This window comes from Thalassophryne amazonica, chromosome 19 (genome assembly GCF_902500255.1).
Source record: "Thalassophryne amazonica chromosome 19, fThaAma1.1, whole genome shotgun sequence".
Lineage (NCBI taxonomy): Eukaryota > Metazoa > Chordata > Actinopteri > Batrachoidiformes > Batrachoididae > Thalassophryne > Thalassophryne amazonica.
In genome coordinates, this window is record NC_047121.1 from 40,857,064 (window position 1) to 40,985,817 (window position 128,754).

General features: G+C 40.6%; 4 protein-coding genes, 2 long non-coding RNA genes and 4 gene segments (V, D, J or C); 5 read left to right on the forward strand and 5 right to left on the reverse strand.

Annotated features, from left to right (window-relative positions):
* hltf (helicase-like transcription factor) overlaps positions 1–5,831 on the reverse strand; it is a 28,786-nt gene extending 22,955 nt beyond the window's left edge. For both annotated transcript variants that reach the window (XM_034195573.1, XM_034195572.1), the window contains exon 1: positions 5,554–5,831. In XM_034195573.1, the coding sequence (XP_034051464.1) occupies positions 5,554–5,742 (189 nt within the window). In that variant the 5' untranslated portion in view covers positions 5,743–5,831. The remainder of the gene's footprint in view (positions 1–5,553) is intronic.
* A 2,984-nt stretch (positions 5,832–8,815) lies between these two features.
* LOC117532258 (serine/threonine-protein kinase PAK 2-like) lies at positions 8,816–37,985 on the forward strand. 3 transcript variants are annotated; one of them, XM_034195574.1, is made up of 15 exons: positions 8,816–8,972; positions 27,557–27,750; positions 28,729–28,835; positions 29,062–29,209; positions 29,309–29,325; positions 29,441–29,554; positions 31,555–31,678; positions 31,763–31,826; positions 32,202–32,250; positions 33,285–33,397; positions 33,487–33,604; positions 33,951–34,050; positions 34,166–34,362; positions 36,426–36,563; positions 36,642–37,985. In XM_034195574.1, the coding sequence occupies exons 2-15, from the start codon at positions 27,573–27,575 to the stop codon at positions 36,726–36,728; spliced, it is 1,554 nt and encodes a 517-aa protein (XP_034051465.1). In that variant the 5' UTR covers positions 8,816–8,972; positions 27,557–27,572; the 3' UTR covers positions 36,729–37,985. The 3 variants fall into 3 exon arrangements, with proteins under 3 accessions (XP_034051465.1, XP_034051466.1, XP_034051467.1); XM_034195575.1 differs by having other exon boundaries at positions 27,563–27,750; XM_034195576.1 differs by lacking the exon at positions 8,816–8,972 and adding an exon at positions 17,640–17,846 and having other exon boundaries at positions 27,563–27,750.
* Positions 37,986–44,304: 6,319 nt separating this feature from the next.
* On the reverse strand, positions 44,305–53,428 carry LOC117532265. Of its 3 annotated transcripts, XR_004566825.1 has the most exons (6): positions 53,284–53,428; positions 50,762–51,008; positions 45,847–45,996; positions 45,694–45,742; positions 45,096–45,212; positions 44,305–44,674 (listed from the first exon to the last, which is right to left on the reverse strand). It is a non-coding gene; the product is annotated as an uncharacterized LOC117532265 (long non-coding RNA). The 3 variants fall into 3 exon arrangements; XR_004566826.1 differs by lacking the exons at positions 50,762–51,008; positions 53,284–53,428 and adding an exon at positions 47,646–47,788; XR_004566824.1 differs by lacking the exons at positions 50,762–51,008; positions 53,284–53,428 and adding an exon at positions 46,340–46,396.
* A 7,371-nt stretch (positions 53,429–60,799) lies between these two features.
* LOC117532263 lies at positions 60,800–62,952 on the reverse strand. The gene is made up of 2 exons (XR_004566823.1): positions 62,813–62,952; positions 60,800–61,226 (listed from the first exon to the last, which is right to left on the reverse strand). It is a non-coding gene; the product is annotated as an uncharacterized LOC117532263 (long non-coding RNA).
* A 1,225-nt stretch (positions 62,953–64,177) lies between these two features.
* LOC117532261 lies at positions 64,178–64,889 on the forward strand. The segment is given in 2 exon segments: positions 64,178–64,377; positions 64,469–64,889. Coding segments are annotated over 2 exon segments (378 nt in total).
* A 3,475-nt stretch (positions 64,890–68,364) lies between these two features.
* Positions 68,365–69,101, forward strand: LOC117500936. The segment is given in 2 exon segments: positions 68,365–68,544; positions 68,646–69,101. Coding segments are annotated over 2 exon segments (393 nt in total).
* Positions 69,102–70,101: 1,000 nt separating this feature from the next.
* Positions 70,102–72,138, reverse strand: LOC117531902. The segment is given in 3 exon segments: positions 70,102–70,527; positions 71,864–72,021; positions 72,119–72,138. Coding segments are annotated over 3 exon segments (498 nt in total).
* Positions 72,139–76,658: 4,520 nt separating this feature from the next.
* On the forward strand, positions 76,659–77,651 carry LOC117500937. The segment is given in 2 exon segments: positions 76,659–77,014; positions 77,151–77,651. Coding segments are annotated over 2 exon segments (360 nt in total).
* A 16,200-nt stretch (positions 77,652–93,851) lies between these two features.
* On the forward strand, positions 93,852–112,397 carry LOC117532021 (ELAV-like protein 1). 3 transcript variants are annotated; one of them, XM_034195239.1, is made up of 6 exons: positions 93,852–93,955; positions 102,101–102,281; positions 106,687–106,790; positions 107,388–107,541; positions 107,685–107,910; positions 111,093–112,397. In XM_034195239.1, exons 2-6 carry the CDS (start codon positions 102,113–102,115, stop codon positions 111,415–111,417), a joined length of 978 nt encoding a protein of 325 aa, XP_034051130.1. In that variant the 5' UTR covers positions 93,852–93,955; positions 102,101–102,112; the 3' UTR covers positions 111,418–112,397. The 3 variants fall into 3 exon arrangements, with proteins under 3 accessions (XP_034051130.1, XP_034051129.1, XP_034051131.1); XM_034195238.1 differs by lacking the exon at positions 93,852–93,955 and adding an exon at positions 100,024–100,146; XM_034195240.1 differs by lacking the exons at positions 93,852–93,955; positions 106,687–106,790 and having other exon boundaries at positions 102,141–102,281.
* Positions 112,398–116,688: 4,291 nt separating this feature from the next.
* LOC117501125 lies at positions 116,689–121,889 on the reverse strand. Its single transcript, XM_034159954.1, has 4 exons — positions 121,701–121,889; positions 120,709–121,185; positions 119,622–119,835; positions 116,689–119,209 (listed from the first exon to the last, which is right to left on the reverse strand). The coding sequence occupies exons 3-4, from the start codon at positions 119,628–119,630 to the stop codon at positions 118,013–118,015; spliced, it is 1,206 nt and encodes a 401-aa protein (XP_034015845.1). The 5' UTR covers positions 119,631–119,835; positions 120,709–121,185; positions 121,701–121,889; the 3' UTR covers positions 116,689–118,012.
* Positions 121,890–128,754: the final 6,865 nt, after the last annotated feature.

The following is a 128,754-nucleotide window of genomic DNA, read 5'->3' on the forward strand; positions in this document are numbered from 1 at the left end:
AACACAGGGTCTAGCCTGAGTGGTCAGAGTATCCTTCAGCTGTTGGGGAAGTGAGGCCTATTGACTACTATTGCACAGCAACTCCTGCTGGCCTCGGTCTCACACTCACACACTAATGTCAGGGTGCTGCCATGCAGGGCACTCACTGCACACCGGGAGCAACTTGGGGATTAAGGACCTTGCCTGAGGGCAACTTTGTGAAATTCTGGCCAGAAAGGGGATTGAACTGAGGAGCCTCTGGTCTCAAGCCCACTGCTTAATCACCAGACCATCACCTCCCCGATTGCTGTAAATTAATAGACAACAATTTTGAAAATCAATTAATGCTTCGGAGTCCCAGGCAGCAGCAGCTTAGTGATTAGCACACTTAAAGGGCACAATTTAAGGGCACTGAAACTTTAAACCCGATGCAGCACATTTAAAAATTATTGTCAGTGCATTTAGGTCTTACTCTGTCCCTTAATCATCAAAAAGTGGGAATCAGTTTTTGGACAAATCAGCAGAAATTAAGAGACAATTTTTAAAGGATCAGGCGGGCTGTGATTCAAGCCGACTTGGATTTCAACGAAACATGGCTCAGAGACCAAGAAATGAACTTTCCCAAAATTTTTCGACTGAAAACCAAACAGTGACCTTGGTCATTTAAGTTCAAGGTAAAAATATGCAAAAACTGATATTTCATTAAATTCCCATCTTTCAAGCATGCCAATGCCAATATTATGCCAATGCCCCAATTACATTTCTTTGGCATAAGGCCTTCTTAACAAAATATTAGGAATCATCTCCATTTTATTTTATTTTTTTAATGTATATTGGCAGATATATCACACATCAGAATTTTTTTACTCGCTAATATTGGTATGCCCCCCCCCCCCAAAAACAAAATTCCCCATTGGTCTGTTCTATTATGCACTTCAAGGCCCTGTGATCCTTTGTGTGCATGGAGAGGCTCATGTCCTGCAGTAATATAGCTTTGCGTGGAGATTTGTTGTTTCCTCGCAGTTATTGGTAAATAAGGGCCTTTTGGAATGGGAATATCGATGGCACGAAATCTGTCCGATTCGTCGTGGGATTTGATTTTAAGAAATTATAAAAACTTTACTTGCATTTGAATGCCTTGGGTGACCGCATTTCATGCTGGTTTGTGTTTGTTTGTTTTTTCCCTCGTGAGTGATGAGTGGTGATGCCATTTTCATTATTCACAACTGGCAAATTGAACCGGAACCACTCCGGGTGCACAGGGGATGATGGGACCCTGAAAGACTCCAAAAGATATTATACAAATAATGAATATTTCTGAGTGCAATGGTAAGAATATTTCATGAGGTGAAAGATGGAACGTTCCATCTTTCACCTCATGAAATATTCTTTACACTGTATGAATGAAAAAAATATTCATTATTTGTCACCTAATAATCCTGACACCATACATTGACTTCTTCAGGTACAGACTGCTGTCTGCTTTCCTCAGTCCAGTGAAAAAATCTCTTTATCAGACAGCGCTTGTACCTCAGGTAGAGACGTTCTGGCGAATACTGCAAATTCCTCCAGACAGCTTACGGCACACTCGATTTATTTATTTTTGTACTACAAGAATGACCACCGTCAATAAAACAAACCCCACCATGTTTGTTTTTAAGATAAGCGCCGTTGGCACGCGTGTGAGCATGCATAGAGGTGGCGTTGTGCAATGGTGCAAAACACAATGGAGCACAATGGCAAATGGAATGAGTGATCCATATCACGTGACATAAAAACCACAAACTAAATGACAAGGATCTATTTAGGTGCTATATAATATCAGCCATTGGCAGAAATAGTGGAAAAAAGTATTTCTACATGTGGGACTTTTAAGTAGGAATTTCTCTAAAATGGCACAGTAATAATAGAATAGAATAGAATAATTCTATATTGTCCACCGATGTGGAAAATTGTCTTTGGCTCACCAGCACAAAAAAGACAAAAAAAAACAGTCATAAAACATTCATACAAACACACGAATAAAACAAAAATAAGATACATAAAATACATGGAAGTAAAAGAAGAAATAGAATAAGACCTAGTAAGATAAATAAAACGTACAGTAAGAGCTAATAAAATCAAATAAAACAGAAGTAAAGCAGTTCAGGTTTAATTTGTGGAGTGGTCACTTTTTTGAGTTCATTATGGTGACGGCATTTGGTATAAAAGATTTTTTGAAAGAACCTTTGGCCAGAGGAGCTCTGTAGCGCCTCCCAGACTTCAAGAGCTCAAACTGACAGGACAGAGGATGAGAGCTGTCTGCCAGGACTCTCTCAGCTTTCCTCCTCATCCTGTCAGTGTAAATGTGGGCCAGAGTCTTCTGGGGTTTTCCCACAATTTTTCCTGCCATTTTTATAATTCTATTTAATTTGTCCTTACATTTACAACTCAAGTGACCAAACCAAACACAAAGATGAAATGTTAAAATACTCTGAATATGTGCAGAATACACAAGCTCGAAAATCTGCGGATTAACACCAAGACAACTCAATCTTCTGAGAAGACTGAGTCGCTGTGAACATTTCTTAAAGATAAAATCAGTGTTTTCAAAGAAGCTCAAGTGACTATCAAGAACTGTACCAAGATATTTAAAAGTTTCAACCGTTTCAACAAGCTGGCCATCGAGTGAAACTGGCTGCACGGTCAGTTCTTGCTTTGTGTGAAAAACAAGCTCCTTTGTCTTAGACACATTGATTTCCAGCTGGCTGTCGAGACACCAAGCTTCAAGAGCCTTAGTGTGAGCGAGATAGGAGGCTTCGCCAGAGGAGTCACACTTCTGTAGCAGGCCGACTAGGGCCATGTCATCCACGTATTTAATCAGTTTAAAGTTTGTGTCATTAACTGCAAATTCGTTTGTAAAAAGAGAGAAGAGCAGAGGTGAAAGAACGCTACCCTGTGGGCAGCCAGTGCTTATGATGAACTCTCCTGACAGAATGTTGTTAGCACAAACTCTTTGAGGGCGACAAGAAAGTCTCTGATCCAGAGCATCTGGCCCTTTTCAACATTTAAATCAGCCAGCCTTTTCAGAAGAATATGTAATTTCATAGAATTAAAAGCAGCACTGAAGTCTACAAACAAAACCCGAGCATATGCTTTAGCAAGTGAAAGCTGCTTTGAGATCATGTCCAGCAAGATCAATCCGGCATCATCAGTACCTCTGTCCCTCTTATAGGCAAACTGCAGAGGGTCTAGTTCACTGACCACTGTGGTGGTCAGGACGTCAACTAAAACTCTCTCCATAGTTTTACATAATATGGAGGTTATGGCAATGGGCCGAAAATCTTCAGGTTTGCTTGCCCTTGGCTTTTTTGGTATAGGCCTTATTATGGAGAATTTCCAAGATGTGGGCACTCCTGTGACAAGAAGGGAATTAAACAATCTGGAAAAGACTCCTTTTAATTGAGGAGCACAGTCTTTGAGTAGATGGGCTTTCAGGCCATCTGGGCCAGTGGCCTTGTTTGGCTTCAGTTTATAAAGACTTTTAGCCACGGCATCCTCAGTGATAGCTGAGGGAGCTCCTGCTGGAAGATTTTTACAGATCTCATCACATTCCTGTTTATCATCCACTTTATCAAATCTACAGAAGAAACAGTTTAACTCATCAACAAAACATTGATTAATGGTTGTAAGAGCATCACATTTCTTACTGGATTTGCCCATCAGTGTATTTAGACCTTCCCAGGCTTGTTTTATATTGCCACTGAAAAATGTACTTTCTACTTTATTCTTGTACTCAATTTTTGCCTTAAATATATTCCCTCTCAGCTGTCTCCTTTTTTCCTGCATTAATTGCACATTACCAGAGCAGAAGGCTGCCTTCTTTTCATTAAGACAGATTTTCAATTGTTTGGACATCCAGGGTTTGTTATTTGGGAATATTTTCACAGTTTTAGTCTCTGACACGTTATCCTCACAGAACTTAATATAAGATGTGATGGTGTCAGTGAGTTTGTCTCCATCCAGACAGGATTCAAAGAAAATGTCCCAGTTTGTTTCATCAAAACAGTCTCTGAGTTGCTCTTTGCTTTCCTCGGACCACACCTGTACCTGCTTATTAACTGTTTTAATTCTTTTGACCACAGCTTTGTATTTAGGCAAAAGATGAATCACATTGTGGTCAGATTTTCCAAGAGGCGGTCTGCATACCGCTTTATAAGCCTCTGGGACGTGTAGGACAGTCTACATATTGCTGTAGAGTGGGCAGGTGGTCAGACAGACTGCAGGAGTTAAAGTCACCCAGAATGAAAACGGGCTGGTCAGCAGAGCGGGTGAGTGCATTATTATAGCTCTCTGCTATTCTCTCTCCTGCTGCGTCGTCATCTGGACCGGACACAAATACAAGAATGACAGTGATCTGTTCGAACTCCCGCGGAAGATAAAAGGGTCTAAAAGATACAGTCAGTATCTCATAGTCAGGTGTGCATACTTGCTCTCGTATGCTGTATTGAGTGGCCCAGCTGTTATCCACAAACAAACACAGACCCCCTCCGATGGATTTGTGCGCAGTGCGCGCGTCCCTGTCCGCTCTGACAGCGGTGTAGCCTGACAGGCTCGGTGTATCGTGATGATCTTTAAGCCATGTTTCCGTCAAACACACAAGATTGCTCTGTCTAAACTCACTGTCATGCTCGGCTCTCAGCACAAGTTCATCGAGTTTATTGCTTACCGAGCGGACGTTAGAGAGAGTGATGACAGGCAGCGGGAATCTGCTGCGGCGTGTCCAGAGTCGGTGCCTCACGCCTCCCCTGGAGCCACGTTTTTTCCTCTTCCCCAGACATTTAAGAGGCCGTCGGATTTCCTGACAGTCCGCAGGTAGACAAACTGAAGGAACCCCACCAGGTGAGCGAAGTGACAAAAGATGCTCTCTGGTGTAAGTAAGGAAGCTTTGCCGGCTTGTGAGGCAGCTCCCGTGCGCAAACGCTGATAGGCAGAAAATGATCCACAGCAGTGCGATTTTCATTGCGACGATAAGGTCCAAAGTGCAAAGTGCAGTGAAGTTCTGACAGGTCACATCCACATTAAACCAATTAACTGCTTAAAAAAAAAAAAAACAAAAAACGTTAAAACAAATTTAATAACGCTAACAGACAAACTGTGAAACAAACAGTGCGCGCAGGGTCAACAGCAGGCCGCGCTGACCCTGAGTGATAATGAATAATGAGTGATTTTCAGTATGTGGGCAATCAGATTTGTCCTGAATTTAAATATACCAACTGTTGCTACTGCCAGAAATTATGGAGCAAAGTGTTTTGATAAGGCTGCATGTCAGTACATCTACCATGAAGGCTAGAATACGGGGGCACGCAAATTTTAATGTGGCCTTGTTTGACCCCGTGGAATGGAGTAGGAGGTGGGTTCTGGTGGGAGGGACAGCTGGGATCCCTGCAACAAAACTTTGTTTGTCAGCCTGCTGCTCCACTACATTCGACTTGATGGCAGTACAGCGTCAGCGCGTTTGCCAAGTTACGGGCATTTTCCCGCCAATAAGCGTCAAGAATCTGGAGAAGTTCCAGTTGGACCCTGAGGACTCACCACTCCTGTGTAATACCGGAGGCCCACCACGGTGCCCTGCAGGTGTCCGAACAGCACGCTGCCGTCAGCGTCCGGTGTGTCCTCAGAGGCTGCGGCTCTGATGGCCTGGGACAGAGTCTCGGAGCGGTCCGTGAACAGGTCCACGTCTCTCCACGCGCCCCAACCGAACCTCCAGCCGCGGGAAGTCATACCGTCTCCTCCTGGAGCAACTAAAACACTCACGGCGAAAACTGCACCGCGAAGTATTCACAATGTCGAACCTAACCTTTAAGGACCCGTTTGTTTCGTGCCGAATAATAATTTCACTTTCCACTGAATCTCTCTGTCGAGGCTGCGATTGGACGACGGAGAGTCACGTGACCACTGTAGTCGAATGGAACGTTCCATCTTTCACCCATGAAGATATTCTTTGTAATTACACGCATAAACATTCATTATTTGTATGATATCTTATGCTCTTAAATAAATACAATTTACCTTCAACTCGGTGGTAACGTTCATCAACAGAAAACAGGTGGGGATTTGAGTCTTTTATTTGCTGTTGCTATTTTCAGGATAGGCTGAACCGACGGTGTCAAGTTCCTTGTAGTAATAATTGTACTTCTTGTGATTACCTTCTAAATAAAACCCCATTCTTATGTTATTTTTGTTATTTTTAAGTTTTTGCCTTTATTATTATTTCGTATGGCAGGGTGATGGACACATGGTTGGTGCGTTTGTTTCCAGACGGTGGGGGGGCAAGAAGACACTTGCCATTTTTTTTTTTCATGAATCACACATCAACACTTAGAAGCAACTGCTAAATTGCTGGTGTGACCTAAGACAAAATAAATAAAAACTAGAAGTACTCGGAGAACACAAACCTCCGCCAAGGCCATAGGGTCACTGACGTCACATGGAATACCCTTTGGCAAAGAGACTTATTCCACGTTGTTTCACGCATCTACCGTCATGAAAATTCAGTAAGGTATATCTTATATATTATATTCCAATTCTAAGGTGGAACTATGCAGGTATACAAAGGTATATCTAAAAAGGAAGAGTAAAATAGGACAGTAGAAAAGAGTAGAGTAGAGTCACTTAAGTGCCTGGTCTTGAGAACCAGAACACTCCTTACCCACCCAAAAACTTGGGTGGGTAAGGAGATTGTCATATTTCAGATTCAGTGGTTAAACCCTTAGATCTTCAGCAAATGTATTTATAAAGAGAAACTGCATGAACTACACGTTTTTTTTTTAATTTTCTAATAACAAGTTTATTCAATGAGGAGAAACAAATGGTAAATTATTGTTGTGTCGTAACTTAATTTTTGTTCAGCCTTTGTGACCCGTCTCCATGAAGTTAGATGCAAAAACGTTGAAATTGGCCCTATCCTGCAATGATAAAGAATCCTTACAAAAAATTACTGGATCCGGATCGTTACCAAAATTTAATGACTTCTAAGTTAGGCCGAGATACACCCCTGGTAAAAATTTTATTGAAATACGTTGAGGATTTTTTGAGTAATCCTGCTAACAAACCAACCAACCAACCAACCAACCAACAAACAGACGTGACCGAAAACATAACCTCCTGGGTGGAGGTAATGATAAAATAATATTGGTAACAAATTTAAATTGTGTTTCACACAAGATTTCTTTGTTTCCTTTTGAACTGATTGTTGAAGTGTCTTATTTTTCTAGTTTGTCACACACTAATATTTGTTTAGAATGGTGCTGCTAGAATGCCAACGAGAAGAAGAAATTTGGCCAAAATTAGGCCATTGAGTATTGCGAAGGCTTAGCATATGTCCGTCCATCTCTTCCGTCTGTCCGTCCGTCTGTCTGTGCTCAGCAAAAGTCCAGTCCTAGTACTGCCAGGGTCTTCAAATTCACAGGGAACATTCTTGGGACACAGACCTTGGACACGAACAAAGATGGCTAACCTTAACCTATTTTAAGAGGTCAAAAGATCACATTCTGTTTCCTTTTTCATGCTCATACGGCTGAAGGTATTTTAGCATTGCGCTATATTATTTTATATTATGGGGCAATTTTCTATCTTTGTCACTGTCATTCTTTTGACTTTAATATACTACAATAGAATTTTGTACGTTTACTCAAACTGGCATGTCCACTTTTTTTAAAAAAGTTTTAATTTTCACCTATTTCATTCTAAATGAGAAGGCACTCAAGAGAGTGTATATCTCCAGCAAGGCCTTAAAACGTCTTGGATGCACAATATGCTCCAGATCAAATTAAACAAAGAGAGACATTATCCATCTGCTCACCAAATTTCACCAGCATCCTTTCACAAAGTTTTGAATAAACCGTTGCTATATGCCAAACATTTATCTGAATCTCAGTTGCAGAATATTTTTATTGATTTATCCTTTATTTATACAGTTAGTCTCACTGAGACACAAAGTCACATTCTCAAGAGAGACCTGTTTCAGTCAGACATACAATATAACAAACAACAATCAGTTACAGACAGACAGAGATGTAATATGCAGTATCACTACAAGACAATAAAATCAAAGTGCCAAATGGAAACATATTAAAAAAACTGAAAAGAATAACACATTTCCAGGGATTTTCCAAGAGCCTTTAAAATAAATAAATAAATAAACCCCCCCCCCCCCCCCCAACTGGAATCAAACTAGAGAACATTAGATCCTGTTGTAGAGAGTTCCAGGATGAAGGGGCAGAATAAGAAAAAGCCTTTTTGCCAAGATCTGCACGTACTATATTCCAGATCAGTCAAAAATCAAATTAGTTTTTCTGAGACGTTGATCTGTCTGCTCACCAAATTGCATTCAAATCCATTCATTACTTTTTGAGTTATATTTACAGACAAACAAACAGACAAAAGTCAGTGAAAGCCTCCTAGGCAGATCTTATCTGACCAAGGAAATAGAAGCAAGAAGAAATAAAACAATTATAATTTTCCATACATAATGTCTGCACCTTAGTTTATAAGTTTAATTTTTTTTTTTTTTTTTTTTTTACGAATTGAGCTACACATTCACAATAGGTTGTGTTATTGATTTTATAAATGAACCCAGTGACAAATATGGATCTATTTTGTTATGTTAAGTTTGGACACGCACATGTAAAGCAGGATATTTGATTACATGCGATTTATGAAGCTTAATTTTTTTTCACCATTATTTCACGCCTTTATTCTGAAAATCTACACCCCCTTGTTCCGGGTTTTGTGGTAAACAGACGAGGATCGAGAGCATCATCGGAGGAGATTGACCAATGCGCGCTACGGAAGCCGTGAAGTTCCGCTCCCTGACGTTCCGCTTCCTCTCCTCTTCCAGGTATTTTCGGGCTGAGCTACAAACCAAAGAGGGGACTAAAAAGTTCGTGTGGTAAAGTACCACATCACTTTCACACCTCCGGGGACGACTGCGAATCTCCAAGCTGAATCTGGTGACTTTGTTGTTTGTTGGTTTGTTTGTTTGTTTTGTTAGCAGCCGCTAAGTTCATTCAGAGTCTTCCTGCTTCGCAAAAGTAACCTTTTCCTTCGTAAAACTAACATTTCGAAAAAAGGAATCATTCAGATTTTAGCCACAGAGGAGAATAAGTGTACAGCTGGAAATATGTGTGGTGTTAGTCCGCTTGTGGTTTTATGACGTGAACTAATAATTAAAATGAAAGTAATGATAAGTTAGCAGACTTTTATAACAGTGTAATAACGTGTTAGTAATGCGTAACACGTAACAACCAATGAATCTGGTCTGCGTGGCTCAGAATGTCCCAAAAACCAATTTTATGACTAATATACACGTTTAAAGAGACCATATTGTGCAACATTTATTTGAAACTATACATTTTATAATTAAAAATGGTTGGTGTTTCTTGTTAAAAGGTCTCAGAGTTACACAGTTCTGTGTCTGCAAAGTAGAAAGTTAAAAAGTTCCATCTGGAACAGATGATTTTAGACTTCTGTGATATATTTTGCAGATTTCTATGCATGAACTTTCAGTTTGCTGTGTGAGATATACCTACAATTTGTGAGGAAGCTCAGCAGATGGCCTATAGAGGGTTTTCAATCACGTGACCGATTTGCTGCAGGACAGGTGCCGTCTCCATTCTGGATTACAAGGAGGCTGGCGAAAAATGAAGAGATTGTACGGTTATTACGATGCTTTAAATCCTTGAGATAAAGCTATTTATCGTGATAGATGTGTAGCAGTTGGTTCAGTGGATCCGTATCTTGTACCAGATAGTGAATTTAGTGGTGATTTAACAAACTGGCCAACAGTGTCACACTGCGATATTGTGAACTAGGAAGCTGCCGACCAGGTCAGCCTCGCCGGCCTCCTGCAGAGCATCACAGCGGAGCTCTGAAAGCGGAGGTCATCTTGAAGTCCTGAACGATTTCTCTCACCAGGCACTAGAAGGGCAATTTGCAGATCAGCAGCTCGGTGCTCGAGGACCACAATGTAAATAAGCATCTGTATTGGAAGCGTTCTTGTGTTATCCTCAGCGGTATTTTTATGTATTATTATATAATTTTATTGCCGAATAAAATAAGATAAAATTCTGGTAACAGTGTATTTCTGTTAGCAGCGGATCTCTCTCAGCGCCACGGTGCTGTGAGGCTTCTTCACACTGATGTTGAAGCTTCTGCAATTGTTTGCCAAATGCACGTAGCATATCACAGCGACCACCGCGTCGTAATCCAGAATGGCCGCGGGACACAAAATGACGTGACCGATACGTCACATGAAAACCCGCTATTCTCCAAGGAAAGGGGGTGTGGCTAATAGCAGCTTCTTTTCATTTAAAGCAACATGCATTTTTTCAGTTGTTATAGGGACCTGGGCATTTGGGATTTTGGACTTTAGAACTTATTTTAGCTTGAGAGAAAGGGGCATAGCAGCAGACACTTCAGTTTGTTGCAATATGCCTGGAAGGACATGGTCAACTTTGGGGGACTGCTCTCAAAAAATGGCTCTTTGGATAAACTCAATTCAATCATGTGCAGGATTTCCATCTAATATATATGTGTAGCCCTAACTCAAATAAAACACATCCATGCAAGTTAGTGTCATTTAATTGAGTTGGGACTACATATATTTATTAGATGGAACCCAGTCCAATGAGTCAGTCTTTTGAGTGTATCACACAAACAAATGACTCATTGGATGAAATAAATTCAATTATGGGCAGGATAAATATATGTAGTCCCAACTAAATTAAATTAAATGATCTTGCGTGGATGTGCTTTATTTGAGTTGGGACTACATATATTTATTAGATGGAATCCAGTCCAGTGAGTCAGGCTTTTGAGTGTATCACACAAACAAATGACTCATTGGATGAACTAAATTCAATTATGGGCAGGATAAATATATGTAGTCCCAAGTAAATTAAATTAAATGATCTTGCGTGGATGTGCTTTATTTGAGTTGGGACTACATATATTTATTAGATGGAAATCCTGCACATAATTGAACTGAGTTCATCCAATGCATCAGTTTTTGAGTGTGGGAAATTGTGAACTCATTGAAGATTCCAATTGTCTTCCAAGTTTGTGGGTCCTTGATCTTTACCACATGGTTGTTTGGACAACTGGTCAATATGATCAGTGGACATTGGGAGTAATTGGATGTTTAGCTGCATCTTCTCTGTCTTTGCATGTTTGCTATTTCATTGTTGTTGTTGTGAAAGTGTAGTGACACGGACCCACAACAGGGGGCGCAAATGAACGGTCAATAGATGAGCCAAAAAGTAACAATTTAATGTTGTGAAGGTGCACAACGAATACACAGACAATCTCAGAATCTGATAACAGTCAATCCACAAAGGTGACGTGTGGGCAGGCTCGAGGATAGAAGACGTCTGTCCTGAGAAGAGCCAGAACCACACGATTTCCGCCGCCACCGAACCTGGTGAATACTGGAGCCGCCAAGTCCCGAATTCCCAGGTGATCACCGTCCCCGACTGTTGGATCTGGTACTGCTGGCGAAGAACAAAGACAGTCAAGTGTGGGTGTGTGTACACCCCGTAACAACAACGGTGGGAATGCCACCTCCACCTCTAACACACACTCGTGCAGCGTCTGTTTAACCACTTATCTGACGGACGTAGGACGAAACAGTCGCGACCCATGCCGGTCCTCTGGTTGACAGCTGCAAAACAATAGCTCTTGGAATCAATTAATACAGGCAGAGAAAGTTACCTCCATAGAAGTACGATATCTCGGCAACGAGGTGGAGATGACGTCTGGTCTTTATGGAGTGAGATGCTGTAGAGTAGATGGGTGGCAGCTGTCAAGAGATAATGAGTGACAGCTGTCACCCCCGGCTGTGTCCGTGGCGGCAGCGCCCTCTCGTGCCTGAAGCCCGCACTTCAGGCAGGGCGCCCTCTGGTGGTGGGCCAGCAGTACCTCCTCTTCTGGCGGCCCACACAACAGGACCCCCCCCTCAACGGGCGCCTCCTGGCGCCCGACCAGGCTTGTCCGGGTGGCGGCGGTAGAAATCGGCCAGGAGGGCCGGATCCAGGATGAAGCTCCTCTTCACCCAGGAGCGTTCTTCGGGTCCATACCCCTCCCAGTCCACCAAATACTGGAACCCCCGGCCCATCTGACGGACGTCCAGGAGCCGGCGCACCGTCCAAGCCGGCTCCCTGTCGATGATCCGAGCAGGAGGCGGCGCCGGTCCGGGAGCACAGAGGGGTGAGGTGTGGTGAGGTTTGATCCTTGAAACATGAAAGACTGGGTGGATCCGCAGTGAAGCCGGGAGTTGGAGCTTCACTGCGGCAGGACTGAGGACTTTGAGGATTTTGTATGGTCCGATATATCTGTCCTTGAGTTTCGGGGAGTCCACCTGGAGGGGGATGTCCTTCGTGGATAGCCACACCTCCTGCCCAGGCTGGTAAGCAGGGGCCGGGGATCGCCGGCGGTCTGCATGGGTCTTCGCCCTCGTCCGGGCCTTCAACAAGGCAGAACGGGCGGAGCGCCACACCCGACAGCACTTCCGCAGGTGGGCCTGGACCGAGGGCACACCGACCTCTCCCTCCACCACGGGAAACAACGGGGGCTGATACCCCAAACGCACCTCAATTGGGAAGAGGCCGGTGGCAGAGGACACCTGGCTGTTATGCGCATACTCGATCCAGGCCAGATGTTCACTCCAGGCCGTCGGGTGTGCGGACGTCACACAGCGCAGGGTTTGCTCCAATTCCTGATTGGCCCGTTCTGCCTGTCCATTGGTCTGCGGGTGATACCCGGACGAGAGGCTCACAGTGGCCCCCAGTTCCCGGCAGAAGCTCCTCCAGACGTGTGAGGAGAACTGGGGACCACGATCAGAGACGATGTCGGTGGGTATCCCATGCAGACGGACGACGTGGTGGACCAGGAGGTCTGCTGTCTCCTGGGCTGTTGGGAGCTTCGGGAGGGCCACGAAGTGGGCCGCCTTGGAGAATCGGTCCACTATCGTGAAGATGGTGGTGTTGTCCTGGGACAGCGGGAGGCCCGTGACGAAATCCAGGCCGATATGGGACCAGGGGCGATGAGGCACAGGAAGTGGCTGGAGAAGTCCTTGGGACCTTTTGTGGTCTGCCTTGCCCCTGGCACAGGTGGTGCAGGCCTGGATGTACTCCCGGACGTCGGCCTCCATAGACGCCCACCAGAAGCGCTGCCGGACAACTGCCACGGTCCTTCGCACCCCTGGATGACAGGAGAGCTTGGAACCGTGACAGAAGTCCAAGACTGCAGCTCTGGCCTCTGGTGGGACGTACAGACGGTTCTTCGGACGTCTGTCCTGAGAAGAGCCGGAACCACACGATTTCCGCCGCCACCGAACCTGGTGAATACTGGAGCCGCCAAGTCCCGAATTCCCAGGTGATCACCGTCCCCGACTGTCGGATCTGGTACTGCTGGCGAAGAACAAAGACAGTCAAGTGTGGGTGTGTGTACACCCCGTAACAACAACGGTGGGAATGCCACCTCCACCTCTAACACACACTCGTGCAGCGTCTGTTTAACCACTTATCTGACGGACGTAGGACGAAACAGTCGCGACCCACGCCGGTCCTCTGGTTGACAGCTGCAAAACAATAGCTCTTGGAATCAATTAATACAGGCAGAGAAAGTTACCTCCATAGAAGTACGATATCTCGGCAACGAGGTGGAGATGACGTCTGGTCTTTATGGAGTGAGATGCTGTAGAGTAGATGGGTGACAGCTGTCAAGAGATAATGAGTGACAGCTGTCACCCCCGGCTGTGTCCGTGGCGGCAGCGCCCTCTCGTGCCTGAAGCCCGCACTTCAGGCAGGGCGCCCTCTGGTGGTGGGCCAGCAGTACCTCCTCTTCTGGCGGCCCACACAACAGTTGTGCCTTGTTTCACCTATCATTGGTAGTATTGATCAGAGCAGACAGTCACCCCTCTGATGAAGGTCGCAAGTACACAGCATTTCAGTTTAAGGGGTCACTCACAGGCCAGAAAAGTTTGGGATCATTGCACTGGAGCATGAAAATCACAGCGTAATAGTATTTGTGAGATCTGTCTTGTATGCGGATCAAAACGTAGGGTAAAGATATGACAGTGGTTGGAGAATCACCGTTGCCAGGTTGGTAATTTGATTGATCTTAATGTTGACACAGAGGTGAGGCCGCTATTTGAGTAGGACGAGATCATGCTGAGGGTGTGTGCAGCTGTGCAGGGAATGTAGGGTTTGTGTGCAGAGCCAGACCTTTAATCAGTGACGATCGTGAGCTGAAACAGTGAGTGTACGACTGTTTCTGTGTAATTTTATCCGTTTTGTATCCGTGAATGAAAGGAGGTGGGGATCTTTTGTGGTGGAGTGTGTTTGTGTGTGTCTGCTTCATCACTCCTTCCAGGAAGTCCTCTGCAGAATTTCCTTTTATAGAAGCCGAACACAAAAGACCTGCTGTTCACTTCCTGTAAACAGCTCGCCGGCTGTGTTTGCTACGCTTCAGTTGGACAGCCCAGACTTGTGACCCTCTGGGGTTTGGGGAGTTCCAAAATGAGGAAATGGGCTTCCCTTGACTACAACCGAGCACAGGGAATAGAAAGTGACTTGATGTGGAGAGAGAGATAGAGAGAGAGAGAGAGAGAGAGAGAGAGAGAGAGAGAGAGAGAGAGAGAGAGAGAGAGATCTGAGAATGAGGAATAAAACTGAACAGGACAGAGCGGTGTAGCAGGCTCTGAGGTATGGGAGAAATGAAAAGTGAAAATGTAGATGAAGGATGATAAATGTGGAAAATACATACAGTAACTGAGCAAGGAGTAAACATAAACTACAACAGAATTTAGCTTATCCCCGATTTTTTTCCTGCACAAGATGAAGGTTATTGGCTGTTGCTGTGTTTTACAGCAGTTTTACCCTTCTGCAACAGGCAGGAGATGGAATGGGAAATTACATTATTTGCTGTTGCACGGGGCGAATCTAGCTTGTGGTGGTGGTGTGTGTGTGTCTCTGTGAGTGGAGGGGTGGAGCATTGGCACACCCGTAGTAGTGGGGTCCAGGGGCATTTTAAAAAGCTATAGCTTTTTTTTCCTGCATTCTAAGGCAATCAGGCAATCTAAATGTGGACTCTCAAGTCCTTGTTTTGAATACACAGTTTTTTTTTTAAAAACTGGAACCATTTGAGCACAACGTTTTCAGACAAATGAGCCGAGCTGTGCGCTTTATTTTTTTTATGCATCATATTCTTTAATTACACGTACAAAGGTTAACCAGTTTGTTGAATCAGGTATTTCATGACAAAAAAATGAATTGCCATTGATATGTAACACATGCAAGCAACTAGCATGGCAGAGTGGGGGTGTCTCTGAGCTTTGATCGCAGATCTCTAATTCTATCTCCACTTTCTAAAAATAGGGTCTATGTGTATCCAAGCACATTTATTAGCTGTCAGAAGGCGGTGAGAGAGCCTTCTATACCATCAATGCAACTTAGTAGGATCCTCAGTAAATCAGATTCCTTGTCAGAGCAACAGCTCGCTAATGTGCCCTTGAGCACTTTCCATTACAACATGCTGACATTGGCGTGTATGTACAGTGAAGCAAATAAGTATTTGATCCACTGTATATTTTTCATGTTTTGCCACCTATAAAGAATGGAGAGGTCTGTAATTTTTTATCGTAGGTACACTTCAACTGTGACAGACAGAATCTAAAAAACAAATTCAGAAAATCACATTGTATGATTTTTTTTTATAGTTAATTTGCATTTTATTGCATAAAATAAGTATTTGAGTTAATAGAAAAACAGACCTTAATATTTGGTACAGAAGCCTTTGTTTGCAATTACAGAGGTCAGATGTTTCCTGTAGTTCTTGACCAAGTTAGCACACTGCAGCAGGGATTTTGGTCCATTCCTCCATACAGATCTTCTCCAGATCTTTCAGGTTTCAAGTTTCATCTCCATCCAAAGGCTACTCCAGGACCTTGAAATGCTTCTTATGGAGCCACTCCTGAAAGTTGCCCTGGCTGTGTGTTTGGGGTCATTGCCATGCTGGGAGACCCAGCTACGACCCATCTTCAATGTTCTTATTGAGGGAAAGAGATTGTTTGCCAGAATCTCATGATACATGACCCCATCCATCCTCCCTTCAGTACGGTGCAGTCGTCCTGTCCCCTTTGCAGAAAAGCACCCCCAAAAATGATGTTTCCACCCCCATGCTTCACAGTTGAGACGGTGGCCTTGGGGTTATTCTCATCCTCCAAACACGGCAAGTGGAGTTGTTGCCAAAAAGCTCTATTTTGGTCTCATCTGACCACATGGCCTTCTTCCATGCCTCCTCTGGATCATCCAGATGGTCACTGGTGAACTTCAAACGGTCCTGGACATGTGCTGTCATGACCAGGGGGACCTTGCTGCCCTGCAAGATTTTAAACCATGATGGTGTAGTGTGTTACTAATGTAACCTTTGCAACTGTGGTCCCAGCTGTCTTCAGGTCATTGACAAGGTCCTCCAGTAAAGTTGTGGGCTTTCTCAGAATCATCCTTATCCCACGGGACGTGATCTTGTATGGAGTCCCAGACCGAGGAAGATTGACAGTCATCTTGTGTTTCTTCCATTTTCTAATAATAACACCAGCAGTTGTTGTCTTCTACCAAGCTGCTTGCCTGTTGTCCCTGTAGCCCATCCCAGCCTTGTGCAGGTCTACAATTTTGTCCCTGGTGTCCTTAGACAGCTCTTTGGTCTTGGCCGTGGACAGGTTGGAGTGTGATTGATTGAGTGTGTGGACAGGTGTCTTTTATACAGGTAACGAGTTCAAACAGGTGCAGTTAATACAGGTAAAGAGTGCAAAATAGAAGGGCTTCTTAAAGAAAAATTAAAAGGTCTGTGAGAGCCAGAATTCTTGCGGGTTGGTAGGTGTTGAAATGCTTATTCCATGCAATAAAATGCAAATTAATTATTTAAAAGTCATGCAATGTGATTTTCTGATTTTTTTTTTTTTTTTTTAGATTCTGTCTCTCACAGTTGAAGTGCACCTGCGAAAACAATTACAGACCTCTCCATTCTTTGTAGGTGGGAAAACTTGCAAAATCGACAGTGGATCAAATACTTATTTGCCTCACTGTATGAATGTGAGGCATCATTGTAAAGCATGGGTTCATTGGGTTTCTATCAGACAGATCACAGGGATGTGAAAACACGATGTCTTTGGTGAAGGAGTGGGCTACATGTTGAACAGCTAATACTTTAATTATTTCTGCAGTTGCAGAAACTGCATGTGACCTGCTGCTGCACTGATGTGCACTGCAGCTGGAATGTGCACCTGCCCGCTGGCCTGCAGGCTTTTCTGCTGTGCTTGGTAATCTTAGCTCTGAGCTATATAAACGATTATTGAGGACTCATAATGGATCCCCTATTGGCAAAAGGAGCGTGTGTTTTAGGGCAGGGCTTGTGTGTGAGATGTCTTGTGAATGTGGAGGGAGCCCGAGCAGAAGAACACACCCAACCCGGCAGGCCCAGAGCTATGGAATTTCTTCTGAGCGAAAACATGCCTCAGCCTGGCCAGCCTGCACCCAACTATCTGTCCGTCTCACACATATGCATGACTTTGAACGTGCACATTAAGGCTGGTCCGGGGTTTATTTTATCCTGCAAGAACACGCACGCAGATCAGTGAGGAATGAGCCAGCCTGCTAAGACCTGCCCTCAGGAGGCTGAAAAGAGAGGAAAAGCGGTAAAAGAAGAGTGAGAGCGAAGGAGATAAATGAGCACAGAACAAAGAAGTGTACACACACTTGCTGGGATTACAATAAGTTTTCATTGTTTACATGGTCTTCTGTAAAAAAAACAGAAGAGGCAACAAACAGGTGAGTGCTGGGCAGAATAAAAAGCCCCGACAGATTTTTTTTTCAAACTGAGAGAAGTGAGGAAGAATTGTGTCTGATTTTCTGTAGGTAGACTAAATATACTTGTAATTAAACTGTTTGTCTACTTTAGGAGAATGGGAATGAACTTAAATATTTGTATTTAGCTTTGATTCATACATACAGCTTGAGCAATGACTGAGGCTACGTTCACATTGTCAGCTCAAGTGACCTCAATCAGTTATTTTCAGTGCAGGTGGCACACCTAGTTTTTTATGCATTTTAAAATCAAATCAGATTTTCTTATTTAAACATTGTGGCTGATTTGGGCCACTTGTAAATTTGGTCTTAGGTCTGATTCACATCTGATTTCTGGAGATGTGAGCTTTGAAAGAACAGTCAGATCAGATACAGTTCACGTAGAAACATGAATGGAAGCTGTCCAGACTGGTTAAAAAATGGCTGTTTTATTTTGCCAAGACACTGAGCCTTCTGTGTAATATGGAACAGTAGCACCTGGAATCGATTCATGTGTAGTTTGGGCCACTTGCAGATGTAGGTATGAGTCCATCATTAACTTTGGTGATGTGACTGTTGTGAGAACAGTGGCAACACATGCAGATCATTTACAAATGTCTCTGTGAGCTATCTGTATGAAAATACCAGTTCAGCCTGTATTGTGATTGTAGCAAAAATCCCCCAATCTGATATAAAAATGTCAGGTTTGAAGGAGTCTGACTTTGACTTATTTTTCTCCTAATGTATCACCGTCAAGTAAGGCAGCAGGAGGAGTGTCATAGTGTCAGCAGGCCAGCGTCCTACGCATGTGGCCCTCATTTGTTATCCAGGCTATTGCGTGCTGTGTCATCCGCGGTCAGACGCAGGAAGTAAGGAAACCTTTGTGCTTCCTGCCTCCTGTCTGTGATGGCAGTAAAAATTCAGACAGCGTCTCAGTCTTGATCAGTCTGCTTGCACTGCAAAGCTTAGTGAGATGCTTTTGTGGTTTGTGGAGTTTCGTGCATGTGTGTCTGTGTGTTTGAAGTAGGAGGAAAGGGTAACAATCTCAGTTTTCACCATATTAGGTAAAGGATGACAGCATGTCTACACAGGAGCTTCATTGACTTATCCTTTAAGTTATTCCTCGGCTTTGGAAAAACCTACCCATGAACCCTGCAAAGTGTAGTTAGTGAAAGAAGAGAATAATAAATGAGGTCAAATAATCCCTTCAGTTTATTAACATGATAACCCAAAAAGAATTAATGCCATTATCTTATAACAAACTGATTAGACATTTGTTAACTTTGATGCACCAGTTCGACCAAAAAAGCAGCTTTTTAAATTTTATTAATATTTTTTGCTTAATGTAATACAACATAGACCTGTCCACCAGCTGCTGAACACTGCTACATGTTGAACATGTCTGGTATTGTTGCAGAGACAAACATTATCCTTGCATACATGATGAAAATTAGGAGCAGGTGTGGTTGGAGTTACATGTACGTGGAAATGAATTTGTCAGTGTTCCCCCCAAAAAACTGTTTCGGGTAGACATTAAGGCTTCAGCTGCTTGCTTATGAATGTGAGGAATTGCTAATTTTTAGTTGGTTTTACAGATAATTATGTTTGACTGGTTTTAAACTGTTGTATGGAAACATTATGGTGGATTATAATGGTTTTAAAGTTCTTCAAACATAGAAGAGTAAAAGCAGACATCTTCTTGCTGGATTTAATGCTTTGGAGCCGTTTGACGCGGAGACATGTCAAAATCATATGACTGAATTAAGCAGTCATACCATCAAATCACCCATACTCTGAGTTTCCATTTGAATGTGTGTTGAAAGTGCAGACTTCAACCTATATACCAGTTTTTAAATTTTGTTGACAGACCCAGTAAAACTTGAATAATGATTAATAATTTTCACCAGGCTTTTTCCTGAATATGTGTGGAGCAGTGCTTCCTGCGATTGTTTTGTCCCGCACGTGTGCAAACAGGACTTCTCTCCCTCTTTCCTCCTCTCTGCTCAGAGCAATTACAAGGGGAAAAAACATGACTTTCCCTTTATCATTTGGTGGAAAATCCAAAATCAAATAAAAATGATCACCAACCCATGTATTTGGTTGTGGAGATGCTGCATTCAGTGCGCGAGTGAACGTCTTCCCCTTTAGTCACCTCTGGCCGGTGAAAAAAGCGCACAAGGTAAACCAATCGAAACGACCAACCCCACGTGAATTGATCAACATCCCCACGGGGGGTATTGTTGAGAAACAATTAAAAAGATTAAGAAGCCAGCAAAGACAAACTGAGGTGCCAACATTGCCTCCAGATGGACAACAGGAGGAAAGTGTCAGGCCTGTGACATGTCTCAACACAGATCCGAGAGGTCTTATTTTGGACAGAAATTGTCTTTCTGAGTAGCATAAATAATTTGTGTGGCATCTTATTGCATTGTAAATAGCTGTACAAAAATGCTTGAAGCATTTCCTGCATTTTAATGTACGAGGTCTGTTAGAAAAGTATCGGACCTTTTTATTTTTTGCAAAAACCTGATGGATTTGAATCACGTGTGCTTGCATGAGCAAACCTTGAACCTTCGTGCGCATGCACGTGCGCGTGAACTTTTTCACGCCTGTCGATTGCATCATTTTCTGGTAAGCAGCCTTTCTGTGAGGTCATGTGTAGTGCGCTCGGCAGATTTTCATTTCAAGGAAAAAGACGGAACGACTGGAGCAGGGCCGCATCAAATTTTGCCAGAAATGGCGACAGCCAGGTGGAAACTATTTGGATGATTCAGACGGCTTACCAGAAAACGATGCAATCAACAGGTGTGAAAAAGTTCACGCATGCGCACGAAGGCGTCAACCGGCTGTTGAACGGCCAATGGAAGAACAGGACGCGCAGGCGTCCGCAGGAGGGGTAATCGGTGAGTTGCAGCGGATACTCACCGCTTTCACGACTCGGTTAGATTTAATGACCGAGCAGAATGTCCTCCTGAACCGCAGGGTGGAGGCTCTCGCCGCGCAGGTGGAAGCGCACCCTCCGGGCGCTGCTGCGGCTCTCCCTCCCGTAGACCCTGTGCGTAGCATTGACGTTCCACTGGTTGTTCAACGACCTCTCCCACCTTCCCCGGAAGCATACATAAGCCCCCCAGAGCCGTACGGAGGCTGTGTGGAGACGTGCGCAGATTTTCTTATGCAGTGCTCGCTCGTCTTCGCACAGCGTCCAGTCATGTACGCGACCGATGCTAGTAAAGTAGCTTATGTAATAAACCTGCTTCGCGGTGAGGCACGCGCTTGGGCTACAGCACTCTGGGAGCAGAATTCACGGCTCCTTCTGACATACGATGGGTTTGTAAGGGAGCTCAGATCCGTGTTCGATCACCCTAATAGAGGCGAAACCGCTTCAACCGTGCTACTGTCAATGAGACAGGGGCGCCGGAGCGCAGCTGCCTATGCAGTCGACTTCCGCATTGCGGCTGCGAGATCCGGCTGGAATAGCGCTGCCCTCCGCGCCGCCTTTGTAAACGGACTGTCTTTGGTTCTTAAGGAGCGCCTGGTGGCTAAGGACGAACCGCGGGATTTAGATGGGCTCATCGATCTTGTCATACGGTTAGACAACCGGTTAGAAGAACGTCGGCGGGAACGAGACGAAGGGCGTGGCCGGGCACGCGCCGTCCCTCTCCCTTCCGGTTCCGACCGCGCTCCGCCTTCCCCACGCTCCACGGCCCCTGCGCTCCGTGGGGCCACAGCTCCCCCTACTGACGAAGCTATGGACACGAGTAGGGCAACATTTAGGGCACCGGATGCACAGAGGAGACGGGCCCATGGAGCTTGTTTTGTTTGTGGTGCAATAGAGCACCACGTGAGAGACTGCCCCGAGCGGTTAAAACTCCAACGCCCGCCCCTAGAAACTGGGCTAGGGGTGGGCCGAGACATCCACGTGGGACACACCCACATTGCCACACGACTCCCAGTTACGATCCTTTACGAGGACTCAACCCTGAAGGCCCCAGCACTGGTGGACACGGGCTCTGAGGGGAATCTGTTGGACAGCAGATGGGCCAGGGAGATAGGGCTCCCTCTGGTGGCGCTTACCTCGCCTGTACAGGTTCGGGCACTAGATGGCTCCCTACTCCCTCCGATCACGCATAAGATACCACCTGTAACGCTGGTGGTGTCAGGAAACCACCGGGAGGTGATCGAGTTTTTTGTGACTCAGGCCACTTCCCGTGTGGTTTTAGGTTTTCCCTGGATGTTGAAGCACAATCCCCGGATTGATTGGCCGTCCGGGGTAGTGGTTCAGTGGAGCGAGACCTGCCATCGGGTGTGTCTAGGTTCCTCGGTTCCTCCCGGCTCCCAAGCTAAGGAGGAGGTCAGAGTCCCGCCCAATCTGGGGACAGTGCCGGTGGAGTACCACGACCTTGTCGACGTGTTCAGCAAGGATCTGGCTCTCACACTTCCCCCCCCACCGTCCGTACGATTGTGCCATTGATTTGGTTCCGGGCAGTGAGTTCCCGTCCAGTAGGCTGTACAACCTCTCACGGCCTGAGCGTGAATCAATGGAGACCTACATCCGGGACTCGTTAGCTGCCGGGTTGATCCGGAATTCCACCTCCCCGATGGGCGCAGGTTTCTTTTTTGTGGGTAAAAAAGACGGCGGACTTCGTCCATGCATTGATTATAGGGGGCTGAACGAGATCACGGTTCGCAACCGATACCCGTTGCCTCTGTTGGATTCGGTGTTCACACCCCTGCATGGAGCCAAAATTTTTACCAAGCTTGATCTTAGAAATGCGTATCATCTGGTTCGGATCCGGAAAGGAGACGAGTGGAAAACGGCATTTAACACCCCCTTAGGTCACTTTGAGTACCTGGTCATGCCGTTCGGTCTCACAAACGCCCCCGCGACGTTCCAAGCCTTGGTTAACGACGTCTTGCGGGACTTCCTGCACCGGTTCGTCTTCGTATATCTAGACGATATACTCATCTTTTCTCCGGATCCTGAGACTCATGTCAGGCATGTACGTCAGGTCCTGCAGCGGTTGTTGGAGAACCGACTGTTTGTGAAGGGCGAGAAGTGTGAGTTCCACCGCACTTCTTTGTCCTTCCTGGGGTTCATCATCTCCTCCAACTCCGTCGCTCCTGATCCGGCCAAGGTTGCGGCGGTGAGAGACTGGCCCCAACCCACAAGCCGTAGGAAGTTGCAACAGTTCCTAGGCTTTGCTAATTTCTACAGGAGGTTCATCAAGGGCTACAGTCAGGTAGTTAGCCCCCTGACAGCCCTGACCTCACCAAAAGTCCCCTTCACCTGGTCGGATCGGTGCGATGCCGCATTCAAGGAGTTGAAACGGCGCTTCTCGTCTGCACCTGTTCTGGTGCAGCCCGATCCTAGTCGCCAGTTAGTGGTTGAAGTGGACGCCTCGGACTCGGGGATAGGAGCCGTACTATCCCAGAGCGGGAAGACCGATAAGGTCCTTCACCCATGTGCCTATTTTTCCCGCAGGTTGACTCCAGCCGAACGGAACTATGACGTCGGCAATCGAGAGCTCCTTGCGGTGAAAGAGGCTCTTGAGGAGTGGAGACATCTGTTGGAGGGAACGTCCGTGCCATTCACGGTTTTCACTGACCACCGGAACCTGGAGTATATCAGGACCGCCAAGCGGCTGAACCCCAGGCAAGCCCGCTGGTCACTGTTCTTCGGCCGTTTTGACTTCCGGATCACCTACCGTCCCGGGACCAAAAACCAAAGATCGGATGCTTTGTCCCGGGTACATGAAGATGAGGTCAAAACAGAGTCGTCAGATCCCCCGGATCCCATCATCCCGGAGTCCGCTATCGTGGCCGCCCTCACCTGGGACGTGGAGAAGACCGTCCGGGAGGCCCTGACACGAGACCCGGACCCCGGAACCGGACCGAAGAACAAACTCTACGTCCCACCAGAAGCCAGGGCTGCAGTTCTGGACTTCTGTCACGGTTCTAAGCTCTCCTGTCACCCTGGGGTGCGAAGAACCGTGGCAGTCGTCCGGCAGCGCTTCTGGTGGGCGTCCCTGGAGGCCGACGTCCGGGGTTACATCCAGGCCTGTACCACCTGCGCCAGGGGCAAGGCAGACCACCGCAAGACACCGGGATTGCTACAGCCGCTGCCCGTGCCTCATCGCCCCTGGTCTCACATCGGCCTGGATTTTGTCACGGGTCTCCCGCCGTCCCAGGGCAACACCGTCGTCCTCACGATAGTGGACCGATTCTCCAAGGCGGCCCACTTCGTGGCCCTCCTGAAGCTCCCAACGGCCCAGGAGACAGCGGACCTCCTAGTCCACCACGTCGTCCGTCTGCATGGGATACCATCAGACATCGTCTCCGATCGCGGTCCCCAGTTCTCCTCGCATGTTTGGAGGCGCTTTTGCCGGGAACTGGGGGCCACGGTCAGTCTCTCGTCCGGGTATCACCCCCAGACCAACGGACAAGCAGAACGGGCCAACCAGGAGAAGGAGCAGACCCTACGCTGTGTGACAGCCGCGCACCCGACGGCCTGGAGTACCCACCTGGCCTGGATCGAGTACGCCCACAACAGTCAAGTGTCGTCCGCCACCGGCCTCTCCCCTTTCGAGGTGTGCTTGGGGTATCAACCCCCGTTGTTTCCGGTGGTTGAGGGGGAGGTCGGTGTGCCCTCGGTCCAGGCCCACCTACGGAAGTGCCGTCGGGTGTGGCGTGCCGCCCGTTCTGCTTTGTTGAAGGCCCAGACGAGGGCGAAGAACCATGCAGACCGGCGGCGGGCCCCGGCTCCCACGTATCGTCCTGGGCAGGAGGTGTGGTTATCCACCAAGGACATTCCCCTTCAAGTGGACTCCCCGAAACTGCAAGAACGATACATTGGCCCTTACAAGATTCTCAAGGTCATCAATCCCGCCGCAGTGAGGCTCCAGCTTCCGGCCTCACTGCGGATTCATCCGGTATTCCATGTCTCCAGGATTAAACCCCATCACACCTCACCCCTCTGCACTCCGGGTCCAGCGCCACCTCCTGCCCGGATCATCGACGGAGAGCCGGCCTGGACCGTGTGCCGGCTCCTCGACGTTCGACGAATGGGCCGGGGTTTTCAGTATTTGGTGGACTGGGAGGGGTACAGCCCCGAAGAACGCTCCTGGGTGAAGAAAGGCTTCATCCTGGACCCGGCCCTCCTGGCCGACTTCTACCGTCGCCACCCTGACAAACCCGGTCGTGCGCCAGGAGGCGCCCGTTGAGGGGGGGGGTCCTGTTGTGTGGGCTGCTGAAGAGGAGGTACTGCTGGCCCACCACCACTAGAGGGCGCCCTGCCTGGAGTGCGGGCTCCAGGCACCAGAGGGCGCTGCCGCCTTACAGGAGCAGCCAGGACGACAGCTGTCATCCATCACTGGAGACAGCTGATCCCAATCAATACGGAGGTATATCAGCAGGATGGCATCTCCACCTCATTTGCCGAGATATCGCCATACCAAAGAGGTAACGACTCTCAGCCGTTCGTGTGCTTATACATAAGTATTGTTCTGTACGTGTTTTTGCAGGAGTACCTGTTTAATCTCTAGACAGCAGGAGCTGGTGACTGGGAGCTAGGACTGCACTCCTTTTCCCCCTGAGAGATAACTGCTTACTCTGCACATTCTTGATTGTTGTTGACGAGAGGTGGAGGTGGACTCTCCACCCTCCGTGTTGCTGGGTGCAGCCGCATCCACACCTGACTGTTTCTGTTTCCTGCCAGCAGTACCAGATCCGGCGAGCGGAGGCAGTGGCCACCTGGGAATTCGGGACTTGGCGGCTCCAGTATCCCCGGGGTCCGGTGGCGGAGGAAATCGGGTTGGTTCCGGTTCGACTTGGACAGACGTCTCCTATCGTCGAGCCTGCCCACACGACACCTTTGAATTAGACTCAATCTCCCTATTGTTATCAGTTGTATTTGTTGTGCCTTTTTTCACAACAGTAAAAACAGTGTTATTTGATTCCTCCATTGTCCGTTCATTTTCGCCCCCTGTTGTGGGTCTGTGTTCCTACACTTTCACAACACAGATGCCCGAACCACCTCACCTGGCTCCTTTCAACGCAAAGGAGCAGCGGCTCTACTCTGAGCTCCCCATGGATGACGGAGCTTCTCACCCTATTTGCAAGGACGATTGTTCCATGACCAGGATGGAACCCGCATTGTTCCTCTTCAATCAGAGGTTCGACTATCGTCCGAACCCTCCTTTCCAGTACCTTGGATTAGACTTTACCAGGGAGGCTGAGTAGTGTGATGCCCCTGTAATTGGCACACACTCTTTGGTCCAGAGAGCGTGTCTCAAAGTGTGTCTATAGTCTCTCATATTTTATTTTAATCTAGTAACATGAGAGAGAACCAAGGATAGACAGGTTTATGGTGCTTTTAGTCTTTATAAATGATTTATTACTAATAAATAATTATTTGTTATTAATAACTAATTAATTATTAATAACCAAGTAGTAAGATTTCTTCAGGTTACATTAGGGATAATGTGAGCAACAGTCTGCTCTTTGTATGTCTGATCCTGTCAGGTCTTAGGTGTTAAGCAGAATGCGTCTTGGTGAGTCCTTGGATGGGGAACCTCGTAGGAAGACCGCGAGTTATGTCTCTTTCTGCAGGTGAAACTGGAGTTGTGTCAGAATCACCAGAATGGGGAGGTGATGGTTTAGTGGTTAAGCGTTGGGCTTGACACTAGAGGATTCTCATTTCAAACCCCAGCCTGACTGGAATATCACTATGGACCCTTGAGCAAGGTCCTTAATCTCCAAGTTGCTCCCGGTGTCTAGTGAGCACCTTGCATAGCCATGAAGTTAGCACTTTGAGATTCCATGGAATGTAAAGTGCGTTACAAATAAAATGTATTATTATTATTATTATTATGAAGTGCTTTGAGCTTCTGATTCAGATGGAAAAGTGCTATATGAATACGGTCCATTTATCAGGAAGGCCACCCAGCATAAAACATGTGCTAAATCCCAATACAGAAATCCCAATAAATCCCTTGAACAAAATAGGAGCAGCCGTAAAACAAACAACATTAGGGATAATATGGCTTTCAAACAAGAGATTTTTTTTTGTTTGTTTTTGATCTAAACAAACTTGATGTAGTTCAAATTGGCAGAGTGGATAAACTATTTTAAGACAGGTTTGCAAAAAAAAAAAAGAAGAAGAAGAAAAGCAGAGAAAATCTTTGTATTTTTATTTTAAAGTGTCTCTTTCATTGACATTTTAAAGAACTGTTTCTAAAGATAATCAACAGCAGCAAAACAATACATTGGTCTATACCATATCTCTGAATTTGGTTACATGGATTCTTTTCTTCAGTCTTGTAGTGGTATTCATTCTCTTTTTTTTTTAGATAGCCTTCTTTCTTTTGTCCTTCCTTCCTCATTCATTTGTAAGCATGAGCGAGATTCAACATGACACTTAATGCTGTTTCCTGTTCACACTCTCTATTCCCTTCCAAGAGTCACCATTTGATCCACAGACTGAGGCATAGATAGATGAAGCTGGCTTTGTTTTGTTGTAGGTTTTTTTTTCCTTGTTTCTACGCAGTCTGTGTTTTTACTGTTTGGAATGAAGAACTTTGTTATTGTGACGTATTAATGGACAGAAGCCGTTTCTTTGTCAGCTTATAGGTTATTTCAAACAGTGTGCCACTTATTATTGTATACTTTTGTAATTATCTGTCTGTGTCACGCTGCTGGTAAAGGTGTGAGTAGATGTGTGACAGCGGTGTGTGTGAGGACAAGCCCCCCGCCCCCCCTGTCAGGATGAGCAGCCAAGGAGGAGGAGCCAAGGATCCTCAGTCAGCCAATCACAGCTCTCGGCCACTGCCGTCTGTACCAGAAGAGAGGAAGCCCAGAAACAAGATCATATCAATATTCGGCTCTGACAAAGGTGAAAAAATGCACAGAGTGCATGATGGCTGTAAAATGAAATCAACAACAACACTCATGTTGGGGTCACTCAGAAGGCTCATTACTCTGCCAACACCCAAAAGATCAGTGCACCATCTGTCCACAAGTCTGTGGAAGTGCAGGTGGTGACTCTTATGCCACAATGTAAATAACACAAACTCAGTAGGAGGCATTATACGTACCCTATTTTCCACAGTATAAGTCACATTTCCCACTTCATGCAGCAAGAAGCAAAATGAGTTGAATTGGCACATTTTTTTTTATAAGGCACACATGGGAAGGAACACAGCTAATGAGCTAATTAATATCACTATACCAAAGTAGAGAAGCTTGAATCTTTGACTGGACTGGGTTGCTTGACGTGAGGATGTTTCGCTTCAAATCACAGAAGCTTCCTCAGCTAAAATTCTTGCTCTGGTAGTCTTACTTCTGTCTTGACTCTTGTAGAGAAGAATAAACCAGAAGCCAACAAACTGAATCTGCTTTGACCTGAGTACCCCATTGTACTCAGGGGTACTCAGGTCAAAGCAGATTCAGTCTTTTGTTCATGGTAATGAGTCATTCATGTCATCAGGAGAGTCGTCAAGGGAGCCATCAGGGGAGGCTTCCATCCCATCATTAGGAGAGTGCTAACTAGAGCACAATAGGTGCTACTTAGAGCTATTGTTTAGTCACTAGCCTATAGCAGTCGACCTCTCGGTAGGAGGGGTCTGGTTAGGTTAAAAACTCCAGCTTTTATGTTTAAATCTAGAATGAATGTAAAAGTTGAAAGAAAAGAAATTGCTCTCAGATACAACAAAGTATGTTCATATTAGAATCCAATGAACATTGGTAGTGTTTTTTTATTTTAATATGCAGTATTTTAGTGCAGTCTGTTAGAGAAAGCAGAACATGTGAATGTGAATATCACCAAGTGATGATCTGACTGAATTCTGTGATGTTTGACTGTCATCTGTAGGAGGTAGGAAAAAGGAAAAGGAAAAGGACAGACCAGAGATTTCCTCTCCATCGGATTTTGAGCACACCATCCATGTAGGCTTTGACGCAGTGACTGGAGAGTTCACTGTAAGTGAATAACTAAAACTCCATGACAAGGCTTTGAATAATTATTTGTGATATTTTGCCATTCAGAATTTTAATTAATACATCAAAAACATAAGGGTTTTTTTTTTTTGTCTTTGTTTTTTGTGCCAAAATCAAAGCACTCTAGAAGCGTCGTGCTCGGAAACCTTCCATATCATTGTAATATGATCAGTGTGTAAAGTGCATGTTTATGTGTGTGTTTGTTCAGGGTATGCCAGAGCAGTGGGCACGCCTTCTACAAACCTCCAACATTAGTAAATCAGAACAGAAACAGAATCCTCAGGCTGTCCTTGACATTCTCAAGTTCTATGACTCCACTAGTGGAAAACAGAAATACCTCAGTTTTTCTGCCTCAGGTCAGTTTTCTGCCACTTTGCAGGATATAAATGGTTAAACGTTGCAAATGTGTAGTCTCCTACCCTTTGTTCTTACATTGTTCCTTTTGCTTATTTCAGATAAAAGCTCTCAGTTGGTGAGTTTTTTCACTCTTCTGCGCTGTGAAGAATTTTATTTATTAAACTTCATGATGTACATGAAACAATTCCTTACAGTTGATCTGTTATATCTGTGTATGATCACTGTTGCAGTCAGGCAAGCAGGGTACGGTGGTCTCACCATCAAGCGGTAAGGATGGCGATGAAGACGAGGATGATGACACGCCACCACCAGTCGTGGCCCCACGGCCAGAGCACACAAAATCAGTGAGTCATGATCAAATTTATTGTTTATTGAAATGATCATGAAAAATGAGGTAGACAGTATTTTAAGATACCATATAGCACAATGATGTGAGCGATTTATGTGCTTACATCCCTACCGGTCCCCGGTTCGAGGCCACCAGTACCCCATTCTCCTTGTACATTTAGAATTGTGCCAAGAAGGGCATCCAGTGTAAAAACTTAAAAACCCAAGAAGCCTAAAGAATCTAGTTTACTATACAAATAGGTTTCGATATTGTTAGTTTATGAATGAATGAATGAATGAATGAATGAATTTATTTGGCACAAAAAAGAGAAAATAGTCCAACAGTGCACCCATGTGGCCGAAAGGGTACAGGCAGAAGCAACGCTTGTAGATGCCTACCCCTTTAACCAAAGAATTAAAAAGAAAAATTTTACATATGTATATAAATAATTATACATATACCTAATACAAATATAAATTTATCTCTAAAGTAAAATTTCAAAAACACAAAGGTACAAGCAGCAGTACACCAAAACAAGTCAAAAGCAGTAAATCTAATTTAACATACTATAACGAGCAATCACATAGTTTCTGTAAAGCCAACCAAAGTACCAGTTGGTTTTATGTTATCCGGGCAATTTTTTCCAAATGTTAACACCTTTTACAGAAACACAATGACTTTTTACAGTAGTTCGTATCTTTGATTTCTGAAATAACAATGTGCCTCATAAGTTATGACTGGAGTCTCTCATTTTAAACATGTCCTGGACATGTAGTGGCAGAAGTTGTGCTTTGAACATAATTTGTATTATGATATAATCAATCAAATCCCATAATAATTATGGGATAATTAAAACACTTTATAATTAAGTGTTTTGTACATGTAGTCATTTTTAGTGGTATCCTGTCAAAAACAAAACACAAAAGTAAAAAATGAACTGGAGGGCAGTCAGACACTAAATCACTTAAATGAGGAACAACTTCTGTTTCATAATCTGCTTAACTCTTCTTTGACTCAAGACTTGAAATGTGTTCATGTGTTCACAACATGTTTGGTCAGTCTGGCCTCTTAAATGTTTATATTGCGAAGCACATTCAAGAATTGGTGATTTTTGAATGAGCAGCAACATAATGCATGGCAAATGTTTTGGGGAGGTGATGGTCAAGAGGTTAACACTGCAGGCTTGAAAGGGTCCTCAGTTCAATTCCCTACAAGACATGAAGATCATGAAGGCTCCTTGGGCAAGGTCCTTAATAACTGCGTGTGCAGTTGAGCACCTTGAATGGGCACATGCTGGTGTGTGTGTGTGTGTGTGTGTGTGTGTGTGTGTGTGTGTGTGTGTGTGTGTGTGTGTGTGTGTGTGTGTGTGTGTGTGTGTGTGTGTGTGTGTATACTGTATATAGGGTGTCTCAAAAAATGTACCCAAAAGTATTTTGATAGCACAGAAAAACCAATCAGTATTATCAGACATTTTCTGCATGACCATGTGGCCGAAGCATGTAACTTTTGTCCCCAGTGACAGTTTTTAGTTCACGCTTTCCTTTGTGATGTTTTAACCGTTTATCTTTTATACCACATGATCAATGTAACCTCCTCGTCTGAAGTTTCCTAAGAAACAAATCATCTGTCTCCAGTTTTCTGGAAAGCTACCTTGTAAATTCAAGTCTCCTTGCCAGGCAGTTTAGTTCGCGCTAAAACTGAATTTTGTATGGAAAGAGATGCAAGTCAGCCCTTAGGATGCGTTGCACAGAACTCAGTGATTTTTCTTCTCTGAATAGGGTCAACTGCGGCATTTTTCCTGGACTTTCCTGTCTTGCAGAACAAACCTCTGGGTTCCTGAAATGAGAAAACCACCATTATTTCCAAGTAAAACCATTTCCTGGTATTCATATTTCAGAGTACTTCTGGGTACATTTTTTGAGACAACCTATATACAGTATGTAAAATAGCTTTCTCTCCCAACTTTTGTGGCAGTTAATTTATTAGGTTTTTAGTAATCTTGTTTGTGTGTGTCAGGTATACACACGATCAGTGATAGACCCACTCCCAGCACCAGAGGGTGATGCAGCCTCTAAAACAGCAGACAAACTGAAGAAGAAGGGTGGCAAGATGACTGATGAGGAAATCATGGAGAAACTTAGTAGGTCTCTCACACACTTTCACACATTTAGTTTTGGGTTAAGTTGAGTTCACTCACTGAGCTGTTTTTATCATTGTTTTTAAGGAACTATTGTCAGTATTGGAGATCCTAAAAAGAAATACACCCGCTATGAGAAGATCGGCCAAGGGTGAGCGAACATTTCATGGGGTTTAATAGGTTTCTGGTCTAAATGACCAGAGATTTAGGTCAGTGGTGTCCAAGCTATTCCAGAAAGGGCCGAGAGGGTGCAGGTTTTCTTTGCAGCCATTGACTCCAGCAGGTGATTTCACTGATGAACTCATCCCACCTGCTCAAAGTGATGTTCATCAGTGAAATCACCTGCTGGAGTCAGTGGCTGCAAAGAAAACCTGCACCCTCTCGGCCCTTTCTAGAATAGTTTGGACACCACTGGTTTAGGTGATCCTGACTTATTGCAACAGCCTGTGGCGGATGGACATTTAGAAGCATAAGCAGGATTAAATAATGAAAATAAATTTGTGCCACCTCTCACTTTTCTTCTCAGGGCTTCTGGTACAGTTTACACAGCCATAGATGTTGCCACAGGACAAGAGGTGAGGTTTATTAATTTTGGACGAAGTCACTCATTTGCTTTATATCAGTTTGATGATGAAAAACTAAAATAGGTAAAGTACCAAAGATTTTCCCTCCTGTAATTAAATTTACAGTACCAGTTAAAAATATAGACACAGCAGACACACAAGCTGATACGATAAAACGCGGCCGTATCTTTGTAGTTTCCGAACAGGGGTATATTGGGAATTTTTTGTTGGTTTCTTTCTTTTTTAATTCCCATATTTGACCACTATGTATTTCTGGAAGTGTTCCCATTGTTGGAACAAAGCTTAAAACCTGTTTCAGCTACCTAGAAACTTTGCATTATTTTATCTAAAATGGTTTAGGGTTAAAATAAAGTCCCTTAAAATAAAGTTTCTTCATTGTTTTGGCTGTTCCCCTTCTGGCTCTCAACAGCAGATCTTCTGTCTCCACCCCACCTGTTTGTGATATGGTGCCGTCTCACCAGTGTAACTGATTTAAAATGAATGAATACACTCATATGGGGCAGCATGGTGGCTCAGTGGTTAGCACTCTTCCCTCACACAAAGAAAGTCTGGGGTTCGATTAGTTGACATGTTCTCCCCATGACTGTGTGGGTTTCCTCCCACCATAATGAGGCACGTTAGATTGTGCTCCTTTCTCTTCCTTTGACCAAGGCAGCGCCTATCTCTAGTATCAGCCCTTTGGCACCGGCTGCCCCATTGTTCCTAGTAGGTGGATTGTGTTGAACTGTAAGGAAGATGTGTTAAATTCAGGGGACAAATTGCATTACATGTATCCATATATGTACTGTGAAATTAAAGGACTTTCTTTTGTATTTAATGTTTTTTCCGAGCTCCTGTTTGCTTTACAATTACCACCAAATTGTGACTTCAGATCAAAATATAGATATATGCAAACGGCTGTACCTTTGACTGGTAATGTATATTTAAATTGTAAACAACGACACCACTGTAGTACTTGCATACTACTGCAGATAAAATTGTGAATATCTGTGCTCATGTTTTAGCAACATTGCTGTGCCCTGCAGGTGGCGATCAAACAGATTAATTTGCAGAAGCAACCAAAGAAAGAGCTGATCATTAACGAAATTCTGGTAATGAAGGAGATGAAGAACCCCAACATTGTCAACTTCTTAGACAGGTAACATCAACATAATGCACATACACTGTAGACACGCTCATCTGCGGCACGAAATATAACTGGACTGAGAATGACTGTTGTGTTTTTAGCTTTCTTGTGGGGGATGAGCTGTTTGTGGTGATGGAGTACCTTGCCGGTGGATCTCTAACTGATGTTGTGACAGAGACGTGTATGGATGAGGCTCAGATCGCGGCTGTCTGCAGGGAGGTAGGATGGCGCGTTAGATAAGGAACAAAAGCAACACCTGCTGTTGCCTTTGAGCCTCAAGGGCTTCAGTCAGCGCAAATGTACTGGGGTTCAGCCTAAAACCATGCAATACTTACAAAAGATAGTAAGAATGGAAGTTGGTTAATTACAGGAAAAACCTCCTGACAATATCAGTGAGGAAAAAGAAAAGTATGCCCAGTAGGTCTCACACGTCTTTCCAGTGCAGACACTTCTATCAATTCCTCTCATGAATGCCAGTGACTCATTTACGAGAATCCTGTCCAGTTTTAATTCTCAATGGCTGACATCACGCTTAATGGAGAAACCACCTCTTTGTTCCTGCCAGGTTCTTCAGGCTCTGGAGTTTCTTCACGCCAACCAAGTCATCCACAGAGACATCAAGAGTGACAATGTGCTACTGGGCATGGATGGATCAGTCAAACTGAGTGAGGGACACTTATTGGACGTACTCTACTAATCACACATCTGTGGAAAAGTATTTTGTACAACTTGCAACTTTAAATTGATGGACCTCGTTCATGTATGTCTCTCTCCTTCCAGCCGACTTTGGCTTCTGTGCTCAGATCACTCCAGAACAGAGCAAACGCAGCACCATGGTCGGGACTCCATACTGGATGGCTCCTGAGGTGGTCACCAGGAAAGCCTATGGACCCAAAGTAGATATTTGGTCTCTGGGCATTATGGCTATAGAGATGGTGGAAGGAGAGCCTCCGTACCTTAACGAGAACCCTCTCAGGGTGAGTGACAGCTCAGATGTTTTGGTGTGAATGATTTTCTAATTGTTTTGTCATATTTCTGCCCAGACATATGATGTATAGCACTCAACATCATACTATAATTTGAGAAATGTGTCTTTGTTTGGTTGTTCCACTACTCCTTTGAGGTACTTGAGCCAATTTTCACCACATTTGCTGTGTGCATGTAGGTTGACCACTTAAGGGGTTTGTTTGGGCAGAGGTCAAGGTCATTGATTTGATTTGATTTATTTATTTCAGTCAGCACACTCATGCAATAACAGAAAATGAATGAATGAATAGATAAAATTTTTTTTTTTTTAAAGTAAACACATCATGAATATACTGAGAAAAAAACAAAACATGTAGCTGAATGAAAAAGGTCAAGGCTGAAGTTATCTAGCTTTTAAATGCCCTAACCTATTTATACCGTATCAGTATTAAAAATAAAACATTCCTGTCAGACTACGAACAAAAACAATCACAGTTAATCACAGATATTGGTAAACGTCTGTTTCATTTTAAATACTTTAGTGAGCACTGTAAGCATTGTGGGCAAAGCTAAAAATTCTGATTCATTATTTTATTTTTTCCCCACTCTGATGTCCACCAGGCTTGAGACACAACAGTAGGTCAGTTCTGGAATTGCAAGGTGGCCAATTTACCAAATATCAATTGTCTGGGTCAGAGTTGAAATTTTTCACACTGATGTGTACCAGACTTTACACACATACTGTATTTACTCCATTAAAGGCGCCCCTCTCTAATAAATGCCTCCTCTTTTATTTTTTTTATTTTTGTCACATTGCATGTAGTGAAATTGTGAATTCCTAAGAGAACAGAATAAAATGAAGTAGTTATACCTCATTGCCGCAAAATCTCATCAAGTCTGTTCTGGGTTTCCATGGTGCTTATGCAGCCACAGTGTCTCATATTTCAGACCCTTCCCTGTCACTCGAATGCTTGCTTTAGCTCAAACGTTGACGAGTAAAAATGTTTGCATGGAGCCATTTTATGTAATTGTGTAGCAGCTACTGCATGTAGAAAAACATTTGTTTTGAGTCTGCGCTGCTTCTCTTGCATGCAGTACGCATGTCCATACGTACCGTAAGGCCGTACTGTGTACAGCATGCATGCAAATGATTATCGATAAATGCCCCGCCTTTATGAAAATTTCACGCCCTTGGTGTGTTTGAGTAAATACGGGTATGGAGGTTGGTGCTGTAATTGCCCAGGCGAGGTAAAATTTGCCAAAGCTCAAAGGAAAGTTTCATTTCAGAATCTTTTATTTTTGGTCAATGTCAAGGAATTTGATTTTGGACCAAACGTGGCACACACCTAGGTGAATTCCAGAATAACCCTTGCAAGGTCAGCCATAGGTCAATCATTTGGGTGAAGGTCAAGGTCACTGGGAACAAATGTTAGATTTCTGTAGCTGTGACTGTCTTCATACCAATGGACTATACCTAGTAAACTCAACTTGTTGCTGCTACCCAGAGTTTTTCCTCCCTTTGGGGTTAAATAACTAAAGAGAAAGAACAATACAATCTTTCAGACACTCGATGTTTGGGTTCTCCATAATGCTTGCTGCTATCGGACATCCAGTGGTGGTTCTACTGACACGTATTAGCATCAGTCTATCAATCAAACCTCCACTTTTTGAAACATTATAATATGGTGCAACAGTTGTGAGCAATTTATATGTTTGCAGTGATATGTAATGCATATTCTTTGCATTTACGTATTTGTTCTGAAATTGGCCAAAAAGATGCAAGTGTTTGTTCAAATTTTCCATTATCAAATGTACTATAGCACTTTTCCATCTGACAGCAGGAGCTCAAAGTGCTTTAAAACGATTCCTCAGGTTCACCCTTTCACACTCACACACATGCTTAGGAGCTGTGATGCAAGGTGGTCAGCTGCATACCTTAACATTAAGGGATCATTTAAGAAGTCATTTTGGACTTGACCTCTAGCATGCAATATTTAGCTCTAAAAAAAAAATAGGTAACGGCAAACAAACACAACAGGTTATACAGTAAACTACTTTTCTTCCAACACTCTAGGCATTGTATTTAATTGCCACCAATGGGACTCCTGAGCTGCAGAGTCCAGAGAAGCTGTCTCCCGTCTTCAAGTCCTTCCTGTCTTCCTGCCTGGAAATGGATGTGGAGAAACGAGGTTCAGGCAGAGAACTGCTGCAGGTAGAAATGTTCACATGCTCTAAAATGTGCACAGAATTTTAAGTCATCTGACTTATTGCTTTTTGCTTCATGTTGCAGCACCCATTCCTGAAGCTGGCCAAGCCTCTCTCTAGCCTTACTCCCCTCATCCTGGCAGCCAAGGAGGCCATGAGGAGCAACCGCTAAATCCCAGTAAAGACTCTAAGAGCTAATGCCATTGACAAATGAACCAATCTGCCTCCTGTGCTAGCCTGCGTATGACGACTATCAGCAAGCTGTTAGTGTCCCAAACACTCCCTGGTGCTTCTGTAAAAGTTTTCTCAACTTTGTATCTTTCTCATGAGCTCTTTTGTAATATTTTCTGCTTCTCCTGCAGTTGCTGGATGTGCACGTTGTTTCTGTTGCCACTGTTTACTATGGTAGCTAACAGCTTGTCCACTTTTGCACTTCCCTTTTTTTGGGGGGGGTGGGGGTGTCAGACCAGACTTGGGGAAGCTCACTGGTTATTGTGCACCATATTTCTAGGAGCTCATTATTTATAAGACTTTTACTTGCACATAAAGTGAAACAACTTGAAGAAGTCTATTGTTAAAAAAAGTGGGGTGCAGGTATGTTTACAAAGAGAGGAAAATCCTAGAAATTTGGTGTGTGGTGATTGCAGTCAGGTTACAGTCATTTTGATGTCAATATTTGTGCAAACATTTGTGACAGGATTGTTTAAAATTGATGTGGAAAACTAAAGCGAACCAATAATCTGATGTGTTGTCCAACATGTTGCAGTGTAGAATAGTGGGAAAAACCATACCACTGTCATTATGTGATCCACTATTTAATCACATCAGTCCTGCAAAGGGAAGCCATTTATTTATTTAAATTCTTTTTTTTTTTTTACTTTTTATCTCAACATTTTAAGTCAGTGCATTGCTCTTTTTTAATTTCTGAATGTCTGCCTTTTGGTGGAAATATAGTGTTTAAAGGCACAAAAACAAACACTATCATGAAGTGGACTGTGACTTCATTTTGTGCAGGCTCTTGTACAAACTATGCAGACATTCCTGGTGACTTTCACGTGGAACAGTCTGCCTTACACCTGGAATGCTGCAAACCATACTTCTATCCTTTTGGACATTCTGTATGTCTAAAGCTGTGCCTTTTTAACTGATGCCTTAATGTTGGTAGTTTGGAGCAAATGCAACAAAACTGCAGAATGAAAACAATTGAATTTGTTGAACTGGAGGAAGAATCAGCTTTTTTGTATATTATATACTGCTGATGTTTCAGATTTTTTTAAAAGTATGTATAACATTGTTTTATTAGTTGTAACTATCATCAGATGATTTTTTTTTTCTTGCTGTGTGTTCGTGTGTGTGTTCTGATTCATCTTCCATTCCAGAAGGTAGAGGTTCACACTTCCAAGAATAAAATGTAATGACATCGCCAACTAAATCTCTGAGAGGAACCAAATTATTTGAGTTTTCTCATATGCCAATGAGTTAAATGAGAATTCTGGGAAATTGCAGTCTAGACTCTATTTTTAGATGTTTTGTGGGTTATCTTTACATTCAGGACAAAAATGAATGTAATCGTGCATTATTTATTAAGAAAGTAAACAGTATCGGCAAGTAGAAGCTAACTGGGTAGTTAATGTTATGGGATGGGGCAGAAAGAATTCAGAGTAAACTGCTTCTCGTCACCACTGAACAGATGAAAACATCATTACAAGTGTACAGCTCTATGGACCACTTAATGCGGAGCTAAACGTGTGTACGTTTGCCTCACTAAATGTAGCTTGGGAGATGGGTCTTGTGGAATGAACTCCTACTCACCAGTTGACTTGCTGACAGTTGATCTCAGTGCACTGCTGCTGGAACAGAGAAGGACAGCTAGGCTAAGGTAAGCCTAACTGTATCTCTGTTTTTAAAAGTTTATTTGCATGTTGTGGCCAAGGGGTTAGTGCGCTTGGTTGCAGTGCGGAAAGTTCCCGGTTCAAACACCACCCCTGCCACATTTCTCCATGTAATGTGGAGTTGCATCAGGAAGGGCATCCGGTGTAAAACTTGTCTCGCTTCAACATGCAGATTTGCCTTGTATCTGCTGTGGTGACCCCGAGTGAAAAACAAGGGAGCAGCCAAAGGGACTTACTATTTACATATTTTGACATACAGTGGGGCCAAAAAGTATTTAGTGAACTCCTGAATGTGCAAGTTCTCCGACTTAGAAAGTTGAGAGAGGTCTGTAATTTTCATCATAGGTACACTTCAACTATGAGAGACAAAATGAGAAAAAAAAATCCATGAAATCACATTGTAGGATTTTTAAATAATTGTAAGTTATGGTGGAAAATAAGAATTTGGTCACCCACAAACAAGCAAGATTTCTGGTGCTCACAGATCTGTAACTACTTCTTTAAGAAGCTCTTCTGTCCTCCACCTGTTACCTGTATTAATGGCACCTGTTTGAACTCGTTATCTGTATAAAAGACACCTATCCACAGCCTCAAACAGTCAGACTCCAAACTCAACCATGGCCAAGACCAAACAGCTGTTGAAGGACACCAGGAAGAAAATTGTAGACCTGCACCAGGCTGGGAAGAGTGAATCTACAATACTCAAGCAGGTTGGTGTGAATAAATCAAATGTGGGAGCAACTGTAAGAAAATGGAAGACATACAAGACCATTGATAATCTCCCTCGATCTGGGGCTCCACGCAAGATGTCATCCCGTGTGGTTAAAATGATCATGAGAATGGTGAACAAAAATCCAAGAACGACACAGAGGGTCCTGATGAATGACCTGCAGAGATCTGGGACCAAAGTAACAAAGGCTACATACTATGCAGAGCGGTACTCAAATCCTGCAGTGCCAGGCATGTCCAGGCCCATCTGAAGTTTGGCAGAGAGCATATGGATGATCCAGAAGAGGATTGTGAGAATATCATGTGGTCAGATGAAATCAAAATGGAACTTTTTAGTAAAAATTCAACTCGTCATGTTTGGAGGAAGTCGAATGCTGAGTTGCATCCCAAGAACTCCATATCTACTGTGAAGCATGGGGGTGGAAACGTCATGCTCTGGGGCTGTTTTTCTGCAAAGGGGACAGGATAACTGATCGGTGTTAAGGGAAGAATGAACGTGGCCATGCATCATGAAATTTTAAGCCAGAACCTCCTTCCTTCAATGAGAGCACTGAAGATGCAACGTGGCTGGGTCTTCCTGCATGACAATGATCCCAAACACACCGCTTGGGCAACAAAGGAGTGGCTCTGTAAAAAGCATTTCAAGGTCCTGGAGTGGCCTAGCCAGGCTCCAGACCTCAACCCCATAGCAAATTTGTTGAGGGAGTTGAAAGTCCATATTGCCCAGTGACAGCCCCAAAACATCACTGCTCTAGAGGAGATCTGCATGGAGGAATGGGCCAAAATACCAGCTACAGTGTGTGCACACCTGGTGAAGACTTAAAGGAAACGTTTGACCTCTGTCATTGCCAAGAAAGATTATGTTACAAAGTACTGAGTTGAACTTTTGTTATTGACCAAATACTTACTTTCCACCATAATTTACAAATAAATTATTTAAAAATCCTACAATGTGATTTCCTGGATTTTTTTTCTCTCATAGCTGAAGTGTACCTGTGATGAAAATTACAGACCTCTCGTTTCTTTCTAAGTAGAACTTGCACAGTCAGGGACTAACTAAATACTTTTTGGCCCTATTGTAAATAGGTACACGTTTAGCTCCACACTGTCTAGATGTGGTTTAGTCTGTTCTTTCCCCATCTAATAACATTAATTAGCTGACTAACGTCTACTTGCTAATGCGGTATTTGCATTCCAAATAGTGCACCAGTTTTAGTCCCAAATGAAAAGGTGACACTAAAACATTTAAAAATAAAACCAATAAAATCCTGGATTTCTCCTTTGAGGTGGCTTCCTGGAAAGCACTTTAAAAAATTAATCAGAAATGCTGCAGAAAGACCATCAGGTGGTTTCATAATGCAGAGGTTAAGAAGAAAATTAACTCACTGGGAAAACATCATGTGACCAGGTAAACAGAATGCATGTTCCAGTTGTATGTGTCATAAATTGAATGTTTGATATATATTCAGTCAATGTTTGGTGTTTTTTTTTTAAATATGTACTGAATCAAATCTATATAGTACGAACTTGCAGTATGTAAATTATAACTAAACATGAACTGATATGGGCCGGCATCCCCCATTAATGTAAATGATTCATATTTATTTTTGTTGACTTTTTCTTTATTTTTAATGTTTTATAGGCATCATTGTTTATTGTAGAGTCAGGAAACGGGGAGAGACATGCAGCAAACGTTGCTCAGGCCAGAACCCCAAAGTGGTGCAAATCTGTAGTAAATCCTTCACCCCGTCCTCCACAAGCACCGCTCTGTTCTCCTGTTTTGACAGATGAGGGTGGTGTTCATCTTTATATGGCCACCACAGAATCAAGCATTTTAAACGTGCAAGACTTACACCAAATAGTGCAGAATTTGATTCTTTGGCACTAAAAAATTTGAGAAAAGCAGTTTGTTTTCCTATTGATAGCAGATCAGCAATCTTTAATTATTTTTACTATACTGTATGAATAAAAGCAAATGCACCTTCTGATTACTGTGTAACAGCTAGGGTGGCCAGATGTCCTCCTTTCTGCGACAAATTGAGATGGTTTCTGGTGTTGTTCCGGCTTCAGTTTTGAAATGCGTGTTTGAAATACGCATTTCAAAACTGAAGCTAGACTGTCAATAACAACACCGGAAACCATCTCAATTTGTGGCACAAAGGAGTACATCTGGCCACCCTAGTAACAGCAGATGATTTTTCTGTCAGCACATTTTGAATCTGCTTTTATCAGCGGTTTGCTCCACCAAAGACGTAGCATTCAAAGTCATAATCATTCCCTTTATCTTCAATCAAACCCAAAATCAAAGAGAACGCCATCTTCCATATCAGATGAACAATATGACTCAAAATTTTGGTTTAAACGTATTAAGACGTATTAACAAAGACATAAATTTGGAAAGGGGGTGCTAAAAAATGTCAGCCACAAGAGCAAATATAAAAAATGGGAAACAAGAAAAAAATTTACTAAACAACAAAATTCAGATTCACATTGCATCTTAACAGATAAATGGCAGTTTATAGTATGATGTGAAATACTTTACATTTCTCAGCAAAGAGGAAATGTGAAATGCATAGCACATGGTATGACTGAAAAAAAAGATTGAGAACTGACAGCATGTTGAATAACACAATGATTCTTTTATGTGTTTTACTTGCTCCATGGGAACCACATTCTTGTTGTGTTTAACCAGTTCCATAACAGTAAAACAGGACACAATTCTGCAATCTTCAACAATTACTGCAAAATAATAGTATTATTTTGGGTTTTTCCTGCACTGGTTTGTGTCCTGGTACAGAGCCCAGTCCAACAGAGACTCTGTCCCACATTAGTCTTTTCAGCAAAGATCAGATGCAACATAAAAACACACATTTTACTCATGTAAATTTTTCTGATCTTCTCATTAAAATATCAACAGAGGTTATACTGTTTGAGGGGTCAAAGGTTGCAACAGGCATCACAGTCATTGTCAAGAAAATTGATCTATTGGAAAGTGTGGTGGTGGTGGTGGGTTGTAAAATTTGCTGTATAGCCTCAGTGGTCTTAGAGATCTGAGTTTTTGGTTGTTACCATGGTAATTCACCCTAGTGAGATAGCCCATAATCCTTTGCGTGCCAGCATTACTGCGGTCTCAAAAACAGAATCCACATGATGGCAATTGCAAAATGAACGTTATATTAACAAAATGTAATTTTTATGCTTTTCATCACGTTATTAAGACACTGCATGCATAAGACCCTGGAAACTTGCTAAAACAAATATTCCAAATAATCCGTGTATGCTATGTTTAATCTGTGTGGAACTTAATAAACGCAAATCAAATTTCAGACTTTTTATATATATTCCTCTGGAACAAACAGGAGAAACAGATCAAACTTCACATTCCCCCAGAATGACAAGAACAGGAAGCGATCGCAGCTCACAGCAACTCAACAACCTGAGCTTCTGGCATGTTTACATAAAACAAACAAAAACAACATAAAACCCACAGAATATATTCACAAGAGTTTTAGGCACAATATACAAAGAGTTTTATGTTGCGATGTTCATGCTGTTGTCCGTGTGCAGCAGTGCAGCCTGATCAGAGCATCTGATTGCAGTTTTCAATGTTACTGACATCTCACAGCGCGGTGAACTCGCTGAGGTTTTGCGAGATTTGAAACAATAGGGTGAATGCAACAGTTTCTGGCCAAGTGTTGTGTCACAGCCTGTAGAAACTTGTACCTTACCCATAAATTGACACAGATTTGACAAAGATTCTTTATATGGCATGTACTTTATTTGATCTTTTTTTTTTTTCTGCCTGGGTGGTTGCCATCCAGGACCAGAAGTGGTGAGTGAGGTGTTGCTTGGAAACAGGTCATGCCTCCTGACATTATTTGATTTATCTTTCAGTTTTTTAAATTCATCATTCAGTTGATTGCAGCAGTATGAGCAGTCAGCGTCATGCAAAAAAATTTCAGGATTATCATTTACTATTCAAAATCTGATGTTTTCAGCCTTATATTATCACATTTTTGAAGGAATACTTTTCAAAAGGGTAAAACAGTTCATGCACAGCAATAAACTGTCAGTTTACTGCACTCATATATTGCAAGGTGCATTAGTTTTGGACTGGAGTTCTGGCATGACAAAGTAATTCTCAGAGGATGATACATTGTCTTTTTTGAATTTCACATGCACAGATGTGCGCCTCCTTTAGAATATATTTAGCATATTTCTGCATCAATGCCTGTCACAGTTTATCCTATTCGGTACAAAATGTGAAGTGTTTTCATGCACTCACACCTAAAGCTGCCTCAGGATGATGTCACCAACAGTTCTGATGGTCATGTTGGTTTTCATGACTCAAGGTGAGAAAATATTAGAACCAAACCAACAGGACTGTGATATTTTATGTTTAAAATCACATCAGTCCTTGAATAGTTTATATGCAGGTTTCAGTTTTTAGATCTTTTGATTATTTAAAGGTTTAAAGGTACAGTGGGGTAAAAAAGTATTTAGTCAGTCTACGATTGTGCAAGTTCTCCTACTTAGAAAGATGAGAGAGGTCTGTAATTTTCAACATAGGTACACTTCAATTATGAGATGCAAAATGACAAAAAAAAAAATCCAGAATATCACACTGTAGGATTTTTAAAGAATGTATTTGTAAATTATGGTGGAAAATAAGTATTTGGTCAATAACAAAAGTTCAACTCAATACTCTGTAACATAATCTTTGTTGGCAATGACAGAGGTCAAATGTTTCCTGTAAGTCTTCACCAGGTTTGCACACACTGTAGCTGGTATTTTGGCCCATTCCTCCATGCAGATCTCCTCTAGAGCAGTGATGTTTTGGGGCTGTCGCTGGGCAACACGGACTTTCAACTCCCGATCAACAAATTTTTTATGGGGTTGAGGACTGGAGACTGGTTAAGGCCACTCCAGGACCTTGAAATGCTTTTTACGGAGCCACTCCTTCTTTGCCCGAGTGGTATGTTTGGGATCATTGTCATGCTGGAAGACCCAGCTACGTTGCATCTTCAATGCTCTCACTGATGGAAGGTTTTGGCTTAAAATCTCATGATACATTGCCACGTTCATTCATGCCTTAACACAGATCAGTCGTCCTGTCCTCGTAGGAACACTCGCAGCTGTAACCCCCAAAATGGAAGAGTGGCTCCAACAGATTTCAGGTACAACATCAGAGGTGTCTGTCCAGAAGAGTGCAGTTGTAGAAACAGCTAAGATACTGCGCCAAACCCTCAAACTCCCAGGCCTCTGGTAAAGGACCCGAATTTGAGGAACATGCATGAATGTCATGATAATATTGGGCCGTCAGGAATTTATTTGAATTGTTCTTTTTCTGGGGCAGAATGATTGTAGAACAGACATCTTCAAAATAATGAAAAACAATAATTTGGTGTGCAAAATTTAATTTATTTTGCTTTTATTTTGTGCTCTGTGTGCTGGATGTGATGAATCACAGCCTTGGGGAAAGTCTTCATCCTCCATCCTTTCAACATAGAAGCAACATTATGAATACACGGTTAAAAACATGCACGCAGCACACATGATATTACATTCAGATGTATTTATGTCATTTTACATTTGACTTCAGTGTTGGTTGTAAAATTAGGAGCATCAGAACATAACCAGAAAAAACGGCATCAAATCTGAGTATACGCTGTTGTGCATCTCTGCTAAAAAACTCACTTCTGTCTTAGTCATATGTTCTCTTTCTGCATGTATTTATGTATATGTAATATTTGAAGCTGTACAGCTACATTCACTCTAACTATTTCTATACATGATGAACAGTCCATGTATCTGTATGTGCTGCATATTTGCAGTGTTTCTTTCTTGTCCGAGCTCAAATTGCTGCAACTTATGTGACAGAAAATACAGAGCATGAAACTCGTAGTGAGTGCACTTACATCTTTGTTAGACAATGCAGGTGAAGACGTCTCCACATCTGACTGATGGGGGGAGGACAGTTTGGAACTTGGGGGATGTATCCAAATGTCATCCTTCTTCTCCTTGATCTTGTCATCCTGCAGACAAAGTAAACAAGATCTATAATCTTCCACTGTTCAGTAGTTTTGTATTGGTTTTTGCAAATAACTAAATCCAAAATAAATAAATCTTTGTGTAAATTGTTTTGAGTTTGTCTCAGTTTTCACTGCTTCCTTTTTTACAATACAAATTGTTACAATTGTGGTTTATATATAAATTATTTTTTTTAAATCAGTAAAGTTTCCCAGATGTGGTCTGATCTGTCCAAACTGTCAATGAGGCTCAGTGCACTTGAACCAGTGGACCAGTCTGTCTCTGTGGACCCATCAAAGTGGAACTAATAAGTCAATGCTTCCTGCAGACAATAATTCCTGCTTCATAACAAACTGCACCCCCACCCCCTCAGGAAATATTAATAGGAATCTGTGTGCAAACAGACAGGTTTTTTTTGTCTGTGATAAAAGATATTTATGTTTCAAAAAACAAATTAATAAACTGTACATTAGAAGCTGAACTCACCACTTGTTTTTTGTGACGTGTCGCCTGAACAGCAGGTGGAGTTTCTTCACTGTAGGGAGAACAAAATGGCAAGTTTAAAAAAAAGTTATTTTATATTCGAATCATGTGAATACAAATAAAATGTATTTTTTTAATCATATATTTTTGTCATACCATTTATTCTTGCCCTTTTTCTTCAGGGGCACTCGGACTGGCTGGAAGTAGTCGGCAGGTTTAAACCTTCCCCTGGTAACAGCAACATATTTTCCATCGTTCTTCAAGTCTTGTGGATCTTTCACAAGCTGTCCATCAAGTGTGTAAAGTCTGAAAATAAAAAGAAAGAAAGAAGAAACTTGATGATTGCAATTCTGACTCTAAATTGCAAGTATTTATAGATGATTAATTTTGATTTGATACAAATATGAGCCTAAAATAATCACAAATCATCATTAGCATAACCATCATTATTTAAAAAAAATAGGTTAAAGGCTTTAATGAGAGTAAAGTTTAATTGTGACAGTCTGGTTGATAGTTCAATAGTAATAACATCTTCGTGCCAAACTGGAAATTCTGTGAGCAGACACAGATTTCTCCATCTCGTCAACTGCATTGAGTAATTCTGTATCAGAATCCACATCAGTACTTTCGTATATTAGTTTAAATTTACCTATTTCAGCACTGTCGTCCGTACGTGACTTCCTCTCACCCTCAGCCATTATTGACCACACTCTCACGAGCTCCACTAGCTTAGCTTAGTTAGTTGGCCCGCAGCCGACGTGCTTGATGAATTCCTGCGCAAAAAGTAGTTCCCAGATAATTGCGATATATTCCTCTGGGATAATGAGTAAATCTCATCTAAATTAATTCTAAAATTTATCAGTAATAAAATTACAAAGATAACTGAAGTTTTAAGAGTGGTCGTAATAAATATTTTAGAAACCTAAAAGTTATGAGCAACTTCGCCTGTTATTGCTCAAGCACACTGTTAGCATTGACACGATGGAGTTTGATGCAGAAAAGTTCAGAAAGATACACTGGAATGGTTTGATTACTATTTACAGTTGGCGATTAAAGACTTGGGTGTTAACTTCGTAAATTCAAAACAAGAAGCTGGACTGAAAGAGATCTATCTGGGAAGAGACACAATCTGTGTGTTGTTGCTCTATTGAGAGCGACACTCCGAGCAGAGTGGAGCGCCACATGACATGGATGTTCTCGTTATGGCCAAACAACTGTCCAGTTTCTGGATATTCTGTGTTCGTACGCCCCCGCGGCCGGCGTGCTTGATGAATTCCTGCAGAAAAAAGTAGTTCCCAGATAATTGCGATATATTCCCCGTGAGATCATGAGAATATCTCAGAAATTAATTCTAAAATTTGCTAGTAATAAAATTATAAAGATAACTGAAGTTTTAACAGTGGCCTTAATAAATATGTAAGAAACTTAGTTTATGAACTTCACCTCTTATTGCTCAAGTACACTGTAAACATTGACACAGTGGAGTTTGATGCGGAAGAGTTCAGAAAGATACATTGGAATGGTTTGATTACTATTTACAGTTGGTGATTAAAGACTTGGGTGTTAACTTCGTCTTAAAGTCAGAACAAGAAGCTGGACTGAAAGAGATCTATCTGGGAAGAGACATATTCTGTGTGTTGTCGCTCCAACGAGAGCAGTGCCACTGTTTGTTTTTTTACACAGCTTTGAGCTCAAAGCTGTGTAAAAAACAGTGTTTAGATGCACAGAACGTGTGTCAAATACGCGATTCTGTGCGCATAAGAAAAGCGTCGGGGCTGGAAAGACGAGACAATTTCAGTGTGTCGTTCATGCAGAAAAGGTCCGATGACAACACACAGCTTTGTTTCTGCACGTGAAACCATCAGCCAATCACAGACAGGGACTCAGTTTAATTTGCATCACACTGCATGTAAATTAAATTGTGTGAGTTCCCGTGTTGCGTATGTTGATTTTACCTTGCCTCCACTTCTCAGATCCGCCCAGCTGGGAGTATAAAAGTCCAGCGTGCCACAAGGTTGAGAGCAATACAGGATTACTACACAGGATTTGGGTCGACGGCTGTGTTTTTGTTTTTTTTTTATTTGTTTTTGGGGATGTTAGCCTCCTGACCAACACTGCTGTCCAGTTGGTGGCGGTAATGCTCCATAGAAGCTGGTTGCTGCCGTTAAACACGAAGAAGAAGAAGGTTGAGAGCGTCTGGGTTTCTTCTGCTGCAGCGTGTTTTTCTGTCATTAACCTTTTGTTGTATTTTTCTTTCTTTTTGTTATGTTTGTTAATAATAAAGTGTTGTTATAACTTTCTGAGTACCTTCCACTCGCTCCTTTCCCCCCCCCCTTTTTTGTATCTGTCAGTTATGTTGCCAGTGCCCTAGACAATGGCACGTAACAGATTTGGAGGCTGGTTTCTGTGGTGATGTACAACGTTTCTGTCTAGTGTTGTGACGTTCACGAACGAGCCGATTCTTTTGAACGGCTCTTTAATATGAACGAAGGGAGCCGAGTCGAGGCTGCGCGGGAGCCGTTCTTTTTTTTTCATGCATGTTTGTTTCACACAGCTCCCCGAACATCCAGTTACGGTTGCGGCTGTGGCTCCCCCCGCGTAGAAAGAGAGCAGCTACGGGAGGAGGGGCACAGGCAGCATGTGCCTTCACATGAGTAGGGCAGTCACAAATAATTATTACAGTATTCGCCAATCGCGGTAATTTTTCATATTCGTGATTATTTTTCATATTTGAGATTACAGCGAATTATTTATTTTATTCACAAAGCATAAAACGACTCAGAATCTGACGTCATTGTGCTGCAGCCTCGCTCACTGTTTCGCTCTCGTCTTAAGGCAGGACAATAACATGGAGACTGAGGAGCGATCCATCCTGCATTTGGATAAAACGGCCGATTAAAACAGTGACCATCTTCTTCAAAGCTGTTTAAAATGCGGAGTTTACAGAAGGTGCTGTCGGTGTGTGTGTCTCTGTGTGCCGTAAAATTTTCACCGAAAGCCAGATAAATTTTTCGAATGGTTTCCAGGTGCCAGTCACTAACAGCTTCTGAAAAAATTCTGATGGAAAAAAAGTCCTTTTCATTCCCATTTCCAGACAATGAAAATCCGACGAGGGGGCGGGACCACTCCTTCCACAAGGCGTGCTCACAGGCGAATGACGTCACCGACAGGAGTGGAAAAATACACGCATGCGCACGAGGGTTCAAGCATGTCTGACGTAAAAACATATGAATGAAATCCATATAGTTTTTGAAAAAAATAAAAAGGTACGATACTTTATGGACAGAGAATAGCCCCAAAGCGTAATGTTTCCACCCTCATGCTTCATAGATATGGTGTTCTTGGAATGCAACTCAGCATTCTTCTTCCTCCAAACAGTTGAGTTTTTACCAAAATGTTCTATTTTGGTTTCTTCTGAATGCATGATATTCTCCCAGTCCTCTTCTGGATCATCCATTTGCTCTCCGGCAAACTTTAGATGGGCCTGGACATACACTGTCTTAAGCAGGGGGACACGCTCTCTGCGTAGTGTGCAGCCTTTGTTACTATGGTCCCAGCTCTCTCCAGGTCATTCATCAGGTCCCTCCGTGTAGTTCTGGATTTTTTGTTCACCGTTCTCATGAAAATTCAGTAAGGTATATCTTATATTACAATTCTAAGGTGGAACTATGCTAGTATACTAAGGTATATATTTAAATATCTAAAAAGGAAGAGTAAAACAACAGTAGAAAAGAGGGGTGACATCTTGCATGGAGCCTCAGATCGAGGGAGATTATCAATGGTCTTGTATGTCTTCCATTTTCTTATAATTGCTCCCACAGTTGATTTATTCACACCAACCTGCTTGACTATTGTAGATTCACTCTTCCATGCATGGTGCACATCTACAATTTTCTTTCTGGTGTCCTTTGACAGCTCTTTGGTGATGGCCATGGTTGAGTTTGGAGTCTGACTGTTTGAGGCTGTGGACAGGTGTCTTTTATACAGATAACGAGTTCCAACAGGTGCCATTAATACAGGGAACAGGTGGAGGACAGAAGAGCTTCTTAAAGAAGTTACAGGTTTGTGAGAGGCAGAAATCTTGCTTGTTTGTGGGTGACCAAATACTTATTTTCCACCATAATTTATAAATAAATTCTTTAAAAACCCTACAATGTGATTTTCTGGATTTTTTTTCTCATTTTGTCTCTCATAATTGAAGTGTACCTATGTTGAAAATTACAGATCTCTCTCATCTTTCCAAGTAGGAGAACTTGCACAATCAAGAGCTGAATAAATACTTTTTTGCCCCACTGTATGCACATTTTAAATTCACTTTTCGAATATAAACAGCTTTATTCTCATTTCAGGATCTTCTGCCAACAATTTTGACTCAGTCTGACAAAGTCAAGTCTGTCAGTCTTGGAGGGACTGTGACTACCAGCGCCACAGGAAGCTCCAACATTGACAATGATCTCAGTTGGTACCTTCAGAAACCCAGACAGGCTCCCAAACATCTTATATATGACATATCAACTCTGTTCTCAGGAACTCCATCTCAATTCAGTGGCACTCGCTTTGGTTCTCAGGACTCTCTGACTATCACTGGTGTTCAGCAGGAAGATGTTGGAGATTACTACTGTTTCGGCTACCGTGGTGGAGCATTCAGTGATTTCGAGTCGTACAAAAACCTCCCTCAGTTTGAGGACTTTAAAAACAGCCTGCTGCAGGTGCTGTGGTTTGAACAGGAGACTGAGACGAGCATGACAAGTCCAGTGAACGGGTGTCATCAACCAAAACAATTACTTATCTATTTAAAATACAGCCATGAATACACAAATTTCATATGAACTGAAAATCAAATAAATTTCAAAATTTCTCACATTTTACATCTTCACAATTCATAAGACATTTCTTAAGTCATAAAGTGAAAGCAGCACTGTGTGATTTATGACTCTGAATTTTGTACCTTTGATGTAGTGATTTTTGTTTATTTTAGTTGAATGATTTTAATAAAGCATTTAATTTAGTTTACTGGGAAAGTGGAAATTATATGTCTGGTTGATTATGACACATTGACACGAAAATCTACCTTTCCAAGGCTCTATGCACCAGAAGAAAGAAAACTGAATAAATCTTGAGTTATTTTCATTAAATGTGAGACCAGCACATGTCATGTTGTTTCTCCGTTCAATCTTTATCATCCAAACATCCAGACAAGTGTGGCCGAGCACCCGGAGAGATGCTCAGAGGAGGGGCCAAGCAGAGAGGCTGACGGCCTGACCACGGAGAAGGCTGGAGGGGAGAACAGAGACGCACAAGGAGCACATGAGCTTCCTCTGCAAGACAGAGAGCAGCAAGAAATGACAGAGTTTAACACCAGAGGTGTAAAACTCTGGCTTCAGAAAGTAAAAACCCTCCCATGTGTTGCTTCTACCTGTGCAACTAAAACAGGTGATCTCAATAATTAGCTCATCCACCTGCCTGAACAGCTGAACTAATAACAGTCAGCTGGTATATTAGGAAGATGGAACAAATATGTGGCTGGACTTTTACACCTCTGTTTAACACTAATGTGTGCCGACTGCACACTTCCACACAGACATGAGGAGGAAAACAACATCCATCACTAACAACCCTCAAAGACAAGTGACCTGATCAAACTGACAAATGACTTAAAGCTGAAGTGATTCTGAGTCATTACAGTCAATATTTATTTATCACAGTCTTAAGAAATTAATTTGAAAAAAGGACTTCTTCAAATAATATTCAATTTGAGAATTTTATTTCAAAACTTTATTCCTGGAAAAACTAAAAATACAGCAAGAATGCTCCACTGGTAGAGTGCAAACCTCCGCCAACACTCGTTTCCAATTCCACAATTTTTTTTACCTTAGAAAAAAATTTTTCAAGGTGAAAGTCCTGTTAGAAGTGACTTTTCAGAAGCTAAAATATAATACAAAATATAGTTTCAAAGGGCTTTTCAATGTTAAAATCAAATATCTTGTAAATCTGCAATACAGATCAGATGCGGATCAAACGGACTCTGTTCATTGAGAGTGCCAGTTTACACCTCATTGTCACAAATGAGAGGGATTGAAGCACTTTTGTTGGAGATATAATGCAACATACACCAAATGGGCTTTTCAATATTAAATTCAAATGTCCACAAAATCCACAATCCGGATCAAACTTAGACGAGTGCCAGTCTGCTCCTCACTTTCAAATACAGTGATTGGGGCCTGTTGATTAAGATATATTGTAAAATATACATTAAATTGAGTTTTAAAAGTAAATTTAAATGGACACAAAATCTGTAATCCGGATCAGATTGGGATCAAACTTTGTCAGTCAGTAAAGGATACCATCCTACATAACGCTCTCAAATATGAAAGAATCCAATCTATTTTAACAGAGGTATGAATTCCTGAAAATTTGTTCAAAGTTAAAAGACTGGGATTTTTCCAATATTTCAAGATTTTTCCGGACTTTGACCTTTGACCTTGAAAACTGACTCAGTTTTGCCTAACAGGACATGAATCTGCTGTAAAAATTTCCTAAAGATATAAAAAATTGTGAGTTACAGGCTGTTCACCATCAGACAGAAAATCAAAGACAGAAAATCAAAAACAGGTGAAAACATGGCCTCCGCCCAACTTCATTTGTGAGGTAATAAAAAGTGTAGTCATTTCACAAATTAGTGTCACTTTCAAAAGGATTAATGTAAGTAAGACCCCCCCGGCTGCTCCCTTGTTTTGCCCTGGTCAACCACAGCAGATCCGAGGTGGATCTGCATGATGAATGGCCCTTTCTGATGCAACTCCACATTACATGGAGAAATGTGGCGGGGGTGAGGTTTGAACCAGGAACCTTCTGCACTGAAACAAAGCACACTAACCACTTGTCCACCACTCCCTACTTTCCAGATACACTGCATATTCCATAATAGCTAAACTTGTGATACATTAAAAAATAGCGCCACAGTAACCAGTGATCAAAATAACACTGAGGGAAAAATATTTTGAGTCAGCTCAGTAAAAACAATAGATGAGGAGAAACAATTACTTATTTGATATCTCATGATAGTTAATATATGTAGAATGTAGAATATGAAGAGATGCTGAAGAGCTTCGCTCCTCATGTCTGCGACATACTACAACTATTAAAAAGAAATCACATTGGAAAGGGTGAGAAACTGTTCAGAATACCTGGAATCTCTAAAGTTACATTAAGAAATATACAAATTAGCAACTAATGACAAAAACAAGCAATGTTTTAACAATGAATCACATTCTGTTTTATGACAAACATTGTTGTAAGGCTGTTGTTTACACCTCACTCCAGTTAGCCCCCTGGTTTACTGTGGTGAGAAATGACCCTAAATAAATAAACAAATAAATAACACAGTACCATTTAACCAACAACCAAACATCACAAACAAACATACAGTGGCAGCAGGTTTATGGAATATTGTTCATCCTCAGCTAACATTAGCATGCTAGCTTAATAACAGCGCCTTAAAAAAAAACATAATAGTGCTCATTGCCGATATTTTTAAATTCAAATGCAGAAGTACAAGGACTTACAAAGTGTGTATTTATCACCAGCACTCACGTTTCTTCTGCTCTCATCGTTGGCTTTGCAGCTTCCGGTGTACTTCCGGGATACAAAAATCCCGCGACACCTCCGCCCCGCCCTCACCCCCATAACAATTTCTTCTTCTTCTGCTTCTTCTAATAGATTCCGGCAGGCTATACGCTCCATAACAATTTCCCCAGGCTTTGTCGAAGCCCCGCCCCCCGCTTTTGTTGACGTCATTTTTTTAAAAGACAAAAAAGGCGCGAATACGTCACAGCTGCTTTATGCATCACAAAGCTATTCAGAGTCTACTTAAGCATGACAGCAGTCCTCTTAGTTCTCACTTATGTCTGAGGACAAACAGTGTGAGCACACAAAGGTTTAATTTTTCAGCAACAAATCAATCCTCACTTAAATCAAACAGGAAAAACGACTCAAAAGCCCAAAAACGAGGTATGTTTTTCTCACACCAGTCTCTCGTACAGTACAGTACAAACGTTTTAGGGACATTTGGTGAATCATAAAACATTTAAAAAGTATCAAAACGTGATCAATGTTGAGAAATAAGTGTTTTTTTTTTTTGTTGGGTTTTTTTTTTTTTTTTTTTTTGGTAAGTTGGTAAGTGTAAGTTGCAGGACCTCCTATTTTAAGAATAACACGACTTAAATTATGAGGAATTGTGTTTTACAGTCATTGTAATATTGCTGGCCAGGACACTTTCTGAAAAATTATTATTATTATTATTATTATTATTATTATTATTATTATATGAAGTAAAAATATAGCTCACATATTAACTTTTGTTGGAACTGTTGACTAGATGGCAAAGGCAGAAAGCAAGTCCAGATCTGCCACAGACAGAGCTACAGGCAGCAAGAGACAAATACAAGTGTCACCCGAAATTCAGGTAGGTTCCAAATGCATATTTGGTAGAAATGTCGTTTGACACAAATGCTTAAAATTTTTAAGGCGTATCTCGTCGCTCTTTTTACAGAACCTGTTGGACATTGTTCGAGAGGAAAACCGTAAAATGGACTCTCTGGCTAAGCAACTTGCTCCTTTTATAAAGAACCACAGAGTCTCTGACATCAGTGTCCACTCACTGTGTCAGAACCACTATCAGTCTGGTGATGGCTCCAGCCTCCTGGACCACAATGACCACTCACCTTCCCATCCCACTATGACCTCAGAGATCATGACTCTGAAAGGTCAGCTGGAGCAGGAGAGAGCAGCCTGCAGCATCCTGAGACAGCAACTCCAAACTGAAGAGTCTCAGAGGATGTTGCTGCATAAAGATCTTGCTGACACCCAGAAGGAGTTGGAGGATGAACGGCAACGTTCAGCCCAACAACAGGCTCTGGGCCTCAAACAGCAGCAGCATCTGAAGCATCTCCTGATGGAAGCTGAGTGTCACATTGTTGATATTCAGTCTAGGTTTAGTGATGGTATTGTAAAAGTGAGCAAAGAGAGAGACAATTTCTCCAGGCAGCTGCACGATCTCAGGTGCAAATGTGAAGCTGATGCTGCCAGGGACAGCAAGGTCATCTCTGAGCTGAAGGCCCAGCTGGAACAGGAGAGAAGGCAGCAGGAGGAGCTCACAGCTGTGGCTGACAAAATGAGAGCTGAGCTACTTCAGAGTAGAAGGAGATGGGAAGAGGAGGAGAAAATGAGGAGAGAAGAGGTGGACAGGGAGCAGGAGAAGATGTACAGACTTAGTGCTGCACTGGAGATGATGACGGAGCAGAAAGCGGAAGTCAGCTGGGCTTTCGAGGAGGAAAGAAAACGCTCCAACCTCCAAGGTGAAGAACATTTACAGCTGAAGGAGACAGTACGCCTGCTGGAGGACAGTGTGATGGAGATGCAGGAGAGGGTCAAGAGGAATGAACAGGATCTGCATTCTAAGAGTGACCTGGTAAGATTTTTCACACTTTCAGCACACTCAGGATTTTTTTAGAACCCCCATCAGTGTGTTTTGAGCGAAAATATTTGAGAGGCTGCTAAGACCGCCCATTTTTAATTTCCTAATATTGTAGGAATTAGACCGATCCCCTCTCTGACAGATGCTGAGGCCTTAATTTGTGCTTTTGTGTCCTCTAGAATTAATTATTCTGATGCATTGTTTTCTGGTTTACTGCACAAGAGTATGAATTGTCTGCAAATGATTCAAATCTGACTGCTCCAGTTTTGACTGGAATCTGGAAATTTGTCAGTCCCCCAGTGCCCTCTCTTCATGGCTGCCTGTTCATCAGAAAGTGGACTTTAAAGTTCTGCTGTAGACTTGTTAGATGTTGATCGGCTGTGCTGCCGTCTTATCTGTCTGAGTTTGTTCAGCAGGAGGTTCCTGCTGGTGGATCTCAGTGGGCTGACCTGCTGTGTGTCCGAGTTCAAACAGCAGCTTACAGAGTATTTGCAGTTTGCATGGAATCCAAAAACTTTTTAGTAGTTATGTTGACTCTTTAAAATGAAACTATAGGTTCTCGTGTTTAACAAATCAATGACCAGTTGTGTTTTTGGTTTGTAGATGCAGCGTTTGTATGAGTCCTACCTCCGTGCTGAGAGCCGCAGGAAAGCTCTGGCTCACCAGAAGAGCTGCCTGCAATACCAGGTCAAAAAATACCAGGTGCATGAAGAAGAGGTAGAACGTCTCCTCGCCGAAATGGTGTCACGACCTTCACCCGACTGTGCCTCCGGGCTCAGTCCCCTCGGTCGATTTCGGGCTGCTGTGGTTGCTGTCACTGCAGTGTCACGGTCAGTAAAACAGACTCATTTCAGAATGAATTCAACCTTGTCAATGAATAAAACTGAAGTCAAATGTTATTGTTTTTTCCCCACAGAATGAAACTCCTGAACAGGAAGTGGAACAGAGCAGTGAACAGGTTTTCCCAGCGTGAGACAGTCCATGGACAAGCTCCAGGTCAGTTTATGTAACACTTTTTATTCCCGAATAACTTTGTGATGAAGCACGTTACAAAGAAGACCTGAGTGATTTTTTTCACTGTCTGATTGGATTATTATTATTATTATTATTAATAGTATCTGTTACAGAGTCTAAAACTGAACTTTTAAAGCAGCAACAGTCAAACTGTGACTGACAACCTGCAGTATTTATATTATAATACAATGTAAAAGTGAAGGATTAGCAGTAAAAGCTGTAGCACAAAGTATTAAATGACATTTTGATTAAATGTTATCAAAATGTTATGTGATATCAAAAACCTGCACCAGACTTCACTTTCTATGATTTTTAACTTCTTCTGTTTGTGTTTTTTTTCCCCCATCAGGGTCATCTGACCAACAGATGTCCAGCCTCTGGAGAAATGCCGAATATATTGTTTTTGTGAAGCCAAAATAATGTAAATAGTTGGACAAATGTCTATTTTTGTATTTGTAGCAATACAATAAATGAACCTTGACTCTGAAACTGATGTCAAGATCTCTCTCTCGATTATTTTGTTCCCTAAACTGGATGATAAAATGCATGTTGACAGTCTGAGACTAGTAACTCCACTGAATGTCGATCTGGTGTAAAACTTGTGCCAAATCCCAATGTGGATGTTCACTGGTTCCACTGTGGTGACACCGAACAAAACAGGACAGCAGAAAGACAAACAACATTACCAATTAGTTGACAGAAAACTGAGAGCAAATAATGAGTGAAACTTTTCAGGAGTTCCAAACCCAGCAGATCTTTATTCAGCCTGCAGTGAGTGAACGGATGAACACACTGACCACTGCAGCCACATCAAGTCTTCCTCCAGTGACCACACCACCTCCTGAGACCTCTTCAGTTCCTATTTTCAGGATGGCCAAAGGTCGGGGCACGTCACCACTTCCTGTTTCCAAATTGTTGGGGGGACTCTTAAAACAAGAAGGTTTTTCACGTGACAAACCCACACTTTATTTTTCAGGTTGGTTACACACCCCACATCAAACACTCATGCTCAAAAGCTTGAACATGGCTGTATATTCATGTTGTCACATTAACTCACATGAGACAGAAGAGGTTTGTGTGTCTGTGTTCCAAAGACAAAGAGACAGGGAGGAGTCCTCTGTTTCTTCTTCACCATCTGTGTGAAGATAATTGGGATTTTCAGTGGTCGTATTTTCATCCTCTGCAATGTGCAAATAAAAGCAGATCATAATTCTGCAGCTGAAATAGGAAGCCACGCCCACATTTAATAATATAAAGGCAGATGATGCAAATCTCATTGAAAAACAGTCTAAATGTAAACTTTATAAACTTAATTTTAAATTTTATACATAGTCAAACATTAAACAGATGCTCAAAATGTTAAATGTCTACTCCAAACACACTAAGAAAATGGAAGAAAAACCACAACAACAACACAAGAACAGCAACAAAGGAAAAAGTGTGGTAGCACAGAAAGAATGATAAAGGTCACAGCTGTTTTGTGCCTCCGAAACACCCAGATGCCACTGGTGGCCGGATTCTTAGGAACTGTACTGATCATCTGGCGAAGATCTTCTCTTTCATTATCAGATGTTCTCTCTATCTCCACAGAGTTTATGGAAAGATTCTACAATTGTTCCTGTGCCAAACGTCAGTGCACCCAAGCAGCTCAATGACTATACCCCTGTCGCACTTTAGTGATAAAGACATTTGAATTTTTTTTTAACAGAAAGCAAAACCCAATATTAAAGTACAGCAGAAAATAACAGAAATGAGAAAAGCAAAAATAAACAGATGATAACTAAATGATAACATATGAAAACACAACCTGGCAGAGCAAACTAGAATGGAACTGAACAATGGCCAAAGAATGAAAGTAACAAAGAAACAAAGTGACAAAGCAAAACAGAACAGACAATAAACACAATGAAAATAAAACTACTAATAAAACAAAGCTGGGGCAGATGGGGAGACAAAGAAAGAGGGAGAAAACGAATCGAAGCCCCGATCAGGGCCAAATCATGACAGCACACAGTATTATCATCAACTGTTCAAATAAAGTGTTTGCTTTTACTGTGGTTTAATCGAATTCTTGAGTCCTTTCCAGTTTCCAGTGTAATCAGACTGATAATTGAGTTTCATAAAACTTCAACCACTTCATCAAACAGTAAGTTTTAAAGTATATCAATGGTTTAAATACATTCAAGGTATTCATAAACCGACTAACAGTCATAACAACCCAGTCTGAACAGCTGAATACCATTTAATACAAACATGAAATACATTGATTATTGTCATCCCATGACAGGCGATACTGTGTGTGTGTGTGTGTGTGTGTGTGTGTGTGTGTGTGTGTGTGTGTGTGTGTGTGTGTGTGTGTGTGTGTGTGTGCGTGCGTGCGTGCGTGTGTGTGTGTGTGTGTGTGTGTGTGAGTGTGTAAGAGAGAAAGATATCGTTAACAAGGTTACTGTATTTGGCTACAAATATACACTCAGTTGCCAGTTTATTAGGTACACTATGTGAAGCATAATGTCGCCCTTCAGCAAATCCCTGTTCATGAAGAAGTGAAGGTGTGCACTCTAAAAAACAAATACCTCCAGCTGGGTTTGAAATTAAAATAATAATAAAATTAAAAGTGTTCTATGTGAACTTTGCATGACAAAGTAATTCTCAGGGGCTGATACATTCTGTCTTTCTTCAGTTTCACGTGCACAGATGTGCACCCTCTTTACAATATATTTTGCATATTTCTGCATCATTGCTTCTCAGTTTATCTTCATATTTGGTACAAAATGTGAACTGTTTTCATGCACTCACACCTAAAGGTGCCCCAGGATGATGTCACCAACAGATTTGATGGTCATGTTGGTTTTCATGACTCAAGGTGAGAAAATATTAGAACCAAACCAACAGGACTGTGATATTTTACACACATTTAAAATCACATCAGTTGTTAAATCATTTAAATGCACATTTTAAATTCACTTTTTCTAATATAAACCGGTTCATTCTCATTTCAGGATCTACTGCAAACAAATTTCTGATTCAGCCAAAGTCGCCACAGGAAGCTCCAACATTGGGGCTGCTAAGTCACAAAACAGTTTATGAGGTGTACTTAATAAACTGGCAACTGGGTGTATTTCTCTCTCTCTCTCTCTCTCTCTCTCACACACACACACACACACACACACATACAGTCTCACCTGACATCGAAAGACAATGATAATCAAGTATAGCTGCTGTCTCAACTGTTCAGGTGACCCTTCAGAGTGTGTTATTGCTGTTCTGTTTGTCTATGTCTGAGCATGTCTACTGTATTTGAACTCACTCACTCTTTTGTGAAGGTGCTGAAGTTGTCCTGCTCCATGCTGCTAATCACCGGTTTCTTGTTTTCAATTCAGTCTGTGAGACCAGCATCGATTGAAGGCGTCAGATATTCCAGAGTGCTTTACGCTAAAAACAGTCCTTCAAATTGTGTCTTGTGACATTATCTTTATATATCAATCAACAACTCAGGATTGTGGCTTGTTTGTTTCAGATTCTTGTTTTGAATTATGTGAAGTTTGATGCTCAAATTAGAACTCTGCCATAGGTCACATCAGGGGCAGATCCAGGATTTTGGGGGGGGGAATTGTGAATGCATCTCGGTCGTGCTTCTCCAGGGGTCAAGAAATTTTTGAATTTTTGGTGCCATCTCCTGCAATTTGGTGCATATTTCACCACAAAATGTAATCACAGAGAAAAGAAACTCCATCGCCTGTTCTTTATTAATTTGAACTTATTATACAATCTTGAATGTGATGCTATGACGTTATGATGTCAAGAAACAGAAAAAAATTGAACAGTCTGGCTACAAAAAAGGTGAACAGCCTTCTATACCTTGCTGAATCATGGTCTGGTACAAATTTAACAAGCTGGGTCACTTGTTGCCCCCCCGGACACATGACTGAAAATCTTACAAACGTCTGTCCACTGATTTACATTAACACCTGCAACTCAGCCAGGAAATGGGCTTTACTCTCATGAAATGAAATTATGTTAAGTGAGAGAAAACTGAATCAGTTGTTGCCGATCAGGACATGAATCCTCTGTAAAAATTTCATAACAATTTATGAAAAATTGTGGGTTCCAGGTTGTTCACAAGCAAACAAACAATCAATCAATCAATTTTTTTATATAGCGCCAAATCACAACAAACAGTTGCCCCAAAGCGCTTTATATTGTAAGGCAAGGCCATACAATAATTATGTAAAACCCCAACGGTCAAAACGACCCCCTGTGAGCAAGCACTTGGCTACAGTGGGAAGGAAAAACTCCCTTTTAACAGGAAGAAACCTCCAGCAGAACCAAGCTCAGGGAGGGGCAGTCTTCTGCTGGGACTGGTTGGGGCTGAGGGAGAGAACCAGGAAAAAGACGTGCTGTGGAGGGGAGCAGAGATCGATCACTAATGATTAAATGCAGAGTGGTGCATACAGAGCAAAAAGAGAAAGAAACAATGCATCATGGGAACCCCCCAGCAGTCTACGTCTATAGCAGCATAACTAAGGGATGGTTCAGGGTCACCTGATCCTGGTCACAATCATGGGTGAAAAAAAAAAAACCCACCCAACTTATGTGAGACCACCAGCACACGTCATCATGTTATTTATCAGTTCAATCTTTATTATCCAAACATCAACATGACAGTTTCTCAGCACATTGACAGCTTGTTTGTACAGAGCTCCTGTCCTGACCTTCAAGCAGCTCCTCTAACCCTCACACTGGCTCCTGAGGAGCGACTGGGTCTGACTGTTCCCCTGATGGAGGACCTTACAGGAGAACCGCTCTCCTTCCAGCCAGCGCTCCCGGCTCAGGTTCAGGGTGCTGCTGCTGCTGTAGAATCCACTCCTGTCCTCCTCCGAGCTGCTCAGGACCCCCTCTGTCACCTCTGTCCCGTCCACCTCCCAGACCACCGAGGCTCCCTGAGGAGAGTAGGAGGTCAGCAGGCAGACCAGTGTGGCCGAGCCCCCGGAGAGCTGCTCAGAGGAGGGGCCAAGAAGAGAGACTGAGGGCCTGACCACGGAGCCGGCTGGAGGGGAGAACAGAGACAGACAAGGAGCACATGAGCTTCCTCTGCAGGACAGAGAGCAGCAAGAAATGACAGAGTTTAACACTAATGTGTGCCGACTGCACGCTTCCACACAGACATGAGGAGGAAAACAACAACATCCATCACTAACAACCCTCAAAGACAAACAAGTGACCTGATCAAACTGACAAATGACTTCAAGCTGAAGTGATTCTGAGTCATTACAGTCAAGATTTACTGTTCAGACAATGTTAAGAAATAAAATGAAGACATCGTCAAATAATAGTTAATTTCAGAATTTTATTTCAAAACTATATTGCTGTAAAACGTAAATAAAACAAAAATTGACAATAACAAGCTTAATCATTTTACAATTCAGTGTCTCTTTCAAAATGATTAATATATTTTTAAACACATCATTTTAAAATATAATTTTCATTATTTTTTAAACACTTAATTTTAAAATATAATTTTCATTATGTTATTTTAAACAGTGCTCAAAGATTTTAAAGTTTTAACCTTTATCTTTTTTGTTTCCATGATTAAACTAATTTATTTGGTCATCATATTTATAAATCTTGTATCTTCTCATTATATTGACTACTTTGCACAAAGATCTTTTCCAAAACATACAAATTCTTCTATTGCTTGAAAATATCTAAAATATAACGCAAAAAAAAAAAATATGTAAAAAAAAAACAATAAAAACGTTTTGCGAAGATGAAGAAAATGTCAATAAAAATAATGGATGACTGCATTTTAAACTCTTTCATATTATCAGATGTTTTATAATGCATCAAACATTTTGCATTTTTTAGTTGTATTTCAAGACTGTATTACATTTGTGAAGAAAGTTAGATTTATATTTTCTGGTCATATCTTTGAGTCAAATCCACTTGTTTAATTATGTACATTTAATATAAAGTGCATTTGCAAAATCAAGTAACATTCTTTAAAATACAAATGTTAACTATTTAAACCTGAAATTTTATTTAATATTTTAATCATTTCATGTACAACTTTCATTGCTTAAAAATTAAGTCTCATAGTTTCATTTTTTAGGTTTAGCATGTACTTTAATCAAATCATTGTTAACTTTTGTAATGTATTGCTTGTATGTTTTAAAAATTGAATTCTTTAAATAATTTAAAAGGTTTTTTGTATATAAAAAAGATATTCTTATAAACAGGTTTTATTAATTTCATGTACAACTTCCATTGCTTAAATTTTTTTACAAAAATAAAAGAAATTGAAAGAAATTTTTAATTTTAGCATACAGTATTTTAATCATTCGATCTGTAATTAGCATTTTGAGTGGTCACTGGTAATTTTCCAATGTATTAGTTGTATGTTTGAACAAGTGAATTCTTTAAATAATTTAAACATTAAAAAAAACCTGAATTTAAAAAATATATATTGTAATAAACAGGTGCAACAGTTACTGTCCATTATTTTTGACAGGCAATTTTATATTAAAACAACAACGATGTGGATATTTTTTTTCCATTGTTCAAAAAAGTTAAATATGTTAAAATGTTAATATGTGCAGCTTACTAGTTAAAAGATAAAAATAAATTCAGACTTACTGTTTACAATGAGTTTGGTTCCTCCACCGAATGTGTACCACAGTGATTGAATCCTGTTTAACCGTCGTACAAAAACCTCCTTCACACAACAGTGAACACAAACACACACACAGACACACACGACAAAACCCTGGAAAGACAGCTGCAGAAACACAGATTATAAAAAGGTTTGTTACAAAATTTGTTACAATAAATCTGATGGGTATGAGATGAAATCAATAAAAATACAGGAAAGTTTAATCTAATGAAAAGCAACACAACATTATTTATTTATTTAGATGCTCTAAAGTTTATTGTGTGACAAGGGGTCAGACACAACAGAAACCAAGTTATCACATTAAGAGTTTTAAAAACAGTAATTTCTGTCTTGTTCAATATTATACAAATAATGAATGTTTATGAGTTCAATAATATGAATATTTCATGAGGTGAAAACTGGAACATACCATTCAATGAGACAAAGACAAGTTGAAAGGTATGTTCCAGCTTTCACCTCATGAAATATTCGTACCATTGAAAGAATGTAAAAACATTCATTATTTGTTTTATATAACGGCTAAAATAGATCCTTGTCATTTGGTATTTTATTGATTTATAAACAACAGAAAAGGGACTTACATTTTTGTGTTCCAATGCTGCTAAAGTCCAACATTAACGGGTGATGCTGTGCACTGACTTTGTACTTCCAAAAAAAAAAGACTGTGTAGTTCCTGAGTCCAATGAAAAATTACATCATCTTTTCATCTGAACAGCTCTTCGTGCATCCAGACGGCTTACAGCGGAGTGGATTTGTGTGTGTGTGTGTATGTTGGAAAAAGGAGCACTGTCAGTTAGCTCAATGAAATGGCAGACACTTGTGTTGTTGTCCTGCGCACGCACGCCCACACAAAAGAGATGTCCTTGTGCGTGCGTGTACTACCAAAAAAAGGAGTACGTTTTCATCAGTGCAGTGAAAAAAATTAGAGAAATTATTCCAGCTTTTCATTCTAACTTCCTGCTAACAGCCTCCAGATGGCTTACAGTGCAGTGGATTTAGTGTGTGTGTGTGTGTGTGTGTGTGTGTATATGCGTGTGCATGCGCGCGAGAGTGCGCATGCGTGTGTATGTGCATACGTGTGTGCGTGTACGTGGGTGTGCATGTGCGTGTGTGTGTGTGTGTGTGTGTGTGTGTGTATGCAGAGTGTAATGGTACCAAATGTATGGAACCAAATTTGCACTCTAAATGCAATGCAAAACAAATGGGACGAATAATCCATGTCATGTGAAAAACAAAGCACCAATCAAATAAGAATCCACTCAGCCGTTATATCATAGATAATATCATACATTTATTTATTTGTTTTTTATGATTGTTATTATTTGTTGTCTCATGCTGTGTTGAGCCTGCTGTTGAGTTCAGAGAAATCATTTCCATAGAGAGGAGGCGTCACATCGTCAGCAGTGAGCTGAGAAGCTTTAAAGCGGCGTGAGTTCATCACTGCAGGACTCAGATCTGTCAGAAAGCAAAAACAGCATGACTCTCATCACCATCCTCATGTGGACTCTGAGCTGCTGCTGGTTCACAGGTTCATTCACTCAGCAACATTTCAGCATGATGTGCTGCCTTCTTTGTCTTTGATTTCTGCTGATTGATGAATGTCATGTTTTTGTCTGCAGGATGCAGCAGTCAGATTACTGTGACTCAGCCTCCACTAGTCACATCGACTGCAGGATCCACTGTCACTCTCACCTGTACAACTAACACACCTGTTTACAGATGGTCTGATGGTGATGTACAGACACACTGGTATCAACAGAAATCTGGGCAGGTTCCAAAGCTCCTTATATACCTGGGAAGAAATCGTCATTCTGGAACACCAGGTCGGTTTAGTGGCAGTGGAAGCAGCACTGACTTCAGTTTGACCATCAGTGGAGTTCAGGCTGAAGATGCAGCAGTTTATTACTGTCAGAGTTACCACAGTGGGCCTGTGTTCACACAGTGATTTAGAGTCGTACAAAAACCTCCCTCAGTCAGAGACGCTGAGCCGTTACACACACACACACACACACACACACACACACACACACACACACACACACACACACACACACACACACACATGCACACACACACACACACACACACACACACACCACTGAACACGGAGTCGACTCTCAGCGAGTACAGTGATGCAGGCTGGATATCATCAAACGTTCTTCTTCTGAATTCAGAGAACATTGAGATGATATCATCATTTGCTCGATGACGACACATCTGAATGATCATTTAACATGATGATTTTGTGAGTCAGTCAAACGGTTAAAAATCTGAGTTTGATTATTGATCAGACTTTGTCTTTTGTCCTGAATAGTGACTAAGACGCCCCTTTTTTACATCACAATGATTTGACCACACCTGACTGATACACAGACACTGATTCAGTCTTTCATATGTGCTATGTTTTATATTCTGACTTACTTTATAGCATTAAAAAGTTTTCAAATAATCTGGAAAACTGTTGCAAAGGTTTTGACCAGAATGGGGAAACTTGTTCATGTTCCTCCAAATTTTATCTCCCTTCACTGCTTCCTGTTCACACGACAGCAGATTTTAAAGTTTTACTGTTGACCAACACCATCAGTACATTAAGATCTGTGTATCTGGTTTGGGGAAAACTGCTCTGATTATTTGAGACAGGTATTTGACTGTTCTGCCAATGATGGGGAGTTGTACCGCTGTGGATGCATTCATCATTTTACAGTTTTTCTCAAATGCTAAAACACAAAAGCCAATCCTCTAAACCAAATGACCAGTTGTCTAAACACATGTACTAAATCTAGCCATCATTTGCCAATATCATAAACACATTTCACATGAAGACACAATTCACAAAACACAATCCCCCATTCTCATAAATCTAAACACATTTTTCCTTGCTAAAACACAAGTTGCAAAAGAACTCTGCTCATATTCTCAAATGAAAGCTCATGTGATGCAAAATGCTTGCCACAGTCAGCAATATTTGAACACAATGAACACACCTGGCGTCATTCATTACACACAACGACTCAAAATTGAAGACACATGTTGCCAATGCTGTGACCACATGTATAAAAGCAAGTTCTGAGTGCACAGTTTGCTGAAGATTCCAAACAAACACAATGGATGAAGGAAGAGTCAGGGGAAGAGGAATTCAAGTCAGAGGAGGGAGAGGAGCTGGCCAACGAGGAAGAGGAGTTCAAATCATAATAATATTACTCTTTGTGCGGCCATGAGTTCGGAGGGGCTTGTCCACCGGCATGCTGTCCTTGGGTCTTACAACACCCAACGTCTCCTCACCTTCCTAGAGGAGCTAAGAGACATCCTCCTGGACCGCCACCAACACCATCCTGTGCCCGCACATCCCATTTATGTGATCATTTGGGACAATGTCAGCTTCCACAGAACAAACCAAATCAGAGAGTGGTTCACCACCAACAGTAACCAGTTTTTAAACGTCTGTCTGCCACCCTACTCCCCTTTCCTGAACCCTATAGAGGAGTTCTTCTCATTGTGGAGATGGAAGGTTTATGACAGACAGCCATACACTAGAGAGAACCTCCTAAGGGCAATGGAGCTGGCCTGTGTTGACATCCCAGTGGAGGCCTTCCAAGGATGGATTCGCCATTCCAGGGCATTTTTCCCGCGGTACCTGGCAAGAGACAATATAGCCTGCAATGTGGATGAGGTGATGTGGCCCGATGCAGCTCAGCGACATGATGCCGCACAGTGATTGTGGTGTGTGTGTGTGGTGTGAATAAAGTAAATAAAACAACTTCACACCCTGAACATGTTTTCAAGGGTACTGTTGTGTGAAATAGATTGTTTTTGCATTGAGTTGTGTTACAGTAGTGTACATGCAGTATTTTCTACAGATTTATATTCTTCATATGAAACTCACAAATCTAAATGCCTAATCCACTACAGAGATTTAAGAAGATCCGTTACTGTAAAGTTTCTAGAAATATGCATTGGCAGTTATGAAACAAAGAACCTTCTCACAAATTGAGCATTGTGTTTTCAATTGTTTTGCTGTAGTGTGTAATGATGTGTATAGTGTTTACATTTTTGAAAGCTTCGAGCTGCTCTTTTGGTGTGAAAGTTTGAGTTTTGAAGTGCGAAGGTGTGGCTGTGTTTGTGTAGCTTTAGAGAAGGGTGTTGTGTTTAGACATTGGGGGACATGGAGGAAACGTTTGTGAAATGTGTTTTAGCATTTGAGAAAAACTGTAATTCATTTATAAATGACTCTAATCGTCTTACTGAGTGTGGGATTTGATTTCACATAACAGTGGTATACAGATATTTAGAAGCTGCATGCTTCAGAAATAAAATGTGTGATTTATTATGGATTTTGGCATGTTGAATTTAAATATGACAATAACAGTGACTAATTGGCTGCTGTTTCCAAGCTATACAAGGTTTTACATTTTGCAGCTACATAATTATATTGTGTTAACAGAAGAGTTTTTATGAAAAATCATAAACATTGGTCTTTTTTATGTTTCTCTGACTGTTTATATAATATTTCACCTGTTCTCTTTTTGTAACACTTTAAAAATCAGCAAAAGGGGTTCTATATTAACCCTTAGTAGCACAGTAGTAACATTTCTTAAAACTAGAGCGAATCAACACTTTCAAACAACATTTTCATTCTCAGTGGCCCAGAATTAGTAAAGACTGAGTATCTTTATTTCAGAAGCATTTTAACTGTAGACCAGTTGGATTGCTTGTTTGTATCGGGGCAGGGGTGTCGAAAAGAGGATTAGGGTTAGGGTTTGGGTTAGGATAAATGACCTGATCCCCAACCAGTTTTGCACCATATTGGTAGTGTGAGGATTGGTTGGAATTAGGAAGGATCTGGGATGGGGGTTAGGGTTTGGGTTAGGGTTTAGTGTTCAGGGTTATGGTTGTGGTTGTGGTTATGGTTTAGGATTAGGTTTTGGGTTTAGGGTTAGGGTGGCAGAACTATTGAGAGGGGCTGGGCACTGCATTATGTGGATGTAAATTCTATGTAGATGACAATATGACAATAAATTGTGAGAAATGATGAAATTTTTGTTCCATGGGTTTTTTCCCCTCTACATCCTTTTGTTACAGTGAGACAGGAACATATAGTGTGTGTAGTGTGTTAGTTGGGACTGTGTGTGGTTCCAGATGTGCAGCAAACTCTGCTTTGGGATGAAGGTGTCAACCAACCTGCTTGGTTTCATGTTGTTGTGTATTTGTCCATCTGAAATACAATTTCGTTGCACTTGTAATGATTAGAAATCTATCTATCTATCTATCTATCTATCTATCTATCTATCTATCTATCTATCTATCTATCTATCTATCTATCTATCTATCTATCTATCTATCTATCTATCTATCTATCTATCTATCTATCTATCTATCTATCTATCTATCTATCTATCTATCTATCTATCTATCTATCTATCTGAAAGTGTTGCAAATGTTCCATGTGAATTTTGAATGACAAAATAATTCTCAGGGGACAGTAAATTCAAATTATATGTCTCTTTTTTCAGTTTCACGTGCACAGATGTGCGCCGTCTTTAGGATATATTTTGCATATTTCCGCATCACTGCTCGTCACAGTTTATCTTCATATTTGGTACAAAATGTGAAGTGTTTTCATGCACTCACACCTAAAGCTGCCTCAGGATGATGTCACCAACAGTTCTGATGGTCATGTTGGTTTTCATGACTCAAGGTGACTTTACATCACATTGGTGTATTTTAAATACACTTTTTCTTCTGTTCACTATGTCTAAAGTAAACAGCTGTTCCACATTTTATTCATTCTCATTTCAGGATCTTCTGCCAACAATTTTCTGACTCAGTCAGATAAAGTCAAGTCTGTCAGTCTTGGAGGGACTGTGACCATCAGCGCCACAGGAAGCTCCAACATTGGGGCTGATCTCAGTTGGTACCTTCAGAAACCTGGACAGGCTCCCAAACTTCTTATATACAAAGCATCAACTCTGTTCTCAGGAACTCCATCTCGATTCAGTGGCACTCGCTCTGGTTCTCAGTACTCTCTGACTATCACTGGTGTTCAGCAGGAAGATGTTGGAGATTACTACTGTCTCGGCTACCATGGTAGTGGAGTGTTCACACAGCGATTTAGAGCCGTACAAAAACCTCCCTCAGTTTGAGGACTTTAAAAACAGCCTGCTGCAGCTGCTGTGGTTTGAACAGGAAACTGTGACGAGGACGACGAGTCCAGTGAACGCAGCACCGCAGTGAACGTGTGTCATGAACCAGAACCACAACTAATCAAAATAAAATCACTAATACTCAACAAATCAAAATAAAATTCATGAATACAACAAATCAGTCAAACATTGTTGCTTCACAGCAAGAAGGTCCTGCATGGATTATTTGCCACTTTTCCCTCTGGATGCTCCGGCTTTGTCTCACTTCCAAAAACATGCATGTTAGGTGAACTGGTGACTCTAAATTGACCGTGAGTGAGAGACAAACAAACACATTCTCACCTGCACGCACACCTACGAAGGATTTAAAGTTCCCACTTCACCCCGAGGTATGGTAGGTCTGTGGATGTGGGAAAAAGCTGCAGCATCCGGAGGGAAACCACACAGACACGGGGAGAACATACAAACTGAACAAACAGAAAGGCCACAGGTGGGAACTGATCCCATGACCATCTCAGTATGAGGCAACAGTGAAAACCACTAATCCACTGTGCTTCCCAGAAGAAAAACAATGGTAATAATAATAAATTTTATATTTACGACTGTTTCATTATTTTGAGTTTTTGACTTTTTGTTTGCTGGACAGGTGTAAATGATCCTTCTGACTAATCCTGTCACTTTCACATCATATACATTTAAATGGTAAATGGACTGCATTTAAATAGCGCTTTTCCATCTACATCAAACACTCAAAGCGCTTTACAATTATGCCTCACATTCAACCCGATGTCAGGGTGCTGCCATGCAAGGTGCTCACTGCACACCGGGAGCAACTTGGGGATTAAGGACCTTGCTCAAGGGCCCTTAGTGATTTTCAGTCAGGCTGGGATTTGAATCGAGGATCCTCTGGTCTCAAGCCCAACGCTTTAACCACTAGACCATCACCTCCCACATTAATGTGATTTGTCCCATAAATAAATAAATACAGAAATTAAAATGAAATAAAAATAAGGAATTAAAATAAAGGGGAAAATATCTATCTTTCCAAGGCTCTGTGCATCAGAATTCTGAGTTATTTTCATTAAATGTGAGACCAGCACACGTCATCATGATGTTTCTCAGTTCAATCTTTATTATCCAAACATCAACATGACAGTTTCTCAGCACATTGACAGCTTGTTTGTACAGAGCTCCTGTCCTGACCTTCAAGCAGCTCCTCTAACCCTCACACTGGCTCCTGAGGAGCGACTGGGTCTGACTGTTCCCCTGATGGAGGACCTTACAGGAGAACCGCTCTCCTTCCAGCCAGCGCTCCCGGCTCAGGTTCAGGGTGCTGCTGCTGCTGTAGAATCCACTCCTGTCCTCCTCCGAGCTGCTCAGGACCCCCTCTGTCACCTCTGTCCCGTCCGCCTCCCAGACCACCGAGGCTCCCTGAGGAGAGTAGGAGGTCAGCAGGCAGACCAGTGTGGCCGAGCCCCCGGAGAGCTGCTCAGAGGAGGGGCCAAGAAGAGAGACTGAGGGCCTGACCACGGAGCCGGCTGGAGGGGAGAACAGAGACAGACAAGGAGCACATGAGCTTCCTCTGCAGGACAGAGAGCAGCAAGAAATGACAGAGTTTAACACTAATGTGTGCCGACTGCACGCTTCCACACAGACATGAGGAGGAAAACAACAACATCCATCACTAACAACCCTCAAAGACAAACAAGTGACCTGATCAAACTGACAAATGACTTCAAGCTGAAGTGATTCTGAGTCATTACAGTCAAGATTTACTGTAAAATGAAATAAAATGATGACATCTTCAAATATAATATTTAATTTGAGAATTTCATTTCAAAAACTTTATTCCTGTAAAAATTAAGAAGTATCAACAATAAAAAGCTTAATTTGTTTATAATTCATCGTCTCTTTCAAAGGATAACGTTACATTATTATTAAACACATGACATTTTGAAATATTTTTCTTTTGTTGTTTTCAATACAGTGCTTTTAAAGTTTTAACCTTTATCCTTTTTGTTTTCATTATAAAATTATTTCATTTGCTCATCATATTTTTGAATCTCATATCTTCTCATTTTATCAACTACTTTGCACAAAATTCTTTTGCAAAACATACAAATTGTTCTACTGTTTGAAAATATAGCACAAAATACAAAAATGTAAAAAAAAAAAAAAAAATCAATCAAAACATTTTGTGAAGATAAAGAAAATGTTTCCAATAAAAATAACAGACGACTGCATTTTAAACTATTTCATATTATCGGATATTTTATAATGCATCAAACATTTTGCATTTTGGAGTTGCATTTTAATATTTTATTACACTTGTGAAGAAAGTTAGACTGATACATTTTTGAGTCAAGTCCATTTCTTTAATCATGTACATTTAATATATAGTTAATTTACAAAATCAAATAACATTCTTTAAAAATTCAAATGTTAACTATTTAAAACTGAAATTTTATTTGTTTTCTTTTATATTTTATTAATTTCATGTGTTATTTACATTGCTTAAAACTTTTACAAAAATGCTGTAATAAAAAAATAGTCTCTGTTAAAATGTTTACATTTAGCATATACTTAAATAATTCAAGTTGTAATCAGCATTTTGATAATCATTGCTAATTTTTGAACAATTGAATTTTTTAAATAATTTAAACATTTGAAAAGTTTTTTTCATTAAAAAAAAAGCTATTCTTATAAACAGGTGCAACCGTTACTCTGTTATTTTCTACATGCAATTTTGTAGTAAAACAATGATATGGGTTTAAAAAAATCTATTATTAAAAAATAAGTTCAGTATGTTAAAAATGTTAATATGTGCAGCTTACTAGTTCAATGATCATTGAATAAAATTGAATTCAGACTTACTGTTTACAATGAGTTTGGTTCCTCCACCAAACGTGAGCCACAGTGATTGAATCCTGTTTAACCATCGTACAAAAACCTCCTTCACACAACAGTGAACACAAACACACACCGACACACACCGACACACACACACACACAACAAAAACCTGAAAACACAACTACAGAAACAGAGATTATAAAAATAAAATTCCTTTAAATAAATAAAAATATTAATATTATATGAATATTATAAATAATAAGTGTTCATTTATTGACCTTTTATAAGTGACTGACATATTTTATTTTACAAACATATTAGCTGATCATTTTGTAAGTATTTCATTAAAACCATGAAGTTGTGGTTTAATTTGTTACAATACTGTGTTGAAGAATTGCAAGCAAAGTTCAAAGCAGAAAATATGTTTAAGTTATTGTCACATTGTGTTTTAGCGAATGTTACAAGAAGTTTTGGATTTGAAGTTTTAGTCTAAACATTCACTTTTTGGGTGTAAGCAGTTGGCAAAAACTGTAAAAATAGAAAACACTTCTGGCTATTGGAAATACTTCTGCACACATCTGAAATCACTCACACAGAAAAGTCATCACCAACCAGTCTGACCTTTGGCACAACAAATAGAGCTCACGTAAGATATTTAGTCAAATCTGCAATTGTAGAGGCAGTAAGACCCAGAGAAAGAGGACAAGGATGGCAAAGACAAAGATAGATACTGACAGGATGGTTAGGTAGGAGACAACTGCAAGACTCACTTTCACAGTTCTGTTTGCAAAATGACTTTAATGTGACAGGAAGCAATGGTCAGTACACGGGGAGGCAGTCCAAAAAACACAGCAGCAGTACTAAGATCATCAGGCAAAAACGAGGTCGGAATAAACGGGCAGGAGGTCGAGAATACACTGAAGCAGGCAGATCTAGAAAATACAGAAACGAGAGCTGGTATGAAGGCACAGGGCGCAACAAACTGGAACCGACACAACCTGTGAGCTAATAAAGCTCCAGGTGGCAATCAACAAATTACACATAGGTGTGCATAGCAAAAACCAGAAGAGGGGCGTGGCCCGAGAGAAAGAAAGAGAGAGAGAGAGAGAGAACCACAGACAGACCCCAGCAACAAAATTCCACAATCCCAGAAAACACAGAAAAGAAATACAAAAGCAAGATGAGAATAAAACAAACCAAAATCCCAGCAACAGAACACATAAACCGTCAGGCCCTGACAGATACGTGGACAAGGACAATGACAAAAAAACAAAAACAAAAAAAAAAAACAAAGAAGGAGAAATGTTTGAGATGAAATTTGAGCAACTTTGGTGGACCATGTGATCAACCATGGCCTCACACTGAGGGAAGCTGGTCAAAGAGTTCACCCAAAGCTCAGCCACCACACAGTGGATAGTACTGTCAAGTACAATGTCATTCAGACATCAGTGTGTGAGTGTGTCTGTGTGAATGGGTGAATGTGAGGCATCACTGCAAAGCGTTTTGAGCTTCTGATATAGACTGAAAGTGCTATATAACTGCAGTCCATTTCCCAGTCTGATGTTTCTGTAACATGTATGAAAACTACAGTACTGTAAACACTTGTTTACATTGTTTTGAATTTGAACTGTATAGTACTCTTTCTTCTTTAGGTATTTGTAAGAAATTTCTATTTCCTTGTAAAAACAACACACACACACACACACACACACACACACACACACACACACACACACACACACACACACACACACACACACACACACACACACACACACACACACACACACACACACACACACACACACACACACACACACACACATCAAAACAGGGAAATAACACTTTTGTTACTGACTACTGTAACTTTCAGCTCTTGTTTGAGAAAAAGTAAATAAAAATATATTGACTTCAGTGTTTTGTGTAAAACACATCAGTGTGTTGCTCTTGTTTTGAAAGTGTTTCACAGTGCTGCATGTGTGTATCATTTTGTTGCTAGAATGACATTTTAGAAGAGATTGTTAGGTTTTGATTATAGGGTTTAATTTGGACAGAGCTGTGAGGAGTTTTACAGCATCAAGTGTTGTGTCTTATGTTGCTTGTGTGTACAGATTTGACACAGTGAGACAAATTTTGCAAAATGTGTGTCACAAAGCACTGATATCAACAGAAATCTGGACAAGCTCTAAAGCTCCTTATAATCTATGCAAGAAAGCGTTATTCTGGAACACCAGCTCGGTTTAGTGGCAGTGGAAGCAGCACTGACTTCAGTTTGACCATCAGTGGAGTTCAGGCTGAAGATGCAGCAGTTTATTACTGTCAGACTGCACACAGTGGGCCTGTGTTCACACAGTGATTTAGAGTCGTACAAAAACCTCCCTCAGTCAGACACGTTGAGCCATTACACACACACACACACACACACACACACACACACACACACACACACACACACACACACACACACACACACACACACACACACACACACACACACACACACACACACACACACACACACACACACACACACCACTGAACACAGAGTCGACTCTCGGTGAGTAGGTCTCTAATACTTTAACACCGTGTTCAAGTCAAACTTCACTCTGAGCTGCAGGAGACTTTGACCTGAGCTGTTTGTCCACTGAACATGTCATTAGGACTTGAGAAGAGGAAATGAACTGGATATCATCAAATTATTGATCAGACTTTGTTTTTTGAGCTGCACATTCGAGTGGTGACTGAGACGCCCCTTTTTCACATCCCAATGATTTGACCAAACCTGTCTCTGAATGACATAGAGACACTATTTCATTTTATCACGTGTTCCAGAATTGACATTACAGCATTAATTAATAATCAAATAATGTGGAATACTGCTGCTAAAGTTTTGACCAGAATGAGGAAACACGATCACATTCCTCCAGTGTTCACTGGCTTCATGTTCACATGATGAAAGATCTCAAGCTTTTACTGCAAACAGATATGATATAGAAGGTTGTATATGGCTTTATTTAATATAATATACTGAGCCGTACGTTTCAGGTTGTGTGTGTTTCTACGGTGAATAAATCAGCAGGAGTCAGTCGTTTATTATTGTTCTCCTACTTTGTGGGACAGTCTGTCAATCAACATTAGACACTCAAATCCAGTTTCAGCATTAAAATTCACTTAAATACTTAAAACTTACCTCTTTTTTGTTATTAATTATATGCAAATGATCTTAATTTTATTTTATATGAACTTTTATGTGAATGCAGGAGCAGCTTGTTAATTGAGGGCACAAGGGCAACGCATTGTCAAAATATTAAGAAAAGAAAATCTATTACAACATATTTAATAAATAAGAAATGAATCTGGTTTGGTCCGAGTCAGGGGTTTGGTCCGAGTCAGGGTTTGCAAGTGCCTATCAGCATCATTTAAATGTTTTCAGCACTTCATTTCACTTGTCATTTCATTTAATTTATCTTCCATTAACTTTAGATTAAAGCCCCACTACCTAGTTGGGTCACCAGTCCTATGAAAGTCTACAAAAGGTTATAAACTTTTCACAATCATGTGACCTGAGGCTGAGTTTTAATTTCAGTATCAAACGTTCGCTCAGGGATGCACCGCTGTGTGTCATGGACCAAATGGCATTGTTTTTCATATATATATATATATATATATATATATATATATATATATATATATATATATATATATATATATAAATATATATATATATATATATATATATAGTTAATCTAAATTTATAGGACAATGGACAGATCACTCACAGCCAACACAGGAGTTTCACCTGCCATCACTCTGGCTGTAAGAATCTGAAAAATTATTGGCACACCAACGTCCTCTCTTCTTTCGTGTTCAAAGTCCAACTTTCAGGTACTTTTGTGTTATTTTGTCTGTGTGCTTTTGCGATCATCACATGACATCACAAAATTTGAAGCAAAGATCAGCGTGGAGCACACGTTGGAATCTTAAAGGCCGTTTCAAAGTGCTGACTCAAAATATTTTGCTGGCTGATTTCAAAACAACAAGCCGACTCTGGAGAAACAAAGCTACAATACCTAGTTATTGATTGATATCATTTGATACCAATGTAATATCACACAACATCCCATAATTCAAAGCAAAGATTCCAGCGAAAACACTCTGGAGATTTTGAATCTACGCTTTGAATCAACAGTAGTCTGGCAGACTGATTTTGAAACTAGAAACAGACTGGACGAACTAAGGCACACGTCTTTAACGATTGATAACACTAGATATCAAGGAAATATCAAGAGACCACATGATTCAAAACAAAGAGTTGGCAAGATTATTATGTTTTGCTTCAAATATATACTCAATTGCCAATTTATTAGGTACACCTATTGAAACATAATGTCACCCTGCAGTTAATTCTCATATATGAAGAAGTGATGGGGCGCACTCTTAAAAATCAATTAAACCAGCCACCACTGACTTAGTGCACATTGTGAAACTATGCTGTTGAATGTTTGTCTGTGCCTGCTGGCAGTTTTGGGAATTTTATCTTAAAAACACTTTAACACATCAAAAAGTGAATAATGAACGTATTATAGATTGTAAATATGAAATAATTTTGAAATTAACCTTGAAAATCACTGGATTATTTCAGTCTCTGCACGACATCTTTCTTCTGAAGAAAAACTTTTATTTGCTGCAATTTCATACATTAAAAGCAAGAAAAACTTTGTTCTGTTTGTTTGCAGTAAACCACAGTGAAGTACAACATGAAGATACAAATACTTTCAAAGACACTTCATAGTGTTGAATGCAGATTGCTCACGGGACGACACGACATACATGTGTTCATGAGCATAAAGTCACATGGGAACAAAAATAAAGAAGGAAGGAAAATGGGTTTGAAATTAAAATAAAAAAAGAAGAAAAGGTCAAAGTGTTCCATGTGAACGTTGCATGACAGAATAATTCTCAGGGGATGATACCTTCTGTCTTTTGTCAGTTTCACGTGTACAGATGCGCACCCTCTTTGGCATTTATTTTGCATATTATGCATCACTGATTCTCATAGTTTATCTTCATATTCGGTACAAAATGTGAAGTGTTTTCATGCACTCACACCTAAAGCTGCCTCAGGATGATGTCACCAACAGTTCTGATCATCATGTTGGTTTTCATGACTCAAGGTGAGAAAATATTAGAACCAAACCAACAGGACTGTGATATTTTATATGTGTTTAAAGTCACATCAGTCCTTGAATAGTTTATATGAACTTTGTAAATTCACTTTTTCTAATATAAACAGCTTCATTCTCATTTCAGAATCTTCTGCAAACAATTTTCTGACTCAGTCAGATAAAGTCAAGTCTGTCAGTCTTGGAGGGACTGTGACCATCAGCGCCACAGGAAGCTCCAACATTGGGGCTGATCTCAGTTGGTACCTTCAGAAACCTGGACAGGCTCCCAAACTTCTTATATACGTAGCATCAACTCTGTTCTCAGGAACTCCATCTCGATTCAGTGGCACTCGCTCTGGTTCTCAGTACTCTCTGACTATCACTGGTGTTCAGCAGGAAGATGTTGGAGATTACTACTGTCTCGGTAACCATGGTGGTGGAGTGTTCACACAGTGATTTAGAGCCGTACAAAAACCTCCCTCAGTTTGAGGACATTAAAAACAGCCTGCTGCAGCTGCTGTGGTTTGAACAGGAAACTGTGACGAGGACGACGAGTCCAGTGAACGCAGCACCGCAGTGAACGTGTGTCATCAACCAGAACCACAACTCCTCCAATAAAAACACTAATATGGCAAATTTAATGAACTAAAATTCAAAAAGAAAGAAAAAAACTAACTCTCAGTAATATTTTCAACTATTAAGTACCTAACAAATCAATATAAAATCATTAATATTCATAACAAATCTAATAAAATCATCATACACTCATCAAATCAATATAAAATCATCACTGTAAAACTCAATGAGTTAGTTGAACTCAAACCATTTGAGGAAACTGATTGTCTTAAACCATTTGAACTTGCCAACTTAAGTAAAATAATTTTCAAAAATGTAATTGTTAAAGTTTAAGTAACTTAATTTACTTATGTAAATCTAGTTTATGTTTTTCAATAAAAAAAAATTCTGCCTAAAAAAATTTGCATTACATTTTAAATGTATTCTTTGGTTTACTTGTTGACTCTGCGTTGTGTTGTTATGACTCCACCCATTTGCTCCGCTCGGGACGCGAACTCACAATCTCCCGCGTGGAAGTTGGACTCTCTAACCAGAAGGCTAAAACCCAGGGCTCTGGTCTTGTGACCAGAGAATTTTTTTTGAGCTGTTGGGAGTGAGGTTTACTAACTACATATGCAAAGCGACACCTGCTGGCCTCCGTTACATAAACTCAATTAAAATGAGTGAATGAAATGCACTGGAAATACATCACCAACACTTAAATGCCCCAAAACTTTAAATGCACTTAAAGGAACTGAGTTGTTATGACAACAATTAATTTTTGAGTTAGTTTAATTAATGGAAATGAGTGACTATAACTTTTTTCAAAGTTTGAGTTACATTAACTTAATTATTGTATTAAAATGGACTGTTCGGTTTAACAGTATGCAAAATTAATGTGTAGAAAAGTCAATACTTACAAATATCAAAATAATATCATTGATATGCAAAACAAGTGGAAATAAAACCAAAAATACAAAAATATAAACAAAATAATTAATATAACAAATAAATAATAAGTCATTAATACAACAAATCAGGATAACACTGCTGCTTCACAGCAAGAAGGTTGTGGGATCACTTCTCATCTGGGCCTTTCTGTGTGGAGTTTGCATGTTCTTCCTGTGTTTGTGTGGGTTTCCTCTGGGTGCTCCAAAGACATGCAGGTTTGGTGAATTGGTGACTCTAAATTAACCGCAGGTGTGAGTGAGAGCATGAATCAGTTTGTCTGTCTATATGTGGCCATGCGATAGACTGGCGTCCTGTCCAGGGTGAACCCAACCTCCCGCCTTGTGACCACTGGGATTGGCACCAGCCCCCTATGACCCTTCACTGGAATAAGTGGGTTTAGAACATCAATAAAATAATTAACACTATCCAAACAATGATTTGAAACCATTAATACAAAATAAAAATAAAATTGTCATATTGTCAAATGAGGATTTATGTCTTTTCATTGTGTTCGTGTTGTGAACTTTCTTGGTGTTTGGTCTGCGTGGTGTTTATCTGACTGCACTCTCTTGTCTGGCGGTTGGGATCTGGGTGTGTCTTGTCCCTTTGTTTGCCACGCCCTCTTTCTGGTTGTTCTCCCACACCTGTATCTTATTTGCCTTAATTCCTCTTGTTATTTAAACCGTTTTTCATTTCGTTGTTCCTTGTGTCTGTGCTCCTGATCTTGACTTTTTTGCCTTGCCGTGTCTTGAACCTGTTGCCTGTTTTTGACCTTGACCTTGACCTTGTCCTTGTCCCGTGTTTTGGATACTGTTGCTGATTTTGGCTTGCCCATGTACTGACCTTTGCTTGGTTTTTCAGTAAAACTCATTTTACACACTAAGCACCCGAGTGAGTCTCGCATTTGTGTCCAGCCTTTTAGGGTCCAGGTCCATGACAAAAATGAATAATATTCACATCAACTCAATCTAAAATCATATGTATTGACAAATAAACAAATATTTCAATAAAAATCTCAAAAACTCTAAATGAAACAATTACAACTCACAACAAATAAAAATAAAATCATTAATATTCACATTAAATTTAATAAAATCATTAAAACTTAAAAAAAAACTTTGATGTGTACTGCATGTGTTGGTATGTCCTGTCAACAAAGTAGCAAAATATGAATATCAACAGAAAGGTTACCTTCTGTGGACCAGCAGCAGCCCACATATGAAACTTTACAATCCTTCCATCCTTAAGAAAAGCACACGAGGTTCTGGGCTCAAACATACATAGTTCCTTCACTTCACAATGACATCACTGATGGGAAGATTTTTAATTTTCAAGCATTTCATCGTTATTCAATTAAAAATTAGCTGAGCTTTTGCTTTATGGGTCGCAAGCAACAGGCTTGACTCCCCCTGTGTAAAATGTGTGTTGACAGTGGCGTCTGGTGATACTGATTTTAAAATGGTGCACCTTCTTCACGAAGGGGGATTTGCTTCAGGGCAACATTACTTTTCATGGGGTGAACCTAATAAACTGCCAACTGGGTGTGTTTTTGGAGCCAAGTACAGTACCTTGCGATAATACACTTCAGTACAAGTACAGTACACCCCTCTCTCTCTCACACAAGCATGCACACACACACAATCACCTGCCATCGGATGACAATACTAATCAATGTATGAATAATAATGGCATATAACTGTTATTCACCTGTTCAGGTGACCTGCCGAAGTGTGTTATTGTTGTGTGTGTTTCTCCAGGTAAAACTGAAGTTGCATGAAGGCCATCTGGCGTAAAACTTGTGCCCACTACCAATGCGGATCTGGCTGTATCTGCTGTGGCGACCCCAAACACAAAACGGGAGCAGCCAAATGGACAACAACAACAACAACAACATATAAATGGCATGAACTCCTAAAAATATGGTGAGCTTCCATGCCTCAGTTAAACCCAAAAATCAACTTTGTTTTTGCCACTTGGTTAACACTCCCATCTGCTGGACATGTCTTGGTTTGTTGCACAGACTAATTTTTTCACCCCATGCATGGGAAACTCCGAGCACAGCAGATATGGTTGAAGTTACATATAGGCTGAAAGGAGTATGTCAGTCTCTTTCATTTCCAAAGCCTTGGTGTGGTGGCCACCAAGGCCACCGCTGTTTATTTTTAAACCAGGTTTCTGTGAAGGCTCTCAGTTGTCCACATGGTTTCCATAGTAGAGAAGCTTGAATCTTCGACTGGACTGGGTTGCTTGACGCGAGGTCATTTCGCTTCTAATCGCAGAAGCTTCATCAGCTAAAATTCTTGCTCTGGTAGAAGCCAGCAATAGCTGGAGTTTAAACCTAACCAGACCCCTCCTACTGAGAGGCAGACTGCTATTGTCTAGTGAATAACAATTGCTCTATTTAGGACCTATTGTGCTCTAATTAGCACCCTCCTAATGACAGGGCAGCTGTCCCTCCTAACCATGGGACTGATGCCTCTCCTGATGATGTGAATGACTCATTACCATGAACAAAAGACTGAAACTGCTTTGACCTGAGTACCCCATTGTAAACAGGGGACAAAGAGTGTCTCAGACTCCCTCCCCGGTTAAGGCCGGGTTTCAACTGTTTCACATACAATGCTTCCTTCACTCCCCTCTCAAACCATTTCTTTTCTCTGGCTAAGATTTTAACTTCCTTGTCCTCAAACGTGTGGTTAGTGTCTTTAAGGTGGAGATGAACTGCAGACTGAGGTCCACCGGCGCCCTCTCTGCGGTGTTGGTACAGCCTTTTGTGCAACGGTTGCTTAGTCTCATCTATGTAGTGTTTGTTACAGTTTTCCTGACATCTGATAGAATACACTACATTGCTTTGTTTGTAACTAGGGATCCTGTCCTTAGAGTGAACTAATTTCTGTCTCAAGGTGTTAACAGGTTTAAAGTAAACTTGGATTTTGTGCTGTCTGAAGATCCTCTGTAGTTTTTCCCCTACTCCTGTTAAATAAGGGACCTGGTTTAACTCCTGTTAAATCAGGTGTCAAAAAATATGTATGTCATAGTCTCGGCCATTGCTGGTGTGTCCTTGAACAGTGGCCTGTCTTGCTGTGAGAAAAGAGTGCTACCACTATACCACCCTCCTTCATCCATCCACCCCTTTGAACAGTAGTTGGTGCATTCATTGCAACTCCTTTCAGAAATTTCTTTGCAGCCAGCAAAGAAGGTTGCAGTCTTTACATACCAGATGTAAAGAGTCATTTCTCAGTACCTCAGCTAAGGTCTCCAAGTAGCATACTTACATATTTCAGGTCATTTTTTTGTGCCTGTGTTTACAAGTACTTCATCAAGATTGCTTGCAAACACCAACAAAACTCCTGTCAAATAAGAAATTATATGAATTTAATCAGTTTAGAGATAATTTTGTTTGACAGAACTGTATTTTTTTGGTTGGTTACTTATGTAATGTTCAAGTTTTTAAGTGCATCTGCTACCCCCTGGTGTCTGTTTCTGCTCATGATACTTTACTCTGAAAAACATCAGTCATCTCAAGCCATAGTTTGGATAATGTATGATCTGGTCGAAGAGGCCTCTTGTGAATGTGAACACTATCACCAAAGTAAGTAATATGATTTTATAGAAAATTTTGTGGTGTATTATCACATACCTGATTGATTATGTTATACTATTCACAACTGTAAGTTGTGCTTGTCAAGAGAAGTAACTGTTCTTCTGTCCGTCTGTACAGCAAAAGCTTCCACGTCCTAAACCTCAAGAACTATAAAACTCTCACAATTGAAATTTTTATACAGTCATATTGAGAGGTTGAAAATCTACCTGCCAAAATCATACATTTCTGACATTTATATTGAAGTCCTGAAATTTCCCGCTAGATGGATGGAGACAAAAGCTGCTCAAATGTGCAACTGTTAATTGATTTGAGAAGTTAAGTTGGTGAAAATAAGATGGGCTGACAGCCAAAAATTGACTTACGGTTGTGACCTTTACCCTTATGGACTTTTTGCTTGTAATGATACTGATAAAAAATATATTTGAATACTGCTTCTATATAGTGGTGTAGCTTAGCTAACATTTCCTTAAAAATAGTTCATTTTGTGATGAAAGCATGAAATTTGGCACACATATTCTAAATTAACTAATGTTTATTTTCAGATATGGAGCCATCCTGGAGCTGACTTCTAATCAGCTACAAGGGTCAATAAAGAATTACATAGGGGTCAAATTTTAAAAATGCTCTAATCAGGTTGAAAACTATACCACATTATTTGTCTGATCACAGACTCCAAAAAGGGTATAGTTTGGACTATCTGTGACTTTATTCCATTGAGTTACGGGATAAAAACAGCAAGAAAGGTCAGTTTCAGTTTGTACAGTGGTCAAAAGTTAAACTTGCTCCAATTTTGTTAATCTGCATTTAAACAGATTACACCGCACTCACGATTAAAAGGTGCCAAACATAAACGAAAACTGTGAAACAAGAAAGACAAATGTCTGCACACTTAAATCCTTTTGTACATTTAATGGCCAAGCTTTCGGTCGACAGACCTTCCTCGGGGCTCAGTCACAAATGGAACATACAACACACATATCAGTTAAGACTCATTAGGTGTTCAGTAACACCTGCACCGATGAGTTGTAGTCCAAGTGTAGTGGGAGTTGTAGTACTTCCTGTTCTTCCTGTTTTCATAATTCCTCTACCCAAGGTAGCTAGGCATTAAATCTACACCAATACACCAATAAAGAATTACCCTCCACAAAAAACAATATATTTACATGTCAGCACACATACATACAAGCAGTATAAGTTCAAGAAAACTGCATAGACATCAGAAAAAACTTCATAAACTGCAGTTTCAAGACTAAACAAAAAGGTATACCTCCAATCATAACATGACACTCATGTCAAAGTCTACATTTAAGCCTTTAGGGTGTAGGGCATCGAGAGGCAGACTGCTATTGTCTTGTCCATTTAAATGCAGATTAGTTCTCTCTACGCCAGCACCCGAGTCCTTTGAAGTTCACCAGCATGTCCTCTTTCCAAGAGATTAATGAACTGACCTCTACAGGAGCTGAGACCTTTGCCTTCTCTGAGTCAGATGCAGAGAGAATCTTGTTTCCTGCTACCAGCTTTACAGGTACCAGTTCTCTCTCAGTAGAAGATATGAAAATGAAATTGACTCATTTAAAGAAGAAAGAAATCTGTGCAAAACTTCATGGAAGTACATTGAGTGAATACTGGAGGAGAAAACGTATTCCACAAGGCCTCCGTTTCCAAAAACCACCTACAACTGGCAAAGAAAAAGAAGAATTTAATCAGAAATCGTGTGAGATACTTAATAAATGCTCTATGGATTTAATGCTTTTAATTATTAAAGAAGTCACAAAGCAAAAAGAGGATACTGAGAAAGACATAGAGAAACATGAGACTTTTATGAAAGAGAAGTTGGGTGATGATTATGCCCACACCTGTGAAGCAGGCACTGCAAGAATTTGAAGATGATCTGATGACCACCAAATTGAAGAAATACAGGAGAGATGCCAATGATTACCAAACTGGACAGGTGTACAAATGGATGTATGGCGAGGAGAAGCAACAGAACCCACCACAAAGACTTCACACACAACAGTTTGGCTTTACTTCTGAAAGTGATTTCCAGAGCGACTCCGACTCCTACCGCAGTACCCATCATTCCCAAACACGTCAGCCTCCAAAAAATGACCAAAGGAACCAGGGAAAGGGGCCACAAGGAAACAGAAGGGGTCGGGGAAATCAAAGAGGATGAGGAGGGGACGGAAGAAACAGAGGAGCAATGGGGCAAGTGGGGACAGTGACACGCCAACAGGCCAGAGTCCGGTCGTGAACTTGTCTGATAAGGTACTCACCCCACAATAACTGTCAGCCCTGAGTAAGGGCTTGAGCTTTTTTCCCACCGGCCATACAAACTCTTTTGAAATTAAGACTGACATGTTTCACTTTTTCAGGAGAATTAAATTGAGATATATGTTTGGGACTGGGAATGACAATCAAAGTGAAAACAAACCTATGTTTAAGCTTAAAAGTACCTTTGTACCCCATGTAAACCACCCCTCGATTGATACATTCTGTAGGGTTGTTGAACAGGAGATTCTTGAGAAATTACAGAATGCACCTTATTCACATCAGCAGAATCTGGGCTGGGAGGAACGAAATGCCATTCAGGAGCTTGCGAAAGACCCTGAAATTATAATAAAACCAGCTGATAAAGGTGGTGCAATAGTCATCTTGAACAGTACAGACTATGTAACTGATGCATACCATCAACAGAATGATGAAACATTCTACAGGAAGCTTAAGACTGACCCCACTATGGACTTTAAAAAGATAGTAGTTGAGCTGACTACTCAAGCTTTGGAACAACATTGGATAACTAAAGATGAATTTAATTATCTTAATAAACAACATCCTGTCACCCCAGTATTTTATATGCTTCCTAAAATCCATAAAAGACTAATTAAACCTAAAGGCAGACCCATAGTTGGTAGTAATGAGTCACTGCTTGAGCCACTATCGAACTTTGTGGATTTTTTCATCAAACCTTTTCTGCAAAAGCTACCTGCCTATGTACAAGATTCTACTGATGTCAGAAATAAAATCTCAGAACTACAAGATCTCCCTACTGATACCATTCTAGCCACGTTTGACGTAGAAAGTCTCTACACGAATATCTCTCATGAGCGAGGTATTACAGCACTTGAATATTATTTGCAGAACCGCCAGGAGGATGAGAACCCCCCAAATACCTTCATCTGTGATTTGGCATCATCAATCCTCAGATTAAATTTATTTTCCTTCCACCAGGGAGAGTATTACCTCCAAATTAAAGGCACAAGTATGGGGAGTAATTTTGCCCCCAGCTATGCAAATTTGTATGTGGGATTTTTTTTTGAACAACAGTTCATTTTCAGTGAGGACATAAATCCGTTCTACAGTAATATCATCAGATATTTTAGGTATTTAGATGCTGTAGATGATGCATATAATATTGCCCTGTCCACACCACGGCCACACCTTTTGAAAAAAAGTGTCAAAAAAGATAAAAAGTTTTCAGTTTCTTGCATTACTACTTTTACTCCGAAATCCCACATAATTAAAAACACAATCATGAAATATTGGAATCTTTTATGTGATGATCCTTCACTCCAGGGTAAATTCAAGGACCCACCGTTGTTTGTGTCCAGACGGGGTCCCAACCACAGGAATAAGCTTGTCAAAGCGTGTATAAGATCTGCTCCTTCTCAAACACTCTGAAGGATGGTAACTACCCATGTGGTAACTGTGCCCAGTGTAACAATACACATAAGACCCATAATTTTAAACACCCTAGGTCCGGTAAAAGTTACAATGTGAAGGGTTTTATTACATGTAACATCAAGAATGTTGTTTATTTGTTAAGATGTCCCTGTGAAAAGGTCTATGTGGGAAAAACTACACGCAGTTTAAAACAAAGGATCACTGAACATAAAAGTTTGATTAGATGTGCTGATCTGAATTACCATGTGGCCTGTCACTTTGTAGAGTGTGCCCACCCTGTTTCTTCCCTACGGTTTCAGGGAATTGAGCAAGTTAAATTGTCAAGAGGTGGGAACATTGATAAAGTGCTATGCCAAAGGGACCTGTTTTGGATCCATACCATAGATGCCCTACACCCTAAAGGCTAAAATGTAGACTTTGACATGAGTGTCATGTTATGATTGGAGGTTTTGTTTAGTCTTGAAACTGCAGTTTATGAAGTTTTTGCTGATGTCTATGCAGTTTTCTTGAACTTATACTAGTGTGCTGACATGTAAATATATTGTTTTTTGTGGAGGGTAATTCTTTATTGGTGTATTGGTGTAGATTTAAGAAGAACTGTACTGTACTTTTCTCATCCCTAATTAAATGTAAGAAGAAGAAGAAGAAGCGGTAGGTTGTGTAAGGTGATGGAGAGAATGGTCACAAACAGACTTGTTTATTATTTAGAAGTTGGTGGTTTCTTTGTTGATTATCAAAATGGCTTTAGAATTGGAAGAAATACTATGGACTCAGTTGCAGTGTTAGACCAAGATATAAGACGAGCTATAATCAATAAGGAAGCAGTACTTGCAGTGTTTCTTGATATTGAGAAAGCTTATGATAGTATGTGGAGAGAGGGATTGTTGATTAAATTGCATAATGCAGGCATTTGTGGTAGGATGTTCATATGGATCACAGATTTCTTAAGTGACAGAACTATACAAGTAAGAGTTGAATGGGGAATTTTCTGAAATAGTAAGTATTTTTAATGGTACTCCGCAAGGATCAGTTATTAGTCCAGTTTTATTCAATGTTATGATTAATGACATTTTTTCTGATATCAATGTAGGATTCGGGAGGTCTTTGTTTGCTGATGATGGCGCCATCTGGAGGAGGGGTAGAAACATTGCGTTTTTAATGAAACAAACTCAAATTGCCTTAAACCAAATAGTGCGGTGGGCAAATAAATGGGGCTTTAAGATTTCTATATCAAAAAGTAGTTATATGATTTTTGGACTTAAAAAGAAAATCCCAGACATAACCCTTATCATGTATGGCTGTCCTTTAGAGAGGGTGAACGTTTTTAAATTTTTAGGTATGTGGATGGATGAAAAACTAACGTGGTGTACACATATAGAAAAAAAACTGTTGTGAAATGTGAAAAGATTAATAATGTACTTCGTAGTCTGTCTGGTAGTGATTGGGGGGGCAGAAAGGTCAACGTTGCACATGATTTATAGAGCAATGATAAGGTCATCACTAGATTATGGTTGTTTTGTTTTTGGTGCTGCGGTTAAATCCAGAGTTCTCAAGCTTGATAGGATCCAAGCAAAAGCCCTAAGAATCTGTAGCGGTGCCTTCAGAACTACTCCTATCCCAGCACTGTTAGTCGAAAGGGGAGAGACCCCTTTGAGTATTAGGAGAGAGAAGTTGGGTCTTCAGTACTGGGCCAGGCTGTCAGGACTAGCGCATAACTCATCCGCGAAGTGTTTATTAGAAGAGAGTTATGAATGTACTAAAAAGAAGGATAAATCTAATTTCTCTTTTGATGTCTGGCAGGTCGCTAAAAGGGCTGTCCAGGGAAATAAGGTGATAGGGCCAGTGTGGTCTCCTATTCCTTTTTGGGTTTTGCCTGTACCAGATGTTGAGTTAGACCTTCTGGGGCTGAATAAGACTGTAGCCAGCAATCTAGTAAATTGGTTTATATCTCAGAACACAGTTAGTATGTGTCACATTTTTACAGATGGGTCTAGGGATCCGAGCTCTGGTAGGGCAGGCTTTGGGGTTTATGCTATGAATAATCAGATAAGGCAGAGTACCCGTGTTACTAATTGCTCTTCTGTATGTTCGACGGAACTGTCAGCCATATGGTGGGCGTTAGAGTGGGTACAAAGTAACAGACCTGAGTGTCGTATTTATTCTGATTCTGCAGCTGCATTGCAAGCTTTGATGGGCGGAGCCTCGGGAGGAGCTCGTCCTGACCTCGTGCTAGAGATTCTGTCTTGCCTCCGTCGCGTTGAGTCAGCTGGCTGTTGTGTAACCTTCACTTGGATTCCTGGGCACTCTGGCATTATAGGTAATGAGATCGCAGATTCATTGGCCAAAGAGTCCCTTCTGAAGAATAAAGTTGATGTTAATATCCCTTTCGGAAAGGTTGATTGTTTTAGTATTTTTAAAGAGTTGAGTGATTAGAAGTGGCAAAAGCAGTGGGAGAGTGAGTCGGTAGGGCGGCACTATTTTATGTGTCAGCCTTTGATTAAAAATAAGAGACTCCTCATCCTGTCGTAAGGATCAAGTCAAATTGATTAGATTGAGACTGGGGCATTGTGGGTTGGCAGCATATTTAAAAGTGATTGGAAAACATCCAGATGGGTTGTGTCAGTGTGGTCAGTTGGAAAGTGTTCATCATGTTTTAATGTGCTGTCCTATGTATTCTAGTGATAGGCGGAAATTGTTTAAAGATTTGTCAGACTGTGGATTGACTGTATTTTCTTTTAGGTCAATTTTTTCTGAGAGCAGTTACTCGCATTTAGTGGACAAAGCTGTGATTAAGTTCCTCCATTCCACCAACCTCTATTTGAGAGTCTAACATAAGATAAAGTATTTAACTATTACCTGTGGGGGGCAGCATTATGCTACGCCAGCGTATAGCCTGCCGGAATCTATTAGAAGAAGAAGAAGAACTCGTAGGGAGCATGGGGTCGTGGAGGCGTTCGTTGGTGAACCTTTGGCAATCGTCGTTAAAGTTTTGTTAAACACTACAATTATTTATTTCCCCCTTTTGTGCACTGTGGACTCTTATTTCCCTGGGTTGGGTGCTTGATTGTATGGGGAAGGGGGGGAGTTCTCAGGCTGGGGGGAAAAGAGGGCGTCCTAGATCTATAAGTAGTGAAGGAGGAAGGGACCAAGGTCACTTAAAGATGGCTAAGCGAGGGGAAGAGGGGTTTAAAGTAATTCTGAAGTTTGGGGAGACTTCAGAAAAACCCCTGAACTCTCTTAAACTTTCCACAGCCATTAGAGAAACAGTTGGGGATATTCTCCATGCAAAAGTGCTTTCTAATGGGAATGTATTGATTTTCTGTAAATCTGAGGGTCAGAGAAGTAAGGCGCTGGCCTTGCAGCATTTGGGAGATAGAGCAGTGGAGGGGTTTATCCCGGGGTCCAGCCAGTATCAAGGGGTGCAGGGTGTGATCTATGGGGTGGACACAGACATATCTGAGGAGGAGATAGTTGAAAATCTAAAGAGAGCAGAAGTTTCTGGGGTGAGGAGGTTTAAAACAATGCGTGGTGGAGAAAGAAGGGAAAGTACAGCTGTGCTTCTGTTCTTTAAGGATGAGGTTTTCCCTGAAAGGGTCAGCTTAGGGTTTGTGGCTTACCCGGTCAAACCATATGAGCGCCCCCCACTGCGTTGCTTTAAGTGCCAGCGTTTTGGGTATGTAGCGGCAGTTTGTAGAGGTGCCAGAAGGTGCGGGCAGTGTGGAGGGGAGCACGATCGTTCTGAATGCACAACTACTGAAGTGAAATGTTGTAACTGTGGTGGCAGTCATATGGCTGCTTTTCGCGGATGTGACCATGCTATGAGAGCGCAGCAGATAGATGCAGTAAAGACAATGTTACCAATGCCAAAGACAATGTTACCTATGCAGAAGCTGTTAAAAAAGTGAATGAGGCTAGAGAGCCGGAGCGGGTGCGCCCCCAAGAGGTCAGTTTTCCTGCTCATGGAGTAAAGATTTCAGTAAATTCTTTTATTGTGGATAAAACTGCATTTTTGGCCTTTCTAGTTGAAGTTTTGTGGGCTGCTCGCCAGGTTAATACGCCCTCAGCTATTAAAGCAATGATAGCTAAAGAAGCTGGCAGGTTTTTGGGTTTGTCAGTCTCCCCAGAGCTCCTGAACTTACCTTGTGCTCGTAGTGTGCAGAATGTCCCTGTGATAACAAATGGAGATTCAGGTTTGCTCGACCTCACTTAAATGTTCCACATATTACAGTGGAATGCCAGAAGCCTTATCGCTAATGGCCAAGAGTTAAAAAGATATATAGTGTATTTTAAAGAAAGTCATAAGCCAGAGCTCATATGCATTCAAGAGACTTGGCTGAAACCTTGTCTAGATTTTGTTATTTCTGGGTATGAGTCTGTGAGGAAAGATCGTAAAGACAGGTCGGGAGGGGGTTGTGCAATATTTGTTAGGGCCGGTGTGCAATATGAGAGTGTGTGTTTTAGTACCCAATTAGAATGTGTAGTGGTAAATGTTTGGGGAAGTTTGGGGGGAATGACTGTTGTAAATTTTTATAATCCATGTTTGAATTTATGTATTGATGACTTTGAGGCTATTTTGGAGGTCGTTGGTCGCAATGTAGTTTGGGTGGGGGATTTTTATGCACATAATCCACTGTGGGGCAGCAGGGACAGAGACAGTAATGGAGAAATAGTAGAAGATTTTATGGATCGGCATGGGTTGGTCTGCCTAAATGATACCAGACCTACCAGGTTTGATATTAGGACAGGGAGCCTGTCATGCGTAGATCTGTCTATAGCCTCAGCTCCTTTGGCAAGGAAGGCAATATGGGATACTTTGGAGAGGTATACTATAGGAAGTGACCATTTTCCTATCCTGATGAGGTTTGGTCAGTCTCTGCTGGTGGAAGAGGTCACATACCCGAAGCGTTTGGACCTTAGTAGGGCGAGGTGGGGAGAGTTTGCAGAGGCCTGTAGTACAGATTTGGATGAGATAAATGAGGATTCGATTGATGAGTGGAATGATAGTTTGTGTGGAATGATTGCCCATAATGTTAATTTGTTTATACCAGAAAAGATAGGTCCTAAAAACAAGGTTGGTGTACCATGGTGGAATAAAGCATGCAGTGTAGCAGTTAGAAATAGGAATAAAGCGTATAAAAAATTACGGAGACATCCGTTGGAGCAAAATGCAATAGAGTATAAAAGACCTTGCAGCTGTTGCTAGAAGGACTATTAAGAATGCTAGGAGAGAGTCTTGGAGGAAGTTTTGTAGTCGGATGGGCACAGACACCTCTATTAATGAAATATGGTCTGCAGTGAGACGCATGTCTGGGGTTAAATGTGTACGTTCTATTCCAGTGTTGGAAAGGAATGGAGTTGTGGCAGTGAATGACAATCAGAAGGCTGACGTGTTAGTCAGGGCTTTTCAGCTAATTCACAGTGGATCAAATTTGGGGGAGGATGGAATCTGTAGAAGGGATATGATGCTGGGGGGTCAGTACCATAAACTGGAAACCAATTTAGATAATTCGGACTCTGTCAATTTATTCTTCACTATGAAGGAGCTATTGAAAGCAATTAGTAGGGGGGGGTTCTACAGCACCAGGGAAGGATGGGTTAATCTACAGTTTTTTCAAAAATCTTAACAATGATGTTTTGGAGGAAGTCCTGGCTCTGATTAATAATGTGTGGGCAGAAGGACAGGTTCCAGGGGCATGGAAGCAGGCTGTAGTTATACCAATTTGGAAACCAGGGAAGGAAGGGAAGAACCCGGGTTCTTACAAGCCTATTGCACTTACCTCAGTTTTATGTAAAATTATGGAAAGAATGGTGACTGACCGGCTGGTTTATAAGCTTGAAAAAAATGAATGGTTTGTTCCCTACCAGAATGGTTTTAGAATAGGGAGGAGCACCATGGAGTCAGTGTTGACCTTGGATTCTGATATAAAGAAAGCTAGTGCGAGTAAAGAAGTTCTTGTTGCTGTGTTCCTCGATATTGAAAAGGCCTATGATATGTTGTGGAAGGAGGGGCTATTAGTTAAGCTCTATGATGCAGGCATTCGTGGTCGCATGCTAAATTGGATTAGGGCATTTTTACAGGATCGGAGAATTCAGGTTAGGGTTGGTAGAACTTTTTCTGAAGTACTGGATATTGATAATGGAACTCCTCAGGGCAGTGTAGTTAGTCCAGTACTGTTTAATGTAATGATAAATGATATTTTTAGCAATTTGGATCCAGGTTATGGGTTGTCACTTTTTGCTGATGACGGGGTTGTGTGGAAGAGGGGGAGAAATGTGGATTTTGTATTTGCAAAGTTACAAAATGCCTTGAATAATGTTTTGGAGTGGGCAAGTAGGTGGGGTTTTAAAATATCTGTGGAAAAGTCGAAGTTTGTAGTGTTTGGGAGGAAGAGAAATTTGGGCAATGCAAGTTTGCAATTATATGGTTTAAATTTGGAAAGGGTTAAATCTTTTAAGTATTTAGGGGTCCATTTTGATGAGAGGGGGACTTTCAAAACTCACATTGAGAAGGTGGTAGATAAATGCAGTAGAGTAATAAATGTATTGCGGTGCCTTTCTGGCAGCGACTGGAGAGCTGATAAAGCCACACTACTGATGATTTATAGGGCTACGATTCGCTCATTTTTGGATTATGGTTGTCTTGTGTATGGAAATGCAGCTAAAACAATGTTGGCAAAATTAGATGTGATCCAAGCAAAAGCACTTCGAGTGTGCTGTGGTGCATTCAGAACAACCTCTGTGCCAGTCCTCCTAGTTGAAGTGGGAGAGATGCCCCTTCAAAAGAGACGGCTTAAGCTAGCACTCCAGTTTGTAGGCAAAGCCCTGGGTCAGAGGGGTGACCACACTGGGAGGAGACTCCTTCAGGACTCATGGGAGTCAGGAAGAGGGAGGGGGAAAACTTTTATCTTAGAAATGAAGGGTGAGGTGCCAGAGCTCAGTCAGAGGGATACAGCTCCAGTAGTTGTCTGGCCAGCGGTTCCTACTTGGCTACTCCCTCAAGTGGAAGTGGACTGGACTGTGAAAGATCGCCTTAAAGGGGAGAGGGGAATATGTCCTGTAACTGTGGTGAGGGAGGCTATGCAGAACAATTGGGATGGGTATCTGCAATTGTTTACTGATGGGTCCGTTGACCCCACTAGCCGGAGAGGGGGATTTGGGATTTTTATTCCTGCTCTGTCTCTGAGTCTTGGCAGACAACTTCCTGATGGAGTAGGAGTATTTACAGCTGAAATTTTGGCTATGGTGTGGGATCTTGAATGGGTGGAAGAAGTGAGACCGGAGAGGGCTGTCATCTGCTCTGACTCAGCTGCTGTGTTGCAGTCCTTGGAGTCGACCTCTTCCCGGTGTAGGCCTGAGCTGGTGGTTGAGGTGCTGACTGCTTTGCTCAGAGTGGAGAAGGGAGGGTCAGCTGTGTGCTTCATGTGGGTCCCGGCACATGTGGGGGTTAGGGGTAATGAAATTGTGGATCAGGTTGCAAAGAATGCTTTAAGACGTGACACTGTAGATCTTGAGGTGGCTCATAGCAGCTCTGACCATAAAGCCATGATTAAAAAAGTAGTGTGGGCTCAATGGCAGAAGGATTGGGACAATGGAACTAAGGGTAGACTTTTTATAGTGTGCAGAAGTCTGTTTTTGGTGACTGCCCAACCCAGGGGAATAACAGAAGGGAGCAAGTACTGTTAACAAGACTGAGGTTGGGACACTGTGGACTGGCGGCTGACCTATGTCTAATTGGTAAACACCACAATGGATTGTGTGAAACCTGCACAAAGAAAGAGACTATCCCTCATGTTCTGATGGAGTGTAAAAGATTTTCTGAGCAGAGGAGAGTTATTTTCTCACATCTTTTTGATCTTGGGTTTGAGTCTGTTTCTATTAAAGTGCTGCTTGATCCGTCTGCACGTCAGCAAGAGGTGTACAAAGCCCTGATGGATTTTGTGTTTAGCTCTGGCTTGCAGCATAGTCTGTCAGTAGAGTGCAGTGGTCATGGTCTGCCAGTGAAAGGCAGCAATGCGCTGACTGGCGCGCAGCCTGCCGGAAATCCATAAGAAGAAGAAGAAGAAGAAGAAGGGGCGTGGCATATTTTGTCACGTGTCTTGTCTGCACTCGTTGGGGCCTGGTCGCGTTAGCACGAAGTTAACGTCGTCAGAGTTAAACAAGTGAGCAGAAACAGTTTATCCGTAGTAAATAAGCGCAAACATTAGTTGATATTTTTAATTTCTGTAGTTTGATAGTTCGGAAGATTTTTGCTCGTTGAAGGCGGACTTTGTTAGCTGCTGGCTAGCGCTAGGCTACGTGGTTTGCTAGCTACCTGCTGCGTTTTGTTAAAAACTGCTTTCGTCTGATGCATATAAACGCGATGTTAGGCTTGCTACTGCGGCTCATTCAGATTTGATGTTGGTGCTTATGTATTTCAGTTTAGAACAGAGCAGTGATATAACTTGCTTTTAGGCTAAACTGGTTTGCTCCCTAATGCTAGTTTGTCCTCGATGGCCTATGCACGGTTTAAACCAGCTGTTCAGCAGGCATACAGATGATTAAAGTGGGGCTGGATGTTAATGACAGGGCCGTCCTGGAATACATCAATCAATCAATCAATTTTTTTATATAGCGCCAAATCACAACAAACAGTTGCCCCAAGGCGCTTTATATTGTAAGGCAAGGCCATACAATAATTATGTAAAACCCCAACGGTCAAAATGACCCCCTGTGAGCAAGCACTTGGCTACAGTGGGAAGGAAAAACTCCCTTTTAACAGGAAGAAACCTCCAGCAGAACCAGGCTCAGGGAGGGGCAGTCCTCTGCTGGGACTGGTTGGGGCTGAGGGAGAGAACCAGGAAAAAGACATGCTGTGGAGGGGAGCAGAGATCGATCACTAATGATTAAATGCAGAGTGGTGCAAAAAGAGAAAGAAACAGTGCATCATGGGAACCCCCCAGCAGTCTACGTCTATAGCAGCATAACTAAGGGATGGTTCAGGGTCACCTGATCCAGCCCTAACTATAAGCTTTAGCAAAAAGGAAAGTTTTAAGCCTAATCTTAAAAGTAGAGAGGGTGTCTGTCTCCCTGATCTGAATTGGGAGCTGGTTCCACAGGAGAGGAGCCTGAAAGCTGAAGGCTCTGCCTCCCATTCTACTCTTACAAACCATAGGAACTACAAGTAAGCCTGCAGTCTGAGAGCGAAGCGCTCTATTGGGGTGATATGGTACTACGAGGTCCCTAAGATAAGATGGGACCTGATTATTCAAAACCTTATAAGTAAGAAGAAGAATTTTAAATTCTATTCTAGAATTAACAGGAAGCCAATGAAGAGAGGCCAATATGGGTGAGATATGCTCTCTCCTTCTAGTCCCCGTCAGTACTCTAGCTGCAGCATTTTGAATTAACTGAAGGCTTTTTAGGGAACTTTTAGGACAACCTGATAATAATGAATTACAACAGTCCAGCCTAGAGGAAATAAATGCATGAATTAGTTTTTCAGCATCACTCTGAGACAAGACCTTTCTGATTTTAGAGATATTGCGTAAATGCAAAAAAGCAGTCCTACATATTTGTTTAATATGCACTTTGAATGACATATCCTGATCAAAAATGACTCCAAGATTTCTCACAGTATTACTAGAGGTCAGGGTAATGCCATCCAGAGTAAGGATCTGGTTAGACACCATGATCTGGATAGACACCATGTTCATCTGCGTAACAATGAAAATTTAAGCAATACCGTCTAATAATACTACCTAAGGGAAGCATGTATAAAGTGAATAAAATTGGTCCTAGCACAGAACCTTGTGGAACTCCATAATTAACTTTAGTCTGTGAAGAAGATTCCCCATTTACATGAACAAATTATAATCTATTAGACAAATATGATTCAAACCACCGCAGCGCAGTGCCTTTAATGCCTATGGCATGCTCTAATCTCTGTAATAAAATTTTATGGTCAACAGTATCAAAAGCAGCACTGAGGTCTAACAGAACAAGCACAGAGATGAGTCCACTGTCCGAGGCCATAAGAATACATGCAAACTCAAACTTGTCTCATGGCAACGAATCTGAACATGAGAGCACAGACTTTCTGAACCCTTATTTGCAGCAGAAGACAAAACGTATGGTAGTAAAATTGCATGTATTTGTTCCGCGCTCTTGCTTTATGATCTATCATTTGAGCATGTCCTCACCTTGCATGTACAGATGTTGCATCTCAGCAGATTAAATCGAACACATCAGCCTACAACTTCGTTATTGCTCAATTTAAATAAATAAAAACACGTTCTCATTGTCCATAACTAATCTACAAGAGAGTTTTCTAATATAACACAAATTACTCTATTCTCCCTGTCACACATTTGAAATCCAGAACACATTGTGAACATCTGGGATTTTTATTTATTTATTTAGTTCTCTTTATTTTTCAATCTGCCAAGCGCCTGGTCTCTTTAATTCAGTGAATGCTTTCATTTCCCAGCACCTGGCAACTATGCTTTATTTCTATGTGTCTAAGAGAAAGGCATGCAGGTTTAACTGATTTTGGAAGTCAGCTGTAAAATCTCGGAGAGGAAGTGGCAGCAGGCGACTACAGCAGACATGGCGATTTCAGTGTGGAAAAGCTGTGGTGTGAGCACGGAACTTTGAAACAGCTGCCAGTGCTTAATTTTTAAAGATGACGATGATTATCTTCTTATTGACTGTAGTTCAACAGAATCAACAAACACAAATGTGACGATGGTGTCAGATGTTTACTGACCGTCGTGTCAAACTCGTAGAAGTTGAAAATATTGAGGCACACAAAGCAGTGTGAAGCACAAGATATGTCGGACAGCAGCACTGTCACCCTGATCAGTGTAGAATGAGTCATTCTTTCCAAATAGAGCTGTTTGGGTTATATGGTATAAGTTTTTGTCCACAACACTATATATTGCAGACAAAATTTATATTGCATTGTTAGTTTTTCTTTATCATTTAGTCCTGTTGCAGCAGTTTCCAAACTGGGCAAAGTCAGAAAGTCAGATTTTTTTCTGTTGAAGTGATTACAGCACTAATGTTACAGCCTGCCCAGAAAGATTGGCTTGGTGAATTTAGATGTCGGTCAAGGTCCGTTGTTTAAAATGAGCTCAACAGACTTTTCCTGCTTGCTGCAATGGTAAGAACAAACTGGATGTTACCTTTTTTTTTTTTTTTTAACAAAGATGGAAGACAAACAGATCAGAGACACCTATGCTGCGTTTTGTCCTGAGAAAACTTAACAAAATGTTTAAGGGGGAAAAGGTGCAACAGTTAAGTTTTAGAACTATGGCAGTGAGAAAGATGTTCTTGGTGAAATTTAGTTAGATGACTTGGGCTGTACGAATAGCTACTTCCATTGGGGAATTCTGCTGTTACTCATGTCACAATTATGACTGGACAAACACAGGCAGATTGGAAGAAAACTATATGCCGGCATTTCACATCTATGGTAGTGTATGGAGCTGGTTGTATGTTGAACATTACCCGATGTGAATGTTGGTCATACAAGGAAAAGGTTATTGCAGTCCAAAAACAACTTCCCTTGACAATTAAGCTGCCTCTTGCTAAAGCCCCTTTCACACCGGGCCTGCATAGAGTTGCATTTTGCTGCGTATCTAATACGCAGGAATGTTTGTCAGTTGCACGCAGCAGGGGGGAAAATCTTGGCTCCAGACTACCTGGACACGCAGATGGAGTTGATACATTGGAAACAATCAGAATACATTATTTCCAGGAGTTAATGGACTTTATTACTGATTTCTGTTATCTGATTTCTCTTCTGGTTTATCGTTTTTCTTGTGCAGTGCTGCAGGTGTGCGCTCTGATTTCTGTTCTAGTTTATCATTCTTCCTTCCTTCTTGCTGGTGATCGGTCTGTGAGTGGGAGTTAATGGACTTTATGTAACACAATTGTGAGAGAACTTGAGGAACTGCAGCCAGGTTGTAATGAGCATTTTTCTCTTTTAATTGCTCACATGTGCTCTTTGAGTGGTATAGTTTTACTGCATTGTGTTATGGTATAAAAAGTTTGGCAACAATCCTATGTGATTTAAAGCTTGGCAACAGTGGAGCATAGCAGGAATCATAAATTAGCGTGCTCTATGCCGAAAAGCCGCAGAAAAATTAAACATTAAAAAAAAAAAAAAATTGCGTCGCCGTTTGTGTCCTTCAGTGTATTGTGGCTTTAAGCTGCATAAACTCGGCGTCGTCATTGATTCCCTTATCGATACCTCTTGTGAATTTTCTGTCTACAAAAAGTAGGCTTTACAGGTTTTCTATGTCAACAACATTTTATGGAGTCTTAAAGTAAATAGATATAAAATTGGTCACTGGATCCTTGATCTCTGGACATAAATAATAATCAATAAAATCTGTACATGGTCACTGGATCCTTGACGTACATGATTGTTCCTTGATCTCTGGACAGAAATAGAAATACACAAAATCTGTAGTTTTTGTCAAACGCGTTTCCTCTCAGTAATTAATAACACATGCAACTCCATAGCCTGTGAGCTGAGCTCTTGCAGCCAGCTGCGCTGCATGTCAGGATGTAATTCATAAAAAACAGGACGTCTCATTTTGGGACCAAAAAAAAAAACAGTTTTGGTCGGTTGTAGTTCAGTGTTTGTATTATAATGTTTGGAAAGACGTGTCATTTGATTTAAAATGGCGATTTGCTCTGAAGTTATTAATTCTGACCGAAATCTGTGCTGCTCTTTGGCGCTGTGCACTTAGTGTCACAAAACAGCGGATATTATTACTATCATTATTATTATTATTATCTTTACCTGATGGACAACTCCAGTTTATGTACTGCTGTCGCCGACCAAATGGTCCCCCTTAAAAATCGGACCGCCCGCCTTCACTCTGCATGTTGTCATTAGCCGCGGTTCACCGATTATCACCTCATTTCGACTTAAAACTGCACTCGTCATTATCTGTCTCAGTGACAGCTATCTGAAGCTTTTGTATAATCTTTTCCACATAAATTCAGCATTATTTCATCATAAAAGACGGAGGAAGCGATCAGAGTGCCACAGCTACACAAGCTGCTCGCTGATGCATTCACTGCGTGTCGGTCATTTCAAAGCACCACAGTGTATTGCTTCATTTCTGCTTAAAACTGACTTTAGAATGATTTAAGAGGTTTTACTGTGTCATCTAATGGTTGATAATCCTATTAATCCATTTGATTGCTTTGGGTTAAGAGACTGTCTCAGATGAGCTGCTGAGCTCTGAAGTGACGTAAGCGCAGTGGAGACAGGGCGGACCAAATTTTAGGGGTGGACCATTCGGTCTGCAAAACCGGCTGGTGCTCATGCCAGTGGACTCGCCGCTTCTGTAAACCAGCGAAGCAGAGAACCAGCAAACAGTGGGTCGAAGCACTGCTTCGTTGCTTCAAGCAGACCTGCTGCAGTCTACAATAAATGTAGAGAAATTATTTTCTCGATAAACATCCTCAAAAACAACAGCCGCTCTGGTGTCCCAAACCGTCCATGGTGCATTCAATGTGCCTCTGAAAAAATCGATGCAAACAGGCAGCGAGGGATGCAACACAATGCAACTCATCATTTGAATCGATGCCCACTGAATGAATCAAGCACTCGCATCGCACACGTTTGTATCTAGATACCGATTTGTATCGATTAATCTCCACATGCCTAGTCCACATCTGTGTCTGCTTCTGCACACAGCTGCAAAATGTTGACAGTTATGGAGCAGGGGCATGTTATGAAGCTGTACATCAAAACAGGCATCCAGTAAAGGCTTTCCTGGGCAGGACATCAAAGCACAACTATGATTGGGATTTGAACCAGTGCTGCTGGCTCAAAATTCTGACACCCTAACATTTTGGCCCACAGTGTGTCACAGCCTGCGGTGGGCCATAGAGTAAAATCATACATATCACTGCAGATGCTTTAAAATGGATTTAAAACCTAACCTTAACTTTAAACTGAGCTCCTAACCTTGAAAATGAACCCCTAAACCTACCCATAACCCTGTATGACTGCACCGCGCAAAAAAGTTAAAGGACTTAAATGACATGGTGAGATGCTGAAGAGCGTCGTTCATCATGTCCGCGACATATACATCTTACGACTACGTATGGATAGCCACTTTGTCAAAAGAAAGGGACCCACAAGGAAAATTATTTTTGCTTTATTTTGGTGGGTTATACTTCCGTCCATTTGGGGGCGGTAATCAAAAAAAGAGATGACACCAGCCCCACCCCCGCCCCGCACGCCACAGGGCCGTGGCCTGTTCTCACGCTCTTTCTGGCTTTCCGTGAGGCCCGATCAGATTTGGAGGGAAGCGAACGTCGTTAAATTCGACGAAGAGCCCAAACGGTAAGAGCTCAATCTGGTAAATAAATGCACGGTGTCGACAAATGTAAGCTGGCGCTTTAGTTTATTTAGCTAGTTCTCTGCTGTAGGCGGGCTTCGGCGCGTTTTGTTAGCTGGATGCTAATACTTTTTTTGAGTCGTTAAATAAACCATGACCATCTGACTCATTAATAAGAGTATGTTCTGTTTCCTTCGGTTCGTCTCCTATCAATTATCGTGCCCATTTAAATTCAGAACAGTGCTTTGTTTTCGGTGAAGTTGAGCATTTACTTACCTTGCCTCTAGATTAGCTTGCTAATGCTAGGGGTTTTTATTTATTTATTGTGCTTATTAATGCTAGCTGTTCTTGGAGCCCACTAAGCGTTTTACCTTTTTTAAAACGACGATGCCCACCGTTGAAAAGATTTAGAGTGGCTATCCGTACGTTGCCATATTAATACTGTAAAATTGTATTCGTACATTGCGCTGCTGTGTTAGGCATGAGGGTATGGTTAAAGCTTCGACTTGTTGGTCTTCTGGTAGGGCTTTGTACTTTTGAGACTGCACGAGTTGGCATACAAACCATGCCAAAGTCGGTCGTTTTTAAATGTAGCTTAAAATTTTAAATAAAATTGAACTGAAAAAAATGACACCTTGATTTATCACCCTCTTATTTTTTTATCCAGTGGAAGCAGTAGCAGCAGCATTAAAAAGCAAAACACCTACAGCTTGTTCTTTCTGTGAAACACGGCAAAGTAAATAAGCCACTTCAGCATTACAAGTAGAGCGACGTCATGTATTACCGACCAATCGGAATGCGCAAATATGTCCGTACCCGTGCGCACCTGTAATTACTGTATGCGTTGCTTAAGGCTTAAAGCCTTTGAAACAATCCCTGTAAGCCTTAACTTTCACAGTCCGCAAATGCTGTATACGAAATTCAATGGGAGTGGTGTGTTTGGTAGTTGGAATTTTTGCCCCCGATTGACCCATGCATGCGCAGATGCGTTGCGCACTTCGCTTATTCTCCTCGGTCCGTACCTTTAGCAGTCCCACAGAAGATACAGATGTACGTATCCTTAGCCACTTCCTTACAAATATGCATGCGCGGCGGTCAGCGGCTAACGGGACAAACAAAGCCATGTGCGCAGATGTCAGTTACAGAAGTGGATCTTTTCTTGTAATTACGAGATCAGCAGTCAAATTTTATTTTATTTTTTTAATCCAGTGAATGCAATACGCTTCCGCTCTCTCTCTCTCGCTCGCTGTTTTTTTGTTGTTGTTGTTTTTTCTAAGAGGAAACTTCGAACTTTTTGGAAACACGAACCCTTTCAACTGTACAATAAGCTGTAAATTTCGAAATGTATCATCAGTGAAGCTCACGTGACGATCTCTGGATTAATGCTGAAGGATTTTAATGGAGATTTTTCTTTTCCCTTGCAGTCTACAGAATCTCTGTTCAGTTGTCCTCAGCTGTGCTCCGCGTTTCATAACGTTTCACAGCCTCAGAACACTGAAGAGGCTAACATTTCAGCACACATTTTCAGCAACAGTTCAGTTCATTTTTTCAGAAAATACATGCTTGACGAACAGACAATTTGAACCTGAGCGCCGAGCAGAAATTTGCCACTATCCGCGGCTAGAACGGTGTGGAAGAGAGCTCTCAAACAGCTCAGCTTCAGAAACTTCCCTCCTTGTGCTCGGCAACAAACAAAGCAGAGAGCATGCAGGAGCAGTTCAGAGGTTTCACAGTGGCTCTTCTCCGGTATCAGAAAACGTCGCAGGTTGGATTGATATTTTACAATACTTGAATTACGTTATCAGAAGCTGATCCCGATATGGGCTCGGATCGGTCGCATCCTTAACTAGGATACGACTTAAGCAACTATAAAAAGGCAATGCTCATATGGCCGAGGGTATTTTAACATTTCATTATTTTTACTGTTTTCACTGCTTTTTGTCCTGGCTGACTTTGCAGGAGGTGAACGACATGTCGAACGGTTATGAAGACCACATGGGAGGTGAAGAACCGAAGGATGCCAAGAGCAACCTGATAGTGAACTACCTGCCTCAGAACATGACGCAGGATGAGCTGCGGAGCCTCTTCACCAGCATCGGAGAGGTGGAGTCAGCTAAGCTAATTCGAGACAAAGTTGCAGGTATGCTGTATTCTGCAGTGTGGGTGTGTTGATGCATCTGGTGATAGCTCATCCCTTAGAAACTGCTTCTTTTACATGCCAGAGATTCATTTTGCAGACAGCCAAAAGTTTGTGGCAGGAACATGAAAGTGTAGTTTCTTAGCTTCATGACTTCTCAGAATTTTGTTTCCCCAGTTGGGCCTGTCACTTAGAGCAACTTAGCTTAGATCAACAGGATATCCACAAAAGGGCTGTTTTCTAGTTTATCTGTTTTATGTAGATTTTTATTTTAAAATAATCCCACACTGCTGTCCTGACAGTTGGGTGTTTGTTTACTTAATTTCAGTATTTACTAGTTTTACACTGCATGCACAATTATTAGGCAAGTACAAAATTGGAAAATTCCTTTTAGGAGGATGTAACATTTCAGAAGTAGCTAAGCAATTGAAGTGTGATCATAAAACATAAAATAACCATTCATTCGTTTATTCATCTTCAACCGCTTAGTCCAATTAAGGGTCGCGGGGGGGCTGGAGCAAATCCCAGCAGTCATCGGGCTTGAGGCGGGGTACACCCAGGACAGGCCACCAGTCTGTCGCAGGGCCACAAACAAACACAGACACACCCACACGCACACCTACGGACAATTTAAAGATTCCAATCCACCTAACCCGCATGTCTTTGGATGTGGGAGGAAACCGGAGCACCCGGAGGAAACCCACGCAAACACGGGGAGAACATGCAAACTCAAAATCAAATCAAATCAATTTTATTTATATAGCGCCAAATCACAACAAACAGTTGCCCCAAGGCGCTTTATATTGTAAGGCAAGGCCATACAATAATTACGGAAAAACCCCAACGGTCAAAACGACCCCCTGTGAGCAAGCACTTGGCGACAGTGGGAAGGAAAAACTCCCTTTTAACAGGAAGAAACCTCCAGCAGAACCAGGCTCAGGGAGGGGCAGTCTTCTGCTGGGACTGGTTGGGGCTGAGGGAGAGAACCAGGAAAAAGACATGCTGTGGAAGGGAGCAGAGATCAATCACTAATGATTAAATGCAGAGTGATGCATACAGAGCAAAAAGAGAAAGAAACACTCAGTGCATCATGGGAACCCCCCAGCAGTCTAAGTCTAAAGCAGCATAACTAAGGGATGGTTCATGGTCACCTGATCCAGCCCTAACTATAAGCTTTAGCAAAAAGGAAAGTTTTAAGCCTAATCTTAAAAGTAGAGAGGGTGTCTGTCTCCCTGATCTGAATTGGGAGCTGGTTCCACAGGAGAGGAGCCTGAAAGCTGAAGGCTCTGCCTCCCATTCTACTCTTACAAACCCTAGGAACTACAAGTAAGCCTGCAGTCTGAGAGCGAAGCACTCTATTGGGGTGATATGGTACTATGAGGTCCCTAAGATAAGATTGGACCTGATTATTCAAAACATTATAAGTAAGAAGAAGAATTTTAAATTCTATTCTAGAATTAACAGGAAGCCAATGAAGAGAGGCCAATATGGGTGAGATATGCTCTCTCCTTCTAGTCCCTGTCAGTACTCTAGCTGCAGCATTTTGAATTAACTGAAGGCTTTTCAGGGAACTTTTAGGACAACCTGGTAATAATGAATTACAATAGTCCAGCCTAGAGGAAATAAATGCATGAATTAGTTTTTCAGCATCACTCTGAGACAAGACCTTTCTAATTTTAGAGATATTGTGCAAACTCCACACAGAAAGGCCATGGGAATTGAACCCACGACCTTCTCCCTGTGAGGCAACAGTGCTAACCACTAAGTCACCGTGCCGCCCCATAAAATGAACATTTTGCTGCAAATAATCAACGGAATTGCAAGAATTATTTCAGGAGAGGAACATGAATTTGAATGACTTGAAGAATTAGCCAGTTATCTTCCAGTGCCACCTCATTCCAGAACTGCAACCTACCTGGAATGTCCAGAAGTATGAGGTGTTCAGTGCTCAGAGACATGTCAAGTTGAAATATCTGAATACAGATTTTTCAAAGGATTTATGAGCAGATGAAATGAGTGTCTGTCTCTTGATGGACCAGATGGAAGGGCCTGTGGCTGGAACACTCTGGACACACTGCAGCATTTTATTTAGACGTGGCAAGTTGGAGCTGGTGTAGTCTTCACAGATGTGAAAATTCTGTGGAATTGTGGATTTCTGCAGTTTAATGGTGTATCAGATCACAGTTGAACCATGATCCATATAAGCTTGTATGAGAACCACAGATTAATTGCAAAGTTTACATAAGTGATTTTGTGTCACAGTGACTTGATTTTAATGTGGTTGTGTTCATTTTGAGGCAGTTGCGGTAGTGTCTGTCGTCTCTTTATTGTGTAGCCGTGAGCCCAGTGAACTGGGCGTCGCACGTGCGCAGCCCACCCTACTGAAAGTCCAGAAAATAACGAGTTGTTCCAGACCGTTTCCAAGCATCTGCTCTTCGGGACGATTGAGCTGAATTAATTCTGATCAGTGGGTAGGATGAATGTATTTAGCCAGAAAGGCTGATAAATAAAAAATTTTCTTGTCACCTTCTCACCAGGCAAAAAGTTATAAACTTTTAACTTGCTCCTTTTTTGTACTTTTAATGATTTTGGCAAATACTTTTTCCTCCTCATTTGCTGATACTGTTCATGTTGCAAGTTAAAACAACAGTTAAGTGTTTTATTTTAAATTATTATGTAAAACAGGGTGACCATATTTTGACTACCGAAAAACCAGGACACTCGGCCCGGCAATGAGATACTCAAAGTTTACTCAAAGATGCCTTATAATTTTTAATACATTTAAAGCAAGCTTCCTCTGTATGGATAGAAAATTGTTATATTACAAAATACTATCTACAACCAAAGACACAAATTCAGATGGGCTTCTTAGAGAAACCAGGGCATGTGATGTTTGGTCACCCTACTGTAAAACATCAACACCTTTTTATTCAGAACCACAGACAAAAGTTACTTATTTTCATGATTTATTGCCAGTGGGGCCATGACTAACTTTGCCCCATCTAATGACTAACTTGCACTAATATAATTTTATAGCCTGTAAATTTAAGATGGATGTAGGCTGTGTGACTTTATTTATCAATTCAGACTATAGCAAGTCATGTAGAAACATGACTTAGTAAGTCCTTGGTTTTCAGTGGGGGTTGCCACAGCATATCCAAGGTGGATCTACGTGTTGATTTGGCAGATGTTCTACGCAGCTCCACATTAGAAAAATGTGGCAAGGGTGGGGTTTGAATAGGAACCATCCAAACTGAAATGAAGTGCACTAACCACTTGGCTACCACCCCTGCCAGGAAGATGGTTTGCATGAGAGTCCTTTTAATTACTAAGTCGAGCTTTGTATAATTGTCAAACTGTCTCTTTGTTGCTGCAGCTGAATGCTGGCTTGGATACTTCTACTGCTGTGCACATAATAGGCCTACTGCTGGGGAAACATGATTATTTGCTGGATTGTCAGGACGTGTAACTTTGCTAATCAGTACTCAGACTGCTGTATTTTACAGAATTGTCTCAAATCTCGTCATGAAAGTCTCCTGAAGTTATTTAAATTTATTGCTCTAAAATGCATTCTAATGCATTTTAGAGCATGTAGAACTCATTAGCTTCCTGTGGCTCTAGGTGGGTCACGGATCCCCAGCCTGAGGGTTTACATTCCCTCGGATTTCTGTTATTGAATCATATCTGTGAGTCTTATGCGCTGGTGTTATTGAGGATGAGCTAGTTGGACCTTTTTGTATTGAGGATGGACTTATAATCAGCTTGTAAACCTGCTACCTGTGTCTAGAAGGTTCTTTCTTCAAACAGTTCAGGAAAAAGTCTACATCATTCAAGAAGGCCATGATTTTTATGCAGGACAATACTGCATTACATGCATCGTAGAACTCTACTGACATGATGACATGGCCCCCAGCCTCACTTGACTTGAACCCTATTGAGAACTTGTGGGCCTTTCTTAAATGTGAGACGGTTAAGGAAAACAATACACCTCTTTGAACCACATTTTTGAGGCTGTGGTTCTTCCTTCATGAAAAGCTGATGAACAGATCAAGAATTGAATTCTGCACACTAAGTTGCCTAATAATTGTGCCCACACTCATATGTATTTACCCCTGAGGAAGCAAGACTCGCTTTTCCTTTAAGCTTTCAGGTTTGAGGTTTATTTTGGATTGACGGGTATTTGTTCAAAAATAAAAACTTTCCTGATAATTGTCTATGCAGTGTACATATCCCAAGTGAGCTAGCCCTCTTTAACTTCCAAGTCCATTTCTTTGTGCAGACTAGCATGCAATGTTAGATTTATTTTGGTTTAAAGTAATTGTTTGTTTTGCAGTTTGTTTATTTTTTAACGATACAACATTTTTTTGTTTTGTTTTATTGTTTTCCTTTTTTTTTTTTTTTTCTCTAGGCCACAGTTTAGGGTACGGATTTGTTAACTATGTTAACCCTAGTGATGCAGAAAGAGCTATCAATACACTGAATGGACTAAGGCTACAGTCCAAAACTATCAAGGTAACGTGCAACAAGGTGTTCTATAATTCTCAAACCAGAGATGTCATTTCATGTAACTCCTGTGGCTCCTGTGCTGTCGGCATATTAGCTAGTTCATGTTGGGCCAGACAAGTGATGCTGCTTTTATATAGCTCACTTACTGTCCTATGTGGCATGTCTATTGAGTTTTGCTTTAGATTTATTAATTTCATTTGACCCTGTTTCACATATGTGCTTTTAATCCTGAGTGACATTAATATCAATTAGGAATTTTCTTTCTCTTTTAAGAATTTAAGTTTATTTGTAAGAGTTCCTCAGGCTTTGAACTACATTTATTTTTTTTGGCTCAAATTAAACTTAATTTTCAACCACTTCTGGCTGTTAAATTTTTTTTTTATTTATTTATTTTAAATACTTAAAATACAGTCAGTAAAGACAAAGCTCACTTTTTTGGTGAGTTTGATTACTTAAAATTATCTGTTTGCTTTTGTTAATTTGATTTTTCAAAATACTGACGTTTGACAGTCAGGGTTGAGCTGTTTTTGTCTTTGTTTTGTTTGTTTTGCTCATTTGTTCCTGAAGAGTGTGGATCAAACTGTTGCTGCTTCTCATTCACAGGTTTCATATGCAAGACCCAGTTCTGATAGCATAAAGGATGCCAACCTGTATATCAGCGACCTGCCCAAGACCATGAGCCAGAAGGATGTGGAGGACATGTTTACACGTTTTGGACGCATCATTAACTCCCGTGTACTTGTTGATCAGTCTACAGGTATGTCCTTCATTGTAATAGATAACATTTACAAAAAGAATAGTTGTACAAAAGATTTATGAACATTTTAATTGTGAAATTAAGGACCACAACAAATCGGTGGTTGTCAGTCTTCTGCCTCACCAATTACTCTTAATCTCTAGGTCTTTCACGTGGGGTAGCATTTATTCGATTTGATAAGCGGTCTGAGGCAGAGGAAGCCATCAAAACCCTGAATGGCCAGAAACCAACTGGAGCAACTGAGCCAATCATTGTGAGATTTGCTGCCAACCCAAACCAGCCTAAGAACACCCAACTCATCTCTCAGCTCTACCACAACCAGTCCCGGCGCTTTGGAGGACCAGTACACCACCAGGCACAACGCTTTAGGTCAGAATTTACTCATATCTGCATGCACACTCATTAAAATATGATGGCTTTTACCAGAACAAGTCCATACGTTGATCAAAAATTTTCTGGTACCATATTTTCCGGAGTATCACATCATAGAAAATTACTTCTCATTTATATTGTTCAATGCAGTCTGAATGAACAGGTTAAATTTAAGAGGTAGTAAAGAATTATTAACTGAACATGAGGTCTGTACGGGAAAATAATCAGACTGAGGTGTAAGTACAGGCTGAGCGCCAGCAAGGTCCGTGCAAAACACCAAGATCTGATATTCCCGTACAGGCCCAGCAAGTGAGGTTAATGATGCCGTCAGCTCTGAGGTGAGCAGCAGAGGTGAAGTTCACCTCCACAAAAAAAACCAAAAAAACAACGGCTTCACCTCCTTTGCTCGATTCAGAGTTCTGAAGCTGAGCTGAGTAGTGGCTCACCTCCAAGCTGATGGCTGGTGTCCTGACAGAACGCCGGAGCAGAGAAGGAACTTGCTAACAGATGGTCCGGTTGTTAGCTGGTAAGCTTTCAGTCGGTGTTTTTTCCGATGCTGTTTAGATATTTATGGAGTATGTTCATTTTTATATTCATATTTATTTGGTTTTTCTAATCGCGTTTTTAGCTTCCTGGTTTGTAAAGAAAATACGTGTTCGGACCTATTGTCATGGATACTGGTCTGGATATGGGAAAACATCTGACCGGTATTCAGCCAATCAGAGCGTTTGCAGTCCTGTGATTTATTACCAAGAAATGTTTTTGATTTATGAAAAATTCTTCACTAAAATTAGCTAATTTTACAGTTTTTGCTACAAGAGCTTATAGCTGATGTGTGTCGACAAAAGAAATGTTATCAGATACCTTCAAATATTGTCAGAATGTCCCAAGCACTTGTACTGAAGTGGCATTTGCCAGCGGGGGGTATTGTGTTCTCACGCTTGTTTTTAAAGTTATAAGAATTTTTTTACAACGCCCCGAGCAGCGTAAGTGCATAGTACTAGGGACTTGGCATTTTGGTAAGGGCACATGTTGAGAGTAAGCGGGTGGGTGCAGTCCCCCCTTACCTGGATTAGAAAAAAACATCTCACACCAGAACATCTTAAATTTTTGTCAATTTTAAGTTTTTGATTTGTGCAAATGATGGAATCTGGCAGTGGAACAGAAGCAGGATGACTCACTGAAATGTTGGTGACTTACAGAAAAGCATTTAAAGGGCCAGCAAAATGATCTTTTGTCTTTATAAAATATATGTGTGGCACATGGATGATTATTTTTGAGAGTTTGGGGTGGAACCGGATGTCTCCCAGGGAGGTTGCCATGCAGGATCCAAAGTGGTTCCATGGTGTTGTGGATGCGACACTACACAACACCATCACATGCTTGCAGACTTGGCGTGGTTATCTTGAATGAATGAGTGAGTTTATTTATTGTGATGCACGCGCACACACACACACGCACAAAACCTTCTTGACACAAAAGACTGACTTCTCAGTTAATCAATGTGACTGAAAGGGTGTAGACAGAAACTAAAGCTGATATACACCTACCCCTTTTACCTTAAGGAAATTTACTCATGACAACAAACACAAAAAGAGCAAAACAGAATTTGAAATGAATCAGTGAACTTAAATTTGTCATAACAACAAAATAAACACAACGCACAATCCAAAAGTAATGGTACAAAATCAATCTACTTAATTGTCCATGCTGTAGCGAGAAATTATTTTTATAAACTTTTAAAACTGACTAGAGTACCGCATAATTTTAGATTTTCGGGACAGTTTCGAATGTTTACTCCTTTTACAGAGACAGTGATTTTTCAGTTTGAATCCTTGGTTTGTCAAATAATGTTCCTCTTGAATTATAACTCAAGTCCTTCATTTTAAATAGATTTTGGACATGTTGAGGTAGAAGTTTTTTTTTTTTTGCTTTGTACATGGTTTGCATTGTAATGTAATGTCCTTGAATTTCAGAATGTTTAAGCATATAAATAGTGAGTTGGTTAGCTCACGGTAGGTTTATTACTGATAATTCTTATGGCTTTCTTCTGCAGTAAAAATCTTGGTGTTTGTTTTATGTGTTTCTCCAAACCTCAATGCATTTCGGGGTGAATTTCAGCATGTACTCTCTGGACCTTTGTGTGGTACAACCATCAGCAGCAAACAAAACATAATGTAAACATCTAAAGTCATAGTTACCTTGTATGTCAGCAAAGTGGTGAGCAGGGTGTTTTCCTGGTCATGTCTCTGTCTGGACAAGATAAATCAACGGCTGAATCGATTTCCTTTAAACTTGGTGGGAATATTACTTTAGGTAACTGGAGGTGATTATATTTGGACTCGTTTTGTCAATGTAAACGTAGTCTGAAAAACCATTTATTTATTATATCTATATACTACAAATTAAATTTTGAAGTAGTTTGGTCAAAGTTAAAGAAATATGGTCTAAAACACTTTTTTCCCTTTATTTTTGTATATTGACAACCAACAAGCCTAGATGGGAAAACATGGTGGGAATGTTTAGTCAAATGTCAAAGAAAAGTGTTGGACACCCCCCCCCCCATATTTATTCATTTTGTACGTCTCACCCAAGAAGCCTAGATGGATCATGAGATTTTAGAGTAATTTGTTCAAAGAAAACATGGTCTGGGAGAACCTCTGCCCCCCTTTTTTCTTATTTTTATTTTAGTTTTTTTTTCTCTAGCTCCACTTCCTGACACAATGTGGAGTTGCGTCAGGAAGGGCATCCGGTGTAAAAACTGTGCCAGAATCAACATGCAGGTCCACCTTGGAGACTTATTTATTTTGCATAACAGCCAAGAAGTGTAGATAGATCTCAGTTTTGGAGTAGTTTGGTCAGAGCTGAAGAGAAAAACATGCACAACAACCACAACCAAAATTCCTTCATGGATGATCTAAACCATATATTAATCAGCAAAATATTTCTCATTAATTGATATGCATGACTTCATTTTGAAGTTATGCAATGTCAAAACCAACCTTAGAGATAAACATACTTGTGCCTTTAATTAGTTTAAAAAATTACTTCATCCTTGGTTTGTGCTCTGACATGTACTGTCAACTGTGGAACCTGATATGTCGACAGGTGTGTGCGCGCGCGCGCCTGTCCAAATCATTTATTATTCAAAACATGTATATTTCTTCTTCACGCCGCAGGTTTTCACCCATGAGTGTTGATCACATGGGTGGCATGGGAGGTGTCAATGTCCCTGGGAACTCCAGCAATGGTTGGTGTATCTTCGTCTACAACCTGGGCCAAGATGCAGATGAGAGCATCCTATGGCAGATGTTTGGCCCATTTGGTGCAGTTACCAATGTCAAGGTGATCCGAGATTTCAACACCAGCAAATGCAAGGGCTTTGGCTTTGTTACCATGACGAACTACGAAGAGGCGGCCATGGCCATCGCTAGCCTCAACGGCTACCGGCTCGGAGACAAGATCTTGCAAGTGTCCTTTAAAACCAGCAAGGGCCACAAGTAGAAAGTGCTTGATAATCACTTATAGAGAAGAAAGTAAAGTCATAAGTCAGTCTTCGATTACAAAAAAATGTAAATTGGCAAAGTGTGACACAGTAACTGGTTTTTTTAGTGTGATCCCAGTTAAAAATGTTGAAAAACGGTGTCTAGGCACAAGTTGGGTTTTTTGTTTGTGGGTTTTTTTTTTTTTTTTTTTGTCCCCACACCTTGTCACCTCTTTTTCGTCTTTATTTGCATGGAGCTTAATGACATTCAGTGTTTGTAATTTTTGTGGAGCGAAGGGGGAAGATGATCTGAATTATTTAAATTTTTGCAATGATCAGAAATCTAAAATATTGGCTTTAAGTGTTGCGTCTTAAATGGACTAATTGTGACTCGAAAAAATTGGTCCTCCACAAAGACAAAAACACCCTAGAGTCAAGGGATATTCTGTTTAAAAAAAAATGGGTTTCATGTCAGAACATTTCTTTGTTCTGACCATATGTAGAAATGGATGTCTTAAATGATCATCCAGTAGACAGAACACATCACAACCAAGACATCAGAGCAAAGCACTTTGAACCAGTGTGTTTTAGATTACTATGAATGTCGGCCTGTACAAAAGTAAGTGTTCCCTCCCCCATTATTTAGAAAAGTATATGATTTTCTAAGATGTATTTTTAGGAGAATACAGCTGAAAATATTTTCCAGTTAAAGAGGAGGTAATTTAATGGACCAAAGGCATGAAGAGATTGATCTGATCCCCCACATGTAGATTCTGAGCAGACTATGCTGACTGACAGCGCCACTGCTGGCCCACGTTTTTTTTTTTTTTTTTTTTTTTTTTTTGAATCCATTTTGGTCTCTTGAGAAATAGATTTATAGTTGAGATACAAACTTGTTTTAATGAGTGCTTAGCTCAAGTTTGTAGAGAGCGTAATGGCCTTTGTTCCTGATTTTTCTTTTTTGTTTCTCTTTTGACATAACCATTAAATTTTTTGTTTTGCTCAGTGTTTTGTTTGGTTTTTTTTTTTATTCACATTTTGTTTGAATTTGCTTAGCTTTTCTTTTCCACCAGCAAAGTGTCAGCAGTAATCAAAGTTAACGTGCTTGGACATTGTTTTGGAGAAATGGGCTGTTGTGTTTCCACTGCAGCCAGCAGCTTACTTGGAAGGGTAAAATAGAACAAGGTCACTTTTTTCAGTACCAGGGAGTTTAAAGCTTTGCCCACATCAGACATCTCGTGACAAAATATTTCTTTGATGTGAAATGAAATATGACCACAGTAATTTCAAAGAAAAAAAAGGCTATATATATATATATATATATATATATATATATATACACACACACACACACACGTGAAACATTGAATTGAACATTGGGTTATTTAAGTAGTCTAGGAGCTTTTTTTTTTTTTTTTTTTTTTGGGGGGGGTACCTGGAGGTGGCATAGATTTTTGTGTCATCTAAAATGAATCAGACTTGTACATATTGGTGTTTCAACACTAAGTAGTTACACACTAACACAATAATTAATGTGTAGTTTACATCCAAAGCCATTGTAGTCATTCTTGTGATAGGAATTAATACTAATTATGGATCACCTATCAGGTTTGAAAGGGGGTAGTGTGGGGAGGATTTGTGGGCTGCTTCTTTTGTGGTCAATCTTGTGTTCTGAAGTGAATAGTGAGACATTAATATAGCTAATTGTTGCTGCTCTGAGTGCACAATGAGCAGAGGTACAACTATTGGTGGCAGCAATGCCAGAAATAAATTGAAATGGCACGTACCCACACATTTTAACCATTTGTGTAAAACTTTAATGCTTGTTTTAGTGTCCTCTCCTAATGGAGAATTACAACATGCTTGCAGGTTGCAGCTTCAAAGTGCTTTGTGATTTAGCACTTTCATGTTTGTGTTGGTCTTAAAGGTCTGTGCAATATTTTCATACGCCAAGCAAGTAAGGCGGGTAAGAAAGCTCTCAAACTACTTTTTTATGTTCTGGCTTACAAATTTCTGCAAAACTTCAGAGCGGTTTTTATTGCATCAAAGATGCTGGTGTATTTGTTTTAGGGTCAGTCAAAATAAATTGCACTAATTTATAAGTGGAGTATTGTGTAATTTACACCTGAAAGCAAAAGGTATTTGACAGTGTACCTGGCCGTGCTTGTCACCATTCTTACATTCTAGGTTTTGCAGTGATGCCCATAAACTGTTTAACATGGGATCATTTTAATGGACACAGGAAAATGTCTTTAATCCTGTCCAGGTTTTACAGAGGGAGTTTTCTTTGATATAAAAATAGTGTATACAGTTTGTTCCTGCAGAAGGTCATGGGTGTTGTGATCCTCAAGTCTCTCTAATGCGAGGTCACTGTTTAAGAGGGCAGCTTGTAGATGGGGAAAGTGACAGTGTTTCTATTTATTGCTATGTAATGTTAAATTAGATTTGATATATGAAGCATAATACATAATTTAAACCCTGTGGCTTTGTTTTATTCTGGTCTTATAGAGTTTGTATAAGTATGTATTTACTCAGCCCACCTGCATTGCCTTCACAACGTTGGGGGCTGTGGCTGAGCATAGTTTAGAAATTTGCGCATAATCTGCAGTAATTATTTGACAAATTTATTGACAATTTTGATAATTATCAGTTTCCTTCAATTTTACCGTGTTTTTTTTTTTTTTAAGAGCAAGGAATTTTCAACACAGCATTTCTAAATGTGCTAGTTTTAGAAGAGCCTTTGTCATTGTACATACAACAAAATTTGTCCTCTGTATTTAAACCATCCAAATTACATTTAGACAAAATCCAACCACTAGGAGCAGTGGGCCGTCACAGTCCGTCACCTGGGGACAAACGCCAGATGTAGAGACACTACATTGGTCAGGGGCAGAGAAAGGAGATCCTAAATAAGCAAGTTTTTGATTGTGAGGAAATCTACGCAGACACTGGGAGAACATGCAAACTCCACACAAAGGGCGGGAAGTAAACCCATGACCTTGCTGTGAGGCACCAGTGATAACCACTAATCCACTGTGGATGCACAGACTAGTTTACTTTGTATACAAAATTATTTTCCAAAAGCTTCCAGGGTCAAAATTATTTGCCTCCACTGTTGTGCAGTGATTTGCTTTAACTTCGTACAAAGTTTGTAAAACCACATTAAAACAGACTTACCTTCCGGTGTACACGTAAAACCAGTGAAGGAGTGAAAGATTTCAAAGACTGGAAACAAAACTAGTGAGAGATGTCTAAAGACCCCAGAACAACTACCAAGAGACTGATGAATGTCTTAGCCTAGTTGGAAATTGTAATATCAAAGATGACGATCATTAGAGCCCTGGACTGGAATGGACTGAGGTTGAAGACCAAGAAATACTCCACTAATGTACAAAAGACACCTTTAAATACAGACTGAAGTATGCGAAGGACAACCTAAAACAAGATTATGCATACTGTAACTGCCCTTTAGCCAGATGAAACAAAACTAGGTTTTTGTCCATAGAGATGTTCCTTTGGAGAAAGAAGGAAGCGGTGTAGAGCCCAAAGAACACCATTCCCACAGTGAAACAGCAGTGGGAGTATTATACTGTGGGGAGCTTCAGTGTGTCTAGAACTGAATCTCCTCAAGGTGGAAGAAATTCTGAAGAATCAAGGATATGTGAAGATTTTGAAAGAAAACTTCAGTCAGCAGCAAGACTGGGTCTGGGTCATCACTTTGTATTCCAATGTGACAATGCCCCAAAAGGTGTAGCTCCTGGTGAAGAGCTGCCTCCAGAAGCTTAGTGACATGACTTCAACCCATTGAAGATCTGTGGGATGAACTGAAGACCAAGGTCCATGCTAGAAGACTATGAAATCTAAAGTGTGAGATTCAACAAAGAAGAATGTCCTGGGATTCCTCAGAAGAAACGTATTAGACATCTTGAAAACTACAACAAATGACTGCAGACTATTGACCAACAAAAATGAGGCACAATTGACTACTAGCATCGGGGGGCCAATAATTTTCAATGTGACTTAGTCCATTTTGTGATGCCTCTGACACTTCCAAAGCGTGTCGTGTGAAAGGCCCTTAATAGTTTTTGTGAAATTTTCTGTGTGCAAAGCAAAACAATGCAAAAATAAATCTAGGATGTTTATAAGTGGTGTTGAAAACTGCTTGATCTGTTAAAAAAGCACTTGGGGAAAATTTTGAAGCAAACATTCAATTTCAATAAATGTCATCTGTAACAGTCCAGTGGCTCACATACTTTGTCACTGATAGTTTAACACAGAGGTCTTGATCCACCCAGATCCAGATGCATTATCTCTTTGATTTGGCATCACTGAGTGGGCCACAGTGACTACACACAAATATGTGCCTAAATCATCTGTAAGAATGCTTCACACACAAATCTGGGATTTATCAATATGTTCATACCCTGAGAACAAATTTAGTACTTGGACCATGTGTATGCACAATTAATGAAGTCCCAGTTGTCCCACAAAATGTAAAAACATCCTTTTAACTAAATGTACACAGTAACATTGTTTAGTAAAGGTTTCGTTAACAATTTGCCAGATGTATTAATGCTGAACTTGATTCCCTTTTATCATTTATGGTGATAATTGAAATCTACTACAGTGGAATATAGAAACATGTTCATTTTGCAGTGTAACAGTTTTGGCTTTTGCATTACTTGCCTAGAATAGTGCCATTACATTGCACACGTGTAGTTTATTTATTGGTAGCATGTTGAAGAGCATGCATCGGGGTGATCTTGTTAATTGCACAGAAGGTTCTGTGTTCAAGGCCACCTTTGCCCATTATCCAAGTAATGTAGAATTGTGTCAGGAGGGGCTCCTTACGAAAAAGTTCAATAGGTTTCTATAGGATTCTATAGAGGTCATACAGCTTTCTATAGAACACCTATAGACACACGACCTACAGGGGTCTTGGCCTGTAGAGACCGATAGCATTCTACAGACATAAGGACCTATAGGCGCTATTGCGTATAGAAACCTATAGGTTTTTATAGACATGCCAGTATATAGAAACACCATATTAATCAATTCTGGCTCAAATGTAGCCGATAAATTATCTGATAGAAAAAAATGTGGAATTTGGATGAAAAAACATTGTTTTATTTTGTCTGCATATTTTTATGCAAGATAACGTTGCCACTGTACTAGCAAGGAGATATTAATTTTTGTTCACTTGTAACTATAATATATTTGAGAAGTGTGTATATACACATCACGCTTATACACAAGCAGATAAAGGCAAAGTATAAAAAAGTTACACATTACAAATTCAACAATATCTTTTATTACAAGTTAATTATTACATGTATATACATAATCACATATATCATTTTCTTTGTCGAACCATGGAACTTGGAAACTGCAGTATCATCAAACACAAGTGTAGATGTAAACATCCAAACAGGTCAGCACAGCATTAATGCAGACAGTTTGCTTCAAATGGTTACTATAACATCTGTAACTGAAACTACACATGCATGTTATATCAGTTCAACCCATACGCCAATGTATACAATCCTGTAGGACCGTCTATATCCTATGCCAGAGGTGGGACTAAGTTACTGTCAAATCATTCTCAAGTCATGAATCGGCAAGTCTCAAGTCAAATCTCAAGTGAGCTTGCAAACAATTGGTGGCCGATTCATGACTTGAGGTTGACTTGACGGTGACTTTGAGAGAATTCTATAGGCTGCCCTATAGCATTCTATAGAGGGCCAAGTTCTGCTAACATGTAAAACATTCATGTGTAACCATCAATTCACAACTTAATCCCAGTAAAACCGAGAAGGCAGTGGGCACAGGTAAGATGAAACATCAGTTTTCATAAAAATACATTTTTGCAGGATGTCTCCTGGATAAATACAAATATTTGGGTTATCTGCATGTTGGTCAATATTTACAAGAAAGTCAGATGAACAGCCTAGCCTTGCATCAACAAATAATGGTCTTTGTGTAATGCTGAATGGCTTTACTAGTATGATATTTGCTTTATCACACAAACAAAAACCATTATCATTCATGCAGTCTGGTCCCAATTTAACACAGAGAAAAGTTTCAATTCTTCCATATTTATACACACCATGAGTAAATGCAACAGCAGTTGCAATGCCGAGCAGATTGAAAATAGTCACTGCTGGCATACAGCTGGTGGTGAAAAATAAATCTCTTATATACAATGGCGGAAGTGTGCACTTGGTTCCCTGTCACTCTGCTTGCAGCCAGTAACTTTGATGGAGGCAGAATAACTTGCTCTCCTTTGCCAAGAGCATGCAAATTATTTGAAAGTATGTTTGTACATTTTGATTTAGTGTGTTTGCTGGCCAATGAGGTATACAGGACAGACACATCAGTGTTCTCCATGCAACTAACTGCTAACTGTCATCACCTTCATGAGAGAGAATGTCTCACAAATCTGAAAACCAACTTTCTGGGTACCGTGGAAACACCTAATCAAAGTCCTGTTGTATCCCTCAAAAACAAAGGTGGAAGTTGCCCATAAAGGGCCAGTGTTGATAACTGACTGGGCAAAATGAATCAATGAGTGGACATTGAAAGTGCAATGTCTTATTCCATATAAACGCTTAGTCATCAGAACAAACATCCTGAGGCAAGCATTGCTGTCATGAACCTTTCAGAAACACACTCACTCATGAGGTAATAAATACCCAATACAAATAGGAACCAGTGTTTCATATACACAGCAGGTAAAATTCCCTGAAATACCACCAAAGAATAGAACAGGAGAGCTCGCCATTCAGATGCCTTCCAATACTTCCGCATTTTGAGAGACCTGGGGCATCTGGTTATTTCACTTGGAGGTGCTATATCCTGCAGTCTCTCATCTAATTTCTTCACTTGGTCGACAATGTAATATGCCTCTGCTCTGTTTGTTGAATCCAGCCAAGTCCCCACAAAATGTCTAGTAACTCCTAAGAAAGCTGTGTGTTGTGATTCAGAACAAATGCCTTTCACAGAGTCATAATGTGGTAACTGCATGACAACTGAAGGCCCCTTCACACCTTGCTGACACATCCCTGTTCTCTGTGACTCTATTGACAATCTCCTCTGATCATCGTCAGTTCTTGGGAGTGCTTCACCATTGTATGGGTAAGTACGAATGGGAGGACCATTTCCATTTGGTATTGGTGTGCCTTCCTGCTTACACCAGTCGCATCCATACTTCCCATTGAACTGTTTGGAATTCCTCACTAAAGACCTGGCAGGTGCATCTGCTGACAGGCAAAGAGCAAAAATCCTGGTTTGGCCAAGAGGTGAGTGCAAACCATCTGCACCCAAATCTCTAAGTTCATCCACAAATGGTTTTAAGAAAGTATTCATTTTGGGTTTACATTCTCCAAACCACAAGCCTGCCATAATCATATGTTTCCTGCGCATATGTGGTGGAATTTCATTTACTGTGGCAAACAAAGGCCAAACAGAAAAATTGGAGGATTTAAAAATAGAAACTCCATCAGTATTGAACAATAATGACAAGTCACTGGGACCTATTATGCCATCATGAAGAAGGTTTTTATAAAGTTTACCATGAACAATGTCATTTATGTTAGTTTCTCTCAAGATTTCATCAATATTTCGATTTTCAAGGGCAGCTGCCACTTCTGGTACTTTCATCATTCTTTGCAGCTGTGTTTTGACGGGCATCCTGAGAAAAAAACTACCCTCTGCAGTTGAGATGTCTGCACTGAATTCATTGCCGCAGTTTGTACAATTCCTTGTCAATTTCTCGGGGCCAAGATATGCAGTGCACGCCATGCAATAATAAACCTGAAATTGAAATAGAAGAATGGTATGAATATAAGAACATTGAAACCTGCGAGAGCATGGTCGTTTTTTAATGCACAACAGAAGCTTGAGCATATTGATTAACAATGATAAGCAATCTGTATAGCAACAAAAAAACACCATACACCAACAAGAACATGATTTACTAGCATACCATGGCAAATGATAACAGGACAGACTAATGCTGCATTTACACATAACAATGACAAGAAATGAATGCCACGAAGTATACATTCTTGGCCGCTGATCATGTTAAGAATGTCAGGAATGTGCCAAGAATGAAGCAAATATGACGTTCGTAATGCATTCTGCCTATGTGTAAATGCAGCATAACTCCCTTTATATGAAACACATTGGTCAGTACAGATGATGATTTAATAAAAAATAAACATACCTTGTACATTGAATCTTCAACACTCTTGTACAGCAAATACTTTGATGTAGGAACACTGTTTGGACAGTATATTCATCAAAGAAAGAAGATCATCCAAAGCACTATCAGAAAGACCATGCCGCAAGACATAGGACACTATCAGCAGTAGACTCTGTGACTTGGTGATGGGTGCATCTGGATAAATTGGAAGATTTCCATCTTCAAGGCTGAATCCCTAAAAAAGGCAAAAAAACAAAACAAAACAGTGAGCATCAGAAAAGTGTAACATTAGTCACGGGGCTCATATCAGAAAGAGCCTTAGATAAACGTGGCTGCACTCAGACATGGACTGTTTATAGTTGGTTGAGCCTTAATTTTTTATTATACGAACATTAATTGCGACACTATTACACTCACAGAAATATTTAACCCTGACTTTGAAGATTTATGTAATTTTATTACATGACTAATTCCCATTTACTTTTTTTTTAGATAGTTTTAATACAAACCTACCAAATAGACCTTACATGATTCATATTCATTACTGTAATAATTCCTATTTATTTGAAATGCATAATCCTCAGCTTTATGTATTTAGTATTAATAAAATATAATTACTCTAAATCAATAATGACAGTATTTATTTAAAACACCTAAAGTATATTGTTTGAACTGCATAATAATTAGGTTACCTATGCCATTTATCTTGTATATGGTTAAAATAAAATAAGTATAAATAATTTAAAATTCCTGTATACAAAAAGAATGAAATTTTTGGCCCAAGATGCACTTCTAATAGAGGAAATATGGTACATGTGTGTTTGAAGTAAGAAAATATTTTAATTTGTTTTTCTTTTGTTAAGGTTAAGGTCATAGACAATGCCCTAATTCATACGGTTACAGTGCATAGAAAAAACCAAACACCATATTTGTTCTATTAGAATGGCATGTGCTTAAATGACAGAAGCAATTTTATGTTCAAAATAAGTCATATGTTAACATTTCTATATGCAATAAATACAATGTTTGGTTTAGGTGTGCTTCTATTTATTTCTAGAATAGAGGAAATATGGTACATAAATTGGTATCAGTCATGATGCTTATTTACCTGGTAATTATCATCTGGTTCATTTCCTTCCTCCCCATCACCATGCTGAAAATCATCATCTTCATCATCTCCTCCAGAGTCAACTCCATTGTCATGCCAGTCCTCATCATCCCCCTGATCCATTTCTTCATTTTGTACTGAGTCTCCACCCATGTCTTGCCCCAAATCATCCTCGCCTTCCTTGTTGCCATCAATATGCCAAGTGTTATCTTCAACATTATGATCACATCCAACATCACCATACCACATGTCTGCTGAATCTGCTTGGTCTACTTCATTGAGAACATCATCCTTGCTTCCATTGTCCACTAGATCATCCTGTTCTTAAACCACCCCACCTTCTTGAGAACTACTATGTTGAAACACAGCTCTATTTCTGATGTCCATTCGATCATTCATTGGTAAGTCAGTTTCAGGTTGTTCAACATCAGTGCCACAGTGGTTACAATCAATCCCTTCGTCAGTCTTTGAATGCTCCTAGGAAACAAATATAGGATACATGCACCTTTAGCAACATGAATTTCAAGTATGCAGAGAAGTGGCATTTCATATTTTTAATCTTGATTGATGTTTATCAAAATTTACAAACAATTTCTCATAAAATTAATAAAAGGAAAAAGTCAGTATACAAATTATCTTCAAGCAAACAGAAATATTGTTCAAATGGAAACAATTCAAATAGTGAAAACAGCCATACTAATTTAGTTTCAATTTCAACTGGTTATTCTATACATGCTGTAGATCATAATATAGCCAACATTCAAGAATCTACAAATTAACCATATACATGCCAAATTCATTGTCAATCAAGTGGACAATGATTAGAATGATGTGGCATTATGTTACATGTGTTTTTCTTCATGAAAGAAATCTTAATATTTTCGCATGCCTCGTTTTTTTTTTTTTTTTTAAATCCTCCCGCCCGATTGTTAGTGACCCCCCCCCCCCCCCCCCAGTCTAAACATAAGACAACGGGTCTCTTTTGTACTTACGGGAGCAACCGACTGTGAAGAGTTGAGATCAATGGTTTCACCACCTACAGTTCTTCTTCTCTTTCGTCGATTACATTTTGTTTGTCTCGGGAAGAGAGATATCGGGATTAATCCCACATTGTCTGTAACGTTGTCGAAGCATGTCAACCGAAATATGGCCGTCGGGTTGTTGATGTTTTTCTTCTTCTGCTTCTTCTTCTCTCTGTTGGTCAGGAGGGGCCATCAGGTTAGGTGCGCATGCGTACAACAGAGCAGCGCCCGCAGTGATTCAAAATGCATACATTTTTTTAAATAAATGAAACAAAAATTTAAATAGAATTAACTTTTCAGTTTTCTTCATAAAAACATCTAAACTTAGATCAATGTGAACAAATAAACACGTATAAGTCATGAATCTGTCTCCGGGTCATAGGTCGTTATATCCCATGATGCCACGCGCTCATAGGATCCCGCCATTTCAAAACGAGGCCGATCTTGGAGAAAGACCGCGTCACTTTTGTCTGTTTCCTTTATTTCACATTTACGCTTGTATAATGGTGAAATACGCCCTTTTTGAGTTTTTTTTGAGGAAGATGCTGTTGAAGTAGGCGAATTCAAGTGGATTGTTGGCCACGAACAGATTGCAGAGTCTACGATTGGAAGTAAAACAGAGGTATGGATTGTGTGTTACGTGTGATCGCCTCGGACATCACACAATAAGAGAATGGAGTTCCGAGTGCACGCTTGGGCTCCGGGTTGTACCAGCCAACCAGGAGTTATCCTGAACGGCAGTTCTATATTATACCATCTGAGAAATACAGGAGTGAGAAATGGCTCGCTGCAATCGTCAGGGGGGCTGTAAACACCGATGGGAGTATCAACAAAAGGAAACAATGGACTCCCAAGTCCGGTCCTGCTGTGTTCTGCCTATTTCATCTCGTAAATACTTTTTGTGTTAATATTTGATTTCAGTTTTAAATCGATTCAACAATGCTTCACGATTGACGAACAGCGTTTGTTTATACCAAGCTTCCTACCAGATGTTCAACTCGCACATGCTCACTCGGAAGTCCAATCTCGCTTATTTCGATCAGCATTTTGAAGGTGAATCTAAGACCTGCTTCAACACTAGTTCTGGACTAGGAAACTTTAAAATAATCATGATTATTATTCTGTTACAGAGTGAAGATGATGATGATGAAGTAATGGACAAGGGCATGGAGATTGCATTGGTGAGCACCCCATTGTCCTTTTTAACTCATATAAAACACCCAGTGGCAATAGTGTGAATCATTTTGACTTTGTATAATTATTGAACAATCTGCATTTATTTACAGCTGAAAGAGAAGGTCAACAACCTCACAAAAGCAAATGCTAAACTTTTGGCAAGAAATAAGCGGCTGCATTTGGCCCTTGAGAATCTGAGAAGTAAGTATAAAATGTCCATGTGTAGTCTTGATCAGTGTTGTGCAAGTTCACACTTTTCATGAACTAGTTTAAAGGTCAGTTCACACATGTTCAAAGTGAACTGTTAACATTCATAGATCACCATTTCAATTTTCAATTAGTTCAAAGTTCAGTTCGTTTTTTAGGTGAGAAATTAAAATGAAAGACAACTTGTTTTTCAAACTGACTTCAACCACTATGCCTACCTTGTAGCCTAAAACTTCACTGTAGATCTTAAATTCTATCACACAAAATGGAAGTTTTTTGTGTGTATGTATGTATGTATATATATATATATATATATATATCTGTGCTAATTATTTTTTTATGTTGGCTATTAAGTATTTGTGTTATTTGTTTGGACGTTCGGAGAAATATGTTAAGTTTTACTCTATCTGTCCAAGTTTCAGACACTTTTTAGGGGCCTTTCACAAGATGGACACTGTCTGTGAGGGTCCCAGGCCTGGTTTCTAACGTTACCTTGAATAAACTCAAAATGAGGAATACAATCGTTTGGTTTTTGGTAAGGGGCAGAATTTTAGATAAAAAGAACCAGGTAGAAATAACAATAGTAAGCCTGAAACTTGAGAGACCACACATGTGGAGATTAAAAAAAAAAATCATATATCTAACAGTTTTGGTCATAGGGGAAACTGGGGCACAATGAATCAGTAGCTATATCTGCAAAACTACAAATATATTTACAGCAGGTATGCCATATTTTTATACATAAAGACATTACCCTTATAAATTTGTGTTTTGTTTTTGGATGCATTAAGGGTAAAAGTAAGTGGCAAGTGAAGTCAGTTTTTTCCTATCAAAAGTAAATTTCGTGGATGTCAGTGTCTTTGCATTTATTTCTCACAACAGAGGAAAGGTGGCCCAAAAAAATTATTAGTTAGAAGACTACCCCGTCCAACTGATGAGCATGTGTTATGTCTTCTCCAGTCTATCAGCTATTTGATAGCATGACTCGTGTGTGTCACATGTAACCGGGCCACAGTGAATCAGTCTAGAAAGTGATTTACTAAGCCCCAGTATTAAGTGGATGACAAATATTACTTGTTGAAGTGTAGACATTTATTTTCCATGAATTATTTCTATAATTTGTGTATACAAACAAATTTTCACATTTGAACAGAAATGATGACAGTTGTATATATAAATCTTACCACAAGCAGTAGCAGGCCATCTTCAGTTGTCATGAAACTTTGGCGATTTTTGTAGTTTAGCTTGAATTTTTAATCCTCACAAATCTGTCTTTCTTTTAGACTTGCCTGATTTACTGGATGTGGTAAAAAAGTTAAAAGCTGCACCATGCTCTTCACAGCATGCCTCTCCTGCACATGCGTCCACTTCATCTTCTGCTGCTTGTTCACCAGCTCATTCCGAAGACACAAGTGGCGAGGACATGGTAGGTGCAATAATAATGGAATATTCAAAATTAAACCCAGGCAATGATATTTTTTCTTCCATTTGTGCACATCAAGCCTCCATGGTGGAAAAAAAAATGTTTTTCTTATTCTAGACAATGCTTTGTATACTGTTTGTTGTAGGAAATTTTTCTTACTGTTGTACATCATCTCAAGCTTTATTTTGTGCCTAACCTAGTGTCTTTTAATTTCAGGTAACTTTGTGGCCAGGGGTGGCCATAACAGTTTGGCAAAAGAGATTACTAAATGCCAAAAAAACAAATGTTAAAGAATACACAAACACCCTGCTGCAGATGATTCACACACCAGAATTACTACAGTCATCTTCCCTCACTGGAAGAAAAGCAACGCTTTTAAAGATATGATTGCCAAAAAGAAGCTGCCTGGTGTAGAGTTCGCAATTGGTAAGTTAACTGGCAGAACAATAACAATATTAATGCATTGCCTTACATATAACATATTTCCTCTATGAGAAGCACACGTCCAATAGAGGCGCATCTAGACCAAAAATTAAATTATTTCGAAACAAACATTTTGACCATTAAAAAAAAAACATTATTTACATAAGCCCATGCGCTTCTAATAGAGGAAATACGGTAATGTTTTTCCCCTGCTTTGGGAACTGGTGGTATCATTTTTAAGTAATATTTCTTGGAGAATTATTTTTAAATAACCGTTTTAATTGCTGTTAAACCCTATGCTGGTTGGTTTTGTTTTATCTGTATGCTGCATCCACAATTCACAGATTTAATTTATTTATTTATTTATTTTTCATATGCAGATTATATCAAAGAACAGACCCGGTCTCCTGATGCTAAAACAGTCAAAACGGCCATCACTCACCTGTTGAACACAGAAAGCAAGCCAAGCAAACCAACCAACCAAGCAAACCAAGCCTTCCCCTAATGTTCAATATTTCATCCAATACAAAGTTAAATTGTCACTGTTTGTGTATTGTTTATTTGTGAAATAAATGTATTTAATTGTTTAATTGTTCCTATTATTATCCTTTGTATATTTTATGGCATAATGACTTGTAGGTTCTTATAGAGAGCCTATAGGTTGATCTATAGGTTTAGATAGAAATCCTATAGGTTATTGTATAGGTTCTTATAGGGGCCCTATAGGTTCTATAGGTTTTGATAGAAATTCTATGGGTTGGTGTATAGGTTCTTATAGAATTCCTATAGGTTGGCCTATGGGTTCTTATGGGGGCTCTACGGGATCCAATAGAAATGCTATGGGTTGGCCTATAGGTTCCTATAGAGATCCTATGGGTTGGCCTATAGGTTCTTATAGCTGGCCCTATAGGACCGCCTATGGGATCCTATAGGTGAAACGTCCCAATTGCCTATAGGCACTTATAGGTTTTTCTATAGAAGCCTATAGGTTGCTCAATAGGCTTGTCTATGGAAATTCTATAGACTAGCCTATAGCAACCTATAGGCCATGCCTATAGAATTTCCTATAGATTTTTTTTTGTAAATGTAAAATGTGCCAAATCACCGTGCATTGTGCACTTCGGATCTGCTGGGGGGACTCGAGTGGAAAAGCAGCAGTGGAGTTTATACCCTGCAAGCGTGGTATAGAAAATGAGAATAATTTGCTTTTGCAAGCAGTGATGCTGTTTTCATTTAAGGGTGATTCTTTAACTATGGGCACTATTGGCCTTGTAAATGTAATTTCCACCACACCATTGCCTTACAATATAAAGCGCCTTGGAGCAACTGTTTGTTGTGATTTGGTGCTATATACATGTGCTCTGATGTCACTGTTTATCTCCATAGAAACTACCCAAACAATCTTTCATACAAACTGTTTAAAGGGACATTAGAAATTACGGCAATAGTGTGGGACAACTACATTTTGTTTTAAAAAAAAATCAACAGTTGTATGACATTGAATACTCCAATTATGTTTTGATTATTTTACTGATATTTTATTCAGAGATATTTTGAAACATTAGAAAAAACGTTTACCATTCATTTTTATCATTGAAGATCAAAAGTCTGGGTGTGGGACAAGCACAAAACGGCAATATTTGCATATAATGCTGATAAAAGGTGAAAACGTCATCAGACTACTAATTTCTTAACGCTTTCATTGTAAAGATAACTAAGTGTGAAATTTCCCCTTTTTTCTGTTTTTCATACAATATGATCAAAGGACATAAGTGCCCTTGGTCTAAGAATCACCCTTAAATATGTTCTAATTGAACTGTACTTAGACAAAAGCAATAGCAAATACAATCCCTGGCAGTAATTATGGAATCACCGGCCTTGGAGGATGTTCATTCAGTTGTTTAATTTTGTAGAAAAAAAGCAGATCACAGACATGACACAAAACTAAAGTCATTTCAAATGGCAACTTTCTGGCTTTAAGAAATCAGGAAAAAAAAATTGTGGCATTGTGACCAAGCAGAGGGGAAAAAAAAATATGGACTCACTCAATTCTGAGGAATAAATTATGGAATCACCCTGTAAATTTTCATCCCCAAAACTAACCTGCATCAAATCAGATCTGCTCGTTAGTCTGCATCTAAAAAAGAGTGATCACATCTTGGAGAGCTGTTGCACCAAGTGGACTGACATGAATCATGGCTCCAACACGAGAGATGTCAATTGAAACAAAGGAGAGGATTATCAAACTCTTAAAAGAGGGTAAATCATCACGCAATGTTGGAAAAGATGTTGGTTGCTCACAGTCAGCTGTGTCTAAACTCTGGACCAAATACAAACATGGGAAGGTTGTTAAAGGCAAACATACTGGTAGACCAAGGAAGACATCAAAGCGTCAAGACAAAAAAAGCAATATGTCTCAAATCGAAAATGCACAACAAAAAACGAATGAATGGGAGGAAACCGGAGTCAACGTCTGTGACCGAACTGTAAGAAACCGCCTAAAGGAAATGGGATTTACATACAGAAAAGCTAAACGAAAGCCATCATTAACACCTAAACAGAAAAAACACAAGGTTACAATGGGCTAAGGAAAAGCAATCGTGGACTGTGGATGACTGGATGAAAGTCATATTCAGTGATGAATCTCGAATCTGCGTTGGGCAAGGTGATGATGCTGGAACTTTTGTTTGGTGCCGTTCCAATGAGATTTATAAAGATGACTGCTTGAAGAGAACATGTAAATTTCCACAGTCATTGATGATATGGGGCTGCATGTCAGGTAAAGGCACTGGGGAGATGGCTGTCATTACATCATCAATAAATGCACAAGTTTACATTGATATTTTGGACACTTATCCCATCAATTTAAAGGATGTTTGGGGATGATGAAATCATTTTTCAAGATGATAATGTTTCTTGCCATAGAGCAAAAACTGTGAAAACATTCCTTGCAAAAAGACACATAGGGTCAATGTCATGGCCTGCAAATAGTCCGGATCTTAATCCAATTGAAAATCTTTGGTGGAAGTTGAAGAAAATGGTCCATGACAAGGCTCCAACCTGCAAAGCTGATCTAGCAACAGCAATCAGAGAAAGTTGGAGCCAGATTGATGAAGAGTACTGTTTGTCACTCATTAAGTCCATGCCTCAGAGACTGCAAGCTGTTATAAAAGCCAGAGGTGGTGCAACAAAATAGTGATGTGTTGGAGCGTTCTTTTGTTTTTCATGATTCCATAATTTTTTCCTCAGAATTGAGTGATTCCATATTTTTTTTTCCTCTGGTCTAAAAAAGTAACCGTTACTGCCACAATTTTTTTTTTCCTGATTTCTTATAGTGTTTCTTAAAGCCAGAAAGTTGCCATTTAAAATGACTTTAGTTTTGTGTCATGTCTGTGATCTGCTTTTTTTCTACAAAATTAAACAACTGAATGAACATCCTCCGAGGCCGGTGATTCCATAATTTTTGCCAGGGGTTGTATGTTAATTATGAAATAAAATACCTCTGAGTGATGATTCTTAGTGGGTCATCACTTTCTCTGTCGTTCCTTAAATACATTACACTTGATGTGTTTCTCTACCATTTTTATTCTGGTCTGTAATTTATTTTTGGTAGGAATTTTGATGTCAAAGCCATCCAAACTGAACCTCAGGGTGTGCAGTATTTTTTTATTTATTTATTCAGTCACTCATTTGGCGACAGTCACAGAGGTAAGGCAGATATGGTTTGTATATGTGGAGAAGGATGCTGAGGATGGAGCAACTGGGCAGCAGAAGAGGAAGGCCAAAGATGAGATT

Coding starts and splice junctions, on each gene's coding strand:
- LOC117532021 (XM_034195239.1), top strand. CDS start 102,113: ATGTCGAACGGTTATGAAGACCACATGGGAGGTGAAGAACCGAAGGAT. Junction 106,791..107,387: donor TACAGTCCAAAACTATCAAG/GTAACGTGCAAC, acceptor TCTCATTCACAG/GTTTCATATGCAAGACCCAG. Junction 107,911..111,092: donor CACCAGGCACAACGCTTTAG/GTCAGAATTTAC, acceptor TTCACGCCGCAG/GTTTTCACCCATGAGTGTTG.
- LOC117532258 (XM_034195574.1), top strand. CDS start 27,573: ATGTGTGACAGCGGTGTGTGTGAGGACAAGCCCCCCGCCCCCCCTGTC. Junction 27,751..28,728: donor AATATTCGGCTCTGACAAAG/GTGAAAAAATGC, acceptor TGTCATCTGTAG/GAGGTAGGAAAAAGGAAAAG. Junction 31,827..32,201: donor TATGAGAAGATCGGCCAAGG/GTGAGCGAACAT, acceptor TTTTCTTCTCAG/GGCTTCTGGTACAGTTTACA.